This window comes from Columba livia, chromosome Z (assembly GCF_036013475.1).
Source record: "Columba livia isolate bColLiv1 breed racing homer chromosome Z, bColLiv1.pat.W.v2, whole genome shotgun sequence".
Lineage (NCBI taxonomy): Eukaryota > Metazoa > Chordata > Aves > Columbiformes > Columbidae > Columba > Columba livia.
The window spans coordinates 13,716,037-13,860,215 of record NC_088642.1 but is presented as its reverse complement, the minus strand read 5'-3'; the positions used below and the strand labels follow the sequence as shown (position 1 = coordinate 13,860,215).

Here is a 144,179-nt window from a genome sequence, read left to right as displayed (position 1 = left end):
GAAATCTAAACAAAAGACCCTGCTAGCTACAAAGGAGAAAAATTCTAACTGCGTGAAGAAAATTAACTCAGTTTCAGTCAAATCAGCACATGACTAAGTCCTGAGCATTTGGCTGGTGGAAAGGCTGTTGACAATGGGACCTGAGTTAGGATTAGCAAAGACCTCACATCTCCTGATCTCCTTGCTGAAGTAGGAGTCTCTCACAGTCTCCTTCAATTAGAATAGCAGTTTTACAGTCTGGTGAAGATGCCGCATAGATGTTTTTGGTCAGCTTTTTAGCTTTGCAATCCTCAAGAAAATGAAACTGTTATTTGAAGAAATACGGAATGTGTCTGAAAATGAAGTCCTTCATAGAGGACTACACAGACTATCTCATATCCTCAGCAACTTTTGTAAGAATAATTCTAATCTGGTCAGTATAAGTTTTCAACTAGACTTCTGCAATGTGTTCCCAATGGAGAGAAACAAAATAATATCTAATGACAGTCTTCAGGGTCTTGTTAACCTGGCACACCTGGCAAATAAATAAATAAAACAAACTTTAAAAGCCTGGAAGCTGCTATCATCTTGCAGTGACACTGGAAAAACAATTACAAAACAAAATCAATTTTTTAATCTACTAGACTGACTACACAGGACAATCCCTTGATTTGGTAGCTTCCAATGTCTCTTTACTTACCTTGTGCATGGTATGCACTAGAGATCAGTTTGACTAAGGCCTCTATTTCCAAGCAAGTAACAAGGACTTCATTTATGGTATATACCTTAATTGCATTGCATTCTTTTGCTTTTAAAATTCACCCCCAGCTAAACATTCACCCATTCCAGGAAACACTGATGATGTTGTAAAGCCAGAGATCACTCGTAGCACCTGCACTGCTCTGTCAACTACTGATGTCCATAACCAAAGCTTTCAGTTGCTGAATAAAAATAAGGTTAAAAATAAGGTTAAAATAAAAGCTTCTCTGGCCAGATCACTACAAGAAGTCTTATGGAAAAAACACCAGGGGCTGCATGAAGGAACACAGGTGCCAAAGAGTGTCTCCGTATGTTGGCTTGCACCTTAGCTATTCTCATTATTGTACAATAAAAGAAAATAATCTTCACAGAATAACATACCAACCTGTCCTCCCATTAGCACCGAATTTACAGCAATAACTCAATTTATTTGAGCTACATTCATCTAATTGTTGCTCCCAGGGCAAAGTCTGAATGCACAGTTTGTAGGAGAGGGCAGTTTGACACAGCTTTTTGTTTTATGACTTTCACAGAACTCAACCCTGAATTGCTTATCGATGAGCAGCACTGTCTTTGGTACCACATTAAAAGGCTCACTGAAAATACAACCCCAGCAACAGTGTGAAAGTGTTTACCAGCAAGAATGTTAGAGTGCAAAAAATTAGTGGTAAGAAAAAGGGGGCATATAATCATTATAAGTGGACTTCAGATGATAGATAAAGTTAGGGGAAAACATACAAGCAAAGGAAAACACAGTGGAGCACAATGGACTAAACTTATCCCAACTATTACTCTGGCCAACTGGCTGGTATCTGATTGTCAAAATATGTTTAATGGGGAAAGAAAGAAACAAAATAAAGTATAAAATCCGTCCTAGAACATAGTGCAGTGGTTTTGTTTGGATAAATCAGAATGCCTTCTATAATGCAGGTCTTCGAGATAAATTACTTATTATTGTAACTCCAATATCAAGCTACAAGCCCTACAATTTTTCTGCCCCCTTCCATTCCTCTTTTTATTTCATGGTATTCTGTAAATATCCAGTGTACTATTTTCCTGGGATCACAATAAAGAGGGGTTTTAGGATTTTTCGTGCCTTATCACTGTGAAAAAAAAGGCATTTATCCATCTATGACTGCTCATTTTCTAGATTAAAAGTCTGCATTATCTGTGCAAGCTTATGGCTAATTGTTCTGCATAAGCCATGGGTGTCTTATTTCCACTCACTACTTCAGAAATCCATTTGTTTTAATGTAGTTGCACATAGCAAGCTGTAAAGTAGGTTTTATGAAGCCAATAATGTAGATATAATACTTGAGGAATTCCTTTTTGTTTGGTTATATTTATTTTTCCAAACATTTTGTTTGAGAGAAAACGAGATTGCTATCTACTGTTTCCTTATTTTTTTGCAGGAAAGCAAAGGGTTGTTGACTTCCTCTCCCCTCCCTTCCTTCCTTCTTTCTGAAGGTACTGTACTCATCTGAAAAAAAGAGAACGAAATGATTGTTCCTGTTCTCTTTCTTAAGTCGTTTGTAACACTGTCCCTGCTAGTTTTCTAAGTTTACTGCAATCTCTGTACGAGGGGAGGGAGGAGAGGGAGAGAGGGACAGAGATTACGAACATGAGAGCAGGTAGAAAGCTTAGGGCAAGACTCCTTCCAGCCTCAACAACTGGTAAGTTAAGTAAGAATGCTTTTATGGCTAACTCTTTAGAAGTGCAATACCTATGCTTTTGTATTAAGAAAAGGCATTAATCAGATACACATTTAACTGATAAAAAGATAATAACCATATGCATTGACAAGCAGCATATTTATGCTATAGATACGTGTAGTCTGGTTTTTAGATACTGGTGATAACAGCATACATTTTAACCAATGCAGACAAGAAAAGGTTTTCCAGTGAGGCTGATAATATTCATAACATGATCTGCTATGTATTTTGCATATACAGCTTCTGCTGCCAGAATCTTGTTACAGGCTGCACTAACTTTAACCTGAATGTTTCAGCAAGATTCACTGGGCCATTGTTAAAATAAAGAGAGAAGCTATGTAATATGCGAATTGATGTATTTCATGTATCATCTGACACTACTGAAGTCTGCGTCAACCCACCAGCCTGTGATACAGTGGGAGAAGAATTACTATGTCTTTTTTTTTTTTTTTTTCTTTTTGTGTCTTTCAAACTGTATTTAAGATATGGTAAAACAGTTTCAGGTTCTCACATTTTGAGAAAAAAAAGAAAAAGAAGTTCATGTTGCTTAGTATATAACAACACCGAGGCCAATCAACAATATTAGTAATAGGATGGACTCAAATGTTTATTTGTTGTTTGCATTGTTGTAGCTATCAATAATAATTTTTGTGTTGGGCATAAATGCATCTAAATGATCAGAAGCAGTATGTAAAATGAGTGACAGAATGCAAGAGCATATTTCAAATATTGGAAGAGAAAAATCCCCTCCCATGCGTGTATAAAGGAAGATTGCAGAGGTGGGGGAAAGAATTACGACAGGTGTCCATTTCTCTGCAAAAGATCTTGGTCATCTTCTGATCCAGTATTTCTTCAGGCTGCAGCTCTGTGAAGTTCAGGGTCGTCTGCAGGATGCCCAGAACCCATACCGAGCAGCTCCAGAAGGCGGGAGGGCATCGTGCAGGGCTGGCAGGCAGCTCCGGCTCTCCCGCTCCTGCTCCGCTCCCACTGGGCACCTGGGCTGCGCTTCCTCCCGGGGACAGCCCTCTGCTCCCACCCCTCCACAAACCAACTAGTGGAAAGGATTTTCTTCCCCCTCTCTCTGGTGCATTTCTGCACCCCATAGGAAGGAGTGATTTACCCCAAGTTCAGCCCGATTTCTGGGTAAGTTGTAGATTTCCTTCACTTTAGGAGCAGCAGATGGGTTCTGCCAAAGGCGGTGGAAATTAGTTCTCTCTAGAAGTTCTGTAGCTTAATGTTGCAGGTCAATCTAGTTTCGTACCAATTATTAGGTTTATTTGGTTATGCTTAACCTACAAAGGATTCTCTGCTAATAGCAAGTAGATGCCAGATGTTGCCATGAAAACCACATGCCACATGTTTTGCTCAGGATACCTGGGTTTATGTTTTACATGACTAAATACTGATTCGAATTAAATAGATTATTTTGAATACTATTTTGACAATTACTTATCAAACATAAGGAAAAACACCTTTTATTTCAAGCTAGATGTAGAGGAGTCTTCTAAACATTGTAAATATGTAAGCTCTGCATTTGTGGTGGTATTTCGCTCAAACTGCAGAGTGTCAGTCTCGTTGCAATCATCTGTTAAGTTTTGATCTGGTTAGTTCAGAAATCCTGTTTACCATGTAGGTAAGAGCCAGTTGCAGCCTTTGGGTACAGATTTTGTTTCTGAAGATACAGAACATTAATGTATTATTGATTTGGACCACACATATGATAAATCCTTTCTCTGAGAGATTGTCTGAAGTACATAAAGAAGAATATATGCGTTCAAATTCATAGTAGGTGGACAAAAGCAGTATATGCTATTCTTTAATCTGTTTCCCAATCATGAGTATACAGACAGAACATTTTAAAACAATATTTAATAATTTCACAGTAAAAAATAGACCTTGAATTTTGAACATAATTGTTAAATATCACCTATCAGGTTATATTTCTTTCAAATAATACATCTTTGCAATCATTTGGAGTTTGTTTTCACATTGTACATTGGATTGCTAGGATAACTGTAACATGGCTTAGTATAATGGTAATTTGTAAGACAACTAATATCTTTCTGAGTACAGATCTACTACCAGCTTATGGCACAAACTAAATGTTTGTGAAATGAGTTTTAAGTTATTCACTTCAACGTTATATCAAAAAATACAATATTGAAGCAATAAATTAAGAATAATAAGAGACTGTTTATTTTGCTTAAAGTCTTATTGCTGCTATTGCTAAAAGCCATATTTATGTTTAAAGCATACATAAGTAAAAGGTCACTTAGTGTATGTCTTTTCCTAGACAATTATTTAAAGCCATTATTTTAATTTGATTTGTTCTCAGTTACAATGAAACAAAACACAGACAAATTTTGCCTTTGTTCTGAAAAATAAAACTACACTAATTATGACAAAGATGTTACAGAAATGAGTTTTAGCTCATGAAAAGCCAGGTTAACAAGTCTGATTCAAAAGGTATAGAAACTGATAGAAGTATTTCTGTAAATATAAATTCTCTTTTTGTATTTAGGACCGTCTTCCTTAAAGGTGAGAATTGTTGAGAATGTGAGTAGTAGCACTGATTTATATGTCCAGCAACATTTTTGGTACATTTAACACAGATTTTTGCCCAGGAGATAATTTGAATATTTGCATTTTAAGGTTTTTTTTTTATTGTTTACTCATTCTTTCAATCAAACACATCGATAAGAGCCTTGCCTTAGGCCTATCTGGATGCAGAGCAGATTCTGGCGGACTAAGCGGCATGATGTGCATCTCACAAATGAACATATTGGCATGTCTTTCAGGTACCGTTTCTGGTGATTCCAGATAGACATGCTGTATTTAGAATGGGAGAAGCACAGTGGGATGAATCATGGTAGCAACCCAAGACAAGACACACATACAGAGGCAGAAGAGTACTGATTATCCCAGATAGCACTTACATTGTTTCCAAAGCCTCAGTGATGCAGAAAGACATGTATCTGAAAGGACACTCCACTCGGACAGATATCTCAGCACAATGCCATCCAGAAAATCTGAAGCAGTAAATGCTGCATAAGGTAACAGGGCTCTTGTGTGGCCATGGTTTAAGGACAGAAGTTGGGCAAAGGTGTATAGGGAAAAATAGCCTTTTATTAGTTGGTGAGAAATGATCTATAGCTTCTGAGCACTAATGTATGTTTCACAGGAGTAAGTAATCCAGTGAAACAAAGGGTGCCTTCAAACAGACCTTGCAAGTGCTGTGCACACTGCTGCAGATGGCTGTAAAATTAGTCATTTGTTTGATGGATTAATTTTATAGCCCAACCAATTTTTAAAAATAGACCCCTTGTTAGAACCAAATGAGCCTTTCCTTCTTTAATGCAGTAGTTTTCCCCAGTCTAGTTCACCATTCCAGAAGGCCACTGAAAAGGAAGGAATGTCAGCTTGTGGAAGAAAGAATTGTAGAGAGACAAGTAATATGAAACCTTTAGAAAGAAATAAACAAGTTTGCAAAAAAGATTACTTAGGGCTACCCTCTTCCTGCCGAAAAGCTGATATTCTGAAGCTGCAAATGTAGCTCTCCATGGCTGTAAAAGTGCAGTGAAATTTTATGGATGATATTCAGATTTTCATCCAAAGAAGAGGCCTAAGTTAGTACTTACTGGCTATTTAAAGCACATACTGAACTGCATGCTGGATGTCTGATTTTTCTTTACATCTATCTGGCAGGGACTATTCCTTCTTGCCTAGCTCCTAAAATACTAATGATCCAATGAACAATATTATTTCATCTTTGTTTTCGTTCCTTCCAAACTTAATGCTTTGGTGATTTGCTTTTCTAAAATAAATAGTTTTATACTAGTGTTACTCTGATCTCAATAAGCAAACCACAGCATTTTCCTCTAAATCAACAATACTCAATGTATTGTAAAGACTTCTAATGACATTGGAAGTAACTAAGCTAAGTAATCATGTATTAAAAGAAAATATTTTCATGCTTTGAAGGTTATAGGAAGAAATTCGGCAAACATTTGATTTTTTTTTCTTTCACTCCTTATTTCCTGCTTTGGATGTTAGGAAGACATATCACTAATTATTTGAATGAAAGGTGCAAAAAATGTTTTTCTTGCTTTCTTTCATCTCTCTCTTCTACTATGAAAGCTGAAATACTGTCACATTTTCCTTCTGCTTTGTGGGTGTGCATAAATTAATGTGAGTTGAAATACTTAGGTAAAGAATGTGTTTTCTGAAAACCTATTTTCTCCTTGCCAATATTCATAAAAAGTAAGCTTGGAAGCATCCAACTTTCCAGATGCTTAGGCTCATTAGCAGCACTAAAATTCAGAGAATGCTGAAAAATACAAATGTTCATTTAATCTGGAGGTTCATTTAATTACAAAAAGCTGCAAGGTAAACTGAGTTTCATACATTGATAACGTACTTTTTATCTAATGGATTCAAGAAAAGTACAACTGATTTAAAATTGAAAGCAAGGCTATGAGAAGGGTCATATGTTTTCAGCTGTTATTCTTAGATGATGCTGTACTACAAGGAATACTAATGCACAACAAGCAGGGATTACCCACCCAGTCCTCTGTCTGGAGGCCTGATGAAGAGTAGAAACCATCCAATTTTTCTGCATAAAAAGAATTCTGCAGGATGGTGTTTCCAAGGTAGAGGAGCAAGTGTGGTGGCTCCAGGATGGGATCTCACAGCTCAGCCCCTCCTCAGGGAGCAGGATGTTGTTACCCCAGGCCCTCTGATAAGACACAAGTGTGTTGGCTGGGAGGGACAAGATGACTTGAAGTCTTCGTTTTCACTGGTTTGTTGCTATTCAGGACCGAGCAAAAGCTGTTTACGCTTTTGTCTTCCCTGGTTAGGGTTGCAATGTAGCTATCTGACTCTTTTTGCAGAGTCTAACCTAAGACTCCTCCTTTCATTTTGTGGTCAGATCTGTGCTTGATCTGCTACTGAAATTTTCATAAATTAGAATGAGTATGTGCTCTTACTAACATCCAATAAGCTAGATATAAACCAAACTCAAATATACCAACTCTAAAGATATTCAGGAAGTTCACATTGGTATATAGCCGGTATTTTAGGTTTAGTCCTCTCACTAAGGTGCTTTCAAAAGCAAGTAGTGGTTCAGCGTCAGGTAAATATGAAAAGGGGTTGTCTTTCATACAGTACTTCTTGGTAGCAGTGTATTTTTCTACCTGTCTGCTTTAAAGTATTTAGCATATATATACAATGAATGCAATATCAGGAGGTGAAAGAGAAAGGGATGACCTGTTTTTAGAACATCTGTCAGTATCTAAGGAACAGCAGGATGTGTTTGAACCATCTGGCTGGCATTAGCCCACTCTGGGTTAGCTCCCTGGAACAGGTTTCTGAAGCCATGAAGAGCATCCTGTATTTGTTCAAAATTGCTGCCCTGTGATAGGAATTACAGAAAACTGCAGAGGGCCTCCTGGAAGGGCCAGCTGACAATAATATGCTCGCAGGTTTACCAGAAACTGAACGCATCTACTTATAAAGGTGAAGGAAAATAATGTGGTGTGGAGGTCTTGTTGTTTTTTTTTTTTTTTTCAGTTGGTTGGTTGTTTTGGTTTGTTGATTATGGTGGGTTTTTTTGTTTGTTTTTGTTTGTTTGTTTGTTTTGTTTTGTTTTTTGTGTCCCACTCCCTGCCCCCTGCAGCACCACAGCAAAGAATTATACTAGCATGACTGTTACATCATACAGGTTTTCTGCATAATGTTGCACTCACAATATGGAGCCACCAAGGTTTTCAGAACCATTTTATATATCTGCAGGTAGCCTTTTGTCAAGATGTTATGAAGCAGCCACATGCATCAAAGAAATGGTGCTGAGTGACCCCTCCTCCGTATCTCCTCTTCCTTCTGCCTTTTGACTTCAAATACATTAATGTCTTCTTTCCTGTCACTCAAAAACTGGAACACCCTTAAGCTTCAGCTGTGGGTAAAGAAATGAAGTTGAACAGCTGTCGCTGTATTTTGTAGGCAAATGGTCAGGCCTTGGGATTGCCTCTAATGACTGCAGTGAGGGTGTTCACTAGATCATTCACTACGAGACACAGCCAAAATGCACAGACCGGCACCCAGTGGAAGGCACTAAACCTGGTCAGGACAGCAAATCAAAACAGAATTCACATGATTATTTATCCTCTGAGTACTGTCCGTTTGCCCACAGCAGAGCCTCACCTGCCACCATTCCACCATTCCTCTCAAAACACAATAATTCCTATCAAATCTTCCAGGTTTGTGTGTGGCACTCGGCAAATTTCCAGGGAAAAAGTTCTGAACAGAATGATTTTTTTTTTTTTTTTTTTTTTTTTGAGGGGGTGGGGGGCAGGAGTGGATTCAGAGGAAAAGTTACATTAATATGTAAGATATTGTTTACAAAACTTTATTTTATATTGTTGGTTAGCCATTCTTAGACATGGGGTAGGGTCACAGCGGTTTGATGCTTTTCTGGTTTTCTTTTTCTTATGATGAATATCTGAATTTAGTATCCAAAACAAGTGTTTGGCATTGCTAACAGTAAAGAATTAGTACTAGAATTGTTCAGGAACTGTCAAGAATTTCAGATTTCCAACTGTGTTGAGTTCCTTTTATCTTTTTTTTTTTTTTTTTTTTTTTTTTTTTTTTTGGCAAAAAGTAATTTCTTATTTGCTTGTAGCTCTAGCCTCTATTCCAGTATCTGCTGATGACATTTGGCTAAGTCTGAGCTGCCATTCTCACTCCGTATGTTAGTTTATTGAATTCAGTAAAACTGGCATTTTAAATCTGTTTCAGTTTAAAATAATTAACCCCAAGAATTTCTCCCTGTTAGCCAATTTACATGGAGATTTGTTTTCCAAGTGATCGAAATGACAGAAGCAATATAAAATTTGTTTTAGATTTCAGATTCCCTTTAGTGGTGTCAATAAGTTATTTCTGATTTTTAACAATTTCTAGGAGTTAAAAAACAATTCAAAGAAATATGCAGGATGCATTTTGGAGATCAGACAGAAAAATCGTTTGCATTTTGCTGTACAGTCAAGAAGAAGATTCAAATTTGGCATCTCAGGAGAAGGGTAAAACTAGAGAGGAAGTAATCTTAAATTACTTCCTCGCAAGCACTTTGTATGATCAGTCAAAAATACCATTTTATGCTGAAGAACTGAAGAACTAAGTGTATTTCTCTTTAAACAATATAGGTTGATTTTAAAAAAAGGACTCCCATTTGAATGCATTTGTGAGATGTATGGGAAGGTGACAATTTTTCTGAATAATAAGAACGTATTTCAGCTCAACATGGTTTCAATGCTATAATACAGATTTTATGCTCTGGAAGGCTAGAAAGCAGAGTTTTCTATTCACAGTGCAGACATATCAAAAGTAGTTTCCTCCAGTGCTCCAGTAATTTGCCTTAAGACCCATTTTTAACTCTGTCTCATTGCCCATGATTCTTAGTCTTCTATTTGGGTATCAACAGGATAAACACAGTGGTGTCCTAGGAACAGCACTGACATCTCTCATTCCTTTGCCATGTTTTCTATTGAACTTTGTTCAGAGGGAAATGTCTAATTCACTATTGAGCCAGCTTGATTGCAAGAAAGTAAGAGAGGTTAATAGGGATTAATTAGTCTTTTCAGCCAAGCAGGTTTTCCATCAACAATTCTGCTCAAATTTCAGCTGAAATCAAATTTATTAATCTTTTCTACATGACTAGGAAAGCATCATCTGGTAATTACTTTTAATGAACTGGACACCAAGAGAGGTGTTCAGTAGCAGATATATTTTTCCTAATTCTGTCAATTTCTGGAGGAAACTATCTTCTTTCAGTTCTTGTAGAATATGCCATGTCTTACTGGAACACGCAATACCTGCCACTCTAGTGACCTTCAGTTTCACTAGAAGTTTTGAATAGTGTGACACAAAGAACTGAACACAAAATAAATACAAAAAGTGGTGGCCTTGCTGAAAAATAATAATATACCCCGTCACTGTTTCTCTTATCTCATCCCCGTACACAAAACCAAGACAATCCCCAAGTTTTAATAAAGCTAGACTTTCACTACAAAACAATCTGTTTTGTAGACTTGGTATGAAAACTCTCTCATACAATCCTCTGCCTTTCTCCAAGTATATGCACACATTTTACCTAGTACTTTCTTTTTGACGTACCTGTTGTTTTACACATGCAATGCTCATGCAATTGCTTTCCCACACATTAACTGCTAATGGTGTGGGAGGTTGCCAGTAGGCTGCTTGAAGAACCAAAGCTGAAAGTGGCCCTCAGCTACCCCTTAAGATAATGAAGAGGTGGGAGGAGACCAGACCATCTCCCTGGTCTCCATAGAGGTGATAATGACACTGGGACTACAGTAGGAAGGAAAGCTTAATCTATTTCCTTTTTAAAGGTCATGAATGCCAGTGAAAGGTTTACTTTCAAAACAACAGCCCAAGCAGGACAGCATGAAGGTTATGGAAGGGTATGCTTTTTTGACCATACTAATTTTGGGTGTTCTGCACAGCTCCCTTATTTTTTTAACTAATGCTACTCTCTACATCTCAAAACCCCCCTGTCTGCACTCTATAGTGTTTAATCATTGTACTCTTTAGTGGAAAGATTCCATCCAAAGTGTTCTTCCAAGAACTCCACAGTCTATTCAATATTACTATTTTACTTCCAGATCGCTTCTGATATTCATATTAGTTATTTGTTCTTCAGTTCACTCTGACCCTGATAATATCTGTATGGTGAGAAAAAAACAAACAAACAAAAAGCCCCCTAAAACTGCCTTACTGTTATTTGATAATTTTCCAGGGAAAAGCTTATTTAATACATAGGGTCCCTATGGTGCCAAAAATGCACCATTTTAATTTGCAGTGGCAGATATGGAAGCAGACAGGAAACAGGAATGGAGTGATAGGACTTCTATAAACAGTGAATAAAGTGACTCCACATACTTTATAGAGACAGGGACAGATCCAAGTTCCAGACTCTGACATGTCCTCCTTACCCAATTAAGAAAATGAAGAAATTTGTCTTACTGGCATCACCTCATAACAGTCAAATACCAATTCTTGTTCTCAGCTGCACCTCTGATTTTACATAATGATTTCAGTGCAATGTGGATGATGCCAGGGAGAGAATTAGGGCAGTTACTTAGGATGAATCACTGCCATTGTTTAATTGAGTAATTATCTGAGCTGGCCAACCCATTGTTAATTCCAATAACTAGTGAGGGCAGGATCAAATTGCATTTCCACCCCGTCTGCTGGCACCAGCTAAACTTTACACATTCAAAACTCTGCTATGTATGTGCTCCTGATGTCACCATCCTAGATAATCTGGTCTTAGCAGGGCAGGGTCTGGAAACTCAGTATACCTATGCACAAATGTAGGGATCCAGTCCTGTAAAACTACTAATGTGAAACTGAATATACATCAATGACATAAAATTCAGTGCAAAATATAACCTTATGAGGTGGGAGATTTTGACTAATTTCCCTCCTCCCCCCTGAGAGATTTGCACGTGTGAGGGTAATCTGGGCCATTATGAACAAAAATTAAGTGCCAAGGTGCAGGGAGCAGAGGTAAGACAGACTAGTAGTCTGCTGCATTCCATCCTCTTGAGAGGTAGTTCTGGCCCCCCTCCAGGTGTTGCTTCTGCAGGTTTATTGAAAAGTTGCAAGTTAAAGGTACTTCACCCTCCTGAGTGATTGCATTTATGGCTCAGCTAGAGTGTCAGGTTCCTTTCAGTTAATTCTGTTTTGTAATACCTTCTCTGCAGTACCAAAGCTCCAGAAGAAGAGTCAGGATCCCTAATGGGTGAGTGCAATTTGTCAAGGTGCATCCTCAGCCTAAACTCAGACCTATACTCATTTCTTTAACAGCAGCTCTCAGCACTCAGCCTCTTGTGTTTGTTTTATTTTCAAAACGGACAAAACTAGTCTGGGGTACCTAAGATAATTTCTTCTTCACATGAACACGAGTGCCTTCAAGAGCAGAGCAGTGCCACACACTGGCTAGCCTGCTTGAGGCAATAGTCCACCCATGTGTATCCTCCACATTTCTGTTCAGAGTATGGATATATTTACCTTTCTTGTTTGGTGAATAAAAGAATAAAAGGGAGGCATTGTACAATGTACCCTAAACAATAAAAACTATGCAGTTCAATGGTTATCAGCAAAAATGATCCAGCTTTACAGGGGCAACAGATCAGTTTCTAAAGATGGGAGAAATTGAAGCAGGATGGGTTGGTGATTCAGGGAGTGGTGGGGAGATGAAAAGTGGGCCATGCTTGAAATAACTGACAGTACACAGGGTACGTTAAAGAGAAACCACAGAAGTGTTTCAGGGCGGAAGTAGATTGAGAAGAGTGTAAGTGGGCATCTCTACTGCACTGTGCAGCTTTCAATGCCCCGACTCCTCTCTGAATCTTGGGAGCTACAAGACTCTGCATCAGAGAACTCAGAGATACCTCACTTCTCCAGGACACAGCCACCGATTTCTGTACACCTCTCAGCCCACAAGGAAGACTTGACTTTGGATTTTTATATTAAGTAACTTTTATCCAAATCTAGCCTTCATAGAAGAATTAAAAATCAGAATACAACATGGGGAAATTTCTGAGCCACAGCCAGCTGGTGGTCTGATTCTGGAAAACCATCATCATACTCCTTTTGTTCCTTATATTCTTCAAAAAGCATTGTCTTGGGTTAGCTACACTACTAGCCTGAGCTGATACGGCTGGTTTTGCATCCTCCTGCAACTCCACAGCAGCTCCTTTTCAGGCTACACTTACCAGGTTTCTGCTGGTGGAAAAAAAAGAGGCAAGAGACTGGGCGAGAGCCCACCCTGATGTGAGCAGAGATGAGGCAGGGCTGCGCTGTGGATGCAGAGCCAGAGATCTGACAACCAGAGCCTGCTCCCTCTCCCCTTCCTCCCCATCCCAAAGCAGCCTTGAATTCCCTGTTTGCATCAGAGGATCAGGCAGGTGGAGGTGCTCGGCTGAGGAGATATAACCTTTGTCTCCTTACATGCTAAGACCAGATAACTTGCTTTGCCTTTCAGGCTCCCACCATGTGTAGCTGTGCTTTGGGGCGGCTTTATGTAAACACCTATCACTTCAGAGACTGTGTACTTAACATCCGCTTTGTTAGTCAGGTTATCTATGTGTTGCTGACCATTTTAGAAGAAAGAATCAAGAAGCAGTGAGGGAGTGAACCACAATGGAATAGAGAAGTGAAGAGGGAAGGGAATGTAAGAGAAGAACTAAGAAGAATCACAAAGAGGAAGAAAAAGAGAAAAAAATTAAAAGGAGAAAGAAGGATATGGAAAAGAGGACCCAAACCAGCAGCAAGCCTAAACTGTACTCACACAGCACTTTGGATGCACATTGAAATGACTAGACATGGTCTGTGTGGCTAAAATACTGCTAGGGGCATTACCAATAAGGCCCTGTTGCAGATGTTCAGTGGTTAACCCAGCCATACTGCTCTGCGACCTCCCCCAGCCGTCTTGTTAGACAATAGAAAAGTAACATAAATGATAGCAAAGGTTTTGCCAAACTAAGCACAGAGCACACATAAAAACAGTGAGAGAGATAGCAAACCATGTTGCTAAACTGAGAATGCAGCACTGATTCTGGAGGGAAGAAAAATATCTACAGCTACCTCACCACAGCAGCAGGCAATTTTTAATTAAAAAAAAAAAATCTAAACAATATCACCACTATTTCGCAAATTATGTCATAAACCATTCTATAAGCACATGTGATGCCACCATCAGTGACCTAGCTTTGGCAGGGTAGGGATTGGTCTGCTCCAGATTTTCAATGGAGGAAATGTCAGAATCTAGTTTAATATTTTCAATAATTATCAAACCAAATATGATCTGTAAGTTATGGAAAACTGAATGTGCATTCACTTTGATATTTTGAGCATTTTCACTATTACAAGAAATACCCAAGTAACTATAGTACCGCAAAAGTAGTCATAGTGTCTTGCTTCCTGAAAACTGAATAGAAAAATAAGATGCACATGCATCCAAGATGGCTGCAAAAGCCACTCTATAAGCAGTGCAGGCAAGTAGATATGTTGCCTATGCTTCTGTATTTCCCAGCCACAATAAAACAAAAATTGTGTAAGCTAAAGCATTATAATTTAGGAATAACCAAGAATACAGGGAGGGTATTTCTCTTGCACAGTTTTCTGGGGGAAGACCCATTTCTTTGTCCTGGTGTCATCTCCCAGATACAGCTACCCTGCACAGGAAGCTCTTAGAGCAGATGGAATCTCCAAAATGATCACATTTCAAATACGAAGCAAGGAAGACATGCCAAAACAGAGTCAGTGAAAAAAAAAATAAAAATGTTATTTAATATATAAGATATCTTTGAAAGTTCAGTGCTTGTTGCAACTCTATACTGTCATGTTAAGCTGTTCAAATATGTCAGATTTTTTATTCCATTAACTTTCTTAGGTGTGTAATTGTATGATTTCCAGTAAGTTTGTCTACAAAGGTTACCATCTGTTAACATATTGTCTCAGGATATGAGTTATATTTTTCCATTTGCATATAACACGTTTGTCAAAAGTATCACTTTTGGTCATGGTATAGATCAGGTCATATCTCAGTGGACAACAGAACAAATAACAAGGAAAATTGTGAAGGATTAGTTTCAGAGTTCATTGGATGTCTTTTCATAAACCTTAGTGAGCTCTAATTATGCCCTAGGGAGAGTTACCCAGGTTATCGGTTTTCATTTACCAAGCACTTGCTGAGAAAAAAAAGAAAAAAAAAAAGAAAAAAAAAAGTTGATGGAAAGAAGAAGTTTTATCCTGAAGCCTGTTGAAGGTAATTTCCCGGGGAGAAGTGAAAAGACATCAAGCTCCTCAGTCCTATCATATTAATGTAGGAAGAATAAGTGATCTGGTTCACTTCTCATTTTCAGTCATTCCAGATCATTTTAGTGAACAATTGTTTACCTGTTTCCCATTACAGTTCTGTTAATGATGGTAATCCAAAAGGAGAAGAGAAATATTTACAGTGATATATTTATCTTAATAGTGTTCTCAATTTAAGTAGGCATCTCTCTCATAAAAAGAATTATCTCAGAAGACAATTAAGCTCATGATTAAATCATGGACTTTATTTGACATGAGGTCTACGTGCATGTGAGGGAGAGAAAACAAATGTTTGTTGAAGTGGTATTGGAAAAGATTTTACTGAACTCCACAATGGCTATTATTCCCACCTCTTCTGTTTCTTTTTAAGTCTTCCCCAACATTTGTGTCTCCATAACCAGTGTCTGCACTCATTGATTTTGGATACTTTCCCTAAATTCATGTTTATTTTTGCCAGGTAGTCCAAATTTCTCACTTCTCTAGGCTCCACACAGCGACAGAAGAAGTGAACTCTTCATTTAAAATGTAAATCACCATTTAGGACAGCCTCAAATAATGTAGTATAAGGACTTCAAGGCTAATTTGGTCTCTTAACATATCCTTAGTTTATATATAACATGTGCTCAGGTTATATAATCAGCTTGAGTATATTATGCCATACTCAGTGTATGTTAATTAAGGAAATGTTTCAAATTTGTGTGCTTGAAATGTGGATATTTATGCCTGGTGAACATGGATGGAAAACACAGCTTGCATGAACTTCTCTAAAGAATTAGACGGTAGGGTTTACACTGATTTTAGAGAAGTTACAGTATGGGTTTGAATGTGATCTTCTACCTTCTGCTCTCCTCTAATGGCTATAGTCACTCAGCCCTACAGTAAATAAAATGTGTCAATTTGAAAAACAAAAAAAACCTCTAAAATCACCCATTATTGATTAACTATTTGAGCCAATACCTAGTGAACCTAGTATTGAAATAACTCTAAATCTTTTGGGCATATTTAGAACTTCTCGTAATTCCCAAGGCACCACCTGCAAACAAAAATCTGGCTGTACAGCTGACAATCAGGTGCATGTATTTCACAGGTATGGAATATTATTATGATCTTGTCCAACTTCTTACTCAAGACAGGCTATAAAACCAGCAAAACAGACAAGATGCACTTGAAAATTACAGGTTAAAAACATCCACATTATTTTTCAGCTTTCCAAAATTATTAAATTCCCGATAGAAAAGGAAATTGGAAATGACAACATTATTGTAGGACTTCACTCACACACTGGAGGCAGCTGGAAAGACTGCATTAAAAGAAGTGGAAGAGAAGACAAAAAGGGTCTTATGTAGGGCTCATGCTGCCATTGAAGGAAAGAAGCAGGGAAAATCATAAGGAGAGATCAGATGTGTACTAATTGAAAATACTTGGTTACCAGTAACAGACACATCCATGTTTCTATGTGTATTTCTGGCATTTTCAAACTTTGGCAAATAAATGAATGAACTGTAGGTTTGGTAGGGAGCACTGCTTCATCGCTGAAATGAGTCCATGGTAGTAAAGCCCCTTTGGTCAGACCCTGAGACCAATGTGAGTTTTGCATAAATAACAAATCAGTGAATACTAGGTAAAGAATTTGTTGCTTCATTCAACAGCTGTGTGCCTGAACACATTTAAAACCAAACCGATATAGAAGTGTGAACTGAATTAAGGCGATCCCATTAAACCTATTAAGACAACCATAACTAACCCTACAGTAACAGTTTGCAGAAGTCAGTGACTGAAAAAAACACCCAGCTGGCTGTTCAATAAGCCTGAAGCTCTCCAATTGCTCAACTTCAGCTCAAGAAATGTAATAAGGTGTCATTTGTCACTGATCCTCACTGCATCCAACACAGAAACATCTGTCAGATTTCATTCTTTCCTTATAGATACCAATTTTTCAGGCCTCAAAAGAAGAGCAGTAACACAGTCTTACAGGGCACAGTTTCTACAGTCATTCATGTTCAGTTTAACATGGAATTTCTCTTCTAGCTGAGAGAAGCTGTTCAGTCTATTCAGCCACTTTCAGACTTCTTACACTTTCCTCTGTTTCATCTTCTTCTGAAATAGCAAACACAAGTGGAAACCTCCTAACAAAGTAGCCCATTTCCCTTTGTCGGAGGGTATATAGCACTTTTTCTGATCTTGGTCTCATCTCTGGTTTTACCATTGTCTTGCCTGAGAGCAAAATTAGGACAGTAGTATTCAGTGTTTAAGTTTGACAAGTTTCATAACCTCACGTTTTTATTGCTAGGCCTATTATTGGCCTTTCATACAGGCAGAAGAATCTTGGTTCTACTAAATTCATAAGAAAATATGCTGTTGACTTCAGTACAGAGTATTAATTTGAGACTACAACAATGTGTATGTTTTAGAGTGAATAGCATGATTTATGTACTTTCAAAAATCCTTTGTCTGTAGAAGTATGGTGTGTGGAAATGAGAAAGTAAATGGTGATTCATGTTGTGTTAAAATCTCTTCCTCTTTCGTTAAAGTTAACAATGTTACTAGCTGCTGCATAGATATTCTATTTTGGAAATACCTCAACAACTATCTGAACTCGGTGTAGCCTTTCTTCTATGAAAGGGCAGGGAGAGAGCTTATTTGTGGTACTAGGTTTCAAAATATTGTGTCTTCAAATATACTTATTTATATAAAGAAAGAAACCGTAAGAATTCTTGTCTGTTCTAAAATTAATTAATTAAATTAACTTTTTTTTTTTTTTTTAATAGCCTCTGGAGTGCTAGGTTTAGGGTTTTTTTTTTTAATATATATTATTGCCAATACAGCACAGAAACCTCTGTCTGAGTGAGCTTTCCAGATCAAGATATCAAAACCGAGAAACCAAAACATTACTGACAAAAGCTAGAATTTTTAAAGTGTCTCCCCATTTAGCCTAACCTCGATGTTTAGAATAATGTGCTGCTGTGCTACGCAGCATTACATTTTAAATAATGAAGTGCTGAAGAAAGAAAGAAGTTTTAAAATGCTTATATAAGAAATACAAAAGGTCTGTAGGGGATATTTAAAGCAAAAATTTTTCAGTTCCCCCCCTCTTATTTATTGTTCAGTATTAAAATGAGATCAGCTACTCCAGAGTCAGATAGAACAAAATTACTGGGGATCTCTGCTATTAAAATCTTTGAAGTTATCTACTGAACTTGTTTAAAGAGAAGGGACTGCTCCTTAATGGTTTCATGAACGGTTGCCATTCTGCAGTCTCTTCTACAGTTTCCTCAAGACTTCCATTTTTGTGGACTTAAGTTCTGGTCAAGATGAAGATCATGCCTTCATTCAAACAAGAGAAGAGAGGCTACACTTAATCTTTCCTCAATGAATTTCTACATCATGGGGTTTGGCAGAATGAAGAGGTGGGGAAAAAGCAGCAAGGTGATCCATATTTAGATTGCAGATCTGTACTTTTCCTCCTCTTTAAGGTGCTCTTTTGTTGGCTTATATAGCACCTATCTGTGCTGGTCACTGACTGTTTAAACACTTTCACTTGTAGGCTTAGTCCCGTGATGTGTGTAGCCGTGAGCAGTGGAATAAACCCATACCTTCAGTGAAAGCAGCCAAAGGTACGTAAAGCAAGGAAATTGTTTCTTTCTAGTAATTTCAAGCAGTCCTATAGCCTCTGCCATAAATCCATATTACAGAAAGACTGAAATTTTGTGTAAAACAGGCTGTTGAAGAAGAGAGTAACCAGCAGCCAAGAGACAAGAGAGCAATTAGACACATTGCACTGTCAAGTCTGAGTATTTTTGGCAGCATTTCAATAATCTAACAAAAGCAGTAAATAACATAGCTGGGTTCTCAATTGCTGTGGGTTTTCCAAAGCATTTTATACGCCTATTGCTGGGAAATAAATGGATGCACAAGATGAAAGATATTTGAGGGACAGGCCTGTACTTTGAATGGAAGATTTTGGTCTACAGGCACATTTTATGTTCAAATTGTATGAGTTTAGCTTTGCTTAAAAAGAATTTTGAAAAAAACCACAACATTTTCCCTTTTGGAAAGAAGCAGAGTCTTTTTTGTTACTCAGAGGATTCTCTTCCCCTTCTCCCTTTTTAATAAGTCAAGCTTTTGTATCCAAAGAGTCTTAAAAGTCTAACTGTTCCTTATTTTGCCTAGGGAGCTAGGCTGACAAAGAAACACAGCAGAATGAATACTCCTAAATAATCCACTCAGATTGAATACACTCATATATGTTCCATATATATGCATACACACACAGAAATACAGTGTCTAAGCTTAGTGTGTATATATATGTACGCTATTGCCATCAGAGAGCTAGGGACTGAAAGTCACATCCTGGTTTCATTATTCAATATTTGTCCCCATTTCAAGAGATTTTTTTTAGGCTTTTCCACTATCACAGGTGGTTTTTGAACCATCGTATTAGAGATCCTAAAATTTTTGCTTCAATTACTACTCCTCCTTTAGGCATTGATTGATTCCTCTGTCTAAGTTTTCCATCTTAAAGTTTTTGCAAAGTTTTGTGAAGCCTTTGGCTTCACACAGTATCTCAAAGATAATCTGCCCAGTTAGAAGGAAGTTAACTGTTTGCAAGTAGGTTTTTAAGATGCTTTCTCTTGTCCACAGACTAACTAGGTCACAGAGATGTACTTTTATCTATCTTTAGAAGCAGGTTTATCCAGCACAGAACTTCCTGAGAAAAAGAAACAGGAGTGCCTTTGGTGCTCTAACCACCTTAATGGTCTCCACCCAGCATTTCCAAGAATGGTGTTATAAATAGCTTAAACGTATCGCAGGTGACAGAGGGAAAATATGGCTAGTTTTCCAACCTAACTTCTGCCTGGTTGGATATATGCATGTACACAAAAAAACAAACACACACAGTCAGATAAGTGCATCCCTAGAGAGCCAAGGCAAAAGGTAGCAGCATAATTTGAATCGAAATTCACAACAAACACTTTAGATGAACCCCAAATTCAGAAGTTCCCTGTATGATCAGCCTTGTCACATTGTACCACTAGAAAGGCTTTAGTTTTACAGTGGGGGTTTTATCCCCCTGTTTAGAATAAAAATGAAAAACAACACAGATGCAGTCTGTAAAACTGAATGTAATTTGGAGAGTTGTCAAAGGTCTTTCCTCCCCAAATCCGCCAGGTAAATATCTCTGGGATTAAAACAAAGAAAATAAATTAATCTCCGCCTTCTTATTACAATACAAAGTGAGAGAAGCCAGGAAACCCGGCACAAAACCTGATGGTACACAGTGTCCTTAGATCACTTGGCCATTGTTTTCTCTCACAGTCACACATGTTAATGATGCAAAGACATTTAACATTTTTTGGCTTTGAATTTTCATGTCACAACCATAATAAATGAGCACATTATTGTTCATATTGCCATATCCTTTAGATGCACCGCCAATTTCTAGAGCCTGTGCATGCATGGGCAAGGACAGGATTTTGCCCACAAACAGCCTGACTGAATTAAATTAAGCAGAAACGTTGCCGTACAGATTCATCCGCAAAGTAGCGTTTCATGGCACAGTGTGTTTATGTTGCAAAGGTGTTGTATGGGTCAGACTTGATTTAAACCACCAATTCTACCACAGGAAGACCAAAGCTTCTTTGTTCTCTGTGAACCAATTTAGTTCTGCTTCATAACGCCTCTCTCTTATATGGCCCTAAGATGTCCTTAGTCGCATTTAGTCAGAAAACATAACTTCCAAACCAATAATATAGGCAATAAAATGTTAAACCCAGGAGAACAGGAAGAAATAAAGAGATTTGGGGTTTTGTTTGTTTTAAGGAATTTGAGCAACAAAGAAAAAAAGAAATATGATGAAGAATGAAGAAACAAGTTTTAACGTGGACAGCACCCGAGCCTCTCCCTTCTCCCACTGCTTGCAGCCGCTGAGCCCTGTTATGAAGCCACACAGAACAAGTCAATTTGGTGAAGAATTCAGACCACACCTCTCACATTTCCGCTATGGCCCTCCTCCTTTTGGAGACATGGAAACTTTCCAGGGGTCCTTGGAAGGAGGGTCTCGGAAACGCAAGAGCATGCCAACAAAAATGCCTCCTTCTATTGCTCTTGAGGGTTCATCATCACCACCAGACAGATCTGAAGATCAGAGTGACATAGGCTCTTCCAGTCTCCCCTCGATGTTCCAACAGCCAGCACAGCCCAAGTACAGTTCCCAGATGATTGACCTCTGCAACTTTGGTTTCCAGCTCTACAGAAGTCTGGAGCACTTTGGAGCCAAGCCCATTAAGCAAGAGCCAGTGAAGCCTAACACAGCATGGCCCAGTAGCCCAGCATTCATGCAGGCTCCTTACTCTTACTACCCTAAAGTCCACCCTGGCTTAATGTTTCCTTTTATTGTGCCACCCAACTTTCATTTCAGGAACCCCATCCAAATGAAAAGACCTCCAGACCCACCCTTCAGGAGGGCTGAAGTAAGAGAAAGTGGTGAAAATAAACAGAAAGTGGAGAGAGTAGATGTCAACCTTCAGATAGACGACAGCTACTATGTTGATGTAGGTGGTGAACAGAAACGCTGGCAATGTCCCATGTGTGAGAAGTCCTATACATCCAAGTACAATTTGGTCACCCATATCTTGGGGCACAGTGGCATTAAGCCACATGCTTGCACCCGATGTGGCAAGCTTTTTAAACAGCTGAGCCACTTGCACACACATATGTTGACACACCAGGGCACCCGGCCACATAAGTGCCAGGTGTGCCACAAGGCTTTCACTCAAACCAGTCACCTTAAGAGGCACATGATGCAACACAGTGACATCAAGCCTTACAACTGCAGGATCTGCGGCAGAGGTTTTGCCTACCCCAGTGAGCTGAAGGCACATGAGTCTAAGCATGAGAGTGGCCGAGAGAACATCTGTGTGGAGTGTGGTCTGGACTTCCCAACCCTGGCCCAACTGAAGAGGCACTTAACAACCCACCGTGGCCCTATACAGTACAATTGCACTGAATGCGATAAGACCTTCCAGTATCCGAGCCAGCTGCAAAACCACATGATGAAGCACAAAGACATCCGCCCGTACATCTGCACCGAATGTGGCATGGAGTTCGTGCAGCCCCACCATCTCAAACAACACTCCCTAACTCACAAGGTAAGCCAGCACGGGTTGCGCTCTCACCTTGCATCAGAAGGTAGTGGTGGGGATTGCAGGCCATGAAAGATACACCAATGAATCTCCTTGGAAAGAAGGTAATTAGACTACAGACCCTCATGCTGGCCCTTTGCCATCCGGAGAGTTTTATGCAGAGTAAAAACCCCAGCAGCACTGGCAATAGTAGAAGCTAGGTATCTTAGTCAGGCTTAAGAAAATACATACAAAAACTGCCTTGTTGTAAACAGGAGTGCAATTAAACCACCTGTATTGCTTCCCAAAACTGTATTTACATCTCTCAATTTCTCGGTTTTATCTTCAGGGTGACCTTCTGTAGCATAACATAATTTTGTAGAGCTGTGTAACACCCCCAAAATTTTAAGAGAAATTTTCTACTGAAAACCAGATGTATGTTTTTTCTCCCTCAACTGGGAAGTAGGTGGATTTGTGATAGACTGTACATATGCAGCAAAAGAAAATATATATTACTCATCTGATTTTCAAGAATCATTACGATGTGACATTTAGGTGAAAAAACCCAGCCAACCAACCAAAAAAAAAAAAAGGTAATAAAAATTTCCCTTATCCAGAATTCCCTTATCCCTTATCCAGAATTCCAGTTAAGAAAATTAGACAAGCAGGACATTTACCCCAGCCAATTAGTACCAAGTGGCAGTCTTGCCACTGCTGACAGCAATGACCGCAGAGTCATTGTAGGCTAGAAGAGGGCTTTGGAACACATCCACAAAGACCACTTTCAAAAATAGGAAAAATGTAACTATTCCATTCAAGAATGTCTAAAACTAGTTTATCTGCCTTTACAAAATCCCACACATTTTTATAAAAATTTGCTTCCAATATTTGCCTATTTTTTCCTTTAACACTTGTGTTTTGGCTTTTATACAAAAACCATTAAAAATACAAAAAATCACAGCATTTTGGTATTTTAGACACATTTTCTTATAAAAATCAACAACCTCCACTTCCACATTTGCTTTTTCTTCTCTATTACAAGGTTATGATTTCTGCTCTTTCTGGAGATTCCCTGGGCTTTGGATTTACCATGCAAAAACTCTACTAATTTAAGACTTGGTAGGTTTTTTGTCACAGGAAGTGCAAGGCCCCTGAGCCTTCAGAGTGCTTCTGCTTCTTTGTCCACAGCTGCAGGTGGATTCAGCTGTGAACATAATTAACAGCACTTAGCTGCCCAAATGCAGCTCCACATTAGATAGGCAGACACTTTGAGTTGCTGTTGGTCTTCTCGGTTTTTGCTTTGAAATTAGCTGTTAATAGCGCTGACTGGTACAAAAGTAGATATGGTTTCAAGTCTTCTGTGTAATGGTGGTCTATAGGAGGAGTAATAGCTCTTGGCACTTCACTAGGAAATTCCCATTATCTTCAGCAAGTTATACTGAAACTCTTAAAGTGTTTAGTGATAAATTCAATTATTTTCATAGCATCCAAATGACTTTTTGAGGAGCTGGTAGGTATGTCACATGGGTGTCACCCAGGATACTGAATTATGCAGTAGTATATTGACTGAATGGCATAAAAGGTGCTAGAAATGCTCTGTAAACATGAGATAAAATGATGTTGCTCCATTAGGGTCAGTGCAAGTCCCACTAAGATACTCTTTGAATGTAGTATGTACATCCTTACTCGGTGACACGGCTTGACTGCTTCTTGGTTATTTCAGATAATTTTCTGTAGCTATGCTTTTTTTTAGAAGCCAATGATTGTTCAGTTACCACAGGCAAACATTACTTTAGTCTCTTATCTGGTTAGCTTTTGTTCTTGGTCAATAAGTGTACACATTTGACCAATACTTTACATAAGCAGCAAAGCAGGACAGAGAAGCTCTGCTATTATGTCTCATTGATTTGTAAACATACTGATGGAAACAAATCTAATTATTTCAGTAAGCTTACACCTTCTTTTCCTTCTCTGTTTCTCAGACTCTCATAAGAATTTGCTAGGAGAAAAATACTTAGGTATCTATTACTTGAGCAAATGATGTTAGAAGTGGAATAATTTATTGGCTGCTTTGCTAATGCAGAATAAATAATTCATATATTTCAGTACTGAAAATGAAATGATCTAGGAAAATTTCCATCTATAGAATTTTCTGATTTTTTAAAATCTTCTTGCAGGGTGTGAAAGAGCACAAATGTGGAATTTGTGGCCGGGAATTTACTCTGCTGGCCAACATGAAGCGACATGTCCTGATCCACACCAATATCAGAGCCTATCAGTGCCATTTGTGCTTCAAGAGTTTTGTACAAAAGCAGACTCTCAAGGCCCACATGATTGTTCACTCTGATGTCAAACCCTTTAAATGCAAGGTAAGTGCATTTGGTGGCAGAGGTGTTTACCCACTGGATATTTCTGTGAAGTCATCATCTTGCAATATGACAGAATTAGAAAAACAAGACTTCCTAACACGTACTACAGCTGCATTTATATTAGCATAAAGTAGTCTGGCTTCATTTCTTGGTCCAGGTTCTGCTTAGGCAGCACAAAATAATGGAGGTAAATATCTGTGATTTACTCCTTCCACTTCAATGTTGGTAACTTTCACCCCAAAATATTTTTTTCCATTTGCAAGCATTTGGACACCATTGCAGTTTGAGTACAATAAACATACCTGACATTTGCTTAGTGCAGCCATCCAAACAGAAGTCTAAGTGCTAACAGCTTGAAACACTGACTAAAAACATCAAGTCATGCACCCCACAGAGAACCATGGAAAAGCAGCAGCTATGATTTCACACAGTGATGCTATGTAACAGTTCAAGGAAGGACTCAAAGAAAGCCACAGGAAACTACAACTGCAGAAGATATTTGAATGGGCCAAATGTAATTACCAGACTGAAATACAGAGCAGGACATCAGTATCCTAACAAAACAGCCTCTGAGACCATCTGGCCTTTTTAGAATCCTGTGGGAATTCCAGTTTACTGCCTCCCTCCAGCACACTGGAGGATGACATTCCCTTTCCATTCTCTCTTCTCTCCACTCCCCATAAACTTTTGAGGCTTTGGCTTTCTTGACAGTGCTTGTCTCTAATATATTCTTTATGAATTATTCATGTTTATATTCTTACTCAGTATTGGACACTACATCTGTTTGTTTTGCTGCCTATCTGGTTCATTAGTGTAGTCATACCTCGTAAAGTCAAAGGTTGTAGTTTTTATTCCCACTTTGATCTACTCTAAGAGGGCTATAAATATCGAGTAAACCATATTCCCAGTTTATGCCTAAGTGACTGAAGATTGATCTGGAAGAAATTTCTAGAACTCTTTCATCCAACATCTTTATGGAATTAAGTATTTTCTTAAAAGGAGTGTTCCACTGAGAAGCAGAGCTGGATGAAAAATCTTAAATGGAATTATTTTCTCTTGAAAAATGTCACAGGCAAATATGGATTTCAGTGATAATTCTAATATGAAAATGTAAAAATGAATCTTTTGTCCTTCCTCATTTTACTTTGATAACTTTGGAGAATTTAACTTTGAAAAAATAACAGCAAAGCCTTTCAACTTTAGCAATTTGATTCTTTGAAATTTATGTCCTATTAAAATGTTGATTTGGATACTAGAACTTAAGTTATACTACACTGATAAAATAATTTTTGTCACTGAAATACTTACGTAGTTCCATGTCAAGTCTGCTGGAGACATTCATTCTTTGAGAACAACTGAAAACCTGTCTTCTTGTTCCCATTTGGTCAGCATCCTTCTCTGATCCCTCAAATTTCAGGAAAGAAACTCAGTTGTTTTATCAGCTGTTCTGGATGGAGTGTTTGGACCCACACTATTTTTGAGATATGTGTCACTTGGCTGGAAGTTTATGTTCAGGTTAGGGATTGATGATGATGAACTGTTAAAACTTGGAGAAGGCAATAATGTGAGCCAGGAACTGGTGTACCACCAATATGTTCTCCAAACAGTAACAAAAACTCTACAGCAACACCTGTTTTTCTTACTTTTTTTTTTTTTTTAAATAATAATTCTATGTCCCCACCCAATGTTCCTAGGAAGAAAGAAACAAGTAAGCACAGTGAACTGGTTTCTCTTGTGCCTGAAGGTGTATGAATCAACATCAATGCTCCTGAACAAAGCGGTGACCTGTAACAATAAGAGAAGGGAGAATCAAGAATTGCTCTTTGGTGTTAGGAACATCCCTTGCTTCTCTGGCTGAGCCCTTCAAAGACTCAAGCAAGTATTTCTGGCTGGCATTCAGAGGGTTAAGGCAATGACCAGATAGCAGCCTTTTGGCACCAAGCTCCTCCTCAGCAGAAGGAAGGATATAGCTGTATGAACAGGCTGCTTAACAATGGCTCACATGTCCCCCGGGGAACCGCCTGCAAATAGATTTCATCTTGCTTTCTCTTGTACTTTTCAAAGCTTCCTGTTTTCTCACGGTCCTTTTGGACAGTTTACAGTCTTTCTCCCTCTCCCTCTCTCTTTGAGGAAAGGAACACCCTTCTTATGAAGAAAAAAAAAAATAAAAGAAGAAGAATGCAAGCAAAAGAGAGCACAGCGGTAGCCTTTATATTTCACCACATGAAATGGTTTTCTTTACCTTTTTCTCACAGCAAAAGAAAACATGAGGCTTTCCTATGTGTCTAATCACAACTAAGCACAGACTATCTGAAGTGAGGGAGCAGCAAATAGTTGTCCCTTCTGTTTCCTTATCCAGCTGCAGCCTGGGTCTGTGTTTGATTTTTCTCTGAAGAGTGAATTTCTCTTTAACTTTTAAAGGCCTGGGCCTGTCCTGCCGTGTTTATTTCTGTTTAAAAAAACCCATGAAAATATACTGAAGAGTTCTGAAAGAGTTGCACCAGCTGGTGCAATAGTGCTAATTCTGATTCATAGAGAAATCTTCTATGAAATTTAGTTGCTTTTAGTGCTGCAGTCAGTAATGTCTCAGACCCCCAACAAAGAATGTAAAATACACTTTGCAGTACATATTTTGAACTCCATTTTTTTCCCATCTGAAATCACAGGTTCATATCAGAAGTCAAAACCAAAGAAAACATGAGATACCTCTCACTTTGGGAAGAAACAGAACACACAGACAAATCTAGAAGGGAGACAATTCATGTGGTGGCTTAGGAAGACAAAATCTAGCATTGAACTAGTTGAGCTTTTCTAGTAAACTCTACTGAAGTCCTGTTCACCAGCCAGCACAATGATGCATGTTCAGCAGACTTGTAGCTGAGGTCTTTCTCTGCAGGGCTTGAATTTTATTTTGTCTAAAGTAGACAGCCTAAGGAAAGGTCCACAAGTGAGCCATATCATTCTTGCTGTCCCAAGATCTCTTGCATGAGCTTGGCACCTCCCTGAGTGTTAGGGTGCTCTGTGGTGACTTCTGCTGGAGTTTCCTCCCAGGCAACTGGCTCAGGGTCATCTTTCACACTCTGCTTACACTCCTGCACTGTCACAGAGCAAGAAAATCTTGTACACCTTCCTAATTTGGTCTGAAGATTCAGACTGTTGTTTGAGTACTAGCTGTAAACTCCAGCTAGTTCTGAGTTCCTGTCTTCCAGCATGTGAGCCCAAAACCTACTCCCTTAGCCTTCTTCATCATGGACATTAATCTGAAAGTCAACTTGTGCCTTTTGAAAAGGATAGGTTATCCAGAGACCATGCCACAGAGCCATCATTCTGAAAAACAATTTTCATATCTGCATTTCTTTTGTTTTCCTGCCACACCTCTCCACTCTGGTACCATTTCCTCACGTCCCCAGAGATTTCAGCACAGGAACACATTACACATCCATAAGACTGTGCATTATTTTGGGAAATGGAAAACCTACCCCCTTTATTCAGAGACATAAATCTTTTATGCTATAAGGTGCTATCCTTTATGAAGTCTCCTGTCTTTTTATTATGAAGAAAGAGAAATAAATATTGCCTTGACAAAAAACCATAAATGCTCCTATTAGACATGTTGTAATATTCAATAGCTTATAAAGATATAGATTTGCATGAAGCAATCTAGTCATTCACCTGTTCAGCCTGACTTTCCTTGATCATCAGTTTAGACAGAGGAGCGAAGACGTAGCCATCAGAAAGCAAAAGCTGGTGAGAGCACAGGTCAGCCACAATACAAGCAGATAACCAGAAACCTTCTAACGAAAGGTATTAGAGAGGTATTGTTATTGGCATTCTTGTAGCCAGAGGAATATTGGCACATCATAGACTGTTCCAGCTGCTGTTCTTCCCAGCAAATTTTCTGTGCTCATCAGTGCTGCTTTTCTTTATTTCCTCCCAGCACTTTCCGAGGGTTTTTTTGGTGTAATCATTTCATGGATGTCACCCAGCATATTAGCTTTCTTTGATTGCAAAGGAGAGACTCCTCTTTCCTATGTGGATGGATGACCCTTGGAATTAAACATCTTACTTTTACAAATGAATAACTCATTTTCAGTGTCTATTTTTTTTTTCTTTCCACTTTCTCAGTGGACACTTTACTGATAAATTTATTTGCTAGAATGCTCCTTTTAGCAAAATCACAGAGAAAATCACAGACGAGAACTAATGCAGCTGAAGTAAACATGATTTTAAAAGCAAGTTAATATTTTCAGACTTTTTGCACATTGACTCAGCTCTAGTTATTATTTAAGAACAATACACCTGCAAATTTTTCTATTAATGATCTACATTTATTTTCCACTACCTACATATCATGCAGATAGTCCAGGTGATGGTTTCGTGAATATGAATCAAAAAGTACTGCAGCAGACCTTCTGTGTTATTAAAATTAAAAAAAAAAAAAAAAATCAGAAGTCAGATTAGACCAAAAATTCGGTGGATACTCAGTAATCGCTTTTTAATAATTTTCTCCTAGATGAGTACACTGCTTGATGTAAGTTTTGGTTACTCGGTAACGGTGATTCTGACTCATATACTAATAAAGACCATAAAAAAAAAATAATTCTATGGTAGAAGTATTTGTCTAAAAGCATTCCAAATGAAACATAACCAAACAAACAAACAAAAAAAGAGATGAAGCAGAAAGCAAACACAGAAGTTTGCAGAGAATGGAAAAGGTCACTTGAATGTGAACAAAATTGTAAATCCTGATAAGGAAAGACTAGTAGACAAGTAAGACTAGAAACTTGTAATAGTGATGTCAAACTCTCACGTCTTGAGAATACGTTTGATTTATAAGAGACCAGACTACAAAAGGACTCATCTAGATAAACAACAACAATGAAAAAAACCCCTTATTGTTTCATCAAAGGGAAAACAGCATGATCAATGGCTGGAGCTGGCAGGAACAGCTTCAGGGAAAGCTGAGTCATTCCTGTGGCTCCATGACTGTTTAAATTCCAGCTTACTCACCAGAGACACTGAAACACAGAAGTCGGTAAACCAAAAGATAAAAGGATCAGAGAAAAATGGGGGAGTAATAAACACAGAAAAAAAAAGGAATTGCTTTTTCTAGCTTTAAGGAAAATGTGCAGCCATTTCATTTGCACTTAAGGGGAGGTAATATTCTGCTTGTCTGTTTCACAGAAAATTTTCATTGGTTTTATTTTGTATCTCCATCTCTGCCTCTCATTGTTCTTGATTAAAGATTAGATTTATAAACTACAAATGAAAGGGTTCGCCAGGGCAGAAAGTTGTACTTTGAGCCTTCCACATTACTCACTTAAGCCTCTCCCATCCTTACGGCAACATTCCCTGATTTTTGAGAATCTTTGACTGTATGTCTGTCCTAGTCACCAAATGTAAAAAAACCACAGCAGTGCAGAAGGCCCTAGATAGACCAAACTCAACCACATATTCCTGTCTGTAGGATTTTTGCCTATGTCTTTGAAAAGCAGATTGCAGTCATAAACTGGCAGGGCTTAAGTTGAGAAAATTGAGTTCTGTTTCCCTCTAAACTGTTGTGCTTGGAAGTATCTAAACTAATAATTTTCATTTTTATTGTTTTTGACAGCTATGTGGAAAAGAATTTAACAGAATGCACAATTTAATGGGACACATGCACTTGCACTCGGACAGTAAGCCTTTCAAGTGCCTCTACTGTCCCAGCAAATTCACCTTGAAGGGGAACCTAACCAGGCACATGAAAGTCAAACATGGGGTCATGGAAAGAGGATTTCATTCTCAAGGTAAAATTTTTTCAGCAAAGTCATTCTCTGAGAAGCTTGAAGGTGCTCATCAGTCAACCCAAGTGAGCTTTATACCACAGATATACAGTCTTGTACCATAAATCCAATGCTATTGGAAGAAATTGTATCCTATAAGCCTGGGATGTTGTTATTAACTATCTGTATTACTCCAGCGCTGCAAGTCAGAGATCCCCACTTGACTCAGAGACCTTTCAGACCAGATATCTGGTGGCTCAGGGTTACAGACTGAGATGCAGTAGTAGATGGAGACAAAATGAGACAGTATTTATGAATACACAGGAAATAATTTCAGCACACCAAGTTGTTGTTGCCAGGTGTTAGGAAGAATACAGTCAGCAGTGTGAGAGCAGAGGATTTATCAAGTTATACCAGTTATTTTTGTAGGTAGCCCGTGGCTCCCTGTCCCCATCACTGTGGGGGATGGAACAATAACAAGATCCACAACACTGCAAAGCTTCTCCCAGCCTCTGGGTACCCCCGAGACACAAAGAGGAGCGAGCAGGAGGAGACTAAGCCTTGGTGAGGCTGTGGCACATGTAGTTGGCCAGAGGAATGATTGTATGACATGATCTTCCTGACTGAGGGTGTAGCTACATTATTTTTCAATAAATATTACAGTTTCAGGGGGCTTGATTCCCGGATGCTGACATACCACAACCTAGCAGCCAAGGACAAGCAAACATTTTTCCTCAGAACATCTGGTTAGGAGTTTATATTTTTTTCTCATGTTTGAGGTGCATGCCCATAGTTCATAAGATGAGGGTAGAACATAAATCCATTCAAAGCTGATAGAAGCAAAATATGTAGAAGATTTCTCAGGTCTTGCTCACTGGTTACTGGATATGTCTGGAATGGGAATGGAAAGCTGAATGCCTCTATGACCGGGAGCCTTTCTGCTCAAGATACAGTTATTCTGCACAGTATTGACAGAGGTGATTTTAGACCAAGGTCATAGGCTCAAGACCCTGTTTACAAAGAAGCAAGTGGACAGGTGAAGAGGCTCCTTCCTCATACATATTTTTGACTACTCGAGCTATCCTGCAAAGCACTTCCTATCTTCCATCTACTACATGCACTTTCTAAAGTCAGCCCCCTCTATGCACATGTGCCAATGCTATCTAAAGAAGTGGGGTAATTAGGGAGGATTGTTTTGAGAGTTTGAGTATCCAAGATATTTGGTTTGTTGAGAATTTCTGGATAGATAACACTTTCATGGGTAAGATTTCTTGGTGTTCCTCAAATTTGGACTTCAGAGCAGCCTAGCATGTGTGTAAAACACATACTGTAATGGCATTTACCATAAAATTTACAAATATTAATAAATGGCTATTTTTTTTTTCTGTGAATCTCCTACAGCACCATGCTAGTACATGATTACTTGTAATTGAAGAAAGCCTAAGAGCTTTTCCATGTAGAGAGATTCTTCAGCCTTTGAGGCTTATCAGACAAAAGACAATTTGTAAGGGCTGCCACCTGCTCATGAACCATTTTAACAAATACAGGCTGTTTCAAAGTAGCATCCATATCTAGTGAGTCTGCATAAATCCTGCAGAAACCGTGTTCAGTTACTGAGGGGAAAAAAAAAAAAAACTAAACTGAACAAAAGCAAGGAAAATACTGACTTAGATTTTTGCTACTTGGTGAAATCCATGCCCCAGTACTGTCACCTTTCTTTTAATTAAGAGAGGCTGTGCCTGCAGAGTCTGAGCCTTGTTCTGTGTATCCGGATGCTCAGAGCACATCTGAGTCCACACATGTCTCCTGGGTAACTTCTGGGTTTCCAGCAAGACAAACCAGATCCAGGACTACACTCAGACTTACACTGCACCACTCAAAATCTTCATTTCTTTATAATGATATCCTTAAGCTGAAGCACTATCTACCTTTTCAGTGGCATGAGTGGCTTGTCAGTGGATGGCAGAGGAAAAATTAAGGAGAGTGGAGTTCATAGACTGCTGAGATACAATCGTCTTTTCATTTTTATAGTAGTAACTTTGAACCAGAGTGTCCACAGAACAAACACATTAACACGTCTTCCACCATTCTGGAAAACAGACAAAAAAAAAGAAGTAAAAAAGCAAAGACTTTGATTTTGGGCTGTTATGCTTTAGAACAAATTGTCCATATAAAAAAAATAGGAAGGGAGAAGTGGGTAGGCTAGCTGGCAAAAATAGTTTACAAGAGGCCAGGTCACTTCACTTTTATTCCTAGCTCTCTCATCAAGTGTCTGGCACGAACAGCACAATGTTTTGTGTGTCCTGAACTGGCTGTGGTGTGTATACAATAATACTTGTTTTAACAGCATCTCAAAGGAGATGCTATGAAATGCAAACAGAAAAGTGCTTGGACATAGTTGGGTGGAAGATAAATGTAAGAAACTAGATAGAAGGCTGCCTCACATTTTGTTTTTTGACCATATATCATGTAGTAATATTTCCCATATGTAAATTGTTCCTTTTCTTCCCCCACCTCAAATCACTACAAGGTTTTGGAAGAGGAAGAATTGCTGCGTCCCAGACTAATGTCTTGAGAAACTTGGAACAGGAAGAGCCATTTGATCTTTCCCAGAAAAGCCAAGGGAAAGGAATCTCGTTTCATTCGGATGGCGAGAGTGCTAAGGGAAGCTCATGCCCAGAGGAAGAGGAAGACAACTATTATGAGGCAGAGCGCTACAGCCCTGGCATGTACCACCATGACAACAAGCTATACGTGGCTCAAGATCTGTCTGGCAAACCTGTGTGCATGATGAAGGACTTGAGAGAGTCCTACTGCAATGAGAAGGAAGAAGTGCTAAATGAGGGAGGACTGGAGAAAAGGATAGGAGATTCAGACAGACAGGAGAGCCAAGGAGAGAGGGAGCTTGCAAACAACAAAGAACACCTCAGCTTTAGATCCTTTGAAAAGGCCAGAGTTGGCCACTCTCTCTCTGATTACTTGTATTTCAAGCACAGGAACAAGAGTTTGAAAGAATTGCTGGAAAGAAAAATAGAAAAGCAAACAATGCTTATAGGCATTTAAAATGAACATTTTTTAAAAGCTGGAAAATGGGGATACTTTTAACATGAACTGTGATTTACCAAAGCCTGGAAGTTTGTAGCATTCTTTAGCAACAAACACGTCAAATTAATAAAAATAACTTAAGGTAGACCACGTACATGAAAAGAACGAAGCAGTCCAAGGTCACCAAGAAATGCAACAGATATTGAGCAATAACATTTTTATACTTATCCATTTGATGTATAAGCAGACAATGGGGTGGGCGTAGAAGTTTATTTTGCTTTTTTGGGGTGGCAAAGACTTATACGCAATTGTCTAGTTATCGAAAAACATAATTTAGCATTTGATTTATTATGTGGCTAAATATATATAAACACTTCTAACCATGCATCACAAAAAAAACCCTGAAAATACTAAGTATTTCACAGTATAAACAAGAGTACTGTTAAACACGGTGTGCATGAAAGTGCTGTCACTCTCAGAACTAACAGCCCCACACCACACCATATCGTTGCTTATAAGGGGATAAGGATTTAATAAGTCATTTAATTAGTCCTATGTCATTCTGACAACCCAACTCAAAAGGTTAAAACCCCTATATATGGTACATCATTTCCAAATATTACTATCTTCTTCACTTACCTTCCAAGTTCTTGATTTGAAATACCTTGCTATTATGCTCAATATATATATAGCAAGTTATCATTAAGGATAGTCGTATACTTATGGCTTGCAAAGGCTAGAATCAAGTAGTTGCAGCTCTCTGCCATTATAAGAAACCACTCACCCTACAGAATTAATGATTCTCACACCTACCAGTTAATCAACATTCACAGTGCAGCAGCCCTTATTCATCATACAAAAATGGGTTTTATCATATTTATCATATAAAACTGAGGTTGCAGAAGGTGGTTTCATTTTTCAGGGCTCAAACTTGACATAATAAAGATTCTGAATAGAGAGCAGAAAAAGCTGTTGATAAAAGAAGCTGTAATGTACGGGTGACTTTTAAATGTAATTAACTCTACAGCTGATGTATATACTTTTTTTTAAATAAAAAGGGGATATTAAATTGAAGTGGAATGTAGGTCACTTTAGGCCTAGAATTAATGATTTCTTTAAAAATAAGGTGTATTTCAGAGGTACATAGCCATGTTTTATTTTTTTGTCAGTAATTAGCTTTTATCATATACGTTCAACTTCCTTGCTTCTACTGCAATATAACTACTCTTGAAAAAGCAGGCATTTTTCTTTCAAGGAAGACATTGTGGTCAAGCAGAAGAATCAGACCATTTTCAGAGTCATATGTATGACTGCAGTCTTTCTTAAACCAGAGGGGAAATGGTCAGGTAGAAATTCAGCATGATTTATGAGATTGTCTCTTAGAAAGACTAACAAATCCTTTGGTTACTTTCTTGTCAATATGTTGTCTCTGCCAGTTAAAACCTCCTATTTGAGAACATGGACAGCCAAGACCTTGGAGCCACTGACTCTTAGAAACAACTCTCTCAAGGTGGTGTAGTTTCCAGCTATGCACTATTCAAGATCACTCCCCTCCACCTCTGCAGCCATATTAGTTCCTACGATAACAGGAATAAGCAAGGAATCAGGAACCTGGTTGCAATTTCTGTGATGGTGATCATGTAGATGAGCTGAACTTAGCAAGTCTCTTCATTTCTGTGGTGGGTAAAGCAGAAAGGCATGCAGCCCTTCCGTTGCAAAGACCTCTTGTCTTGGAGAGTGTTATGGGGTAGCATGACAATCCTTATCATGAAAGAGATAAATTATTACATATCAACAGCACTCTAGGCAGATGGAAGGGAAAGTGCCAGACATGTCCTTAGGAAAGGAAATCACTGCAAACAGGCCTGGTTCATCTGAATATTTAACCCACTTTCAACCATACCTTCACTGCAGCCAAGTTAGCCACTTCTACACCCCCACTTCTCATGGGAGTAAAGCCAACCACATACACCCAGGTGGAAAGGAGTAGAGGTGTCCAGAATCGCAATGCTATTTGGGAATAATTTGTAGTGTGAATCCCTTTTCTTTCATTCTTCCTAGAAAGCAGAGAATATTCCGTTATAATGAGGCCTTGAGACTGTGCCCAGTCACATAGTCACACTAAGCTAATTCACAAGCATCCAAGGGTAATTCGTGTTAAAGCAGTAAAGAACTCCTTTAAAACTGTAAGTCACCAATCAGAGGAATTGCAAACAAAACTATTACTGTGATAAGGAGACAGTGTCAAGTGACCCAGCCAAAGAGATCAGGAGGTGATAATCCTCCATACTGCAGAACATAGTGCAGCTGGGTCTAAGAGACTTGCTACAGAGTCCTCAAGGGACAAATTAAAAGTGAAATAACAGCCTTCATTGTGAAGCACCTTGCTTTTCAAACATAAGTTATTTTCAAGCTATTTTTATTGGCACCGTTTTGGGAACAGACAGTAACAGCCTTTGCTTTTTAATAGCTTTGAAAATGCTTTAAAGAAATTTGCTCGCATAATGAAGTTATTTCCCATTTCTAATTTTCTAGGGATTAGCTTCCTTGTTTTGCTTTGAATAGAGACCCAGAAGTCCTGTAGAGACATTGCCTGTGTCCTGGACCTTAGGGGACACTGTTTTCACCTCCTTCTTAATCTAAGACTCTCTACCTTCCTCTTGCTATATTGTGGAGAAAAATATATTTATCTATCTCTTCTCTGATATTTGGGTTTACAGCTTGTGGTAACACATGAAGTCAAAGCCCAATCTCCACCACCTCTACATTAAATCACATCCATACAATTTCCCCGCATTATAATATGAAGCCTAAATTCATCCTTTTGGAGACCATCAGAGCAAATAAACAGTTACCACAAACTCATACAAATAAAATGCTTTCCAAACTCATACAAACAAGAAGCCCTGCTGAGGAAAGGTAAATTGGCCAATTGATAGGTTGGTCTGAGCAAGTGAAGGTATGTGGATTGCTAAATCGGAGGCTTTTCTCCTTTTAAGTGCAGTACGGAGAATTCAGCAAGATACTGTACAGAACAGAGTAGGTGGATGAAAAGTCAAAAGTCAGGTTAGTAAAATTTGAGGGTAAAGAAATACAACATATTTACTGAGAAAATGACATTGTAAGTAGCATTGGAACAAGCTGGTTGGAGTCTGGCCACCAGAACTCAGCCATGTCCTTGTGAACCCGAGTTCTCTTGGCTGCCAGGCAGCCTCCAGTCTGAAGGTAAAGGCAAGGTGCTCGGTGTTCAGCAACTCAAAGGATGAAACACTGTGATAACATTATAATAGAAGTTTATACTGTGCTGAGTCCCATAAAACAAATTACTGGAAAGACCAGGTGATGCTACTGTACCTGCCTTTTTACAATTCTGTGTTGGTCTACTAACTATTCTCCAGTTTCTCTCTTCATATTGTGCTGCTGGGCTCTGCTATTATGAGTGTACAGTTAAGAAGTAATATAAGTACTATATTTATTATTCCACTAAGTTTTTAATAATTATTAACAGATTTGAAAGTAAGTCATGTCTGCTTAGCTGAACAAGATGTAACAGACCTAACATTTTGTACTCCTAACAGATTTCGTGCATAATGTGTTGTATACTTATTTCACATAGAACACTGGGTTCTTATTTAAAGCCCAGACTCAAAAAAATGGACCAACTATCTGTGAATGTTTGGTTTCTGGCTTTCTGTCTCAATAGTAAAAGCATGTATGATGTATTGTATTAATTTAAGCAAATAAACATGTACTGGAGAAGCTGTTGTACTTTGTGTTGAAATGGATCTGGAGTTCTTAGCACTCTAGCTATTTTATGTAGTAAATGGATGGGGCTGGTCTGATGCGGTCATACTTCACTCAGCACCGCTGGACAGTGGTGCTTGTACAAAGAAGCCTAAAGCAATGATGAAGGAGTAATAAGAAGACAAGGGCTTCTCTCTGAAGTCTCTCTGCAGGGGGGACTTACAGAATGCTCTGGAATGATTATGGAATTTGTTAATTTAGCCTTAGACAACCTAAAAAAGAAACATGTAATCCTTATCATAAAGGTGTTTCAAAGATCTGCATCATGTAAAAAGAGAGGAATAAACAACCACACATGTTACAAGATAGAAGTTAAGAAAGTAGGAATACCTTTATGACTTAAGGAATACGCAGAAGACTCTGAACTCAGAGGCTCAGAGTTTCTTTTTCTAATGGAAAGCATCCATTTTAAGTGATGAGAAAATCTTGGATTTTTTTTTGTTTTAATGAGCTCCTGATGGAGTTGGTATCATCAAACTTCACAGAGAACATTTTGAACTGTTTATGAGCACAGAGAGAAAGCAACTGGAATGTTTCCTATAAAAAATTCAAGTAATAGAGTAAATAGAGATATTCAGTTTCTAATTCTCAGAGGTATACACCATAAAAAGTGCAAGAAGGCTTATACAAAACCTAGAAACTTATGTAAGAGGTAAATGAAACAGAACTAAGCCTTTTTGCTTTCCTGTTTTGTTTTGTTTTTTTCCCCTTCTTTTTTTTGATTGCAGGTAACATTGACTATGAAGATTATAAGCTATTTCTACTTGAGGAGGAGGTGGACGTGTTGGGGAGTGACCCAGTTCATTCCCATGTGACTCAGTATCAGTGATTCTCAAAGTTTCCCCTTTCCCAGTCACAAATATGTAATTTAGAAAAACGTATGTTTGGTCCTTTTCACAATTTTTCTTTTCGTTTTTGTTGAAAACTGAACTGTGCTCACTTATGTCTTCAAACAAGCAGAAATTAAGTAGAAGAGAAGAAGACCCTCACAGATGTTTCCAGGGGGCTTTTCTGTGCCTGTAGTGAAATGGTGAAAGGCCTGGTATATATAAGGCATTTTTGTGGAGACAGACAAATTAATATTGATGATACATCAAAAAGCAGTGAATCATTAAAAGAAAAAACAATCCAACATAGATACAAATGATACGGGACATCTCTGAGAAAGGCAAGTCATTGTCAAGTTGCAGTATGTTAGACCTTCAGCAGATTAAAATCCTAGTTTAAGTAACAAGGCTGCATAAACAACCTTTTGCCATCCTCCCTCTAATACATTCTATGGTTGTGTAGTGTGATACAGCTAGAAGTGTTTGCCAACTCGTTCATGATGCAAAAATCTGCTGTAAAAACACATGCAGGGTGTCAGTCATTTCAGCACTTGTAAATTATGTAACACTAAATAAGGAACACTGCAGTGCTGTTCCCAGATATGGTATGATGGTGTGTTGGATCATACAGCATAAATTTCCCTACTGATCATCCTGCAATCAAAGTGGAGCTGAACAGAGAACAGCCACTTTGTGAATAAGCCTTCTGGTGTCCTATCATTCTGTTTACCCTGTCTGAAAAAATATTGTATATTCAGTCCAATCATATAAATGATTCTATCTGGATGGAGCCAGACACCATTGCCTTTCAGTGATTTACTTCCTGGATTGAAAAATCTCTTGTAGTGTGAGTATATTTTGTTCAACAGACCTCTGTCTGTTTACATCAGTGGAGAATGCTGGCTGGTGTTTTTGGAGCTGGGATTGTCTGTTTATACTACGCTTTTTGAGTGCTTAAGTACCCCTACAGTTCTGCATGGAAAATATTTAAAGAATAAATTATGATTGAGACACTGATTAGCCTACTAAAAGACAGGGCACAGTAAAATAAGAATGATGCAGTTGAATGAAAACAAGAAATGTGTTTCTACCCTATGGAGAGCTATTATAAAATCAATAAAGATGAGAACAGTAAAAAGATGACAGACAAGGTGTCACAGAAATGTCTGTAAAAGAAATACAGTTTAGCAAGATAAGTGGCAGATATAAACCCTGAAAAATATCTGTCACTACAGAGTGATATCTTGCCAGGGAATTCTGCAAGCTGGTTAATTCTTCACAAACCTCATAATTTTCTACTAGAAGTTATAGGACTTTTCTAGAACCACTAACTCTTCACATTTTTTTGTTTATTTCACAGGCCAAGATTATTTTTTAAAATCAGTGTATAAAGCATTTGCCCAGGAGAGAGAATCAATTCTCCAGCTAGCCACAGGACTGTGCCTGTTACAATTTATCTTGGAAGTCTATGGGAGCAGCACGAAGAGCAGGATGTCCCAAGATGCTATGAGTATGACAAATGCACATGCAAACCTTGCCTGGGAGCTTAGAAAGAAATATAATCTTACTTAAGGGGGGAAAAAAATAAATGAAAAGCTATCCAGTAATGAGAGATTTTATTAAACTGGGATTAACTACATTGCAAGTTCTGCAAGGATTGTATAAGGCAGACTTCACATGAGCAACCAGTTGAAACTAGACACCAGCAAAACTAATGCTACTCTGAAGAATTTCCTGCCAAAATGTCCAGGGGTGATCACGGTAACAAGTAGCTCATACGAGCTTGCTACCACCATTCTACAAGGGGCAACCAACCCACAGTAAACCAGCAGAATGCCGTGTGAGAGTGGATTCTGAAAACGTCATTCCCTTCAGTGCAGTTGGTCCATTTTAATTGCATCATCCCCAGGTTAAGCAAACTTGCCTGATTTCACTCAAGGGGATGAAGCATGTTCATGCTGCTGATTCCACCCTTTCTTCTGTAACATCCAGCTGTTGGACAAATACATTTGAAATAGCTGCACCCACATTACTAGTGAATGCCTGATGAGGACATCTACTCACATGCCTGGTTTCAGCAGTGAGGTCAGTGGTCCTTCGAACTGAATTGCATTAGCAGATTCAACCTCTGTACTGCATGAACCCACCCCGCTACTCATACTCTGTTGGATGATGAAGAGATTTTTCATTTCCATTGCTCCAACAGCCTCATTGTGGGACTTTAATAATCTTGCAGGTGGTTTCACCTGCTTCCTCAGATACTTGTGATCACATTACAGGTTTATTTTTCCATGGCTTTAGTTCAGCATTTTCAGGCTTCCATGTAGAGCCAAATTTCGTGCAGACCTTATAATGCATACTGAAGAGAGTAAGTGGAAATGATTACTTGCATGCATTTTTGAGATAGGGTGACAGACTATCATATTATTTTTTCTTATGCTTCTGCTTTTTTGTTTTGTTAAAAAAAATGTTTCCTCTTTTTCGATTTTGCTTTCTCTGATCTGGGATTCCAGTGCGTAGACCACTGATCAGCTTCCTACAGAGGACCTTAAGTGTTCAGGGTGATCTACTCTGAGACCGCTGATGCAAAGCCATTCCAATCCTTTTGAAATTCTTGAAAGGAAAAAGTATATCCTGGTGTGATTGGCAAGCAAACATAGTGACAGACCAATGCACACTTCGTATAATTTGCAAGAGCCAGTACTGTGAGTGCGACACATTGATCCTCACTTCTAAGCAAGATGCAGGTTTAAACAATTTTAGATTCATTTTTAAATAAATATTTCAGTGTTTCAGAGTTTGCACTTTTTCAGATTATGAACATTACATGTGAGTAATAGCAGGCACTAGGAACATGCAGATTCACTCATAGTGGACAAACATGGTTAGTCTTCCTTTTATCTTTATACATAACGAATCAACAGTCTATTTTTTTTACATCTATATTCCCATACAGACATAACGCAGCTGTTTCTATATAAGAGTTCTCTCAAGGACACCTATTAAAAAAATCCCTTTGGATTGACAGCAACCATAAAATCCTGCCAACCAGGATATAAAGGGTGGTCTCATTCCATTCACATCTACACAAAACAACAGCTTCGTGAAGGCAGCACAGTCAGTGAACCTGGACTTGCTTTTGTCACATAACTGTAGGTTTGTAAAGGCACAAAGATCCTTTTGCTAAAAATAATCCGGCACCTTCTCTTTTCTGCAGATCGAGCACCTCAGTTACAGTGTTGTAATTTTATTTTATTTTTTTGTTTTCAACTTCTTACCTTAAAATCACAAACTGAATAACTATGAGTCATACCCCCCCAAAAAAAAAGAAGTTAAGGAAGTAGGAAAAGACAGCATAACCATTTTGGAGATCTAGATTAATTTTTTAAAAAAGTATTGTTATCAATATTAAACACCTTCCAATTTGTCTATTAAACATCCCTAGAATTTCTTACATTTTAGAGCTTTTCTATGATGCTAACATGAAGAAAAGCATAATTGCCCAGCAAGTAGAAAGCTATCCTACACTATCCAAGCTTGAAATCTCTCCAAAAGCTTTTCATTAAATATGTAGTTTTTCAAGCCTTACTCTGCAGGCTTTTGTTTTGGTTTGTTTTGGTTTGTTTTGTTTTTGTACATTCACATTACCCGTCTGCCTGCTGCTTTCTGAATCAGTTATGCAGGAGTATGCCTGGAGGCAAGATTGTCAGAGCAGCCACATCTCCCTCTCCCTGCAGCTCTGACCTCTCCAACCAAGGCGTCTGCTCAGCTGGTACTTCCCAGCTGGTGCATTTTGCAAACTGGTTACTAAGCAAAAGCTTTCCAGCTTGGTCTTGTGGGGTGCAAGCCACTGCAACCAGTTTTAGAGAAGAGATGTGAGGCTTCTCCGCACAATGTTAGAGGGTGACAACATCTAAATGGACCCAGTGGCTCCCAGGGCTGAAGTGGCCACAACACAGCTGCCAGGATTGCCCAGTGGCCTACAGTGAAGTTGGGGCACTGGACTCAGCCTCCTACCGATGGGAGAAAGGGATGCAAAAGGTGCACAAAAAGGGTCTACACTACATATGTGCATCACTGTTACCACGAATAACCACTTATACTTTCTCCCATACCATTCAGTCTGTGTGGATGCAAGAGAAGAGGATCTCATTTTGACATGCTCTGTGAATCGGTAGGAATTGTTTTAAGAAATGTGCCTTTCAGTAGCAGCACATTTTAGGGGCAGCCTCAGACGCAGTGACCATGGAGTTCAGGATCCTGTATGGAGGAAGCAGGGCAATAAGTAGAATTACAACCATGGAATTCAGCAGCATGAACTATGGCCTCCTCAAGGTCCTGCTTGGAAGAATCCCATGGGCTAAAGCTCTAGAAGGCAGGGGGGTCCAAGAGAGCTGGTTAATATCCAAATGTCACTTCCTCCCAGCTCAAGACCAATGCATCCCTATGAGCAAGAAATCAAGCGAAGGGAGTAGGAGGCCAGCATGGATGAGTAAAAAGCTCCTGCCAAAATGGAGGCTGTTAGCGTACGCAGGGAAGTGGTGAGGAAAGCCAGGCTCCACTTGGAATTACATCTGGCCAGGGATGTCAAAGACAACAAAAAGAGCTTCTTCAAGAATATCAGCAGCAAAAGGAAGTTTTGGGAAAATGTAGGTCCACTGCTGAATGAGAAGCATGTCCTGGTGATGAAAGATACAGAGATGGCAGTTATTGAATGCCTTCTTTGCTTCCATCTTTACTGCTAAGACCAGCCCTCAGGAATCCCAGACTCTAAAGACAGGAGAGAAAGCCTGAAGAAAAGAAGACTTGACCTTGGTCAAGGAAGATCAGATGAGAGATCATTTGGGCAAACTGGACCTCCACAAATCCATGGGCCCGGATGGAATGCACCCAGGAGTGCTGACAGAGCTGGCAGATGTTACTGTAAGCCACACTCCATCATTTTTGAAAGCTCATGGAGAACAGGAGAGGTGTCTGAGGACTGGAAGAAAGCAAATGTCACTCTAGTCTTCAAAAAGGGCAAGAAGGAGGACCTGGGCAACTACAGACCCATCAGCCTCACCTCTATCCCTTGAAAAGTGATGGAACAACTCATTCTGAACGTCATCTTCAGGCACGTGAAGAAAAAGAAGGTTATCAGGAGTAGTAAACATGGATTCACTGAGGGGAAATCATGTTTGACCAACATGACAGCCTTCTATAATATTGCGGTATGACTGGCTGGGTAGATGACGGCAGAGCAGTGAATGTTGTCTAGCTTGACTTAAGCAAGGCTTTTAACACTGTCTCTCACAACATCCTTGTAGGCAAGTTCAGGAAGTGCAGGTTGGACGAATGCACAGTGAGATGGACCATGAACCGGAGGGATGGCAGAGCTCACAGGATTGTGATCAACGGTGCAGAGTCTGGTTGGAGGCCTGTAGTTAGTGAGGTTCCCCACGGATCAGTACTGGGTCCAGTCTTGTTCAATCTGTTCATCAGTGACCTGGATGAAGAGACCAAGTGCACCCTCAGCAAGTTTGCCGATGATACCAAGCTGGGAGGAAGGGTTGACACACCAGAAGGCTGTGCTGCCATTCAGCGAGACCTGGACAGGCTGGAGGATTGGACAGAGAAGAACCTGATGAAATTCAACAAGGCAAGTGTAGGGTCCTACACCTGGGGAGGAATAACCACAGGCACAAGTACAGGTTGGGGGTGAACCTGCTGGAAAGCAGCACTGCAGGGAAGGACCTGGGAGTTCTGGTAGACAACAGGTTGACCATGAGTCATCGATGTGCCTTTGTGGCCAAGAAAGCCAATGGTAGCTGGGGTTCATTAGGAAGGAATAGGTAGGAAGGGAAAAAGTTGCTGCACAAAAGCAGAGGAGAGGAATGGGAATATGTGAGAGAAACCACTCTGCAGACACCAAAGTCAATGAAGGAGATGGAGCAGCGATTCCCCTGCAGCCTGTGGTGAGGCCAGCTGTCCCCATGCAACCCTTGGAGGTCCATGGTGGAGCAGATACTCATATGCAGCCCATGGAGAACCCCACACTGGAGCAGGTGGATGTGCCAAAAGAACACTGTGACCCTGTGGGAAGCCTGTGCTGGAGCAGCCCCTGGCAGGATCTCTGGTCCTTTGGGCTGGAGCAAGCTTTCTGTCAGAACTTGTGACCCTGTGGGGGGCCCAAGGTGGAGCAGTCTGTCCCTGAATGACTGCATCCCATGAAAGGACCCACACTGGAGCAGCTTGTGAAGAACTACGGCTCATGGGAAGTATCATATTGGAGATGTTTGTGGAGAACTGTCTCCTGTGGAGACAGCGAAAGAGTGCAAGGAAGAAGGAGCAGCAGAGACAACATGTCATGAACTGGCTGCAACCCCCATTCCCTATCCACCTGTGTCACTGGCAGGGAAGAGGTAGAGAAATCAAGAGTGCGGTTGAGCCCGGGAAGAAGGAAGAGGTGGGTGGGAGGTGTTTCAAGATGTGGTTTTATTTCTTATTACCCTGCTCCAATCTGATTGGCAATACGTTAAATTAATTTCCCACTCAATTCTGTTTTGCCCATAACTGTAACTGCTGAGTGATCTCCCTGTCCTTATCTTGACCCACAACCCTTTCACTGTATTTTTCTCCCCCTGTCCAGTTGAGAAAGGGGAGTGATAGAGTGGCTTGGTGGGCATGTGGCATGCAGCCAGGGTCAACCCACCACACACAACGATGGAAGTGCTTGGATCCATTCCTTTCCTGGGCAGAAGACCCCTTCTCACAGCTTCTTTTCTTTGTTTTCTGCTAACCTTCGGGTGTTTGACTTTACAACCTGGACAAAGTACTGTTAAGGTATATATTTTGTCATTACGGAGTTCTCCTTTGTAAGTGGAGGACAAGCATCACTAACCTCAAGTACTATCAGTCTGTGCCACGTCTTTTCTAGCAGTCTTTCTTTCCCTTCCACTCTTTCTTCCTTTTGCTTGTTTTTTATTCTTTCCTCTAGGCAGAAGCAACTGGTGCATCCTCTCTTCAGCTGGGAAACAGCAGGAGGTTATGTAAGTCAGGCTGTAAAGCCAAATGAAAATACAGAGCAAAACTGCATGCTGCCCCAACTGTGAAGCTGAAGCACATGCCAAGGTTCACTGTGCAAGAAAGTAATAATAGCTTTATATTTATGATGGATGCGATTGCACTTTCCACCTTTAAATGAAAGTTTTAATTATCTTGTCTTTAAAAATCTCAGGGATGTTGTTTTTAAAAGGGCAAATTTTAAAACCATGGCACACAGGAAAGCTGAACTGACTTTCAGAACTTTCACTTTACCACAAACCAATTGTAACACACAGGAGAGTAAAGAGGACTTTATGGAGCCAGTTCAGCATGTGTGTACTGCATTCCAGGTCTGTTCCCTGTGTTTAATGGGCAGCAGATTTGGCCTGACAGCAAGAACAGTGGTTGCCTTATCCATCAGTGATGAGAATATCAGCCTGAGCTCTGTGCCCATTGGCAAGGCATACACATAGTACATGCAGGCCAAAGTAGCCCACCATACAACTGAAAGAGAAAACAGCTTTATCTGTTAGCTGAGGTTTCTGGCTGATGCTTAACACTTTCAGCTCAGCAGCTGAGGAAGGGATGTACGTAAAACAGGTGTCACTAGACCTTTCAACTTTGAATGCCTGACCAGCTGCCAGTTGGCTATTTACACTAGAAGACAAAACAAGGTTTCTGACAGCCAAATTTCCTTTGCTCTCTCTCTTCCTCCTACCATGGCTGAGCAGACTCTGATCTGAAAAAGCTCCTCTGCTGGTGTCTGACTGGACAGCATTGCGCTGGTAAAATGCAAATCTGACCCAGTTTGACTTGGCTGTTCAATTTTGAATGGCACACAGCCAACTTGCTACCAGTTAGGTTATTCATGCTGCAATAGGAAGCAATCTTCCTGACATGCAAACTTCCTTCTTCTTCTGCCTGAGCAGCAGTGCAGGCAGTCAAAGATGCTGAGCTAGATAAAGAACAATTTGACCCCGTACAGATACAGGTCTTGACCCAAGGCTGTACTTCAGCTTCATTTTGCTAGCCAGCAGCAAAAAATCCATCATTATCCATGGCAAATCCTGGATAGACAGAAAGGCAGGTCTTGCAACAGAGAATTGCTGTTACATCTCCTACCCCATACTGAGGTGCAAATGTGTGATCTGGAAATCCTTAGTAAATAAAATAGGCTACTGGAAGTGGTAATCTAAATTGGAATCCAAGGTGCCACTGCAGAGTTTGATTACATTCATTCTACTATCAAGAATGCTAGCCTATTTAGAAAGGGCTTCATCATCTGAGAGGTATCTGGTTATATCAGATCACATTCTTCCTCTCCCTTTCCATCCTCATGAAAACTCTTAATCCTATTAAAAAAATGGGCTACATCAGCCTGCAGTAGGTTTCATTATTCTGGTCACTTGAGCTGATGCAGAATATTCTTCCTGGGGGGAAGTGTGTTAGAAGAACTATCTATCCCATCTAGGAACACCACGGCACCAATACAAGCCACGTGTTTGTATAAGGCTCTCTTTAGCTCCTTATCTGAAGGGGAAGGAGAGGCTTGGAGTAGCAGGTAGAAAGAAATAGAGAGTTTTATTCTTTATTTTAGTTTCCAACTGAAACAAAGATTTTTTTCTGCCAAAGACTGATACCTTTTATACTTGTTTCTGTGCAAAAGAAGCAGAGGAATAGAGGTAACAAAGGCAATGGATTTTAGAAAAATAGTAGCAATGAACTGCATCTCAAGTACCTCAGGTATATAATTCTTCTCTCAGCCAAAACAGTTGATGTAAAACAAGTTAAATCTGGAGAATTTGGGGTGTATATTGCTCTCTATTTACAAAGAAAGTACACAGAATTCTGTCTCCTCGAATACTGTAGGTACAAACAACAGGAGGCAGTTTATTTGTTCAGAAAACCAAATCTGCTTTAAGCCAGCATTCTGTCCAAAATTAGAACTTTCTCTCCCTTTCTGGATTTTTTCCAGGGCCATGCTGCTGGTACTTCCTTGGCTGGCCCTGGCTTTTTTTTACTGCAGTTTTGTTAGGTTCACTTCATACTCACACATCTGCAGCTCTACGATCTCAACTGAAACCATTGTCTGTGTTTGCAAAACGGCCTAGAGAAAGTTTTTTGAATGGTACAGTCCAAGCTTTCCACAGCAATTTGCTGGTCTATGGCTTGAGTAGCAGTTTTGACTGTGTCTTTTGTTGCTAAGCAAAAGGGTATTTAATTATTTTTTTAGCGAGGTCATATGAGAGTCTACCAGACAGCTACACTGAGGTTTGAGTTCACTAATCTGGCAAAATTATGAGCCCTGACAGCTTCCAGCATCTTCCAGCCTAGAAGTCTTATATTTATTAAAAGAAAACAAGTTAGAATATGCAGGAATTCAGTTGGCAGGTTGACAACATGATCCGAATCGAAAAGGTAAATCTGAATTATATAAAGGTGTGATTTAAAGTGGAGCGTTCTTACAGCTTTAGATTGTCATGTGCTTAGGTAGCCTGGATTTTATTTGACTAAAATCCCTTTGAATTTGAATTAAGCTAAATAAAGAAATATTTCTTGAAAACAGTATACAAAAAGGAGCTGCATGACCTTTACTGAATCTACTTGAATAGGAGGGCAACGAAGCTGGTGAGGGGTCTGGAGCACAAGTCTGATGAGGAACAGCTGAGGGACCTGGGGCTGTTTAACCTGGAGAAAAGAAGGCTGAGAGGAGACCTTATCGCTGTCTACAACTACCTGAAAGGAGGTTGTAGCATGGAAGGGGTTGGTCTCTTCTCCCGAGTAACAAGTGATAGGAAAAGAGGAAATGGCCTCAAGTTGCACCAGGGGAGGTTCAGATTGGATATTAGGAAAAAAATCTTCACTGAAATGGTTTTCAGGCATTGGAACAGGCTGCCTAGGGAAGTGGTTGAGTCACCATCCCTGGAGGTGCTTAAAAGGCATTCAGATGAGGTTCTTATGGACATGGTTTAGTGCCAGAGTTAGTTTAGGTTATGGTTGGACTCGATGATCCTGAGGGTCTCTTCCAACTGAAATGATTCTATGATTCTGATTCTACTTTAAAATGAATTTGGTTTCATATCCTTGAGGGTCAGCTTTTATGTTTAAAATATAATAGTAATTCTCTAAGTCCTTTCAAGATACTAATGAAAAAGAAAATGTTTGTTTAGTGTAATATAATTATATATTGACATGCTTGAAGCAGTATGTAATAGGCTTTCAGTATTGTTCTGAAAAATAACTCCAGCAGATGATATACAAAACGGAAGGTATGACAATGTGATTTTTCTGCCAGATTTGCTTGTAGCAGCAGTGGTTGATAGATGTGACACACAAACACTGATTTAGTAAATGCTTTGCTGCTTGTGAGAGTGACATATCCTTAGTTTGTCCAGTTTAGAGAGCTAACTTAATTAATGAATGGGAAAGTGGCATAAGCATGTTGCTTGTTTGATCCTAAAACTAGCTGAAATTCAGCTTAGTTTGACTGGCAGCGTGATGTTTGGTCTATTATTAATTTGTAGCAAAATTAATGTCTGCAGAAAAAGAAACTGTAGGAATCTTGGTTCCAAGTTTTTTGAGTTTCTGAATTTTCTGAAATTATTACACAATTACTTGTTTTTACTTCTTTTTTCTTCATGGATGGTTCCATCATCATATTTTTATATTTTTTAATAATGCAATAGTGCAAATATTTTATTTCCACACTTTCTTCAGGCTAACATGTCTTGTTTGTGTCATTTAAAAGTAATTTGACACATTGCCTCAGAAAAAATGCTTTCCGAGCTCAAGCTTTTGTAGGATCCCGTTTTAGCAAATGGAGGGCAGCAATTGTCTCAGCCTCCAACTCCACTCTTCCTGTTCTTGTGAATCACCATCACAGAAAACAAAGACCCTAACATCTTTTTCTCTTCTGGCTATGCAAGGTGCGTGGCTTCCTAGTGAGCAGACAGCTTACCTGGATAAAGGTAAGTAGCATATGTAACAGCTTCTTCTCTCCAAAGTATTTCAGTGTAAACCAAATTTAAGTCCCATACTAGGCAAATGAGCTAGTGATGGCAAGAAACACATGCTAGCAGGTGTCAACAAACATTTATGAGCACAACTTATACAAAATCATCTAATGGTATTGAATTATACGTATGTATATATGTGTGTATATATATATATATACATTATTTTTTTTTTCAGAATAGGTTCCAGAATGCAATCTAAATCTTTTCTGAAGCAAGCTCCTTTTTGACTGAAGAATTTTTCGTTGGAAGCAATACAGCTTTTCAAGAGAGAAATAAGTCAATTTGAAAGAACTTTTTCTGACAGAAATTACTCAGAAAGTGTTTCTCAACTACAGCCACTCCTGACTCTAAAGCTTGAAAACTGTGATGGTTACATGTGCACTACTGTGTTCCTTTGACTTTTCCCCTTCCTTTAAAATGTAAACCCATGACAGATCCATCTATTTGTTTATCTTTCACAGTACAGAGCCATGCACATTTCTGGTCCTATACAAATGATTAATAATGTCATGACTTTTTAGCTACTGACTATGAAGAAACAGTTTGCTTCTTACCCTCTGCTTCATAATTTGAAGTCTCCCACCCCCTTCTATGACACACAGGCCTGTCATTCTCTTTCACTGTCATTTCCTTCTATTTTATCTAAGTGTTTCAGAGTTTTCCCCAGGAAATTCTTTTCTATTCATTTTTAGTGTTTTTAAGGGAGCAAACAAGATGAAAGCTTAAGGAAAAAAATGTTGTCTTTCGTGACATTGTAAATATAGCTGATGTTTCCCTTTTTGTAGCTACATGGGATGCAATCTGGAAACTATTAAGGTCAAGAGCAGCTAGTGAAGCCTTCATTTTATAGCAGAGCAAACACTGCTGAAACTGGGTATATTTCTAAACCTGTTAGAGAGCAACACAAAGAGCAATGGAATAAAGGATTCCAATAGATATCTGAAGCCTAATTTCTGCTCTCCACAGACACGTTAAAAGTTTAACTATTTGTTGGCTCTTATTAGTGGTTTTAAATCCAGGAATGTAACTTGATTGTTTTCTTATGGTAAACTTAATTGCCTTCTTATGGTGTAAACCAGTAATAACTCATTTGAAGTTGAGTTGTTCTCACATGAGAGGTTGCTAGTCAGACTTGGGTAAAACAGATAAGAGTACTTTCCTTTTCTCTAGCTATTCATGCATTAACCAGCATGCAGAAGATGAAATCTCTCTCCAAATTTTTTACTGACACCAACAGTCACTACGGAGACAATTTGCACAATATCCCAAAATCCCCACCTGACAAATCCCCATCTGACAAATTAACTGAATACTACAGCATGGGGGGGAAGAAAAAAAGATAATCCTGTAGTAATCAGGAATTCATTCACCTTCAGTTAGGTCTTCTTAAAATACAGTAATTAATCTAGCAAGTAGGAAAAACTGAGAAAGAGGAATTCCCCCTGTTGCCATGGAAATTACAATTTGGTTGACTGACAGAGGAAAATAGGTTTGTTGTATTAATAACGTCAGCAGCTGCAGAGGATGCAATATTTATGGAATCAGAGAATCATAGGATAACTGAGGTTGGAAGGGACCTCATTGCTCACAGAGCACACTTTGCAAAGACACCATTAAGAAAGCAAGCATTTAATTTAATCGGAAATACAGTACACCTCACCTACCAAGAAAAACTTAACTGATTTCAAGGAATTCCATGATTTGGCCAATAATAAAAGTTTATTTTTCTTCATGGAAGCCAGAAAATCATCAGGGAAAAATTTCATCAAAAATTTAGTTTTCTGCTGAAGAGCACTTAGCTAGAAGATATTTCCAACCTGTCAGCCAAAGCTACATGTGAGTCACTGGAACCTAGTTGAAAATTAAGTCCTGTCATTTAAAAGTAAAGACAGAAGTAATGACACTTATGCACACTTTGGAAAATCCCCACAGTAAGTCTGAACAGAAAATGCCAGCTTGCAAGCCATTATTAAAATGTTTTGAAATTATACAAATGAATGGTTCAAATAGATGTTTGAATACCCAACATTTATTATTATTATTATTATTATTATTATTATTATTATTATTATTATTATTATTATTATTGTTACAAAACTTGTACAATAGTGTGGTTAATCCATTTTTTTTCCTTAAAACATTCCTATAATGAAGGAAAGCCTCACAGATTTATGAAAACTAACAATAGGTGTGCAATGTTAGGGGGACGAAGTAAAATAATTGCCCCAAATCTCTGCTTCATCAGAGTGGTTTGCCTGACTTCAACATCCATGTGACCTCATAGAAACCTGACAGGCTCTAACAAATCTCCATTGCATTCTTTCTCAGGATGTTGTAGTTACTTCCTTGTACCCTGCAGTAAAAGTACTAGAATAGTAGCTCATGTATCATTATCCTTGCATGACATCAATTCTTGCAAATATCTTCTTAGCATATATTGTAGTAGTTCCCATTTGAATTTGTGTAAACATCTTGTGCTATTAAACTAGCAGTCACTTAATTTTGCACTTGTCCCTTCCTCAGTTTAAATAATACACACATATTTCTCCTTCCTGCTATTGTTCTCCCATATAGGAAAAATAAGGAGATCCAGAGCGTACAACTTGTAAAGGAAATTACATTAATGTATATTGGAAAAGCACATTAATAATAAATGAGTTAGTAAGTGCCTAAGTTTACTATAGAAAAATCCAACCCTCGTTATCAAAGGCATTTTTTCCTGTAAATTATAGGTATTCTTCTTTGCATATAGTCTACATCCAACTTCCATTTCACTCAACAGGAATGGGCTTGTTTTCTTTCTCCAGCACTGACAAAATCTTTGAAGAACAAGAGGGCAAATTACATTAGCTGTGAGGGATTATACGTCACATAAGTAGGAGCAGGTTTAAATCAATAGTGATGGAGATGTGAGGGCTTCTGAGGAGAGTATCTCTAGATGCAGATAAACATTTAGAGCATCATAATTGAAATGTGTCACTAACCAACGTAAGTAGCTGACACAATGAATTACAGAGTCTCAGCACAGAGAGATCTTGATAAATGTAAGGACTAGGCCAACACATAGCTCATGAGTTTCAACTAAGAAAAGTGGAAGAAGCCCATGCACTGGTATGGCTGGGAATGGACTGGCTAAGAGCACTCTTGCTGCACACCAGTGCTGGGCTGCTTTAGCAGGTCTATAGCCAAGGTCTATAGCCAGCAGGTCAAGGAACTATATTATCACACGCTGTTCTGTGCTGGTGAGACTGGCTCTGGAATATTGCCTCCAGTTTTATTCATCTCCCCTCAACAAGGATGTGGAGAAACTGGAAATGGTGCAGTGGAGGGTTACAATGCAGTCAGGAGCTTGCAGAATATATACTGCAAAAAAGGGCTGGAGGATTTACTTAACCTAGGGAAGCAAAGGCTAAGGGGTCATCTAACAGCTACCTATCTCTACTTGGAGGGCAGCTACAAAGATGACAGACCAGTTCTTGGTAAAGCTACATGATATAACAAAGGCAGTGATCAGAAATTATGTCTTGGAAGGTTCAGGTTGTACATTAGGGCCACTACGAAGCATGTTTTCGCTAGCAAAAACTAGCACGGCAAAGGAACAGGTTGCCCAGAGGGATATCTCTAGTCCAGGGAAGTTTTCAAGTCCTGGCGAGAAAAAGGCATGGCTGATATGTCTTGGTCTGAGAAATAGTCTCACTTCCAGTAGGAAATCGGACCGAATGACCACCAGTGGCCCTTCCAACCCACATTTCTAAGCTTCTGTGAACCAAACTGATCTGAAAATTGCCCACTCTAATGCCAAAAACCACCCCAGACCTGGAAGAAATGTAACAAAAGTAAGGTATTGACTAGCTACTAAAAGAGGTGAAATCATTTATCATGATCTTTACTAAATGTTGTAGCAGGTAAACAGATAACAGCATGCCTGGAAGCCAGAAAACAATGAGAAAAGGCAAAATTTCGGAGCATATTCAGGAACACGTAAAGGTTTTGTCATGGTATAATGACAAACTTCAAGATTTGTTGTTGTGGAGACAAGTAGAAACAGTCAGTCAATGTGTCATGGTGTCTATTTACCTCTTAATTGGAAAAGAATGACTACTTACTATGCATAGCTGCTTATTTTCAAGGAAACCACCTTCTCTCCAATCACATGCTCCAGAGTAATAATTTTAAGAGGACAAGTTTCAAAAACTTTATTTCCAAAATATTGGTAGAAAGTGGTTACAATGGTTAAGCTTTTTGTGGTGGAGTCTAAAGCATCTCTAGTCACCACTGTAAATAAAAAAGGCATATCCCACCTAGGGCACTGGACATCAGCCTAGGACAAGCTCTGTATTCCACATACCACCACTCCTCATGGTTGGGCATCTTAAACATATTGGAAAAATAATGTTTTCATACCATAATGTAAGATCTTAGAGAGAGCGTAAGGAGTGTCATTCCTTCAGTGATGGAACTTTCCTAGCTACAGTGACATACAAAGGTCTGGTTTTGGTCCTGCTGCAGAAGCAAGGTGCAAGGATGGGTAACTCCGGCTTTCTGAATTTACACTTAGGGAAGTTAAACTTTCAGGAGTTTTTCTAATTATAGGGTTGTTCTGGTAATACCAGACTTGTGGTTACTGAGACCCATGGATATCCAAGTTGGGGTACCAATGCAAAACAGTGTAACACGTATTCAGAATAGAAAAGTCCATCCTGCTTACTAAGTATGATGGGATATTTGTTTTTTATTCAGCAGTTTGGTAATGTGAGTAGCATGGGTCCAGAGTAGAAAATGTATTTAACCACAAGGTTCTTCTGATTGTTCTTTTATGTGCAGAGGTGGATGGATGAAGGTCACTGTGATCTTCTGGGCTTCTTTAAAAGCATACATATATAGTTTTAGCATTATTCTGTATTTCCATTACTCCTTGAAACCATTCTGAAGATGCAATCACTTTGATAAAATTATAGTTTGTAAAGTTCCTGACAGTTAGCATCTCAGACTGAAAATGATAGAGGGCATCTTTTCATTGTATCAGTATCACAGCAAGACAAATTTTAATTCTGTGAGCAAAACCTTTTACACAACAACGTGTTTCCTCAATGTTATCTTTTCTGATAGCTGGAACTAAGGTCACAGTGGTGGAGTTGAAGCAGAGCATCTTTTAATTACATGAAAGTTCACTGTAGCCAGTAGATGCCTGTTCTGTTTAAGAATACTAGCAAGTGCAGTACAGAATTCAGCAGGTATGCAATATGAATCAATTTCATATTTACTTGCAAAGCATCCATGAAAGAAATTTTGTCTTACAGATGTTGAACACAAAACAGAACTATGTTAGAAATACTTAAAATACGGTAAGCAGTTGGACTTAGGTAAACAGTGCTGATGGGGTCAATGACAAACTTGCAGCTGTCCTCCTAATACATCAAAAACATTAACTATTGTCATGGCTTCACCCGAGCTAGTAATAAAACCATGATAGCTGCTCGCTTACCCCCTCCCCAACCCCTAAGTAGTGGAGAGAATCAAAAGGGAAGGGAGAATCTTGGACTGAGATAAACACAGTTTAATAAAATAACAAAATAGAAATAGATAAACACAGTTTAATAAAATAACAAAATAGAAATAGAATATAAAATAAAAGATCATTAATGCAAGTCCTCATGACCCCATCCAACCCGAGCAACCTGTCCCAGGAAGCAGCACCTGGTCCCAAACAGCTGATCCTGGGGAAAGAAAAGAGGAAAAAAGGTAGAAAGGCCCAGAAGCCCCTGCAAAATGGCAGGATGGCCTAAGGCCAAACTAACGAAAGTTCCAAACAGAACTCCCCTGAACAGGTCTCCAAGAGCGAAGAGAAAGATACAAGAACCAGAGAGAGAGACCAGAAGATCCTCATTCTCGTAGAAAATGAACTGTGATGCTAATGGCATGGAGTATTCTCATTGATCAGTCTGGATGTCAGTCAAGCTCTGCCCCATCCCTGCCCCCCTTCCTCGCTGCCTCACACCCGTGGACAGAGTGCTCAGAACTGCCTTGGCTCTCAGACCATAGCAATTAAAAACATCAACTCCATGTTGGGGTGTTATCTCTTTTTCTCAAACTAAGTCCAAATAATGACCATGCTAGCTGTGAAAAAGAAACGTTTCTAACTGCATGACGAAAATTAACTCATTTTCAGTCAAACAAGCACAACTATTTATTTTATTACATCCACAGTATGTAAGGAATTTATCTTACTTACGTGTCATACACAACGGCCTCAGTAAACTTTAAGTAACTTGCTGAGGTGAAACATCTCCTAGAAATGTATTTTTTTTTTCTGCAGTATATTAATAAACTTTGTTTTGTAGAATAGCCAGCATAACAGCACTGGCTATCTATATCCTCAGTTGCAGAAGGTTTCTCATATGTTCGTATAGTTTGCTTGAACTCGTTGCTCTGTATTTGACCTACAGTATTTTGAGAAACAGCTCTTTTTGCAACGCTTGAACAGTTCCGACATTATCTTGCCTTCATTTGCCTTCTGCTATTCCTGATTCAGCAGGATGACATCTGTATTACCAGGTCTGATTCCAGCAGCAAACGCTTTGTAATACTGTGAGTCAGTCTCACGTTCTTTCATCTATCCGTGCTTCAAAGTGCAACTATCTGGTTCCATGAAACAGCAAAATACTGTTCTGTGTATTTGTCAGTTTCTGTCCATGCTGCTGAAATTTTCTATCCTATTACAATGTATAGTTGACACACAAAAAAAGTTGTTTTATGCCAGAAAAGCAGTATCATGTTTATCATTATTAGGGCACAAAGCACCAGCTGGCTTTCAATAGAGCATGCGAGCAGAACATTTTCTTTTCTTGGAATGCCCTTTGGCCTTACTAAGTTTTCAGACATTTGAATCCACCAGTAAAAATAATTTTTCTCTTACTCTGGCTTCACAAACATGATGTACGTGGGTCCAGATTAAGCAAGACATCTTTGATACTGTATTGCTGCAGAAATGGTGAATTCAGAATCCCAGTTTATTCCATAAGTATAAAGGAACAAGCAACAACACAGAATGGCTGCAGGTACAGGCAACAGCAGCAGCAGTGAGACACACAAAGAAAGATTTGTCTGTGACAAAGGTGAGGGTTTCTGACTCTTGTCTTGCCTGGCAGAGCATGAGGTGCGTGCTCGGTGGTAATACTGGCCCATTAGAGAAAGACAAAACTATGCGCTTCCTTGCAGGTCAGGGCATACTGGAATAGGCTTGCCAATGATAAGGCATAAATAATAGAAAAAATGGGGGTTTCATTCAGTTACATAAAGAAGAAAATAAATTAGACAAGGCCAAAATCAGCTTTCTGCAATAAATTGCAAATTTACTGTGCGGTTTTCTATACTTCTGGACTCAGTTTGTCTCTATTACCCAAAAAAGCACTTTCAGAAAATGTCTGATATACTCAGTTTTATACCTGCATTTTTTTTCCCTTAGAGTCCGTTAGGGAAACAGGAAGCATTCTCACTCATTATGTTTCTGCTTATTGTTTAAATAACATAAGTCTCTGAGCTGCCCTTTCAACCACATTTACGAAGTCTACAGATTGGGTGTTTGTTGTTGACACCCATTGGAAAATCCTCTAACAGCAGAAGTCATCAGAGCTGAGCTGAAATAAGGTGACACACAACAATTTATACACGTGGACGTCTGGCTTCTGTATTTTCTTAAGTACCTACAGAAGCCCAGGAGCTTCACATATCTGAGTGAAAGCTATTGGGATGCTGTAATACAAGCTATGTTTTATGAAAACATTCAAACACCTTGGGTTTTAAGAAGTTTACAGGTGGAATTTAAAACTGGAATTTAAAAAGTGTCAAGATTGCAGGATCTTTGGCTTTGCAAGATGTAGGAAAATTACAAGAACACTTCACTTCACACCTTCCTCCTGCACCTCTGTTGTGGGCACAAGAAAGAGTTTTGGAAGTAAAACATATTGGTTAAGAGCACCTACAGTGGGCATATGACTGCCAGGAATTATTAATTCATTTCACAGCTGGAAGTCACTGAGATACTGTACAGTTACCAGCCAAAACTGTGAACTCTGCTTTTATGAAAGGCATCCAGTCCAGGGTGCCTCATTTCTGGGACACTGTACCATGTAGCTGATTTTCTGAGCTGCCAGACAGCACAGAAAATCCGTGTGAAACAGCATCTGAAAATCAGTCCCTAAATTTCCAGAGACAATCATTCCAAAACTGAGTAAAATATAAAAAATTTGGCTATAACTATATATTTGTCTCTAAAATAGATGAAATAATCCCATCACATAAATGTTACTTCTTGGGCCCTCAGTCTTCCTGGCAAGCAATTCAGGAATCAGGTTGGCTAAGTTATCTCATGTGGTCCCCAGGAACAGATTTTAGTTCTCAGATGATTTATCAGTTATAGTCACTGCAGCATACAGAGGATATATCTCTATTTGTGCTCAGAATCAGAGAGACAGCAGTGCCTCATGCCATTCACAGGAAATTTTCTAAGTTATTGCATTGCCTAGTGGAACTAATTTAATTATTTAGCATTATCACACAATCTCAGAATGTCTGGGATTGGAAGTGACCTCAAATGATCATCTAGTCCAATGACCCTGCTGGAGCAGGAACACCCAGATGAGGTTACACAGGAATGTGTCCAGGCAGGTTTTGAATGTCTCCAGAGAAGGAGACTCCACAACCCCCCTGGGCAGCCTGTTCCAGTGTCTGTCACCCTCACTGAGAAGAAGTTTCTTCTCATATTTAAGTGGAACCTCTTGTGTTCCAGTTTGAACCCTTTATGCCTTGTCCTACCTCTGGTTGCCACTGAGAAGAGCCTGGCTCCATCCTTGTGACACTCGCCCTTTATATATTTGCAAACATTAATAAGGTCACCCTTCAGTCTCCTCTTCTCCAAGCTAAAGAGACCCAGCTCCCTCAGCCTTTCCTCATAAGGGAGGTGCTCCACTCCCTTCATCATCTTTGTTGCCCTGTGTTGGACTCCCTCCAGCAGTTCCCTGTCCTTCTGGAACTGAGGGGCCCAGAACTGGACACAATATTCCAGGTGTGGTCTCACCAGGGCAGAGTAGAGGGGAAGGAGAACCTCTCTGACCTACTAACCACCCCCCTTGTAATACACCTCAGGTATCATTGGCCTTCCTGGCCACAAGGTCACAGTGCTTGCTCATGGTCCTCCTGCTGTCCACCAAGACCCCCAGGTCCCTTTCCCCTATGCTGCTCTCTAATAGGTCATTCCCCAACTTATACTGGAACCTGGGGTTGTTCCTGCCCAGATGCAAGACTTTACACTTGCCCTTGTTATATTTCATTGAATTTTTCCCTGCCCAACTCTCCAGCCTGTCCAGGTCTCTGGATGGCAGCACAGCCTTCTGGCGTGTCAGTCACTCCTCCCAGCTTGGTGTCATCAGCAAACTTGCTGATAGTGCACTTTGTTACCTCATCCAAGTCATTGATGAATATATTGAATAATGCAGGCCCCAGTACCGACCCTTGAGGCACTCCACAAGGTACAGGCCTCCAACTGGACTCTGTCCCACTGACCACGACTCTCTGGCTTCTTTTCTTCAGCCAGTTCGCAGTCTACCTCACTACCCAATGGTCCAGACTGCGCTTCCTCAGTTTAGCTGTGAGGATGCTGTGGGAGACTGTGTCAAATGCGTTACTCAAGTCAAGGTAGACCACACCCACCGCTCTGCCATAATCCATCCATCTTGTTACTTCCTCATAAAAGGCTATGAGGTTGGTCAAGTATGACCTCCCTTTGGTGAATCCATGCTGACTGCCCCTAATGACCCTCTTATCCTTGATATGCCTTGAGATGGCACCAAGGATAAGTTGTAATTCTCTGTATGTTTCTATGTGTTTTTTAAGAATCTATTAATCAGGAGCATACTGGGCTATTTAGTAGGATATAATGGGTGTTCAAACAGCTGGGAAACACTCTCAGTATACCTATGAAACAGCTGATTTGTTGCTACCCTTACTCATTTCTCTGATTTGCCCTAATTCACATCAGGAATTGTGACTGCATCCAGGATAGGTAAACAGCTCTAATGAAGTAAACAACCAGTGATACAGTTTTCTTCTGACATGGAGAAACAGTTCTCACTTCCTCTTCCCATCACTCTGTTTTCATACATTTCCTTTCTGAACGTGCAAGTTTAAGGAGAGAAATATTAAGAAACCAAATGGAAGACCAGCACAGTATGACTCTAACTTGCAGCTTCCAGACGTAAATGTCCAGACTAATTAAATGAGCAGTCTTGCTCAAAACACACACTAATGGCCTGAGTCACTATTTATAAGACTGACCTTGAATATTTATAAGACAAAAACCACATGTGTAAATTATTCCCTGCAGCTAACAAAAGAAGACCAAGCATTTATGCAAGCAAAATGTTAAAACATGCATGGTATTCTCACTGGCAAATTGAGTACTGTGTTACACCTCCTGCTAAACGATAGGGAAGGAACAGGACCAAGCAGAACACAATGGGGGATGGGAGGGGGAAAGTCACACCTGGCTTTATATGTGAACACAAGGGAAAAGAAACATACACTGACCTGCCATCCTGGGGCTACAGAAAACATCCGACTGCTGAAGTTCACTTTGGGAAGAACACAGCTTACTCTTTGAACATCCAGTCTGAGGGAGAAGAGACAGCACAGCAAGTCCTATATCACTTATAAGTCTTGTATACAACACACTTCTCACACAGGAATAATCAAAGCCATACTGGGATATTGCTGCTTATTGCTGCTATTTTTGCAGTATGCAAACTCCTCCTGTGACCAGGACATTTCTAGGTATGTCATCAGGATTTGGCAAGCGTTCTTTGGACAAACATTGTTGGGAAAAACATCACTACTATCTACATCCCTGTGACTTATAGGAGACAGAAATGACTAATTATATAGGTAGTTCATTAAATAACTGACATGGGAAGTCCTGACTTGGTTCAGGAAGTTGTACATCCACTCTGACCGTAAGAGACAGAAATGTAAAAGAACAGCATAAATACAAAGAGAATGTTAGTGAAATAAACGGGACTTTGAATTGAATACTAATTGCTAGGAAAGATTCTCCTGCAGTAGAGGGTGACTGATTATATTTAGCCAATAGGTAAAAAATAGACTGTGGGTAGATTAAATAGTGCTACAGCAGTGAGATATTTAAAACAATCTGTCAATGGAAGAATACTTCTTTGCTCCACTCTCTGGAGGTCAGAGAACATTTTTAGGCACCCCTGCTTAGGAAGAAAACAATAAAAGCTAGTTACTAGTACAGGGCCTGATTCAGAGAGGTTCTTAGCAGGTACTTAAAACATTCTACAGAGACTGGAGCACAGTCATTTTAGGAGTAGGCAGGAACAAGTGCTAACTATAATCAGGTATGAAGCAAGACAATTAAGTGAAAACATATGGCTCTTAAAATGAATGAAAAGTTAAAGAGCAAGCTTGGTTTCATAGGAAGAAAAGCTAGCTTCATCCATATGGCTACAATTGCACAAGCAAGGATTTGAATTTCTTTTCTCCAACTTAACGTTTCAGTGCTATTTTCTGCTGATATGTAATGGGAAGTGGAACAAGATGATCACCAGAAACCTTTTCCAGTGTAAGTTATACTGCAGTGCTGTGACTGGTCTGCAAGGAAAAAAAAAAAAAACAACCCAAGACATAAGTGTCACTAACATGGTTACGAATAAATGTAAAATAAACAAAAAATCCAAAACAGGTTTTGGTAATGCAAGTATGACAAGGCACCACACTTTTTCCATTACATTCTTTAAGGTAGCAAACTGCTTTGTCTGGATACTCAAAGCAAACAAAGGTACTTGGCAACTCGAGGGAGAAATGCCTTGCAGCCTGACCAGCTCTGCTCATGCAAAGGTGCATAATGTGTAAACTTTCAGGCCTAAAATTTGTCATGCCGATGTTTCCATCTGCATGGCTGACCATAGAGAGCTGCATTAGGGCTAGAGGCACCACAGTTTCTTTTCTAAAATCAAGCATAAACTTTTTTTAGTATATTGTGAGGCATTTTTCAATGCTTTCATTTGCTATGGCTTACAAATTTAAAATCCTTCCAAAGGGTAGTAAAAGTGCAGCAGAGCAGATTCTGTGGTCTGAATTTCCCCTGAAAGTACTTAACCACTAGAGCAATTTTGTATAAAGATGTATCATCCTTTCTCCATCACAGTTCTCTTTTTCTGTCATTCTGATGTGAGAACTGATAAAGCTTCAAACATAAAGAAGAAGTTCTCAACAGTGTCTCTGCCTTCTATTTCTCTTTTTTTTTCCTCCGTTCCCTTTACACCTCGCCAAGTGATGATATTATAGAGAAGGAGAATGAGAAGTTTCTCAAACTATTTTGCTAAGGTTTAACCACACACCATTTTTTTAATTACCTGAAGTTGTGAGCCAATTCTCTTTCCTGTTCTAACAAGTTATGCTGGACTCTCTAGCTCCAGTTCTGCAGCACATGGTGCCTGAAAGGAGTGCAGGACTACTCTTTCTAAAGGTTAAACCAGCAACAAGAAGAGTTATAATTAAAATCCTGCCATATAGAGCAAGATCCATTTGCTGCCATAAAGCTGAAAGAAGTGCTACAGCATTTGTAAGTAGTTACAGATGGAGTAACTACCAGGGAGCTGCTACCTGGGAATTCACACTGCACTCTCTCAGTTGTTCCAAATGTTACTGTTAATTTACCTTTTCCATTATTCTTTTCTAAAATTTCCCATCAACACTGGTGCTTCCAAGACTCCTGCTACAAGATATGTTCCTTAAAGTAGACGCGGTAGTTTCTTGCATGGTAGTTAGGTGGAATTACCTAGCACAGGCAAGACTGGAGGTGGGTGATTTTCTGTTTTATTTTGATGTTTTAATTTCTGCTGGATATGGCAGAGGTCCTAGTCTCTCTACAAGCATCTTGCAAAAATCAATGGGACTGAGACCTCACAAACTTCCCTTAACTGTGCAGAAAGTGACAACAAGGACTAGCTCAGGACTTAGAAAACTGGACATGAAAAGCACATGTCACAAACTACCTTGACTACAAAGCCTGGACTAAGAAGACAGTTTCTTTTTTGGAGTAGGTGCCAGAGGGGATGCAGGGGCAGGTTGCTGCAAGCACACATCTCTTTGGGCCTCCAGGAACAACAAGCCCCAGCTATTTCAGACAAACAGTCACGTTGCCTGTCCAAAGATACCATCAACCCAACCATCAACCCAAGCAGATAAGTCAGAGCTTTGCATTTTACAGAAGTGAGCATACTTTTTTTCTTCTGCCTCGTTCCCGCAGCAGGCAGTGGGCATGACTTGCACATAGAGCTCTGACTATTTGCTAAGAAAGTTAGGACTGCTGGTAGCATGGTGTCAGTCCACACCATCATCCGCTTTGATACTGTATATGAAAAGAAGATGTCCTCTTAAATTACTCCAAAGACAGTAAGAAACATTAAGACCATTGCGCCAATAGCCTGTTCTTACTGATATGGTAAAGCAAAGCTCATTTGAGATCTGTATTTTGTTTTATTCTGGCAAATTATCAAGTTTCAGAAGACAAATGCTGGCAGTATGTGAAATTAAAAGACTATACATATGAGCTCCCTGTGAAAATTTCGTACCAGCATCTCAAGTCAAAATACCAGGAGGTATGTGATGTCCAAAGAAACCAGAGAAGTAGCAATAATTCTGGGTCTAAATGGAGAATCTAGCAATTCAATATTTGTATCAGAGGCTGAGGACACCAGTCCCGTCTAGAACAACCTAGGTAGCAACACAATGTTGATCTTATCCTTTTCAATCTTCAATTTTACAACATGAATCAGACAAGCTGGGGAAAATGAATGAAATGTGCTACAGTTCTACCATACAGTATCTGACAGCTTTCTTGAACTAACTTCAACTCCGCACACCCCAAAAGGATTTTGGACGTTTGATGTTAGCAATGTTTACAACCAAAAGAGAATAATGTTTGACCACGTAACACTGGTCCTGCAAAGAACTGGTAAAAAATGATTCATACTTGTTCAGGAAGTCTGCCAGTCATTGCTGATGGGGTTCCCGAGGCCACCTTGCTCTTATTATACCATGCCTAGCTAAATTGTGTCATTTCCAGAACAAAGGGTGGAATTAGCCAGACTAGCTATCACCTTGCCTATTTGTACAGCACATGATTGTCATAAGATTTGGAAATGCATACTGCTATGCTCTGGATAGCAAAGGGGCAGCAGAGAGGACAGGTGAGTCCAGAACTTTTGTTGTAACTCATAAACCTGACACTCCAAGTGTGGGGACCAGGCAACCCCCCAGCTGGGTGATCACTGTCTTCAGTATAGAAGAAATTAAAAAAAAGCCTTGTCCATACTAAAGTGTAGAAGCTGACTACTAAGACAGCTACATGGTGGCATGCTCAGAGTTTGAGATCTTCATGTCAATTTGTTTCATGTCATTTGTCAAAATGTCCAAGAATAGAGATTTTACATCCTCTCTGGGCAATCTGTTCCAGGCTTTTAGCACCCTCACAGTAACTTTTTTTTTATCCTAATACCTGATCAAAATGCCCTGTATTTCAACTTGTGTCCATTACCCCCTGTACTATCATCATACATCTCTGAGAATAGTCTAGCTCCATCTTTTCTATGTTCTCTGATCAGTTTGCTGTAGACAGGAATAAGGATTTCCCTGAGCCTTCTCTTCTTAAGTCTGAGCAAACCCATTTCCCTCAGCCTCTCTTCTCCTGACCAGCTTGGTGGCAAAAAGGCAAAGTATCCCAGTCTTTTCCCTGTCACTCGTCACTAATTCCCCTGCCTCGTTGATCAGTAGGCCCACATTCTCCTTAACCTTTCTTTTGCTGCCAATGTACATCCTTCAGCTCCCTTGCAAGTTTCAACTTCAGCTAAGATTTGTCTTTCCTGACTCCATTTCCACAAGCGTGGGCAACATCTTTGCACTCCCCCCCGGTAGCCTACCCCTGTTTCCACCTTCTGTGTGCATGATTTTTTGTTTGAGCTCAGCCAGGAGTTCATCCATGCTAGCCTTTTGCTAGCTTGCTTGACTTTCTGCACACAGAGATAGATCACTCCTGTGCTCTGAGGATGTTGTCCTCAAAAATCAACCAGGCCTTCAAGGTCCCTTTCCTTACAGGAAAGTTTCCTACAGGATTCTGCAATCAGGTCCCTGAACAAGCCAACACCTGCTCTTCTGGATGTATCTTACTTCTCTCAGGATCTTAAACTCCACAAGTCTCACTGTTGCTGTTGCAAAGGTTGCCCTCGCCCTTCACGCTATCCACCAGTTGTTGTTTGCTTGCAAGTTGCAGGTCCAGCAGAACACCTTCCTTCACCAGCTCATCAGTCACAAGCATCAAAATATTATCTTATAAATACCATGATATTAAAAAATATGCTCTGGAAATCCCCTGGATCAGTTGTGCCCAGCCACACTGCCCTTCCAGTAGGGTGATTAAAGTCACTGGTGAGTACTAGGATCTGTGACTAAGACTTTCTCCAGCTGCCTAAAGAATGCTTCACCTGCTCCTCTTTATCAGATGGGATGTGGCAGATACCCAGTGTAGCATCTCCTGTGGTGGTCTGTCCTCTCATCCTTACCCACAAGCTTGGTACTGGCTCATCATCTATCCCAAGGCAAAGCTCCATGCACATGACACCTTTAAACAGAGCTCCATCTCTGCCATCCCTACACTCCCCATCTTTCCTGCATCCCTCCATTGCAGCACTCCAGTCACAAGAGCCATGATGCTAATGAGGTCTTAGCTCTGCAGCTGTACATAGAGGCTGCTCCTGCTTGTTTCTCATGCTACATGGATTTGCGCAGAGGAATTTGGGATGGGTCTAAAGTTGTACTTCTTTTACAGGGGAAGTGTGAGAGCCTTCTCCATAATGCTGTCTCCCAGACACATCTGCTCTGCCTTCTCAGTTTCCTTCAGCTTATCATAACCCTCACTAGCATACCTCATGTAAAAAGCCTCTAGTCTAGGTTAGGAAGCCTGTTTACAAAGATACCCGTGTCACACTTAGTCAAGCATACCCCATCCCAGCCCCATGCCAGCTCAGTAGCCCTCACCATGACTGTGGTCACAGAAGCCAAAACCCTGCACGTGACACCAGCCATACAGCCAAGCCACGACACCCTGGCTGAGCCCACCTCTGCTCAGGCCTTTCCCTCTCTCACTGACAGGATTGAGGAGACACCACCTGGCACCTCTTGCCCTTCACTGTCATCCCCAGTGCCCAGTGCACTCCAGGTTACTTTGAGCAGCACTGCTGCTGCCCACATGGAAGATCAGCAAGGGGTAAGAGTCCAAAAGATCAACAAGCCTAGGCAGCAACTCCACAACTTCTAGACTGATTGTCAGATTGGTACCTTCACCCTCCAGACGAAGCATTCTCCTGTAACTATCACACTGCTTTACTCTTCATGCAGACACCAGGTTCAGGCTGAGATGGCTCTGTACCCATGTCTGACTTGTGCAGATGGTCCTTAACTCAACCTCCCTCTGGTACCAGTGCTCCTTCATGTATTTTGAATTGCTGCATGGCACAGGGACTTGGGAGCTCGCCTTACCTGACAGTATACATATGGGTTTGTAGTTACTTAGAGCATCAGTACTTGCAAAAAAACAGCATCTGTGCTTGGGGAGGTAAAGTCAGAATACCTCCGTTTTCACTGCAGGTGCTGCTGAGTTATTAGGAGGTCCAGACAACTGCACAGAGCAAAGACACACCAAGAGCTCCTGAAGGTCTCCAGCCAACTATCTTCAATAGCACAAGTAAAGGTACATATGGAAATAGCACTATATTTCCCATTATAAAACATGGGACCAGTAGCAGTACTAGTTTTAAGTCTTTCTAGTGCCTCTCACACCTGAATTTATCAATCAGAGGAAAATAAGGTGACCTTAAAAGTAGCCAGGAAGTGTGGTAGAAAATCAGACATTTGCTGAGTTCTAAACTCTGTTCATAAGCACCAGGAAAAAAAGAAGTAGAGGAGGAAGGGAGTGTATGAGCAACATCTACTTCTGATACACTTGCTAAGTAGCATGTGGCACCACCACAGTGTGTAAGCAATCACAACAGATATAGCTTTAAAACAAACAAACAAGTCTCTGCTTATTTTGTAATAATTTTTTCTTAGAAGGATGCAACCTGAAACAACCCTGAGGAAAAAACAAAACAAAACAACACAACATATTGATCTCCCTACTTTCTATCGTGCTGCAAAGCTCTAACAAGTCTTCATTTCAAAAGTTATTTAAACTTGGGTAAAAGGTTCACTAAATACGCCAAAACTTGTCTTGAGGCCTGGAAGCACCCCTGAGCTCCCCTGCAATGACTAAGCCTTTCACCCTCATTTTTATATTTTTGAAGCAGAAAATTAACACGGGAGAAGCACAGAGGAAATGAGACTTCCTTACCAAGACTCAAGATGCTTCATGGAAAGGAGTATGAAGAAGAAGAGGTATTAACCCATGGAGAAAAGCAGAAGCATCTATAGCAGAAGAATATCAGCCATCTGAAGACTACACTATCCAGATCCCATGTGAATATAAAGATGGTTTTACAAATAAAGTTGGAAAAGGTACCCAATTATCTCTTAAATATAGAGCAGGTACAGCAAAGTAAGCCTTTATAATTGTAGTTGTTCTACTAGAAGTAACATGATGTACTAGAAGTAATATCACCAGCCTGCCTCCCAGGTCATTGATTAATATTTCTACAGAATACTGCAAAAACTGTCTTGTGATCATTGGCAAGGATGACTTGTTTCAGCAAATGCAGTAAGTTTTGTATGAAATGCTGTAAATCTCTAGGTTGCAGTCTATGCTAACCACCAACGATTTGAGGCTGCTGACTAATGCCTGGATTTTCCATTTTAAGATGGTGTGCATTGAACATAGCGCAAACCACTAACTCTGCCATGCCTTTACTTAACTGATACTACAGGTACAACTTATCCCTGGAAATCACATTGGTAGGAAAGCACGATCAAGAAACGCCACCTACTGTCTCCTGGATCACTGTTCCAAAAAGCTGCTGGAGCACAAGGACATCTACAAAACTCACGTTTAATTTTATTGCAGGAAGAATATTTGAATATGAATATGATAAACAGCCTTCCATATAACAGTACCCAAGTCTCTTTCAGTGAAACCTAGAAAAAAATCCAGCAGTTCTCTCTGAAATGCAAATGCCTTGTTGTTTCCAGATTGTTCAAACAAAATCAAAAATCTATTAATTGAATTTCAGACTGTTGGCTTCTCCTTAATTTCAAGGTTCATCCTTGGCTAAAACTCCATATGAGTGAAGTAGAATTACTCACTCCACCAGCTGCAATAACCTAATGCACAATGTGCTCTCTGAGGCTGTTTCCAGGAGGTGCTATCTAGTAACTCAGCCCTTGACATTCCAGCCACTCTGACCCAGCAAAACCTGTAAGTATTTGCTTGACTTTAGACAGGTGTGGTTTCCTGATCTTGGGTGCTGGGAAACCAGGAGCAAATGACACCTAAATACACCAAACTAAGCATATGGCTAAAGATCCTGCTGCACAAAAGAAGAGTGCTCAGGACCTCGATGCACCAAAAGGTAAATTTGTAAACGTGCATTCAAATCCAAGCTTTCCTGATTAAAAAGCCTCTGTGCAACCTGTATGAAACAAATTAGACTTTGTTTTAAATCAAATGTGTAAATATTAGAAGTTGCTCTTTTCTCCTACGTTTTTTCCTACAGGAAAATGTTTGACCAGTCTTCCACGACACTTCCAGAACAATCTTCAATATGTTAATGTTTAATTGACCGAATTTTTTCTGTGATTCTTTGAACCTACCCTTTAATCCTTCTTGAGTCTCTGCTTTCTTTTTCTGTTGAGGTGTTGCTAGTTATTTAAGTGCATCCCCCTTCTCTCTCTAGACAAATAAATGATGTTTCTTTAAAACAAATTATCAACTTAACAGTTCACTTAGGTAAATCAGCCTCAAGACAAGTAGCCACAAGAACGAAGCATGGAAAACATCAGGTCTATTGGCAGTGAATTGTAATACAAGTTATCATTACTTCACTTGCAGGTAGGATATGGCCTCAGTCAGGAACCTAAACAAGTCAGATTAAATCAAACAAACATGTGCATCTCAGTCCTACGATGAACCAACTTCTTGCAATTAAAGTTTGAGAGTGCCAAATAAGGAAATTAAACAGAACTGACTTCATATATTTGCTATGTAACAGGTGAATTGGGTCAAACTATATTCTATTGTCTGTAAAACCCTAGTTTGACATCAAAGAGTTGTCCTGATAGTAACAATTGAAGAGCAGTTTACTCCCTTAAAGTTTATGAAACTAATCCTTGCCACACTGCAAGCAGCCTTTACAAATCCTTTACCAAATTTATTTGTGGATAAAAGATCGGGAGTTACTCGAGGGTCCATTTTGTATAGTAAGTATTAAAATGAATTTACAACTGAGGGAAAATAGTTAAAAATGTGTACTCCAGAATTGTGTGTGGAATAACATTCCACATCATATTACAGAACAAGTAATTACCTGTGGTTTTAGACTAATGTATGTAGCAATTTAGCCTATCCAACCACTCATAAAAAGTGTGCACACTTTCCACAAAAATGTGATACAAAATTATTTTTCACTTACACTTGTATGAAATTCCATCCAGTGCATAACAGTTTTGTGCATTTTGATATTAATAAGACACACTGGTGGCAGAAATGAGTTACAGTGTTAAAGCCTCAGAAGAAAACCCCTGACCTGCTCTAGCCATGCTTGCTTTGATGGCTGAAGATGTGTTTCTGCTTGGATGGGCTCTTGTTTCTTCACAGCATACAATGGCTTCAACAAAGTTTCATATAGCATGCATAGATCCATCCGCAGAAAGAATCCTTTGAGTTCTGAGATTTGCTTGAGACGGGGAGAGACAAAGTAAAAACACAAAAGAAGTGAAAGGAGAGATAAGGTAATGCAAGTCAGAGAGTACCAACCTGGGCTCCATCTTTTCTTGTGCTCACAGGACTGCTAAGTTCTGTATCAACAGGCCCATCACTCATATGCCATCACCATCACCCATCACCCAAATAAACCAAAAGTACCTGAGTGCCAGCTAACATACAACTGTTTCCAATTCCTTCCTTTCCAGATGGTGAATGAGATTTTTGGATATGCAGGACTCATAGTTACAAACACCTTTTTACTACTCAAACCAAGGACATTTGGCCTGGAGTCATTAAAGCTGGGTCAACGTGAAGCTTCTTTGTACTGGTATAAGTGAATTATGCAGATGATATGTAACTGTAGTCTAAAAAAGTGATTGTACTTGCTCTATGAAACCCTTTAAGGACTTTGTTTCAAATTTGTATCAATGTCTGCTTATCCTGGGAGGGTTAATATCAGAAAACTTGAAGGAAGCAATATGTGGGGCCACTCACTCTGAGACTCTGACTTTTGTTCAGGAATCTCCTTCAAGCAAGAAAACAACCAGTTGGTTACCATGCAACTTCCATGATGTCATTTTATATGAAAAAACATATCAATATATTGATTCTGAAGAGAAAGATAATAAAGGCAACCAAAGATGCCTGCCTTCCTCTGATTCTCTTGAGATGTAGAGAATTTGAATAAACAGTTAAAGCAAGTCCACACTCTTTTATCTATTCTTTGGACTGCATCTGTTCTTTCAGTCAGAACATAATCTGATGAAGAGTGAATTTTCTTCTCATGAACCACGGAAGTCAAGTCAGATACACATTCTACTTTGTTCTACTTCCATCAGCACATCTAGCACAGGAAAATTTAAGTGCCTGAGGAAAATCTTTGAACCGTTCTGTTACTCCATTACTGAACAACACAAAAATACCCACTGTCATGGCTTGTTTTTAGCATCAAAATTGAAACATGGAAGCTGCATGATCTGTATATAAAATGCAATTTCACACAAACACCTTCGACAATTGCTCATTGTGGAGGAGGGGAGAAGACCTTTTATTAAAACCTGGCTTCTAAGAGATGTTAACAGCAGTTCAGTTTGCCATCAAATATTGAACTATTCCACCAATAGATTTGACTGAAGTGGTTTAGCAGTGTGATATCCAAATTGCTTGTGATTTAGAAGCTTTGCAGAGGCCTTCTTTGAACTAGGAATCTGGAAAAGCATGTCTTCCAGCGTGCACATGGTTATCCGTCCTGAAGCTTGTAGTTTCATACAAATATCTCCTAATCTGGCAGAAAGGTCGGGGTTTTCTTCCATCTTCTCCCTGACTGTAGCCAGCTAAGGAGAGAAAAATGACAGACTGTTACAGTTCAGCAAATGAAGGTCTCATAAAATCACCATATAGAAGACAAGCAGTCACTCAAAGGAAAAAGAAGTACACAACTTAAGATATGTGGCTAATGCAATAAGTCATAAGAACAGTATTTTAAGCAGCACACATACATCACCAGACAACAGCAGAAATGCACTGGATACCTATTACAGAGAGTTTATTAGATTTAAAACTTCCTCGAAGTTGTACAGGCCTATTTTAAGCTGTAGTACAGACTAACACGATTATTTTCTATTTAAACCCAGGAAACATAACTGCTTCCTGGAATCTACTTTCCAGATCAGCACAATTCTAATCATTATTATGTATCACACTAAAGGTACAGTACAGTACAAATCATAAAAGTCAGACTATCAAACACTGAAAAGTTCTGTATGCTATACAGAATATGAGCTCAAGTATAAGTAAATCTCTTCAAAATTGTTGTTGATCAATAACATTTTGTGAAAGGAATGTGTTAGGACTAATGCTTAGTCTTATTAGTGACTGTTACCCATTTGCCAAACAAAACCAAAATGCAGCATTGACACATGCAACTTTTATTCCAATGAATTTACAAAATCACAGTATCACAGTATGTTTGGGATTGGAAGGGACCTCAAAAGATCATCTAGTCCAATCCCCCTGCTGGAGCAGGAACGCCTAGGTGAGGTCGCACAGGAACATGTCCAGGTGGGTTTTGAATGTCTCTAGAGAAGGAGACTCCACAACCTCCCTGGGCAGCCTGTTCCAGTGTCTGTCACCCTCACTGAGAAGAGAAGAAGTTTTTTCTCAAATTTAAGCGGAACTTCTTGTGTTCCAGCTTGATCCCACTACCCCTTGTCCTATCATTGTTTGCCACCGAGAACAGCCTGGCTCCATCCTCATGGCACTCACCCTTTATATATTTACAAACATTAATAAGTTCACCCCTCAGTCTCCTCCAAACTAGAGACCCAGCTCTCTCAGCCTTTCTTCATAAGGGAGGTGCTCCACTCCCTTCATCATCTTCGTTGCCCTACGCTGGACCCTCTCCAGCAGTTCCCTGTCCTTCTTGAACTGAGGGGCCCAGAACTGGACACAATATTCCAGATGTGGTCTCACCAGGGCAGAGTAGAGGGGAAGGAGGACCTCTCTCGATCTACTAACCACCCCCCTTCTAATACACCCCAGGATGCCACTGGCCTTCCTGGCCACAAGGGCACAGTGCTGGCTCATGGTCATCCTGTTGTCCACCAGGACCCCCAGGTCCCTTTCCCCTACACTGCTCTCTAATATGTAATTTCCCAATCTATACTGGAACCTGGGGTTGTTCCTGCCCAGATGCAGGACTCTACACTTTCCCTTGTTAAATTTCATTAGGTTATTCCCCGCCCAACTCTCCAGCCTGTCCAGGTCTTTGGATGGCAGCACAGCCTTCTGGTGTGTCAGCCACTCCTCCCAGCTTAGTGTCATCAGCAAACTTGCTGATAGTACACCCTATTCCCTCGTCTAAATCGTTAATGAATATATTGAATAATATTGGCCCCAGTACTCTGAGGCACTCCACTAGACACTGGCCTCCAACTAGACTCCGCACCATTGACTACCACTCTCTGGCTTCTCTCCTTAAGCCAGTTTGCAACCCACCTCACTACTCTATTGTCTAGACCACACCTCCTCAACTTAGCTGTGAGGATGCTGTGGGAGACTGTGTCAAAGGCTTTACTGAAGTCAAGGTAGACCACATCCACCGCTCTGCCATCATCCATCCACCTTGTTACATTCTCATAAAAGGCTATGAGGTTGGTAAAGCATGACCTACCCTTGGTAAAGCCATGCTGACTGCCCCTAATAACCCTCTTATCCTTGATATGTCTTGAGATGGCACCAAGGATAAGCTGTTCCATTACTTTCCCAGGGACAGAGGTGAGGCTGACCGGTCTATAATTACCCGGGTCCTCCTTCTTGCCCTTTTTGAAGACTGGAGTGACATTTGCTTTCCTCCAATCCTCGGGCACCTCCCCCGTTTCCCAAGACTTGGCAAAGATGATGAAGAGCGGTCCAGCAATGACTTCAGCCAGCTCCCTCAGCACCCGCGGATGCATCCCATCTGGACCCATGGATTTATGCATGTCCAGACTATTTAATTGCTGCTTAAAAAAAAATAATCTTTTTTCAACATAGCAGTTATGTTTTGAAAGGTATGTCCCCCTTGTACCTAGTATTTATTTTACATATCAGTTATTCACTTTGTTTAATAGGCAGCAGTGAAAGCCTAAGTATCTAAAATATCTTATTCTACAGAGATGTTAAAAATAAATACAATAAAACATTTCAGGGAAAGCAGCAGCAATGCTGCCAACCTCATAGGGGCATATATGCACTTTGAAGGAAGCCTTCTTAGTGATAAATACTATAAAAGCTATTTTTATAGTAAAATAGCAAAAGTTACTGTTTCCCATATCACACCTCCCTGCATAGCATTACAAGTCTTTGCAAATATGACCAAGCTAACAATATCGCTGTGGCCCAAAGTTTATTCTCACTTTTTCACCAAGTTAACATAACATAGAAGGAAAGGGATTAAATTATTTAATGCCACTAGGGAATGCTTCATCGACATTCAGATGAAATCTGACTAAGAGCAAGATCCACAATAAAAAAGGGAAGTGGACATCTAAGTGCCCTGACAACAGCACAGAAAGCCAGTCAGCTGCTTTGGCATCTGAATGTATCAGAACCCAAACAACTTCAGCAGGGTGAAATTCTGTAGCTGAACCACCATCACCATCACTCAGACAAACACTGTGGACCTCCTCTCATTCCTGTATACTTACCACCTGCTCAGAAAATTCAATCTTTTTCACAAAGGGAGGAGTATCTACTTCCACTGCTGCCTCTAATGTCTTTATTACTTCTTCTAGTGAACCAGATCTGAGCTGGACAAGAACCTTAAAAATAAAATAAAACCACATCACACAAATAGTACTTATAATGAGAATTCAAATTTTTTAAAAAAGTATTTGAGGAAGACATGAAGTAAAGCAAGACAAAATTCTACATGCTGTGTTGACAAAAATCAATTATTCATGAAGAAAGCAGAGGGAATGATCACTCTTCACAGAGTTGTGGGGGTTTTGTTTGTTTTTCTTTTTTTTCCCACAGCTGGCACCTGGAAAGGAAGGTGAGCCTGGAGGCAGAGCTCCTCTGATGCAGCTGCATTAGCTGCTCTTGAACAAAGCGGTTTTTCCATAGCTTAGAAAGGTCACTTACAGGGCACACGCAGAAGACTTTCTCTCAGGTTGTAGACCAAGCAACTACAGGAAAAAATTGTTGTATGTACATATGTGCCTAAGGTTAACAGGGCTGAAGGAGGCCTGAAGTGTGTAGAGCATAGTTAAGGCAGGCATTTACTTGGAGCCCTGTTGTTTCAAATCTCATGTAGCAAAAAAGCAAAAAGTCACTATGTCTTAATTAGGAATGGTTCACAGGTCTGTACCCACAGATGTAGAACTGGTCTACTTCCAAATCTTATCTACGGTAAGAAGCAATTTTTTAAAATGGGTGGAGGGTGTTAAACAATTCAGAATGTAAGTCATCCCACTGACAGAAATTGTCTATTGGCTCAAAAACAAGCTCAGCAACAGTACTGATACATGCCTGTGGATACATGCCTGTGGATACATGCCTGTGGTACTAAGTTGGCCTTCTGTTACTTTGCATATGGGAGTTGTTTGTCCAGTCTGCAAGACTTCAACATAAAGCAAGCATACTTACTTTAAGATTATTGTATAGTTTGTTCTCTGTTTTCATTATCTGGGAACAACAAAATTTGGCTTGTGCTAAATCATTCTAGGAAGGAATTAGAAATAATTAAAAAAATATGGCTAAACACAATAAAAGTTCAAGAAAAAAACAGTCTTTGACAACTTTTCAGTGAATTACAAACCAGCATCTAGAAACCCTTCACCAAGAACCACGGACTCCAAACAGCTTCCAGCCTGTGAAAGGAACACCTCACACTGTGGGGAGTTCCCATGTCTTCAAACTCTTAAGCATATCAGACAGTCCTCCCTGCCTCAGATCAGCAGGGAAAGGAAGCACATAACCAACACTGAGCATGAGAGCACCTGAAAGATAAAAGACCTACACACATCCTCAGTTTGGCACTCGTCAGAATATTTAAATGAAGTGCAGCATATGTTAAGGTAGGTATTTATAATGCCCAGCTCTTTTCAGCCTTTTGTACATTCACATTTACAGTACTGTATCTATGCCATCAACTGATCTGTATAGACAGTAAATGTTACACTGACATTTACTAAACCAACCACTGTTACATGTGATCAGGAAACATCTTACTCACAACAAGATGTACTGTCAAAGATCATACAGCTTAAGGAATAGTTAAATGTAATGTGGAACATTATTCTGTTTGTAAAAGAAGAATTTTAACTTATTTTTACATAAATCAACAGCATCATGGATGTTTCATGGTATTTCAGAGACAGAAATTTTATTAACCACAATGCCAGTGAGAAGCCCTGTCATGCCATCATGCACACGAATGAACTAACTTGAATGATACTATTGTTCAGTGTCCCTGTTCACAGAGACAGTGCAAAAAGAACACAGAGTGCATAAGAACATTTTAACAATTCTACTTGATGTATTAAAATCCATTAATAATATCAAATTGCTAGCTCTTACAGTGCCTCTGACCTCTGTTTAGACATGAAATACAAAAGATTCAGAATTTCCTCAAGCTGTATACACAAATTAACAACAGAGGAAATACTGGACTTTAGAATTTCCTAATTGTTATTCTCCTGCTCAGTCTTTCACCCTGTACTTCCTCACAGCCTCTTCATATCACTGCTTAGGCTCATGAGGTATTGAAAAACCTCCCCTTGAAACTTGTTGTGAAGAAAGATAGGCCATATCCAAGCCAGCAGGGCAATATACATCATAGCCTTTGAGTGTGCCTCCCTAGATAAACTATTTTAAAGAGCTGATTTGGCTTATATGTTAAATTATTATTTTAATTTTATTTAAGGGAAACAATTGTGAAATAGCAGTATCTGCAGGACTGAGTCCATGGGTACGTCTAACCCGCTGGCCCAACTCTCTTTCTAAGAATATTCTGTATGTGATTGTCACTAGCACAAAATCCCTGTGCATTAGAATCAAGACATAAGTTTAGATTTCAGAACTTCCACATTCATTTTGTGTGGGAATTGTCTATAATCCTACTCTTTTAGGGGCCTAAAATTTCTAGTACTTAAAGTTATTACATAGATCAGTTATGCTTCCTCTATGTTAGCTTCCTTCCACTATCTTACTACAGTAAAACTATCAAGATTCAGGCACAAATCAAAACAAAAGGTACTGTACCTGCTTCAGAGCAGATGCTATGGCAAAGCATAATGCTCGCAGTGGTAATGTGTCACCTTTTAGCTGTGCTTCTTCAAGCAGTTTTGCAGAGATTTTGAAAGAGTCCAGGCTGTCCTGCACAGAAATTTCAAATCTAAGTCACACTTGTAATTCTTGTGATCTGAAAGGACTGTAGGCAATTGCAATTACTTTTAGAAGGCATTCAGAAGTCATCATACTGTAAGATCCCCAAGGCAATCCATACCTGAAACCAACCAAGCAGATTCTGTGCAACACTTCTTGAGAAACACAACATCAAAATACAATAATCAAAGCTACAGACTTAAGCAGATAAAAATAACTTCCGTTATTTTAACAACTACACTTTGTCCTAACTGTTTCGGCTTCTACGAGAGCTGAAAGCCTGGCAGCATGGTAAAACTAACAGATGCTTTCCTTTCCACTTTCCAATCATTCCCGAATCATCAAGAAAGCTGACTTTTTGTTCTACTTTATTCTGAAAGCTACATCAGGTAGTTAAGGAAAACCAGTATTTTCAAAGCATTGAACTATTTAGTACCATTACACTAAAGAAACCCGCGTATGTGTGAATTTGAACATTCTGCAATTTTTAGACTCTGTTATGTATTAAATAGTGCAAGATGTTTCCAAAGCAGCTTACATATTTGCCTGTTTTCCAACACAGAATCTGCATTATCACTGAGACCATTTTCAATAGGAGTCTATACCAAAAGGCAATGAGTTTACCTGTGTTTTATTTCACAAACGAACAACCCTCAAAAACAATGCTCTTCACACTGGAAATTATGAGTAGAGTTGACTGGAACCCAAACAAAAGAGAACCTTAGAAACACAGAATCATTGTAGTTGGAAAAGACCTACAAGGTCATCAAGTCCCACCATAAACGTAACACTACCAAGTCCATCACTAAAAAGCCTCCCTAAGTGACACATCTACATGTCTCTGAAACACCTCCAGGAATGGTGACTAAACCACTTCCCTGGGCAGCCTGTTCGAATGCCTGACAACCCTTTCTCTGAAAAAATTGTTCCTAACATCCAATCCCCTGGTGCAACTTGAGGCTATTTCCTCTCGTCCTACTACTTACTACTGGGGAGAAGAGACCAACACCCTCTATCCTACAACCTCCTTTCGGATAGTTGTAGATACTGATAAGTTCTCCCCTCAGACTCCTCCAGAAACATTCTGACCACTACAAGGTTGATTACATATATGTTTTGTTGTCATCAAAAGGCATACAGCCATTTCCTGCACTAAAAGAAGGACCATCTGTTACCTTAGAGAAAACAGTGCCTTGCAATGATTTAAAACATCCCAGATGTGTTTTAGAGTTGACCTCTAAGACACTTCACTACAAAGATTAAACATTTAATTCCTTTGTTTATCCACTAGCAATAATCAGAGCTTTAAGCCTTGTACATTTTTTCATATTGATCTCTGGCATGGTTATTCAAAGGAAACCAAGAATTAATGTGGCAAAAATCCAGCATTGGTCTTAATGATACCAACATCATTATTTCCAGTATTCAAGTAGTGCATCCTGAAGATATTTTCCTTCAAGGTTTTTCTGAAGTTTTTTATGTTGCATAATAAGCAAAACCACTTTTGAGCTTCATGTTTTTTCCTCCTACCACCAAAATCTGAATCAACAGATTAAGCTTTCGGAAGAGTTCCATCTAATGCTCTTTTGTGCATAAAGGGTTACTACAGCTTGCTGCTTTATTGATAGTATTTTATCTTAATGAAGAAACCCCCACAAATTCATTGTGGCTGTTAAAACAACTGGGTGGCAGTTTAGAATAATTTCCCCTTTCTTTTTATCAATTCACTAAAAAAGTAATGACAGGTCAGATTCTTTATCGAAAATATAGGTAGGGGCAGAAGCAGTAGAAAACAAAAGCCTCAGGAACCTCCTCCTGTTGCATATGCCATGGATCCAAGCCCTTGGACAGTAGGCCACGGAAAGAACCATGCAGAGATTTTAGGGAAGAAGCTACACCAAAGGGAGTGCTCAGAGAAACACAGTGGGTTTCTGTGAATACAGGCAGTAATGGACCAAAGAGCAACCCTGAAGTGGTAAATATTGCCTCAGTGGATTTTAGTAGCAAACACCAGCTTACAAACTTGGGTTGTAGCACAGTGTCAGAGTCTTCGTACATTCATAACTGTCTAAAAAAGGTGCCTTCTACATAGAACTGGGAACATCCCTGAATTGACTGTAACCATCCAACTCCAGCTGTTTTCAACAGCAGACAACTTCCACAGCTCTTTCTCAGCCCTGTCTACTGCCCCTCTGTCCAAACACCAAAACCACAGGGCTTTCTACTCCCCCTGACCAGAAGGCAGCCCTGATTGATTAGAATTGAGAACTTCAGAAGCGCCACATAAATTACAGCAGAGCTACAGTTTTAGGCCTCATTTTCATCACAAAGGTACTCAGTTTCATTGTATATTTAACTGAGAAATCTGAGGAAGTTTAGTCTAGTGGTATAATTTTTCTTCAGCTAGTGTCTTTCTTCCTAAAAACATAGGGAAATTGAAGAATGGACTCCTAGTGAGTTTAGGATGAGCTCATGTTAATATTCCAAATTGCACAACTGCTTCAAACCTGGAGTGGAAGATCAAAATAAAAAAGTTTGGAGATCTTGTTTTCCTACAAAATGGGAACACTTCTAAGGAAACACTTGTAGAACCTATGTAACCTAGTTTCTTACTCCGTTAATGCTCTTTTTCTCTGAGCTAACAATACAGTTAAGCTCACAGGGCAGCCTGTCTCTCACTGAAGGCATTCATTCAGGTTTCTTCTCCACACTCAGCTACCCATTTTCATCAGGAATGTAGGAACAAATTACCTTTGAGAACTCTAATCCTTGCCAAATTTGGGTGCAACTACAGAAATCATTCAAAGTTACTTGGAGAGGGAGGAGAGAAATGTATGGGAGATATCTGACAAACAGAACATATCATATATGCTCTGTCTTAGGGAAGCCAAACAATAAAACCCATACTGAGGCTCAAATACAGAGTGTAGTCCCAAGAGATGCATGGATCACAGAGAAATAACACTACCAGCTAATCAAAGGCTCTTTCCAGTTTGTTCCTTAGTGCTTATATTCACGTAATATTTTGAGATTTGCTTTGTGACATTAGTTTGTATGGGAAGCTATGTATGTGCACCCTGTCATGCACAATGAAGCAATACAGGACTTAAATATGTCTAAAATATTTGCACTCAATAAGAAATCATGACTGGGAACACACAGAAATTTTAAAATTAAAAAAAAAAAGGAAGACATAGAGAAGGTATTTCATGTTTTTATCTTGTGAATTGGAAGTACTTGCCAGTTTGTAGCATATTGCAAATGCAAGTAGATAGGTTTCTTTGTTGAAAGGTATATCTTGTTTTTTCATTTCTATCAGAACTTCCAAAGCACCTGTGAAAAATACAGTAGTGTTACTCACTTCACAACTTCAAGGCTGTATATTTAGTAATTGAAAAAAAGATTTCAACATAGTATGAGCTCAGTAAATAAAAATGTAAAACTGAAATAAGTTGTTGTTGTTTGTTTTTAATTAATACATTTTAAAAAGTTTAATTTGGGGTCAGCTGGATGTAAATAAACTCTGGACACTTGACAAAGCCACTCTCATTCTCTTACAACTGCCCAGAAAGCAAGACTTCGTACACATTATCAAACCTTCCATCATTTGAGGCAAACTATCAAACAGCTCCTCAATAACATACATGTTCCACTACAACACAACAGTGCATTCAAACTCTGATCAGGTTACTTTTACAGTGGCTCAGTCTTAACTCCTAGGACAATTGCTGGACTTAGATATGCCATACATCAAGAGACCAAGCACTGTCTGTTCAACAAATTTCAGACAAAGGGATCTGCTTACTCCATACTTCATTTAAGATTTTATCATGGAAAGCCTTTTCAGTCAGGTCAGATGATTCCCCCTTATCCTTACAGAGGGAAAAATGATCTGAAGCATTTGATGTAACTATTGCAGTAGCCACTCTGTGTAGGCACACTAGTAAGACACACCAAAGTCTATGGTCTGCTTCTGTTATCAAAGGAAAAAGTGTACTAATCTCTGCTCTGACACCAACACAGAACTGCCAAAAAGTTGTTGAAGAACTTATTGTTCCAAAAAACATGTAAGACAAACTTCAAATAGAGAAAACAAAAAGCTATGGGAAATTACAAACCAAAGAGAAGTTAAGCCTTCAGGAAAAGAGCCCCCCTGTATAATCACAATTCTGTGCAACTGAGGATGGTAAGAATTCCATAGGAACTATGAAACAGATAGAGCCTTCAACTTTTATGGTACAGCTCATTCACATCTACATCAATTTACATGATGTTTGGCTCTCTAAAACCATAAATCAATCAGCAATATTCATTAGAAATATGTAGAGTTATACACCCACACACACAGTGAGAAGCACCCTTCTCAAAATACATTTGCCTTAGAAAACACAGTACTTACTTTCATAATGGCCCTTTTTAAACAACATAGTCATCAGAATATGGAACGATGTACTTTCTGAGAAAAAACCACGCAAATTCTGGAAAAGAAACATACAAACAGAGTGAGCGTTAAGAAAGTCAGGGCAGTGAGCATTCTTACTGTGAGTAGCATCCAGGTCTTCCTACTGGAACACATCCCATCTTCACAAGTACAACATTTCACTCTCTGGGTTCCCCAACTGTCCCTCTGTCAAGTAACCTCTAAAATACTGGTGACTCAATATGGTCAAAAGCTCACTAAAAATGAACAGGAATTTTCCAGAGATTCCCACTATCGTATTTTTTAGTAACAGATTGCAACCTCTAAGTTCATGCAAGCAGAAGTCATTGACTAAGGGCAACTCCAAAATCTCAGCAGAAATACAGCTTGCAGCTGATTAACAGTATTTCTGGGATAAAGTACCACCACCACAGAACTGAAAGCAAAGCAACACCAGATGCAGGAAAAATGCATCAGCTGCGTTCATTTGAGGAATTAGCTTTTAATCAATACTTTTTATTCAAATGATGCATTTACACAGAAATACAATAACGAATCTATCAGTCAAACTGGCAACTATTTTTCTTTTAATTACAGTTTTGCTATTTTAAAACAAAAAGCATTAATCTGCATTCTTACATTAACGTCACAGACATCCTTGCTACTGCAACACATATACCGCATGTCTATGAGCTCACACAAGGCTCATGCATACCAGTTATGCCTATTGGACTAATAAAAATAACAATTTTCAAAATGTATAGAGGAATCACCTTATCTTTGATAAGTTCTACGGCAGGTCTTTCAAGGTCCAGGTCATAACATAGCCTCATAAAGAGGGGTCCAAATTTAAAATTTTGTAAGGCTGTAATTCCATTCTGTTCATGGTACCTATTGAAAAGATCAAAAAAAGTTAATCACACAAAGCACAGAATTTGTCAAGGAAAAACAGCTTTAAATAGGCAGCAAGATGTGTATGTGCAATGGCAGAGACACACTTCCTATCTGCCCCAGTCAAAGACATTTAGATAACAGGAGATTAATTTTATGGAAAAAGTACTGTTTTGATTGAACTAATAAATTAACTAGCAATATTTAATCTTTTCTATTTCCAGTAAAGTAAACTGCATAGGATTAGTCTCTGTCATGAAAATTCCCAGCTACTTTACCTTCTATTCACAGAACAATAGCACAAGTTTAGCAGCGATAGCTGCTAAGATACCTCAATTTTTCCTTTTCTATGCTGAAAAATAAATAGAAACAAAATACCAAAATGTTTCATTTGCCTCTTTATATCTTCCACACTCTAACTGCTGTGAAGGTTTTCATTCATGAAACCTCCTGACCTGCCACTGCTGGTCCAGACTGGCTTATAACCAGGCAGGTCTTACCTGGAAGAACTCCCTGAATACACCACTACCCCTCAGCTGAGAGATTATGTGTCTATGTGGCTCACCATTCATTCTGCATACAGTACAACAACACTTTGCTCCCATAGCTTGATCTGAGAGTCTCTAAAGGGTTGGAAGAACCAAAGTAAATTAAAATACAGCCTTAGTTTAAGGGATTAACTATGCATACAGCCACTGAATTAGAGCAAGCCCTCAACTACAGACATAACCTGGCATGATCTAATAGAAGAAAAAAAAAAAAAAACCAACAGAAAATAGTGTTACCTGGATTGTTAAAAATACCTGTAAATAACTCTTCTGGCTAGTTCCACATCAGATGAAGTCTGACATAAATGCAGTAAATTTTTTAATTCATTTCTGAGAATAATTCCATTTTTCTTTAATTTTTCCGTAATACTTTTAAAATACGGATCTGAAAACAAAACACATTACAGCAGCAGTCTGTAAACAATTCCATTACCTGTGTTGCATACTTGGTGCCTAGAAACAGGGAGATTCAATAAAGCAGAAAAATTGTTTTTTTCACCAAGAATGGATGCGTATCTGTTGCTACATGCAAATACAAGTCCTTACAAAGGACTGAGATGCAAGGCTGAATCCTGTGAAGTCAGAAGAATGTTCATATGTACATATAAGCATACATACATACAATGTTTGTGATGTGCTCAAAGCTGCACAGAAATTTAAAACCCATTTTATTCGTAAAGAACACATAATAAGTTATTATAACTACTGTAGGCAATTGTTTAACTGCTGTAGTTAATAGTATAACTATTATAGTTAATAGTTGCACTGTAACTACAATAAATAATAGCTATTATATAGTCTGTATAACAATAGTTATTACTGCTTTTTCCATGTCTAAAACAAGTTTATTACTAGCCTTAATTAATTCATCTTTCAAGTATTAGGCTAAACATTGAGTACAGAAATGATGCACACATACACAGAAATAGGTGCTTAGCACATTGTTTTGATCAGTTCTCAGAGGCTACTATTTTCTACAAAACAAGGTCAGCTGTGACATGTAAAGCCAAATGTCTGGCTTCTACACACCTGTTTTAGCAAAAGTGACTGACCCCTGGCAAAAAATTCAATGTATCTCACATACAGGATTAATGATCCCAAATATGAGTACATCATAATTACAGCAAAATATAACAACATTATGACTTGCCTGATTTAAATTTTACTTTTACTTAATATAGAAAAACTGTCACATTGACTTTACCTCCCTCTCTGTCCCAGAAAACTGGTTTATACAAAACTAAATTGGGTTACTTGTCTCTTCCTTGCCAAACAAAAAAAATTTAAATTAACTACATCCTTTGGAACAACTGTGAATTCCTATCAGTGCATATGATTCCTACCTGCATATGATGAAAAACATGCAGGAAACTGAGTTTTACCTAATACTTATGTTACTTAAAGAAAGGAATGTGCATACATTTTAAACAGCATGACAAAATCCCCATTGGAAAAAAAACCCACCGATCTTGCTCCTTCATTAGTTTGGAAAAGCTGAACTCATGTTTCATATTCTAAGTATACATACATCATCTGGAACTGCACGCATAACTCTGAACTTACACTAGGTAAAAGGAGAAAAAGCTAAAATAATAAGATAACTCAATTTGCAGAGAAGGTTAAAAGATAATTACTGGCATAGTCCTTCTCTGGACAGTTAAACAGCTATCATACTTTGTATTAACTCTCTCTGTTGCTGCTGTATTTGAAGGAAGATCTGTAGACCAAAACAGTATTTCATATTAGACTATCTGACAAAGCTGGAAAAGGAAGGACACAAACATCCCAGGTCTTACATAAACACCTTGCATACCTGAAAGCTTCTCCACATTTTCTAACACAGCATAATTAATATTGTTTCATTCTACAAAGCCTCAGATCTTCCAATAATTTTAGTTGCAAAACATTTGTAAGAGGAAGACTTAAGTTGTTCCTCTAAATGGGGTCAATTTCGCGTCATATTATGAGTTGACCATCTTGTTTCCTAGGACTCATGCTAAAATTGAGAATGGTGATTATGAAATAAATACTAATACCTTTATTGCCGTGGACTTCTTTTATAATTGCGACTTTCATCTGCTGAAATTCTTGCAACTTTATATCATCTTCTGTTAGCAGATAGCGCTTCCCTACCATAAAAAGAAAGAGGAAGGTTGAGTCTTATGCCACACTGTGTTTTAATACTACTGAACTTCACATTTATGAATTACTGCTGTTAATTACTGTGTGATGCCAGACAACCAGCATCATGACACTAAAAAAAGACTGCAAAAATTGCAGTTGCTCATATCACTAACAACAGAACTCAAGTACTCTTGTCACAGCCTTACAGTGTTAATGTGTACAAGGATGAAAAAGTATATATTTATTTGATGTCCAAATAAAAAACTAGAGGTACCATTCCTCTTCACATAGCCAAGGTACAAGAGGATTCTGCACAAGAATAAAATCTTTCCCCCCTTTCATGCTTTTATAAGGATTTGTCTTGTCATCTCTTTGTGCACCACAATTCACTATGGCACAGCTTCCTTTCTTCACATGTGCTGTCCCCACTACAGAATGCATTGTTCTGGAAGCTCTAAATGCAGTAGGAAGACAAAAGGAAAAAACATAAAGTTTATTATTTGCCTTATAGTAACACTCAGGAGACCTGGCAAAATTCTGGAACAGAGCAGACATCAAAGTTATGACAGTCATTGAGTTTACAATCTCAAAATTAACTTTGGGTGCTGATGTCAACTGTACTGTGTTGTAACCTCCTTTAACAAAACCGTCATGCAGGTGCTGTTTGTGAAGTTTTTGCTGTCACAAAACCAGGTCTCCAGTAGTTTTTTATTTGCAACCCATGATTTTGTAATTGAGAGTCGCAGTATTAGTTTACATTAGTTTGCATTTCCATAGCAAAATGTAACCAGCCACTTGTTTTCTATGCAAGTGAAGCATGGTAATCACACACTTCACAAAATCTGAAGAAAAAAATCCATTAAATGGCACTTTTGCTTATTAAATGGAAACAGTTCCAACGGGTAAACAAATGTTCATCATCCAGCATGACATTTGCCTGGATTTCCCAGCCATTTACTTCCCACAAACCTTCTCAGCTGGTCTAACAATGAAAGACCAACGCAGTCCTGGGTCTCTCCAAAGCTGATGTGGGAATCATGCTGGTTCCCTGGGTGTGACAGGCTCCCCACACTGCAGGGACACCCCATGCTCACAGGCAGTGTCAGCAGAGAGCTTGGGGAAGCAGAACTTTAGCCTCCTTGAACTCAATTAGCTCAATTCTACCACCTCCTTAAAGTCTAACTGTAAGGAATGCTTAACGAAGAACTGCTGCTTTTACATAACTGAGGACCTGGCACCTGGCCCCAGCAGGGGGGAAGGACCGAGAGACATGGGACTATGAATCCTTAATGTAAAACACAGTCTCTTCCTGGAATATATACTGATATCTGTATACATACTGATACCTGTATTTACAAGTTAATTTGGGGGGAAAGGTATTGTATGTAAATCGGTAGTCTGTAAACCCTGAAGTACCCAACCAATGGTGAACAGGGGAGCTAAACTGTGGCAGGGATTTGGGGGGATATAAGCAGGGGCTTTTTGCCCTATGATGTGTGCCTACCTTTAGGGAGAACACCCGGTGTTGCAATATCATTATTAAAAAAAATTGCTTTGCTGAGAGATCCTGCCTGAGTCTGTTATATTTGCAAAATAATTGTTTCCTACATAACCTTACAGCGCTATAGAAACAAACCAGTACAAAACCAAATACGAGGGCCTTTGAGGACTAAGGAGGGAGACTGACACGATTACTAGCGCACGCAGGCAGTGCAGGCCATCCCGGAGCACTTAAACAACCCGCCTGCTTCACCTCAGACACACCGCAGCCCCCTCGGACAGGCCAAAGAGCAGCGGGCAGAGCACCATGCAGGGGGGCTCTTCACATCTCTGACGGAGCCCTAAACGGAGCAAAACCCCCAGGGCCTGGATGACGTTGTCACCCTCCCAGAATAAATATGTGTTTATGAAGCATGTTTGTTTGTTTTTTAGTGGCTCATATCCAGCCGCCGGCAAGCACAGGATAAACGGCGTAACGCTGCTGCCAGCCCTTCCCCACGACAGCTCTCCCGCGCCAGCCCGGCCTGCCCGCCGCAGCACACGCGGGCCCGGTCCCAAGCCCCCTCGGCGCACTCCGAACCACAACTCCCGTCAGGCTTAAGACCGGCAGCGGCCGCCGGGAATTGTAGCTCTGCGGAGGGCTCCCCAGCCGGCGGGCAGCCCAGAGCCCCGGCCCAGCATCCCCCCCCTCGCCTCAGAGGCCGCGGTACCTGCAGGCGCGCAGCCCCAGCAGCCCGGGGCGGGCGGGCGAACAGCCGAGCGCCGCACCGCCTCCCGCACCACCCGCTGGGAGCCGCCAACGAGCACCACCGCCATCTTGCGCCCGGGCCTGCCGGGGGCGGGGCGCTCGCAGGCCCGGCCTTCCCCCCCCCCGCGCCGGCGCTCGCCTCCTGCCTCGGTGCCATGGCCGCCCCCGTGCTCCGGCGAGGCGTGCTCTGGAGCGGGAGGGCCCTCAGCGCTGCGGCAGGTCGGTGGTCCCTTGGCAGGCGACAGCGGGGCTCGCTGCGGCGGGGGGCGGGGGCCGGGCTGTGGCGGCGGCGCGAGGAGCGTGCGCATGGCCGGGGTGCGGCGCGGGGCTTTCCCTTCGCTTTGGTAGATACTTATGAAATGCGAGACGGCTCTGAGAACGGCTTATCCATACCGTGCGGTGCGGGAGAATAGTCTTCATTTTAACTTTTTAAAATAGGTATTCCAGCTTACTAATTTCATAGCTTGCTAGCTGCGTTTCGGGGTCCCGGGAGGTCACATGGAGTTGCATGGCGGCCGCCCGACCCACGGCAGCGCTGGCAAAGCCGGGCAGCGCCGGTGGCAGCGGCACAGCCAAGGCTGATGTTTTTGAAAAGCCCCTTTTCCAAAAATCCTGACCTTCGAGAAGAGCAGAACTCACTAATGTTTACTGAAAGCGTGGTGATGATGGGCCACTTCCCCGAGCAGAAATGTCTCCGTCTGCTTCCAGGTGCCCATGTCTCTTTCCTCACGGCACTGGAGCTGCTCGCAGGGAACCGCAGTGAAGAGCTCAAACCTGACTTGCAGCTTACCTGACCAAAGCACCTTTGTGCAGACAGCTGCTGCTGCTTTAGAAAATAGTTCTTTAGAGCCTCACGCTTCCTAGTGGCAGCTTTAGCTGCAAAAGAGCATACGGAAGTTTATCCTATAAAAAGCCCCAGATCTTTTGTGCGCACCTTTTATCAACGTGATGAAAGATGGCTTTGGAACAATCCCACCAACAAAACAAAAATACCTCTCTTTCTGACTTTGCTGTTTGGTAAAGTGTTGTATGTATTCTCACATTCTGACTGTGGAATTTGGTGTATCAGGTCTTTTTGGCAAAAATTTGCAAAGATGTTCAGAGCTGGATATATTTGTATACTTGTATGTCAGGAGGATGATAAGCAGAGAAATTATTTCACATCCAAGAATAACAAAGTTTTAGTGGTAGCAGACAGATTTTCAGATAAGAGCTTTAAGGTAGTTGCTAAGATTCTGTGTAGCATGGTAAAGTTTATTTTAAAAAATATTTGATGTTTCTTAACATTAACTTCTGCAACCTTCTGCATGTGTTTTCTGTCAATAAATTTTATCCAGATGTTCCTCATGCATCCTCAAGGCCTCATCATCTGTCAGTGATGCACAGACATGGTTTGTTCTTCCAAACAAAACATTTTCCATTTTGTTTCAAAAGCTAGAATAGTGTCTTGAGTGGATTTCAAAGCTGGTACAAAGAGTATATGAAAAAACTTTCAAAAACATTTGAGTGAAGTCTGCAGTTCACTGGAGAGGCAACAAAAAAGAGATGATCAAACATGGAGTATTTACTGATGGCCATCTACCTTTCATTTCCAGTAAGACAGATCTTTATGGGTTGGAAAAACAACCATCCAACAAGAACAAAAAGGCCTTTTTTTGTGTGTATTCATCTTCTATCCTGATTCTTTTATGCCTACATTTAAATAATTGCTAGCATTGGATGAAAAAAGGTCTCTGTGCACAAAGAAGCTGTCCTTTATTGCTGTTTCAGTTTTTTTCAACCATTACAAATTTATGCTTTTCCTAAACACAGAGTTTGGTTTGGGAAAGGTTTGTTTCATCCTGAAAAAAAACTTCTAGGGGAAAACTTTTCTGTTTTAAAAATGACAAGGTTACAGTTCATCCGTCTACAAGGAATCTGAACTGTTACAGTAGCTGCTGCTGGTAGCTGTTGTTGTAAGGGCAGTTCAGTGCATCCCACTCAGTAAATGTGATAGAAAAAGGTGATGTCTTGTGGAGTATTAGTATACTTCTTTAGAAATGTTTAAACAACCTGGCTTATGTAGTGATTTCTTTCTTCCTTAGGTAGAAGATCTCTTCTTTCTGCAGCCTATGTGGACAGCTCAAAATGGGAGAAGAGACAAAAAGATGAGCATAACCTGGGTGAGAAAAGTTTCTTTTACTCCACTTTGGCTAATTAATTGCAGTCCTAACTCATTGTAGACTAACTCATCATCTATAAATACTTCAAAATAAGAAAATGTGTGTAAAATGTGAGTAAATGTGAGTAAAATACTTCTGGGGTTCTGTGTCAAAATCTGGCCAAGATTTTAAAAATCTGTCATAAATACACAAAGCTATAATGCAGAAACAAGTCAGAATTCGCTTATTTGATTAATGTTTGTTTCTACAAGATGTTTTTTTTTCCACAAAATCCAAAGCTTTTATGAATGTCGTAGTTCTGTGTCTGACAGTTAAGACTGTCTTCAGGTGTCCTGTTGACGTTGCTTTAATTGTAATGCAGTACAAAAGAAGACCAATTATAGAAGTGTTAGAGGGCACTCCTGTTGTAAATGTTTGTGTTTTTTTTGAAAGAACATTTTCCTCTGTGTTTTGCAAGAGGGTAAGTTACATTTCTTGAAAGAAATTTAAATTTCTTGTGGAAATTTTATATTTGTCTTTTGGGAAAAAATGAAACTAAACATTTTATTTTGGAGAAGTTGTACATAAACCTGTATCTGCATATGGGACTGAGATCTCTCATACAAATTTCATAGCTAAATTCTTTGGCTAGATTACATTTGAAATGACATGCCATTATATTTTTGGCAACTATGTTGAAAGAAAAGCATAATGCAAAACATTTTTTACATGCTAAAGACACATATACATTATTTTGGACCATGAGTGAAACTGTTTTGCAGGCCACTTCATGCATAATCTTTATCTTCGTCTTTTTACTCCTGGGCCCCTGAACTGTATTTGTTAATTGTAGCACAGATTATGAGGCTGAAAGAAGAGTTAGCATGTGAAATTCAAGGGCTTTTGTCAGACAGGAAGACAGACAAAATGATCATAGTTATGTTTTTTTATGCACTAATTTATTTCTGTTACTTATTTATAAACAGCTAGGTGGTACTGCCAGCTTGTTTTACTGTACACAGTCCGGAAACAGACGGTGGCTGCTCATGGCTGTGGCTTGGATCCTGCAGAGACTGTTAATACATTGTGACCCTTCACTGTGAATAGGGCTGCTCATGCAGTGTTTTTTGGGCAGGAGCCACAAACTTGTGCTCTGGGGTGCATTTAAACCAGTCACCTCCAGACAAAAAGGGGTTCTTATTTTGACAGACAACATAGGCAGTAGAAATCCAGTGCAGAAGAAAACGTTGTGCAAGTGCTGCTGCAGTCCATGCTTGTCTTTCCCCAAGCCTGGTAAGACCTCTTGTCACACTTTGGCAGAGACAGCTTTTGCTGCCGCTCTGCTGAAGATCTCGATCCAAAGCAGATGTCTGTTTTATGCTTTTCAAGGGACTACTTTGCATTTTCTTTTTGTGTTCACAGAAAAGAGAAAACAAGCTAATACTGTCAGCTGTTTTAGCATTTTCAAAGAAGAGACAGCCCTGCAGACTCCTGGTCTGTAGCTGTCAGTTGTATGGTTGCATATACAATGTTATGTGTCGTAACTGTAGCTAGAGTTAAATCCTTGTGTTGAAGAGATGCTTTTTTTTGGTGTATTTAAAACACTGTTTCAGAACTCTTACTCTGCAAACTGATGTTGCGAGAAAAAAAGAACTAAAGTCAGTTCTGTTTCTCTGCTGCAATGCTCTGGTGCCATCCCATCTTGTTTATGGTGTCTGTGTACAACATGCTTTATTCTCTTCTGCATAGTCTCAGATTAGCATGCCAAACATGAGTGAATTTAGCAAACTTCAGTGATGTCAAAGGTGTGGGCAAGAACAACACTGTGTTTTGTGTACAGAGCACATTTGTCCAAAAAGGTAAGAAATGAAAATTCATTAATTTGGAATTTACAAACTGCCTGCTGGTAGGAGGATAACCTGTCTAGAAATAACTTGGGTTCTACTTATTAAAAATGAGATATCAAGGAAACGCGAGGCATGTCTGGATTTAGATTTTCCAATGTTGACATTGGTTTGTCACTAACAAGGTTAAAATTAAGTGACAGTAAACATCTTGATGAGAAGAATAACAATTACCAGAATCCCAGGGGATGGCCAAATCCAAATGAGATAGGAAACGGGTTTGTTTTTAGAAAAACTCACGGTACCCAAAATGGCTCATCTGCAACACCAGGTGGCAGTGCTGCATTTACACATTTGAATAATTTCTATTCAAAGCCTTCTTAGGTACAAAGCTGTCGTTCTTTCCAGAAGCTGCTAGGGATGTCAGTATACTGAGAAATGTGAAACATATACATTTCTAAGGCAAAGTACTTGCCTCAGCTTTCCTTTATATTTTAATCGGGTCTTTAAAGTAAATCAAGACTTTCTTTATGTAGAAAATGAAATATTAGCCTGTGAGTTAAAGTGTTAGCTTTGCCCATCACTTCTAGGACATATAAACTTTGTGTCACAGTTGTATCCACTTTCCTGTTGCTGCCCCATCACTGGATTTCAACCCTGTCCTGGATGGACCACTTCTAAGAATAAGAGGGTAGTGACTTTACCTAGTGGTGAAATGTACCACTTGTTGGTGTGGCTACATGCTGTGGAAACTCTGTTAATTTCCTAGGCCACCAAACTGGCATTAGACATCACAATCACTAACTTGGAAGGTGAGGGCCAGTATTTTCCCAGTCATTATCCTGAATCACCCTGTTGCAGGCAGGAAGACATAGAGTTTCTGTGGACAAATGAAAGTAAAAGTGAAGATGGAATCTCAGATATAAGTATTCTAGAGACAAGTGTGAAGTCATGCCTTTCAGTTAAGTGACCTCAGCTCAGACTCAACTCAGAACTGGTGTTCTCTTTGGTAATGGCTGTCAGATAAGTAATGTAAAAGCACTTACAGGATCTATCTGTTATAACATACATAGAATTCTGCTTTGGCCATTAAGACATTTATTTTGTTTATACAGCAATGTTAGCACTCAAGTTTTACTTCCAACTGTGCTAGGAGACTCTGACATTCACATTCTTGCATTCTAGTACTCCTGTCCAGATGTTTATATCTAAGAAGAAGCTTTAGTCGTGATTGTTGAATAGCAACTTATGGAGCAAACTCAGTTTAGAAAAGGTAGCTGAATTATTTCAAATCCTGAATATGGAAAAAAAAAGTCTGAGTTTAGCTGCTCGTAAGAGAAAACAAACCGGGAAAGAATTACTCATTGAAAATTATTCGCGTCTGGGAACTACAGCAGAAATGGCAATGTATCGGGAAACAAAGCTTAATTTCCCGTGAACTTGATTTGTCTCCTAGTATTTAAGGTTTAATCAATTTTCATTTTATTGTGAGTCTTACACTGGGGCTGATAGATAAGTGCTTTATGTTGCTTTCCATGCTGAAGTTCTGATGCAGAGTTTCCATCTTTGTAGACAGCATAAAAGGTCAATCAGTAAAATTCAGTGTGTGAACTCTTGCAGTGGAGGCCTGTGTATAAATGGCTGACAGTCTTGGGATCTTGTACTCATGGCATTGTGTTAATTTGGTTTATATTCTACTTGAGTACTAAGTGTTGCCTTTAATGAGCAGCTAAACAAAAGAAACACCAAGCTCAGGGGTTGAGTGTTGCCCAAAATGGTCTTAGGCATCACCTTTTCAGAGGGTGATACATAACGAAAATAGCTCCGTAATGGATAATTGAACTCTAAACCGGTGCAGTTGTCTCTCCCAGGTCCACGTTGCTACGTCATCAAACAGAGTGGATGTGAATAATTTTTTTACAGCTATCTTGAAATGTAGATGATTTATGTTGGATGAGACTTGGCTTAGTTTGTTTAGGCAAGTCAATTCTTAGTTCCTGACAAGGTGACTTTGCCGTAGCATCCGTTCTCTCTAACTTGTAGCAGTACTAGTAATACCCTCAGTCTCTTTACCTATGTGCTCCATCATGGTCTTTGTGATTACTAGAGAGATGGGTAATATAAAGTCAAATACAGCTACTTCTTGCAAGGATATTCCTACAGGAATTTCTTTACCATTAAAAAAGCTGGTCTGCTGTTTTAGTGGTTATCTGGTATAGCATGGCCTTGGTGGCCCACATCAGCTCAGCATCCTGTGTTGTAATTTGTAGGAGCTGGTGCTTGCCTCAGTGACATTCCCCCAGATTTTCCTTTGCTTTCATGGTCACAAAATGCTTGTCTTCCCTCAGCCAGAGATAAATGTGTGTCAGAGATGCTCTTTTGGTGTTTTGAAGAATGCCCTAAAGTGGCTCAGGAAGGAAAGCATTGTGTAAACACAAAACACTGCTGTGTGGCAGACTGCAGTGTTGTCAAGACTGAGAGTCAACCATTTTATTCCAAATCAAGGGTCTGTCATTTTACTCCAGCAAAAATCTTTGCACATGTGTTGTAATTGGAAAGAGTGCCTTTAAGGTCAGAGTAGCATTGAATGCTATTCTTATTGTTAGAACTGTACACCCTGCAGTATTCACTGGCAGTACACGTGTGTTTTTAAAATGATGAGTGATGTCACTTAATTTTTGGACAGAACATAAATGGACTGCATCCCTCAGAGACACAGTATGTTTCTGGTGCAGAGCTGCTCCCTGCCCCTGACATCTTTGACAGAGTAGCAAGCTTAGCCAGTTCTGATGTGGTGCTGCAAGTTGTTCTCACCTCACATTTTATTGCCAGGTGTGGAGGTTGGGTGAGCCTTTTGGAAAGTGAATTGTAAAATGAGCCAACCCATCAGCTCTTGGAAGGATGAGAGGTGTCAAAGGATAGACTTGTTTAGTAACAGCTGGAGTCTTGGGGTGCAAAGGATGAAGCAAGTTGCTAATAATGCAAATGTTGGATTCCTGGTCTTGGAATATGTGAGAAAGTAGAAAGAAGGAAAGGGTATGATTGAAGTATCTAAATATCACCGGTTCATGTCTCAGCTAAGAATCAAAACAGCCTACACTAAGCGTACAGTAAACAGCTTACTCTTCCTGAGTCGTCATTATTTTCCAGGAACACCAAATTAAATTAATTTAACTTCCAATTAAATTCATTAGATGCAATGGTTGGCTGCCTGTTCAACAGTCAGAAGTTTGAAGTTCCTTTACAGTCAAGTTAGCGTTGTTATACAACTGCTGGAGCAAAATGCTATAAAGTTAATAAGGTATTGGCATAGTGCCCAGTTTGTTTAACATGATTTCTTTGGATTGCTGTTTGTGACTGCATGTTTCCGTGTCTCATTGTTTTACCCTAAAATAAAGGACAAACCCATGTGAAAAGCACTGTCCAGCATATGCTAAGCTTGAAAGCAAGTATGAATTTTATTTGTTTACACTAATTTCATCCAGCATGTGATAGGGTAGTTTGCTTCTTCCACCTTTTCTTCTGATAAGTTAAAGTCATAATGTTGAGAACCTTTCTGTGTATTGTTTTCTGTTAAAGTATTTAACAATAATTAAAAGTATTGTTTTCATACAACTTCAAAATGAGATGTTAACAAGGAACTAGAGTTTGATTTCATGGACAGAGGTTCTGTTCTAGGTTATATGATGGCTCTGCAGATTTTCTTGTAATGCCAGTTGATTAAACATATTCTTTTTCTGTTTCCTCAGCTGACCTAGCCCACTTAATGGACAGAACCTATGAAAGAAAGCTGCCCGTCAGCTCTTTGACAATAGCCCGGGTAAGGAAATAAACCCCTGTCGTGAAGTGTTGGAAATTACAGTGGAATGTTTATGAAATTAAGTGAGCTGAGAGGAGAAAAATGATACCACCTCTGCTGGGACTTCTGGGATCGTAAATGTCTTGTTATACTGTTAAATTGCTGTGTACAGCTGTTTTATTGTTACTTTGTACTTACTAGTTAACACTTGAACAGTAGTGTCTTCAAAACAGAAGTAATTTTTTCTTTTCCTCAGTAAAATTGGGCCGTACTCCATTACCAAGGTGTGTATTTCTCTAATATAAGTGCCCTGCCTTCATGTGGTTTCTGTCTTAGTGCGATTTTTAGCCTCCCCTCAGGCAGTTTATCAGAACCCTGAGGGAAGGCAGTGGATCAGCACCCTGCCTGCCGGCCTGCACCTCCCTCCGCTTCCAGCATCCCTTCAGGGTGAGGCGGCGGTGGATAAATTTTGCCGCTATTGTTTTATTCCTTTGCCTCAGCAGACTGAGGCAGGACAAATGCTGGCATGGGGTAAGTGAAACAATTATTTTTACTGGAATTAGTAACCAGTTTTATCCTCTGAATGGGCTAATGTGAGGAGGGGGAGTGAAGGCAGACATGCGAGATGTGCTTTTAAGTTCCCTGTGTAAAGGGAGTGTTTGTCCTGAATAAGGAGAATAAATATGTCACTTGTTTAAAAGAAACAACAACAAAAACACGACTAATTTCAATCTTCAAAATTATCTAGAAGCTGAGTCACCACCCTGGTACGTCAGTAACACCACCAGTTAGGAATGACAGAATATTTTGTACAGTTACAAGATCAAGCATTTATACAGATTGAGCATACTTGATCATTGCTTCTGAGGGAGTGTCCATGGGGGAAATGAGTGTTCCTGCCTCTTATATTATTTAATCAGCTTTGTTTCTTCCCTTCATGTTCCTGCTTTGAGCTCACCTCTTCCCAGGAGAAGTGGCATTTTCAGTTTGTCAGACAGCCTCACTTTCCAATACCTGGAGCTCACATCAGATTCTTATTTTCTAGAATGTAAATAAAGCACACAGATGTGCTATTGCCACATGCAAAAGATGAGACCTACATGTATACAGCATGCAAGGAGAGTTAATAAACTGGAGAGCAAGTATTAGCCAGCTGAAACTATTATTTTTAGCCTATGCTTGGGATAAAGAGAAGTTCTAACCTAGGGAATGTGGTTGTTTATATATTCTAAGCTAAAGGTATTATATTGGCAAGACTCTGGAGTGTTCCAGCATCTATGCTTGTGTTAGGAAAACCTACAGGAAAACAGGATTCACTGTTACCGTAAGAAAAGATCTGGTTGAAAACTTGTCTTTTGTTTGAATAGTTGATAGTAGTGGGAGTTTTGGAAGATTGCCTGGAATACACAAGGTTTTACATTAGAGGAAAATTGTGGTTTACAGCATGAGGGGTGATTTTTTTCTTACCGATATTTATGTGTGTAGTGAAATATGAAATGATGTTGCCACTGTCCTTCAGAAGTTATAGTATGAATAGGCAAAACAAGAAAATGTTAGGAAAAAGGATACCTTTTAGAAAGAGAAGTAAGGTGTGTGAGAACTCAGTCAAAACTGGGGGAAAAAAAAAGTAAGGAATGGAATGTATTCTCAGATTAAAAGATGCAATTAAAGAGCAAAAAATTTAGAGAGGAGCAGCAAAAATACAGCATGCTCAGCTCTATGGACATAATTCTGAGATAGTCTCCATTTTTTTCAAGGTGCGTAATGTGTCTTAGAGGCTAAAGGGGAGTTGTCTCATTTTAAAAAGATTTTACTTTTAGCAGTCTAGAAGAAACCTGAGCAAGAGCAGGCGAAGACTTTAAGACCTCCAGTACACTCAGATACCTAAATATGCCAAACAAATGCATTTTGTTTATTGAAGTGGCATTTTCTTCTAATATGTGTTGTGAGTGCTTCCTTTGAAGCTTTTATTTCTTATTTTTCAATCAGTTTGTTGACAACATTTCTTCACGAGAGGAAGTGGATCAAGCCGAATATTACCTTTACAAGTAAGCATCTTTTCCTCCCAGCATGAACTTTGAGACATATAAGTAAATACTATGAAATCTTGCCCTTTTAAGACTCTGATGTTTTCCAGCTTACTGGCTTTGATTTCTCTTCTGCAAAATGAGTTCATCTACTTGTCTTACAACTCACAGCTAAGGGCCCTCTTGGTAACTTCTCCTTTGTGATGGCCAACCTCTTTCTGGACCTCTGGCATGGACCCCTGTCAAGCGTGTTAGTCTGAGCCACTGAACAGCTAATAGAACCTCGAGCTATGATTTACAGTACAGATGCTGAAGTAATAAGGAATTATGTTTGTTTACACTTTTTCCTTCTGATTTTTTTTGTTCTCTAAGTCATAATTTAACTAAATTAGCTGTATGCATATTTGCATGCGTAAGTGTGAGAGTCAAGGAATCATGTTTCCTTAAAATGAACAGGAATAAGAATAGGAATGCTATGGTAATGATCAAGTCAGCAAGGCTAAACAAAGTATAGTTTTGGTTTTTATTCCCTTAGTACTTCATGCTCTCCAGATAAGCTGAGTAGTTCATCTTATACATGGCTTGTTAGGGTTTTCTGCAACTATTTTTGTGTTGAGTGAAGTGTATTTGGTGTATCTTCTGCTAGCGTCATGTTGAATGCTTGCTTGCTCCAGGTCAATACATCTCAATATCAGCACTAAGAGAGCAGTAATTCCTGCTGATCGCTAAAATAAATTAGTGCTTTTACAGGTGATTACACATGCATTTTGAGAGCTAGGTTTCCTGATGGAGAAGGTAACTCACCCTATCGAAGTGCATGAGAGGCTGTCTTTACAAATGATGTCAGGTTGTTATTTGTAAATAACAATGATTGTTAGTTTGATGAAGAAGTTTACTGGGTGGCTGCTTTAAGTATATGCATAGTTCTAAGTGTATGACTGCATTAGACTTCAGATCTTTGATTGTCTGATACAACTGGGGCAGTGTCTGAACCTCCAAGCTTAAAGATGGAAACGAGAAACCTAGCTGGCTAATACTAGCAATATCCTGTAATGAAAAAACAAAAGGAGCAAGAAGGCTCTGTCACAGAGAGGAGGTTAGTGGTGGTTAGTGGTTCCATCTTGCATCAGGTGCGTTGAAAAGAGGAGAAAGTAAAGTGAGGGTAAGACAAGCCTGCGTTTTTGTTTTACAGATGTGCTATTAGTACCATTTGCTAGCAGTCTTGAAGATTGTAACGTGCATTGTGCCATGGACTTGAGTTCTGTCTGATGGAGTCAGGCCCCTTAGGGTGAGGGGTGCCAAGAGGCCTTTAAATGCCCTGACACCAAGAGGAAAGTGTGGTAGTTAAATTACTAAGTCTCAAAATTGTACAGATAAAATCCAGATACTCAGAGTGAGATATTCATATGTAATGAATACAGGTTCTTTCTTCTTGAAAACAGGATGTTCAGAGAGAGTGACAAAAAATTAGCAGCACAGAAAATGTTCCGTAGCAAGAGGGAGAGAATAGAATGGGAATATCTAACATATCACTATCCTCACCACTCTTCAGCTATGCCTGGTTAGTATATTGGTTTAAAATACAAGATTTTTATCCTTAAAAACAAATTCTAAAGGAGAGATTTGCAGTTCAAAAGTAGTAACAGTTATTTCCTGTATCTCTAAGAAATAATTCTTCTGTGGCTGGTGAGAGTGTAGTTATACACATATCATTTGGAACTGATACAGCCTTTAGTACTCTGTGTGGAGAGAACAGAGGGGTACTGATGTGTCACATTGCTAGTTGGGCATGCTTTGGTTGGAATTTTTCTTGTGTGTGTTTCCCTGTAATGCTGTTTTGTTTTGGTGTTGCAAAATGCTTGGTCTTTTGGTGATGTTAGCATGAGTTTTCGAGAATTATCCATGAAACTACTCTCAAAATGCATTAGTATGCAGTTAGTGAAACAGTGTTGAGAGGTCTGTAATTCATGTGAAAATGTAAAAATACCAATTATAACATCAGCTTCACTTTCAAATGAAAATAAGTCTGCTAATTTCAGGAAATAGGAGATGAGGTTGGTATCCACAAAGCCCCTTTTATTGTTCATTATGTTTTGCACTTAGGCTGGAGTTCAAATGAAGGACATTTTATAAAGATATCTCTTTGCAGCTGGGAGGATGTTCAACATAGAAAAAGTCCTGCAAAAATGGCCACACCATGAGAGATAAAGGAGGCGGTAGAGAGGGAGAGTTAAGAAATGAGAAGCTTTGACAAGAAATCTCTTTTTCTGACTTAATGAGAAACAGTTCAAAGCACAATTTTTGCACTTGATGTAAGGAGACTAAGCTTCTAAGAAAGAAAAGGCAGTATCAGTGAAAAGCTTTTTTTCTTCTAAGGTATGCAAATCCATTGTGAGCAACTGGCATGTACATGGCCTGGTAAGCTGGCTATATGTGCATTTACCTTAACATAAATAAACAGAATGTTCCCAGAGCCCTGTGTGTTTCCCCTTAACTGCTTGTAGAGTATAAGGAGGAGATTTTGATATCTCTCCCCATTGTTGAGTGCTTCTGGCAATCTGTGGTGAAGGGTAGTCAGTTCCAAGGCCCTTAAAAGGTTGGAAGGTTCCTGGTACAAAAGGGCAAACTGTGCCTGTGGGAAGAATCAGAGGGAAGTGAATGGCATTCTCATGCTCTCTGTGTGGGGTTTTCCTTAAGATTAGAGTACCAGAACTTGTAATTGTAAACTTTGTAGACTGGAGGCTTTTCTTGTAGCATGTCAAGCAGAACATAGTCTCATAAGGTAGTATTCTGGAACATTACCATAATGTGCTTAGGGTCCCAAAATACAATATACGTATTATATTTAGGTTTGTTTCAGCTTTCTATCCCTTTAAAGCAGTGGATCTCCAGCCATACTGTCTCCACAGAGGATCTTGAGCTCTCAAGAATAGCTGTGTGGAAACTGCTATGCTACATTGTGGAACGTGTCAGTAAGATGGTAAAGGCCATTTTGAGGCATGACGTCATCTGCTTTCGGTGCTCCTCTTTGTGTTTCCTTCTGAATACCTCCCCCACTCTGTTAACTGTCAGACTTTAAAAAAATCCTTTCATCTCCTAGGATGCCAGCAGAATTTCTCATCAGAATGCAGAGCACTTTCAGCCAGATCAAAGGCCTGCAGTTCGCCTTACTTTATCCTGTCTCACTGAGATGTCACTATTTCTCACATCAGGGTGGTTTTCATGTAATAGAAACATTAGCATAATAGAGAGATGTTTTGTGGTGAGGTAATTCTGCTGATTCTGTATGTAGGTTTTATGCCAACAAAACTGTGTTCGAAAGCTATTGTGGAAGTTTTATGTTGAGATTCCTGAGGAGGATTTTTAATTACGTTAAACCCATGACCCATTGTGTAGAAAAAAGTGTACACACTGTCTGTAAAAAATAAATGTTTGGTGTGCATGTGCTCTCTGAATTCTTGCACCATCTTCCTAGATATTTTCATTGCTTTTCCTTGATTGATAATTGCTTTTTAGAAATGGAGTTATTTCTGCAGATTTCAGAAGTTGTTATCTGGAGTCAATACTTGATTATAATTGCAAAATGGGACAAGAGCAAACTATAAAAAGTTATTTTTAGATATGCTGTCATATCTTTCGTGGTAACAAGTTACAGTTTTGAGGTCTGATTTCAGCCATTAAATCATTTTGAGACTGTAGCAGCCCTATGTATATGAAATTGTGCTTATTCCTTGTAATTCCAGTGTATCAGTAGTTAGTCCGACATCACATGCAAAATGAGTTTCACCCGTGATATCTATATCTGCATGTCTATATCTGCGTGTCTGTTCTGTGGGTGCAGAAGTTGCAGTTTTTGTTACTTCCATGTCAATCAAGCAGTTTAGCCTTTGAAAACATCAGTTTGTCTAAAATATTGCTTGTAATAAATTATCACAATGGACCAAAAAAATTTTTTTTACTCCTGAAATATACCTTGCATGGCATTCATTCTCACTAATATGATATTCTGTTTCTGTATATAAATCTCCTGGCTGTAATGAATACCATTAACCTGTTCCAGGACAAATAGAAAAAGGAGAACAGACGTAGACACAATCCTTCAGCATATTTAATTCTTGCTTAGAGATGTTTCCATTGTCCTAAGGCTGTAGCTGACATAGACTTAGACAAATCATCAGGTCTTGTCTTTCGCTCCCTCTAGAGAGATATGTGGGTTAAAAAAAAAAAGTGAAAGGAGGTACAAAAATAAATGAGTCAGAAATGTCTGCCTGTTACTCAAGTTATGCAGCAGTTATGTTTTGAAATGATACTGAGAAGCTATGGAAGCATGTGAGAGAAAAATAAACTTTATAGCCACAGTGGTGTGTTTTACCAGTTTGGACACCTGCCTCAGCTGAGCAATCCAAAATAACTTCATTTGCAAAAGATCTGGGCTGCTCTTTAGCAGGCTGGGAGGCGTAAGGAAGGGAAACACCAGAGAGTTTTACCTCATTAGAATGTTCCAGCAATTTGCAGGTGAATGACAGAAATACCTGTGTTTAATGCTGTTGTTTTATGGTGGCCAGTGTGTGGTGCTGTTGGTCACCGTCCAAGCTGGTGCTGTCAGATAAAAGCATTCTGGTCTTGGAGACCACACCAGTCTTCTGGCTCCAGCATTCACTCGTTTCTGCAGAGAGGAGCATGTGCGCTTACTCTCCCGGTCATCTTTCACAGCTTCTTTGGTGTCATTGTCCATGGTTGGTCAGACTCTGAGCTGTAGGAATCTTTGGAGAAAATAACTAGCAACTACATTTCAGAACTCAGAGGCAAATTGCAGCAAGCCCCTAATCCTGTAACTGCCTCTCATTCAAGTAGGCATGCTCAGTCAGTGTAACTGTGCTGTAAAACTGGCGAGAACCATCAATAAAGATCTAACGTTGAAAAGCATTCAGAAACATCTTTTCCTGTACCACAGGTCTTTTCAGTTACCTGCTTTTCATAGTCCGTCTGTCCGTTTGTATACGCTTTCCTTTAAGCTTGGCAGAAACTGGATGAGAATTTTCTAAGCACTGCTTAGAAAAGCAGAAAAGGTTGGAAGACTTTCCTTTAACAATAATCTTTCCTCGTTTCATGTTGACAACACTAAAAAGTTAAATGTTTAGAATTAAAAAATCTTTCTATTTAAAACAAGGGAAAAAGAAAAATTCTTCTACAAACAGAATGCTATATCAACTTTAGGGGGCACCCCCACAGTGTTTCTGGAGCAGATGGAAAGATAAAGCAGGTCACATTCAGAAATGGAAAGAACTGAGTCAGTCCACACCCCATGTAGATACACTTTTCATTTAGTGTTGGGAGAAAGGCTTTCATTACTATACCTGCAAGAAAAGAGTGTTAGCGGAATTTTCATATCTTTCAAACAGCATCCTCCTTGCCAACAGCTGGAAGGATTCTAAAATATCTAGTAGATAGTGTTGGAAATGGACTCAAGTACAATGTGAACAGTAAGTATTTAGAACCAGGTCTTGAATGTTGTACTTTGTATACATTGAGGGAGAAATTGCAGTTTTGTCTCAGAATTTGACTCATACTCACGTTAAAGGTTGATTTTGTTATATCCAGTGGCATTCGAAAGGTTGTTTCATAAATTCCTGCACCAGCCAAAGGTCTGTCTGGAGGCAGATCTTGCATTTTGTTTTAGAATACTGAAAGTCTAGACAGAGGTTAAATTGCAGCCAAAAGTGTAAAGAGTGAACCATTCATACAAATACAAGTACAAATGACTAGGACACAGTAAAGCCTTTTATAAGCTTCGGAATTTAAAATACAAACACATGCAGGATTTATTTGTTTGCTAGCTTTGATGACTAATAATTGTAAAGACATGCTTGAGAATTAGAGCCATCCAGCTTCCTCTGGAAAGAATTTCAGGTGCCATTACAGCCGTGAGCACTAATGGTAGCCAGAGTGACACAATGGCTCCAAACCCATGTAAACAGAAGAAAAAAGCATATGAAATTGTTTCTGTTGGATTCCTTCTATTGCAGTTTTCCTTACCACTGTTAAGCAGTACAGTGATCTTTTCCCTTTAAGTACTGTTGAAGATGGCAACTTCTAGGATAAAAACTTGAATTTTTATTAGGCTTACAACCATAACCAGAGCTGCCATGATCCATTCTTTGGGAACTGCTAACTTTGTGGTTACCATATCCATCAACCTAAACCATTTTTTAATGATGCAAGTATTTATTCCTTCTTGAATAAAAACAAATACAGCAGAAAAATTAGTGATGAATGATTCTATGATACATTGTTAAGGAGTAATCTTGACATATGGTAGATCAGAACTGTCTTATTACAGATAGATTTGTTAGAATTATTTGAATTGTTTAATTTGATCACAGCTTAAATCAGCAAACAAGAAACCTTATTTCAAATAAAATACTTTAATCATGTTTTGTGTTTATGATTTTATTTATCTTTCTGAAGAAAGCCTTACTGTTTTCTGATAAGCCTTTCAACTATTTTAATTTTCTTTGGAATGTTTGTTCTTAATTTGAAACCATTTTTTTTAGTGAGCAAGGAGACAATCTTGTGTAGGTACTTAGAAGGTTAGCAGGTATTTCTTTATAGGCTTAACTTCTATATTTGATTAGATTTAAAAAAAGAGATAACTGGTTACCAGAGTGCTATTTTTCATTGATGTGGACAACTCTCTTGAGAAAGAACACTGAATGAAAGTATTGCTCTTCTGCAAATAAACACATTTTAATGAATATGTAAACATTAATTATACTACACACAATATGGAAAGTATTTATAAGAACATGCTTTGCATTTAAGACTTAACTGCAGGAATCACAGAATCACGGTTAATTTGGTGAAATTAACAGATTCTCAAGATGTCCAGATTTTAGTGTCTGTAGGTGCCAGTTTTTGTTCCTTTTTTTTATGTAGAAGAGGTAAGCATGCATTCCTGCTGTTTTCAGTCACAATTACTCATTATTGAGCTGAACTAGACATAACATAGGAGAATAAACAATGTGTTATGATTGCAGTTGTAGAAGGGGCAACAGTCATTAAAAATTCTGGTTTCAGTTGCTTAGCTAGTAACTTTCTCCAGTATGTGATATCCTGCTGGTAAAATTAGCTATAAAATACATGGGGTTTGAAGGAAAAAAGATATTTAATGCAAATTATTGAATTCATGTTTGGGTGGGTGTGGTGGTTTTTTGGTTTGGTTTGGTTTTTTTGTTTGTTGATTTGTTTTGGGGTTTTCGTGTGTTTTTTGTTTGTGGGGTTTTTTTTGCAAGCACTTTATTTTTAAAATACGCTTGATTTTTTGTTGACTTTAACTTAGTAAGTCAACTGCTGAGTAGCACTGGATTGGTGGTGTGAGCAAAAGTGGGGATAACCATTCAAATGGAAATGTTAGGCCATTTTAACTTGTCTCCACACATCATGTCTAAAATAACAAAATAGGCTAAAAATGGCAGAGCGTTTGTCCTATACTTTGGGAAATGTAGGGGTTTGTGCTACTGCGTGTACTCAGAATGCTGAACAGTTTAAAGATCAGAAGGCAGAGGAGTAAGTACAAAATCAAAAGGCTCCGAGATCAAGAAGAAAATTACTTAGGAATGTCAGTGTTTTTGATTATTTTACTGGAATCAGTAGTAATGGAGAGTAAAGGCGATTCATGAGGTCAGTTATGGTTTTGATTTGTTGTTGTTAGTGATCATTGTCTACTAGATTCATGTCTTACAGGGACTGTGCAGCTGTGGGTGAGTTTCTGATAAGGTGGGGACAAGTAGTTTATTGAAGATGGATTTTTAATAAAAGGATGAGTATTTAGAGCTTGGATGTGGTTTTGACTTTGTCAGTTCTATTCTGGAAGTTAGGAGCTGGAGAGGAAAGACATGCAGAAAGTAGTGTTGGATATTTAGTGTTGTGATATGGAGCATAGTCTGCCCCAGCTGTTATGTTGAAAATATGTCTTGGGTTGAAGGTGTATGTTGTAAAGCTGCTCCAGTCACCTGGATTTACTCATGTTTTTCTGTTTAAATTGTCTTCTTTTATTTATAACTAAAAGTAATGCTTAAAAGAGCTGGAACCAAAGCATGTCTATGACATTCCCCTGCATGAGGATTCCTGTTCTGCATCACCTTTGTTAAGAAGATGGTCAGTATGCTTGAATGATGGCAAGTCATGTACTGGTTTTATAATGTAGAATGAAGAGAAGGAGAAGGGCACTAGAATATTTTTTCCAGTGATACTTCAACCAGCACATGAAATACAAGGCTTAAGTGCATTTTCTGTGAGAATTTCCATTCATTTTATAGTGTACAATGAAAAATTGGACTAGACGATCTTTTGAGGTCCCTTCCAATCTCTAAAATTCTGTGATTCTGTGTGATTCTGTAAAATCCACATGATGTTAGTTTTAAACAAATCATTGTATAAAAGCTTTCTGTGTTCCACGGGGCATGTAAGAAGAACACAGTCTGATCAAGCATGTAAAAAGGGCCTACACCGTATCATTGCTCTGGGCTTTGTTGATAACACTGGAGACGTTCAGCTTAGTAATATGAGTCAGTAAAGTATCTGTTGTGTTGTGCCCTGAGAATATCTGTGGTTTTGATGCAAGTTGCTGCACAGTATGTAGTAACAGGTAGCAGATGTGATGCAGGTTCCAGAATATGAAAGCCTGTGGAAAAGGAAAAAAAAAACATTAAGGTGCCCATTATAAGGAATGAAATAATGCACCACAGGTATAGATCCAATCTTCTTTCCTTCTGTTATACCCTGTTACAGACAAAATGGTTGTAACAGGGAGGAGAGAGCCTTACTTTAGCGTACATCTTTCTTTAGCTTGTAAATGATTAGGAATGTTAATTTTCAAATAGCTGGCTGCGTTTATTTACAGAAATTGATGCTTATGCTTTTGAAGGACTGAAAAGGTTTGGTCAACAATCAGTTATTGAGATATTTAGAAAATTATCTGATTATATCCATCAGGCTATAGATTTCTTTTTAGCCCCATTTATAAAGAAATTTGAAAAGCCAGTTTACATTGCTTGATTCTGGTGGTTCATTTTTTCTAAACACTTCCATCTTCAGAAATGTCCAAAAACATTAGAGTAAGGAAAAAAAAATAAAATAAGCAGGTACGCTTACTCAACTGGTATGGCTGCTTATTTCTGCATATATATTCGTGCCTGTGAAAAGTGTTCTACTCCCTAAAGGGAGAAGCAGCTTGTATTGCAAACCAACCCAGAAAACAATGCTTTGCTATAACTGAATAGAAGTCCTAATGAGCAAAAGTCATAGGTTAACATTCTCACAAGATGAATTCTAAGGTTATTACTCTCTCCCTACTTTTTTTAAGTGGGGTCTTCTTGGTTGTTTTAAATGCTATTTTTAATAGTGAGCTATTTTTAAAACTGCATGCTCCAGATAGCAAATCTATACTGTCTTCTGGAATGAGGCCAGTTGCGTTTTCAGCACTTCTCTGTACCAAGCACTCCATTCACTCCGCTCAGCTACCTGTGACTGTTCCTTCTGTCAGAGTCCCCGTTACCTCTTTTTCTGTTTCTGTCCTTTACTTGGTAAATCTTTGGTTTTTAGACAGAATAATTTCTTCATTGTTTCTTGTTTGTTTTTGGTTTTGGAAGGTGGTGACATGGGGCATAGGACAGGATGGGGCAGGGGAAGCTTAGATAGAAGCCCAATCCCAGCCTATCAGCTGATGATATTCGCTTACCTATTTCCTAAAATCCTAGTGCATCCCGTGTCCCTGAAGGAGAATGTCCTCAGGCTTTTTGTCTGCTTCCCTGTTTCATTTGCTACATCAGTTTGAAAGCCAGAGGGGCTCTGTTAAGTGTGGAGTTCATCATTTCAGGAATAACGCCATGGCAACTCTCAGCAGTTGGTTTCCATCTTCACCACCCTGACAGATTTCATGAGATACTGGGCTGCACATCCTTGAAAGGTGCTGGAGTTGTCCTTGCCTCACTAATGAATGATCCATGAGCATGTGTGGTGTGCCGGGTTCTCAGCAGATTGAGCCAAGTCCCCTGTAGCTGGGGAAACCATGTGTTGTCTCTTTGGACCAGGTGAGGATTTGATCCAGGGTCTAGTTCAGGGAGCGTTGAAACAGCCAACAAAGAATGCTTTCTTGGGTTTGTTGTTAAGATTGGAAAGGGATATACAAGAGAGCAGCTGGTAGAAACTCCTGTTTTCTCAGCTGTAAATGTAGACACAGTAAACATTCCTTCTTTCTCTTGCTGAAAAATAAACAGGGATTTTGATTTATTTATTTTTTTCCCTCCACGTGGAGCTTGGGAAGCTGAAAGCACATGGATTTTGAGAACTGGCTTTGCAAGCAGATTTGCACCTTTATGAATAATATCTATTAAGAATTGTTGTGAATGCAAAGCTGCCTTTAATCTCTAAAGTCAACTTATGATCATCCTCTTTAAATTGTCGTTTATTTAATTCTGATCTCTCCTCTTTCTCTACTGCTTTCATTTAACAAAGCAGAAAAATACTCCAGTCTAATCAGCCACTTTCCACCTATTTCCATGAGGAAGTGAGCAAGGCAGGGCTGAATCCAGCCACAAGCAAAATTGAGGGTGCGGGGCAGGAGGCAGCGGGGAGTGAACGGGCAACGTCCCCCCCTCGCTTGCTTACACTGCCTGTACCAAAGCTCTGGCAAACCAGACCGGCTGCTGGTGCTTGCAGCTGGGAAGGGACAAGGTGTAGTAGCCACTGTAAGAGTGTGGCAGAGGAGCATTTGCAGCAGGAGCGGTACACCCCGCTTTCTCTGCAAAGGGGTTTCTGTTTCTGTTTTTCACTGGAGTCCTGCAGTGATCGCCCCTTTGCGCAGAGTTTCCCTTCGCCAGGTTAAATCATCAAGCAGTGATTTCCTCTTATGTAAGACACTGTTGTATTGTTTTGAAAGTCGTGATTCTTTGGAGGAATAAAATAAAATTTAAGAAGTCACGCAGAAACACATCAGGTACATAATTGCACATAGTTGTAGTGTTTCCCCCCGCTGTCTTCTGTCTTCTCCTCTGTGTATAAGCCTCCTATACTGTGACTGCCTTAGAGAGCTGGATGCTTGTAGGTGTCAGTGTGAAGCCCAAAAAGAAGATCTGAGTAGGCCACTGCAACAAGGCGAACACGGCAGGGCACCTTGGGAGTGCAACATGCACTGATGCTCATCAACAGAACCAGAGCCAGTAGTGGGTTATATTTATAACTAGCAGTCTTGGCTGTGTTCCTATCGCAAAAGGGAAGGATCTACAAAATATCCCTTTGCATTTTTAAGTACTCTGCCTGTTTTGAGTAGCACAACCTCATTTTATTGTGCAGTTTATACCTACCTCCACAAAGGAACATTTGTCCTACAGTACATGCAGTACTTAAAGTGAGGTGCCTGCTGTCTCTTTAAATAACAGATCTGGTGGTACAGTATTTTTCTAAAAATAATAAAAATAAAACAAAAGCTGGTATGAGCCCACAAATTTCAAAATGCCTGACAAAATGTTTGAGTCAGTTTTGCAATGTTTATATTTAATTTGCTTACTGGTCCTTGTGCTTGACATCATATGCAGTGGAATAAAGGACACTTCTTTCAAGCCCAGTGGGACAGAAGTTGGATACACTAAGAGATACACTGACTAGGAGTTTGCCTCTGAAGTATTTTGATTGAGTAGCTTACTGTGGTTAGGGAACAGTTTTTATACAAGTGTATCATGGAGGGCTTGAGGATTATTGGTTTTCATTGCTAAAATATTTTTCTCAGGAAAATACCTGGTTGAAAGAACAACAACAACAAAAAATCAATAAGCTCCTTGAGACATGACATGAAATGTAGATGGATTCATGGTAGACTGCCTGGTAGCAAGACCTGGCGATGCACCTGTGGTTTACTTTTGTGACAGTGGCTGTGGCTGAAACTACAGGTGAGCATCAGGTGTTTTGTCCCTTCTATATCCTTGACAGCTTGTCATGTAGCTGTGCCTCTCCTTTGCTTATGCGATACAGAAGGACAACAGTACACAAGGAAATTGGACAATGGAACTCTAGCCATTAAGAATGAAAAAAGCACAGATGGTAGGTCAAAATTAGGTTAACTTGAACTGTGAGACTGTGGCAGCAAATCTGAAAAGGTGAAACCTGAACTGCACATATCCAGTTTTTGAAGTGTTTGGCAGCAAATGTAAGGTTTGGCTCTTCCCTTGCTTAAGTTGGCTACTAAGATCCATTTAGTATTTGTATGCCTGCAGCAGTCTCTTGCCAGCACCTTCTTTTTGCTTAGGTTGCATGTGGTGTGAAACTGAATAACTTTGCAGAGTAAACAGTTTGGCTTATATGTGTCTGTATTGCAGCCTTTGATATTCAAGCCAGAGGACTACATCACTTGTAATCTCTGCAAGTTCAACTGTGATAAAACTGAAAAGTGTCAAGGGTTGTGTCAATGTGTGCAATATTACAGTAGTTTGAATCTAGTGTGTGATGTATTTCTGGGACATGTTTTGTGAAGCGTAAGAAATTTGAGCAGAATAAATGGAAAATGCAACATCATTACAGTGTGGACTCCAGCTGTCAGTGAAGTAGGTCTCTGACAAAATTACGTTGATTTTGTCTCATCTTAAATTTAGGCTGTATATTAGGCGCCATTAAAAAGTTGCTGTTTGCAAATACTGTAATAGCAATGTCTAGTTACAGGCTGTTTTTTCCTGTTCTGAAAATAATAAGTCATTGTTGGCTTTTGTTGACAGCAGTTTTTATGTATACCCATAGTGTTCCTTGTTAATATAATATGAAAGGGGTGTACTGTCATAGTTTAAGCTTAGCAGTAGAAGGCAGAAACTCATGAATGTTGGTCTTAACTCTGATTCATTTCCCTCTGGCACTGAATGAACTATTATAAACCTTGAAGTCGCTGTCTTGTCAGCTTGGAAAGCCCTTGGTGCTATGTCTGGCTCTGTCCAGCTTGGTTAATGGTGACTGGAACCCAGGCTTCACTGCGGCATCACTATGCAAAAATTGAAGTAAAGACAGAATAACAGAAGTTTAATTTTGAATTTGGCATTTTTGATGACTAAGATGTGGAGTTTTTTAAAGCATCTAAAGTAATTTATTTATTTTTTTTTTAAATGGGACACCTAACTAGCTTTGAAGCAATTTATTCCCTAAAATCCCAAAATATTACAGATAACCCTGGTTTAAGAAAGCCCATGACATAAGTACTGCTTGGTACCCAGAAGATTTTAGACTTACTTCTAATATGCAGCTATCGGGAACCAGCTTTCTGGTAGAAACTGACTTTCTGGCAGTCTTAAACAGAAAATCTCTCTCTCACTCTGCAAAGTGAACCGGGTACAAATGTGATTTCAGTAATCGTGAATTACCAATGAGTTTTCACAGACATTTCATTTTGCAAAATAATTCTAGTTGATAGTTTGTGTACCAGCTTTCAATCAGGTGGAGAATTAGTTGAAATAATGACAGGCATAGCCTGGCTAGTAAAATGGTGATAATTCAACCAGTACTTTACTTACATATGCTGTTTTTTTACAGCATTTGTGTTAATCGGCTTTAGGAGATGTGAGTAAAGATTCCAGCAGAACTGATCCTTCATTGAGCTTTAATAGAGCAAATTCTAGCCTGACACACTTGGAAATTGCTGAGATTCAAAAATCTCTCTGAAGCAAGAAATGTAGTGTGTTGTACGGTTCTTAATTTCTCTCTGTATGTTTTTGTATGCCAGGATACCAGGACAATATATAATTAATGTGAGAGATGTTTTAAAATTAGACTTCGTTGTGGTTACATGGGGACGAGGAAAGGCACTAGGGAGTATCTTATCACAATCACTATAGTAACAGCTCACCCCATCATTCTCCATGTTTTCCTCAGCCTATGGAACTCTCTATTCAGTCACTAGATTATTAATGGCATTTCTATTCAAAACCAGGCATTTCGACTGTAAAAGCCCAGAATTATTTTTAAGTGAGGGAAATTCTAGGAGCTGTGTCCTTTATAGTCAATATTTTAGGGAAAAGTTGGGGTTTTTGTTATTGTTGTTGTTATGACAAGGCTTTTCCTTTTTCTTGTTATCTTGTTCTTTGAGCGAATTCCATTTTTTGTGGTGAGAATAGTATGGATTCTTCATGAGTATGACAAGAAAACCTGATTTTCCTGCCTGTCTTTTCCAAAAGGAGTGGGAAAGGTGGAGGCTGATGGGTAACAATACACTATTGCCTGGGAGCAGAAGAAAGAGGAGTACTATATTAAAGTGTCTGTTTATTTGTTTTCTTTCATTGGAGAGTTATTTCTAAGCAACAAGAACTGAAATGAATCTTCCATGCTGATCATTCTGTCTTGACCATAAAGAAGTAAAGCTGAAAAAGGGGGTTGCTTGTTTCATAGTTTGCATTTGAAATAAAGCTTCTGGATGTTGGTAAAATGACCCAGTTTTATTTTCTCCATGAAACTAAACCTGGTATGACCACCTTTTCTCAGTAGCAATATTTGTAGAATGACAGTGTTCTTTACCAGTCACACTGGGGATGCCCTGATGGCCAGTCTTAGCTTTAGTGAGCTAGCTGACAACCTTCACTTTAAACTGGCTTTTTAAAATATTAAGCTTAGAACAAGGAACTATGTTGATACTGGTATTTTAAATGTTAAGACCTTCAGTTTCTACCTAGACAAAACCTGTGACTGACGTCCTGTTATGTCAGGTTAAGGCATACAGGCACCTTCAATTAAGCTGATGCAGAAGAAAACGTGACTCATGTTCTTTTGAAAAGTGAACTTCAGTGGTGTCCTGCCAGGGAGTACATAGTTCTGGTGTATTTTGAAACTATGTGGCTAGAGGAGCTTTTTGCAAAGATGTTTAATAGCTGGAAGATTTTTCCTAGAGGCAAAGGAAGTCTTGAGAAGTAGTATCTTGTTTGAGCCTGAGCTTTTCTCTTTCAGTCTGGTTATGAATTAATTAGTCTAAAGGTTCAAGGAATTCAAGGGAAACCTGTGGGATACTGAAGCTGATCGAGTTGTCTGAAGGATTCCTCCTTTCTGATTCCAGAGCGGTTCAGGACTAGCTGGTTCTCCTGGTTTTGTTTAGGATAGTTATTTTTCTTCCTAGTAGCTGGTATGGTGCTGTGGTTTGGTTTTCCTATGAGAAGAACTTTGACAATAAACTGATCTTTGCTTGTTGCTGAGCAATGTTTATGCCAAGTCAGAGTCTTTTCAGCCAGAAGGCTGCAGGTGCACAAGAAGCTGGGCGGGGGCACAGCCAGGAGAGCTGACCCAGACTGGCCAAAGGGTTATTCCTTACCATGTAATGCCATCCTCAGTCTATAAACCTGGGGGAAGAAGAAGGAAAGGACTTTATGATGGTTTTCTTCGCAAGTCACCATGACGCATGATAGAGCTTTGCTGTCCTGGAGATGGCTGAACATTCACTGCCCGTGGGAAGCAGTGAATGAATTCCTTGCTTTGCTTTGCTTGCATGTGCGGCTTTTGCTTTACCCGTTAAACTGTCTTAATCTCAACCCATGAGTTTCTCACTTCTACTCTTCTGATTCTCTCCCACATCCCACCGCGGGGGAGCGAGCCAGCCGCTGCATGGGGCTGAGTTGCCGGCTGGGGTTAAACGACACTGGTGTAACCTGATCGTTCAGGTCTGTTTCTGAGGCTGCCATTCACCCGTGGTGTTAGGGTGCTGTGCAACCCCTGAACAAAAGACACTGTGCAAGAAATACACATTCATGTTGAGGTGCAGCGAGCCTCATTTAGAAGAATTCATTTTATGGCCAAAGCAATCAAGAGCTGAATTAGTTTAAAAACAAAGATCAGGCAAAGTCCATGAAAATTAAAACAGAAGAAAGTCTGAATGTGGACTTTTTTCAGGGAGTCTGCAAACTGCTTATCTTCTTGTATAAGAGCACAGTTGTGACTCTGCATTAGAATATCCTCTGTTGTAGTTGACTCGTCTAATTTTTTAAACCTGGACTGTTACTGCTTTTGATAACTGATTTCTTATACTGTGTATCCTAGTTGAGTTTTTTATTTCAACAAAAAAGGAAAGTGTTCCCTCTGTTTTTGCTTGGTTATAGGTAGTTAATGCATGAGGTATTTCCTATGGGACTGGTAGGTTTATAAATGAAATTTTTAAAAGGATGCCTACAAAGAAAGGTGTAAGCTAAGATGCAGGCAAAGAAGAGATGCAAAAATAAAGTCTTATTCATGTTTAAAAGGAAATTTCAAACAAGAGATTTTTTTTTTTTCAGGGCTGTTGCCTTTCATGCTGACACATGAGCAATGCCTCTGGGTCCATTTAAAATGCAGAGGATTTTTCCCAAGTCCTGTGGCTTGAAATGACAAACAAAGGGAGAGTTGGGTGACGTTTCCTTAGCTTTCCAGTTTCTAAGCTAAGCCTGCCTGGAATCCATTTGATCATTATGCACTGCAGCTTAAATATGTGCCAGGAAAGAAAAAAACCATGGCATTGCCAAGGAGCTTCACAGCCATGTATGACTTGTGTAAAATGTGCAGTGGCTTTGGGTTCGTTCCTTTGTGAGAGCTTCTTCCTGGCTCGCAGAGACATTTCTCATGATATTTACTCATTTTAAGTCTCCTTACATCTTGCTTCAGGAATTTTTAGAATTTTAAGTGGATGAGAAGAAATCTGGCACTCTCCCTCCTGATTAAAGCAAATGAACATGGAAACCTCTATTAGTTTATAGTTCTAAAATAAGTAAAAGAGATCTGAAGTATAAGTGTCAGGAATTTATTACAGTGACTACCACCAGGTAGGTTCCTTCCTTTCCTGGACTACGTCCTACAAGAGGACTAGCAGCATATGAAACCTTTTTGGTTTTAGCTCTGAGGAAAGCAGAATGACACATCTAAATGATCTATATTGGAAATAATGAAAGAATGGAGATTACTCAGTGTCTTTGTGTTGTTAATTTCTCCACTTTATTGCAATATGGCAGAAGACAGTGTAGGAATCTCTAAAACATGAGAACAGCAAATAACATTATAGTAGAAGAGGTTTTATTTACGAACAATTTTTTATGTATTGTAATGCAACGTTAGCAAAGCAAATTGCAGGTGAAATTTAGGAAGTCTTGAAGAAATCTGGAGCCCCAGAGATCATAAGGTTCTGTGCACTGGATGTGTAGATCTTTACAAAATACTTTCTCATTAGTTCAGACAACGTTGGAGAAAGGAAGAGGACTCTTCTTTGTGTTTCACAGATGGGGAAAAACGAATAATACTGTACTGCAGAAGGATAGCCTCTGGCAGTGGCACGTGTTGTATCTGCCCTTAAGAAAGCCACAGAGTGCAAAATGGGAGCTTCTGATTATCTAAGCAAAGAATTAGAACAGATCTGCTGAGCTGGCTTTCCCTCCGTACAGCAGAGCTCTTCATTATAGTGTATTGCTGCTGCAGTGCTTGCTCTTCTGTAATCCAGCACATTTTCCTTCACCACCTTCTTCATTTGTGACTGTCCCCAAAGCAGTGAACACCCCTGTGCCAAACACAGCATCCTGGTGCTTCTGTTTGCTCTCAGGGTTGCTGTATTTCTTCCCTTGAGAATACAAGGTATGTGAAAGCAGCACTAGAATGTATCACCACTTGATGGCACCAAACAAATTTTGAAGACCATTTAAAATAATGAAGAAGGGAAGTAACTCAGCTTTTCTGCAGTATGATAAGGCACCAACAGAAGTCATGTTTGCTGTGTAAGTAGAGCACTCCGTAAAGCAGTCTCAGTATCTGATAAACTTTTCCATTGTTTCGTTTCTTTAATACAGCATGAGTCCTTCAGCACTGCTGTAGATAACGAGCAATAAGACCTTGTGCAGGAAGTTAGAAAACTAAAAATGTATGCTTAGACCAACGTGCTGACCAGTTTGTGAGCAAGAGTGAGTTTGCACTTGCTTGGTAAAAAATGTTCTGGTTGCCTTGTACGGAAGCTGTACACTCACTGTATCTCTTCCAAGTTATAATAATAATAATTTTGCAAGTACAAAGCAATAGTTCGAGGAAAACCAAGTTTCTGGACTGCATCATTTGAACAATTTTCCAAAATAAGGGGAATTCTAGTACCATTGCACCGTATGCTGTTAGAGTCCCAGTGATCTTGACATTTCAGGAACTCCTTGTCTTACAGATATTCCTCTTTTTGTTCCCTGTGGGGACAGATGTTCTCAGCACAGTGACTAGGAGGATGGCCATATTGATTCTTTAGCCATTAGCATTAAAATGTACCAACAGGGGGCTACCCTAATACTATCATGGATGATGCTTCTTGTCTTCTCTGAACACATTATAAGAATCTCGTGCTTCTCAGGTTTTTATTAGTTCTCAGAAAAATGAGTTTCAGCAGCAGACGTCTGCAAGATAACCTCCTGGTCTTTCCATTAAACACACAGCAATTGCTAGAGGCTTCCTTTATTTAATTCACTCTGAATCTTCTGCTTTCTGTAGTTTCAGCTTCCTTCTGTCTGTTCATCTGTCCACAAACATATTGCCTTGCTTAATTATATCCTGGTTTGTTTTTCATGGAGAAAGAGAAGGAAGAAGAAATTAATGCTTGTCAAAATGACCAGCGATCTCCTTTCTCTGATTCCCTTTCAAATAAAAATGTCTGCCCCAATGGTTAGTTTGTCTAGGTTAGCTGTAAAAACAGATTCTCTGTTGGCTTCTCTTGTCAGCTAGTACAACAGAGTTCACTCCAGCTCTGTGTAGATCAGAAACAACTAAAGATTGCAGTGTACCTGTTTCCCTTTCACTTTAAAATCTCCTTCTGCCACATTGTGGATTAATGGAAGTGTGTAGTGTTGGGGTATCATGTACATGCATATGTATCACATTCTTGTTGACTTGGAGACAACTATTTTGGCACCAGTCCCCTTTCTTCATTCCCAAGCAACTCTTTTGTAATTAGTTGTTAGAATTAACTACAAGAATCTTTGGCTGAGAATCTGTTTGCTTTTTGTTTGCGTAGTACCTAGCACAGTAGATACCTGGTCCGAGTGTAAGGCTGTTAACAGAAACATACAGTAATTGTATCTGGCAGATGCTGTGGTTTTCTGTACGTGAACACACACACACACAGTCGAATCAGTCCCAGCCCTACAAAGGTTATGTGAACATTTTTTTTTAAAGAGTTTTATAACATGCCTCTGAATTTTGTGCATATTGATTCGAGAAACTTGTGCTAATTGAGGATGCGTTTCATCCTGTTTCTAAACCACATTGCACCACATTGCATCCCTGTTAGGCCTTTTACTGTCTGAGTACAATTTAAATTTGAAACCTAGAAGCATTTCACCATTACAGTAGACTGTAGCATCCCCAAGGTACAGGAGATATTGGAGTGCTCTCTCTGACTTGGCTGTACTCAAAAGAATGATTATGGTGCTATAAAAGGGTGAATATTCAAACCCATTAAAACCTTTGGGGTTTAGTTGTTTATTTGTGTGTTTGTTTGTCTGTTTTAAATGTTTGCTTCCCTCCTGTGTAACTAATTTGTAGAAATGATCCCAAGGAGTGTTTAAAAAAAACCAAACTATGTCTTTGAGAGTGTGATGTTTTTGTAAGACAAGTCTGTTGTTTTCCACTTGTGAAACAATATTAACCCTTTAATGAAGCGACTTTAGAAGATGCTGGCAGCTTTATTGCTGTGTGCTGGTGTTGCACTCTGACCCACCTTAAATGGCTGCTGAAACAGTCTTTAGCAATTAGATAATTGTTTCATCAAAATACGATTAAATCCAAATGCCTGTAATTGATGCTTCCTGTAAGCATTATTGAAACAGGACTTTGATGAAAGCAAATATATGTTCTTGTTGTTCCAAATATTTGAACTCCAGAGGGAAGAAAATGGAAAGCAATTAGAGCAACAAAATGGATGTTTGCAATTTAATATTCGAAGCATGCTTTTCTTTTTTCCTGTTAAATTTAATGGGGATATTTCATATGCCACTTACAAAACCAGTATATTTAGACTTTGTGTAGTTGTTTAGTTCTGCTTTTGGCACGGATGTCTTCTGCATTCTGAAGTCTCTCTAGGCTGCAGTTACTTTTCCAGGCTTGGTCATCTGTGTAGCCCTCAGCTGTGGGATGCAATACGCAGAGATTCACTGAGGGGGAAAGAGAGTTGGTGGCCACGTTAATCTGATAAATGTTCTGGAAAGCATGCCCACTCAGATGGAAGAGCCAGCCCTGCCTCTAAATGGTGCTGCAGCTTGGCTTGAGGCTGCAAGCATCTGCACACGAGCCTGCTGCAGTCATCGTCGTTCTCTGCAGGAGGTGGCAGTCACTTCTGTGCTGGGGACTGAGCCCATTTTTCGTGCTTACAGTTTGAACTGGGAAAGGTTGTGAGCATCTCTTCACACTGGGGTGTGAAATTCAGCCCAGAACCAAGGCAACAGCTCCTAATTGGTTTTTGAGTCTTTGCCAAGGGTAAAGCCCCATATGCTTTTTGTAGCTTTTTTCCAGCTATGGAGCAAAGTGCATATGACTGAATAAGGATGAAACAGAAGAGGCTAAACTTAAAAGTATTTGATTTTATAAATCAGTTGAGCATTGGAGTGGGTTGGCCAGGCTCTCTGCTGAAGACATGGCCTGAGCTACCTCAGAGCAGGTTAAAGAAACGTCTGTGGGGAACCATGCAGCTCGGGGAGCAGAGTTTGCCCCTGCTGGTGAAACATTTCTCAGTGCATGAGAAGCACGCAGCAGCCCAGCGATGGCCTGTCGTGAGGCACAATGAATTCTCCAGGGCCTGAGGTGAGGCATGACTCTCTAAGTCAAGGGTAGGAAACACTAGATACACATTTTGGTGTAATTCTGATACTTGCTGTGTTGTCAGTCACTGAGCAGTGTTCCTTTTTGACCAAACTAGCAACAATACAACGTGACACAATTAAAAGGGCAGGTTAAGAAGTACTACAGTGTCTATGGCAGTCACGTCCTTCATAAATATGCCAAGCTATTATTTTATGGTATTCTTCTTGGGGAAAAGCAGTAGGCTTTCTCTGAAGTGGTAAGTTTAAAATATAATGCATTTGTGAAGAGTTAAGGTTCCTCCTTCCTACGTACTGTTAAAGTATATCAAAGCTTTGAAGGCAATAATTCACTGCAAAGACAAATACAGACGGATTTATATTTGAGATTGTAAAATACAAGGGTTCTGAAATGCCTAGTTGTTGTTTATAGAATTTGTTTCTGTGATAGTGGAGAGTCATGTTGTCACCTGGACAATTTATCATCCTTTAGGTTTCGGCATAGTCCAAATTGCTGGTACTTGAGAGACTGGACCATCCACAGCTGGATCAGACAGTGCTTAAAATACGGTGCACAAGACAAAGCCTTATACACATTAAAAAACAAGGTAAGTTTTTACAAGGAAAAGCCAAGAATATTTGATCAGCTTTTTGAGACAAGCATGGCTGCCTGGAGTTCCTGTTGCAGCCAGGTCTGTAGACTCTGGTTTTAAGTTCAGACATTTATTTGTCAAGACAAAAATTAATGTTGGACTTGAATTCAGCTAAAGCCCTTTACAGCTTTTATTTACTCGTCTTTCCCAGGAAGTTTTCTGTTTTTAAACAGTGCTGGTGTCCAAAACATGCTAGATGCAGGAGAGACATAAAAACCTGATAGGCAGTGCCCCTCCTGGTCCCAAAGTGCCAGAACAAATCCAGTACATCAAAAGTTAGAACGCCTAAACTGCAGGAGCTGTGCTAATCTTGTTGTGTTGTTTGACTGTCACATTGCGCCCATGTGCAATGCCGTTGTTCTGATCTTTCTGATACCTGCAGCGCTATGCTTGGGAAGATTTAAACAGCAGATTTTCACAGTGATATTTTTTCCTTCTTCTCCTCAGGTTCAGTATGGAATTTTTCCAGATAATTTTACATTTAATATTTTGTTGGATTGCTTTATAAAGCAGAAGAAATATGAAGGTAAGAAAATATGTACCAATTCTGCATCCTCAGTTGTACGCTCTTAAATGTTCAGAGCCTTTATGTGAATTAAAACCCTTTAGCCATATTTCCTTTGAAGTCACAGTAAAAACACACCTTCTCCTTCCTTCTTTAAACTACTTTTCTGCATGTTTATATCTCATTTTTGTTGGGTTCTTATTCATTATATGGTTTTTAAACTTGTGCAGTTCACAGAGTTTCTACTGTGATTAATCCCATTCAAGTGTAAACTTCTTCATTTTTACAAGTCCAGCTTATGTACTAGCAAGATCATAGGAATTACTAGCGACAATCAGAGTGTTACAAGAATCAAAATGCATGTTGCATTTTCCTACATTTACCTATTCACAAAGCTATACGTCTAAACTGAACTTTTTATCTAAGTTTTCTGTCACTCCAGAGAGCCAGCTGTGCTGAACTGCTGTGTTGAGGTGCCTTTCTTGCCCTGTTGACTGTTTAAATGTTAAGATGAATAATCCTCTCAGCTTTGATGACAAATGTTTAAGATTTTCATTTCACTGCAGGTTTTCTGTTACTGTAGATTTGCAGTGAGCTTTTCTTTGCCTAAGCCTCTTGTAAAACAAGTAACTGAAAGGGATAATAGAATTGCAGAAGGACTTGTCTGTAGCTTTTATTTTGAAGGTTTTGCTATTTCTGTGAAGGTTTTGGTAGGTGGCAACTTAATACATAGTTCATTCTGAGAACTCCCCTATCTGAGAATTCCCTTTATTCCATCCATATTTATTTTCTCTGACAAGCTCTAGGCCTTTTGTTTAACTAGATGTCCTTCCTGGCTGGGACTGTCACTGGAACTCCCTGTGGAGCTCCTCCAGAGCACTGCTGGCTGAATACAGGGAGTGCTGTGGGTGATCTGTGACAGTATTTCTGCTTCGCTGTACTCTCCTGTCACCTTAAGGGCAGTGAATTTAAGCTGGTCTTCTCTTGTTTGTAATCTCAACACAAGAACAAAGAAGTCATTATTAGAGGGTTGTTTTTTTTTTTAATGTTAATGATTGAAGGGCGGAGCAAAGAAGAACAAGTGAAGAGTGTAGAGCTGAGGTGAGTTTAGAAAGCTCTTTTGCTGTGGGCTCATGCTACTCAACCCATTCTTCCTTGTCACAGTGTGTTTGAATAACCCAAATCTATACTGCTAGTAAAAATAAATCTTTAACTTTCTTCCTGGCTGCTTGAAAACATACTACAACGGTGAAGTATCAGTGAACAGCAGTGGATGCAAAAGAGAGAGGTGTCAGTTTGCACTTGCTGATTATGTGTTGTTTTCCTCCATAGATGCTATGTCAGTCGTAACAGAAATCATGCTGCAAGAAAGTTTTGATGAAGTCTCAACACAGCTTCTTTCTCTCTATGTTTTGTACCAGTACCTGGCAACTAAGTCTGAACGTACGGTAAGCTGACCACAGTCAAAATGATACACAGAGCCTCTCTTTCTAAGTGTCATGGTGCAGTTGGTTTGGCATTCAGTTATGTTTTATTTCTCCTAAGTTTACCTGGAAAAAATAAATGCAGAAGAGAGGAAAAAAAATAAATAGATGAACAAGAAAATATTAAAGACAGCAAATAACTTGTCACTCGTTTTGCTCCTTTCTCTGAAAGGGAGGGTGTGTTGGGATTTTCAGATGTAATTATGCCCATTGGATGATTATGAAATGACAGTTCAGATCAAAGAGGGCTGTACCAGTAAACACAAAAAACTTTCTCACCTGTTGTACAGGACAGTGTTGAGGTGAACAGTGCTCACCATTGGAGCTTGTTAAAGGTGATGTTGCATTTTCACCAGGATTTTTACTATCCCATTTGGCTTTAAGAGTATTGTTTCCACATGTATTTGTTTTAAAACTGAATTTATTACATCTCTGCTGTCTTCAAAGATTGGGGATTTCTTATTCACATCTCTCTCTTGCTTAAGGCCAATTTGACAGTTCAGGCTCTTGGAAGTGGCTTTATTCTTCCTTTACAGAAGAGGCTCAGTTAGGTGCCAGGAAAGGGCTCTGCCATGTCCATCACTTTAGACAGCTGCTTGTAACGTGGTTTGGCACAAGCCTTCAATAGCACGTTGTTGTCCACAATTAAAGTCTTTGAAGTCTCTATTTGTGTTACATGAAGCATCTTCCAAAATGCATTTTACAGATGCATAAAGGTTTTAATGAATTGGGTTGTAATTTCAGAGTTCACTATAGAAAACAGATGTGCTTTTGCCCTGTCCTGTATTCTTCTTCATTCCCCAGAATTCAAATATGTGTGATCACTTGTATATGAAAAGCAGGGGAACCAAGATCTCATATTCCAACTGTGTTTGTCTTGTTTGTATATCCTCACTGCAAAGACAAGCACTTGTCAATATGTGTAGCGCTTCATGAAAGCTGAACATGCAAGCAAGGGTGATGTGGACATAAGACACATTTAACACAAGCATATTTAAATAGCTGTGACCTGTTTAATATGCATTTTTAAATAACCCCATCCAAAGCCAGCAATAACCCATATTTTTATGTGTATAGACCATACAGCGTACCGTTCAGCACCTCATAATGCTCAGTACCAATGTTCTGTGTTTGATTTAAGAAGTGTGGGGGTAGATGGAGTTATGAGATCTGCTCAGCTACTTCTGAAGATGCCCATTCCCTTTTCCCAATATGTGGGACAGGTCGGACAGTATACTGTTGCAGAGAGGCCTTTGGCTGTTGCTGGGGGTCCTACAGCCTGGTGAAATGTTTTTTAACTTTGCTAGCGGAATCTTGGCCAATGTGACCATGGTAGTCCTTAGTGCGTATAGCAGTGGTGATACAGATCTTTCTTTTTTCTGCTATTATAAACAACACTGAAAGCCGGGGCATTCTTGCCTCTCACTGGAAAGTTTCCTCCTTGACAGCTAGAAACAATCAGTGTGATTGTTGCCTTCCACTGCAAACATGTTAACATGAAGTCCTTGCAGTTCCTTTAGCTCTTGAAGCCAAATGGGCTAATGCCCAAAAGAACCTAGACTGGTAAGAGCTCTGTTTTTCTGGTTGCATCTGATTTTCCTATAACTTTCAGCTGGAGTGCTGAATTTAGAAGGAAACAGCCCCATCCCTTTGTATCCCTTTTCTGGGTCAGGCAAATACCTTGCCTGGCTGTCAGGTGATGTTATTTTGTATCAGATGATAGCATGCAAATTAATGTAGGACCCAAATGGAAACAGGAAAAAATGCCGCACCTTGAAAAGATATCTCTGAATAATGTCTTAAACCAGAAGGTCAAACCCAGGGAATTTTTCAGAAGGCTTCTTCCTTTCACCAGGGATGTTTGTTTCAGGTCATAAGGTAATAAGATACTGAAGTACCGTGCAACAACATCCATGTTTTAGAGAGTCAGGCTTCCTCCAATCTGTGCCCTTTTATATCTTCCTTTTCCTCGTTTTCTTTGCAATGGGAGTTCTTCAGCTCCTTTCACTTGCAGTGAAGAGATATTTATCCTTGGTGACTGTGCTCCTCTGGTCTTCAAAAATGTGCTGTACTATCCCATAGCAAAATAAAATTCACACAACTCACGATTTTAATGTATGTACTGATAGGATGCTACTGGTGGTCTGGCTCAGACAGCTGGTACTTATCTCTAGCTGTAGAGACAGCTGCACATTTAATCCTGGGGCATACAGTGATCTTGGTGAGTTGCATATGTTCTTTTCACAGTGGAGGTTTTGGTCTGTGCTGCCTTTAGCAGCATATTGTTCTCTCCTTATTTTCCTGTTGTAGTGAGGGATAGTGGAGCACGGATCTTACCATATGCTTGAAAGAAAGGGCTGCTCTGGTACAGAAGCCATCTAATTTTTTTCTTCAGCAGTGTTAGCCTGAAGCAAGTGTTAGAGCATACAGGACAGAGGCAGAGTATGTCTAGCGTCAATCAGTGTAACCCTCTGTCCTGAAGGAAATGCACTGATTGACTTCCATGCAAAAGCTCTTCCACCCAGATTTTACTGTCTTCTGGAAAGAGAGATGTTCTTCAGTATAAGAAGTGTACTGTTCATTAGGATATATATACTTTAACTGAACACTGGACATGTTTAGTGATTCTTTAGTTTATTGCTGAGACATCTGATGAGAGCCGCGTGTGCTGTCTTTGACTGCTGACATTTTATGTTTGTGTTTGTCAAGTAACACTTACTTAGTTTACATTATTTGCAGTGGGAAGAGGAGAGAAATCTTGGAGCATCGCTATTGCTCACGGGTTTAAAGCAAACAAGCACTCTGGGTTTTAGCTCCCAGCTCTATGGCTATGCATTCCTTGGTAAGTTTTACCTCCCTAACAGTCATCTTTTCCGTCTCATCTTCAGTGGCTGAGTTAAATTGGCATCTTTATTTCAATAAAATGTAATTAGGGAGAAGACTAAGGTTAAAAAAAGGCAGAAATAGTGGAATAATTTCAGAGTTAAGACTGAATCTGTTTTGTAATGCTGGAGGATAATACTGATTTGAATTGTATGCACTTTATCAGATAGATTCAGAACCTGCTTCAGGGCTCCTTGCAGGATTAGGTTGGCAGCTGAAACAAATAAGACATTCTTGCGGAACACTAGGGTTGGTTTGTTTGTGGACGAACAAATTTTCAAAAATAAAAAGTACAGAGTTCCATAAAACAAATTCAAGTTTATGGGCAATAGACTCTGTTTCTTAGAGTTTGTGAGCTTCTTAAGTTTGCAGATCACAGTCTGCAAAAAACTATGTTTAGAACATTTGCTGCAGATAGCATTGTTTTTATCCTACATCTGTTAAGGTGTCTTTGCTTCTAATAATATGCTGTATTATTAAACTACAGTTAGATCAGAGTACCTCTGGAATTGAATGGAAGAGGAATGAGGAAGAAGAATAACTAATTCTTGAATTTCCTCTTACCTTTATAGGACTAAAGTGCAAATACTTTTTGTCCTTCTCTGCAAAATGATTATTTACCTGAAAGCAATAAATTAATTTAGAATTTATGATTATGCAATTGTTCCATTGCGGCATTATATTTTATTCTATAATTTATTGAGGGTAAGAAACAGTGGACTTGTTCTTAAAATGCGGCCTCAAAATACAACATGTGCTGGCAGAGTTAGGATACTGATTCTGATTTGTCATGACCGTTAGACAAAAAAACTAGTTTTCAGTCAAAAAGAGGGATAAATGTGAAAATTTGAAAGCAGAGTTTTCCATAGAGCTGTAGTTTGCTGTCCAGTGGAGATACTGATACAAACAGGGACTTTGCTGTCCAGTTGGCATTCAGTTTGGGGATGGGTTTTGTGCCATATAATTTGGTTGAGTAGTGGCTATATTTCAGAAATGCACTTCACTGTTGTCTGTGAGCAGTAATGCTTGTTCCATGACATCGACATTCAGTAGATCAAAAGCTATTTACTGTTATGTCACGTATTCCACAGTCTTGCCAACACTAATGGAACCGACCTCTGAGAGAGTGAAAGATGACGGTGGGCACAGAGTGGCCTCAAGCACCTGAGCTATTTTAATTCAGCTACAGTCCATGAGCTTTGTCTGAGTACTTATTACCTTGCTTTTCCTAAACTTTTCCATATGAAGAAGGGCAAGGTGCATTTAGTAGTTTTGTGTTGTTATAGCCAGAGTGCAAATTAGATTGGGCACTTGGATATGACCCTCATCAACTACCCTGAAGTGGTGTTACTTTTTTACATTGTCAGTGACAAAACAGAGATGTTAGAGCAATGATCACTGTAAATTAGTACTCACCAACTGCAATGTGGTGTACATTTCCTCTATTATGTAGGAGTTTCGTTTTCTCTAGTAATTACTGTCAGAAGAAAAGCCACATTGGCAGTGATGCTGCACATCACAGGTCCTGCTAAAGTCAGCGAAGACCTTCTTGCACAGAGTGTTCTAAATTGGGAACTCAAATTTCATTTTGGCAGATCTTCTCTATTTCCTCTTGGGAAACTCCAGGACAAATAGGACTAATAAGCTGTATAGTTAACCAGAGTAGATGCTGTAAATACCATACAGTCTGACCATGAGACGTATGTGAGTAGAGCCTGAAAGCCACAGAGGTGAGTCCAGAGCCTCAAATTTAGTGCACACATGCTGCATAGTTGGTCCCTGAAGGCTAAGGAACCATTTGTCTGAGGTCTTCTGACATCCTGCTCAGAGCTGCTGTTAGAACTGCCAGACAACCAGAAAACCTGACCGCATCTCCTCTTTCCCATCTGGACAAAATTTATAGTGAGGTGGGGGAAGAGGAAGAGTGGGAATGAACCAGGAACAAACATGTAATAGCCATGAAGTTGGGCAAAAAGAAGGAACCTTAACAAAATAGGGTAATCGCAGTTCTGTCAGAGCAGCTTTGTATAAGAGCGTGTTGTTTTTACCACAGAAGCCCAGACACTTGCTCTCGCTTCTGAAAAACAGAGCTAACCCATATGGATTCCATTAGGACTCAGTGTTGAAGTATTAAATCTAAATTATTTTTATCACAGGGAAAGTGGAGGTGAATGAAGGGCTAAGAGCTGTGTACAATCTAATGCCACTGATGTGGACACCTGGTTACTTGAATAGAGCCTTGCAAGTGATGGAGAATGTGGCTTCGTTGTCAGGGGACAGCAAAATCTGCAAAGAAGCTGTAAGTATGAAAGCTATAACGTGCTGAACACAGTGAATTTTGTACAAACCAATCTTTAGTAAAACCTGTGAATTCTGAGCCTTGTTAATGAGAAGATACCAGACCTTTACAGGCCCAGCAATGCTTCAGAGGTCTGGAAGACAGCAGAGAAAGAAATATTTACAACAGAACCACTGCTTCAGTTGATGAGCCAGTGAGGATGTCTACTGGCTTGTCCTTGGGAATAAGTGTCTGCTATTGCCACAAACCATCTAAGTATGTTTCCTGAGCCTTTCCCTCCCTGTAGAGACACCTGGGTCTGTATCACAGCAAGCATATAGCTATAGGGATGGGAAGATACCATTGTTTCCCAAGCTTTTGAATTCCCTTAGAAACATAATTCATAGCAGTGAGAATGAAATGTTACATCTTGTTCCTCTCCTGGCTAATTCCATGTATTTTGTGCCTTCTGGGATGATACTGCTCTGAGTGATACAAGTCCAAAAAAGGTACAGAATGATTTCTAGAAGGGTTGTAGTCCTTCAGTTGGGACAGATGGATAGATTCAGTCCATTTACCAGGTCAACACTAAGGGACTTAGGCCTTAGGAGTGCTTCAGGCTGATCCTGGAATCAGCCAGCTTAGGAGGAGTAATTTAGGAAAGCACCACCACATGGTCTGGAGCACTGAGGTCTCATCTTCCCTTCTTGGTACTCTTTCCTGACAGTACCTCTGGTGATGGGAATCTCCCTTTTGTTAGCTTCACTATTAGGCTTGCAATGCCTGCGTTTCCCTGGACAAACAAAGGCCTGGGCACTACTCAGCAGGTTTTCCTATTGCTCCAAACTCAGAAGCAGCTCTGTGTAATACTGGACAGTGCAAGGAATGAGCACATCTGAACTTCCACCAAAATGTTACCTCTATGGGTGTATGGTATTGGGAATTTCATCCTTACTCCAAATCTGAGGAACAGCCTAATACGCTTGCGAAATTTCCCTGCTTAGAAACCCTAGAAAAATTAAGGAACTGCTCAGCTTGTTCTGGATTGTGGTTGAACACCTTATTGTTAGAACAAAGCTGCATCTATGTCTATGGAAGGTCCAATCCTTCTGTGTACTGATACTGTAATAGTAAACAGTGGTAATACCTAGTGATATTTCTTTGCAGAAACACTTTTTACTTTGTTCAGTGAACAAATAAAGCTGTAGGGATTAATCACATCTGTCCTTTAAGAACTTACAAGAGAACTTACAAAATAAGGTTGTTGCTGGTCACGTGCTGTTACTGCAAGTGCCTCTGTACAAATCCAGTAGTAGAGTCCAAAAAGCAATGACAGTGAGAGCTGCACAGAAACTTCCCTGAAATGATACTGGGCCTCATTTGGATTTTAGGTAGCAGTATATTAACAATAGCGCAAGTTACCTATGTTTCACCAACCTGAGCAGACCAAGAGCAGACCTGGATATTTTGCTATTATCAAAATAATTTTTCTGTGACCCCAATGCAGAAAGGAAGACAAAAACACATGTTGGTCCATATCCTTATCTGGTATAAAGTAATTACAGTGTATTGATTGGCATCATCTGACCTTCCCTATCTAAATGCTCATTAAGATTTTACTATTAAAATCCATAAAGGGTGTTTTTAATTACTGTCTCCAGATAAAATGCAATATTTCTAAGGGTGAAGGACTAAAAGTATTGACCATGTCAGTATTGAGATCAGTCAGCTTCCACTAAATTCGCCAGCAGATAGGGTGGAAGGAACCTCAGGTACCATAAACCCTTTTTTCCTGTAGTACCGTGGGTCCCTCTCAGGCAAGACTAGATTGATCACTGTGCAGTTGTTGGAAATCCATATCATAGCACTGAGAGGTATGGGCCATGTTATAAATCATTATTCTTGTATGCCTGCACAATTGCAGAGTTACTGAGAAAGACACTGCCCTGGTTTTGCAAATTAGGTTGTTTTGCAAAATGTAATAGTATCTTCTGGCTGAGTAAATTTCATTATCTAAAAGGGAAGTTTTCAAATTAATTTTTTAAACTGTGCAGTTGTGGTGTAAACATTTTCAAGTGATTTGGCCAATTATCTGTCGCTTTTCTTTCAGACTTCAAGCTTCTATCCACTTCTGACTAGCAGGGTGTTCTTTTCTCTCTGCCATTACTATCATAATAAAATAATAGAAATGCTGTTTTAGCATTGTGCTATTTTGTTTAACTCTGAATAAGCAAGACAAATTTGGGTTTTTTTTGATTGAGAACTCAAAATGAGTGTATGCATTTCCAAGCATATAGTTATGAATTCATTGCTTACTTCATCCTGTTTCAATATAGCTAGTTTAAAGATTACATTTCAGTGTCAAGAATGCTATTTCAAATAAGCCTAGTTTTTATTATTTAGCATTATATACTTATGCTAAGAAAATGAAACCATAAGTATCAAGATCCCTGTTGCTTGGAGAAAGTGTCACAGATTCAAAGTTTTCACAGAGTTATTTCATCCTACTGATTAACATTCAGAATTAGGATTCTTGGAAGGATAGGATAACAGCTCTTTGGATTTGTAAAAGCTGAGCTTCAAAATGCAGGCAACCTCCATCCAGTAATTCTAGTTACAGAGATCCTGTTATTCCCAAAGTAGTAGCAGCATCCGTATAGCAATTCCATCTTTTCTGTCAGCAATGCACACAGAAATAATTTGCCAAGTGTCTTAGTGAAGCTAATGCATTCTTTTGATACAACTGCAATTAGACTAGAAGAAGGTGGTTCTCTCCCACTTTGAAAGACAAAAGCATGAAGACAATGGGGGTGTCCCAGACATTAAAAATATACCTATACCAGTATATTAAATGCCTGCATTTCCATTTTTACTGTTAAATTATCAAACTAATGATAGGAATGAATGCTCCCTGGTGAGACCGCATCTGGAATATTGTGTCCAGTTCTGGGCCCCTCAGTTGAAGAACTGCTGGAGAGAGTCCAACACAGGGCAACAAAGATGATGGAGTGGAGCATCTCCCTTATGAGCAAAGGCTGAGGGAGCTGGGTCTCTTTAGCTTGGAGAAGAGGACACTGAGGGGTGACCTCATTAATGTTTACAGATATATAAAGGGTGAGTGTCACGAGGATGGAGCCAGGCTCTCCTTGGTGACAGTCAATGATAGGACAAGGCGTAATGGGTACAAACTGGAACACAGGATGTTCCACTTAAATTTGAGAAGAAACTTCTTCTCAGTGAGGGTGACAGACACTGGAACAGGCTGCCCAGGGAGGTTGTGGAGTCTCCTTCTCTGGAGACGTTCAAAACCCGCCTGGACACATTCCTGTGTAACCTCATCTAGGTGTTCCTGCTCCAGCAGGGGGGTTGGACTGGATGAGCTTTTGAGGTCCCTTCCAACCCCTAACATTTTGTGATTCTGTGAATAGGTTGATTTCCCTGCTTATTTTCACCAAAGAGTTATTGTTTGTCTGTTAGAGATTATATAATTCAAACATTCCATAGTAGTATCTTACTTAGATGTATATGTGATTGTATATCATGCTAGTGCTGGTATCACTGTGGCTACCATTTAGTGTTAGCAATTATGGCCAGATATCAGGCCAAGAGGAGACATTAATCTAATGCCTTACATGTCTGCACATATCAGTCAGCATCTGAGTCATGGCGAGTTTTACTGCTGACAGGAGCTGGAAGAGTTGTTTTGGTGCTGGGATTTAATGTCCAATGTCAAAGGTCGCAAGGTAGAACAAAATTTTTCCAAGAGTAAGTGCCATTTCTTTTTAGAATTTGTTTTTCTTTTTATCAGAAACAGAAGTCATCTCAAAATACATGGTAACTCATGAAGTTGTTTGTAAATGTGGCAATAGTGTTACTTAGATTGTATTTCCAAAGTAGTTACGCTAACAGTGACAAATGTAATTGTCCAGATTGATGCTCTGGAGACCGTTTTGCAGTCTGTCCTTGAAGCAAAACCTGATCCAGAATTGACTGAAGAAGTCAAGGCATCAGAGCAGAAGTCGCAGTGTGCAGAATCAGAAATAACAGAGCAGTCTAAAGCACCCGAGTACTACAGCCGATTCAAGGTAAGAGATATGCATTTATCTAAATATTCTAAGCAGTAGTGTATCTTCATAATATATACTAGAAAATATATAAGCTGTCTCATAATGGCTAGTAGGCTGACATCGCCTCAGTGCACAGGGAGTCCTACCTGGCATTTTTGAAACTGATGTCGCCTTACATTTTAACTTCTTCAAACAGGATGCGGTAGCCTACAAAGACATAAATGCTAAAGGCCACTTGTCTTTTGTCTGTCTGCTGTGATTTTATCTTCACTTTTCATACATCAAAATGATAAATCCAAATCGTGTTCACGAAAGTGGTATGTCGTTAGAGATCCATTATCTGACCTTGTGTGGGCTCTTGCTTGTTAAAATAAATTGTACTGGGCATGACACCATCCTGAATTTATTGTCCATTTGTGTATTTTATGATTAAGTAGGAATGTTGCATCCTGTAATTTCAGTCTGGGGAATAAAGGCTATATCACCTCCCTTTTATCTTTAGGTCGTCACACTGATAATGTGAAACACAAATATTTTGTTCATTAGAGCATAGCTACTGTATATAATGGGTGCATTTTATTTTATCATCTTGTAGCTATGTAACAATCTCATTTTATTTTATCATCTCTGTTTTGTGCTGTGGTAAAGATCAAATACCTCAAGTTGAAACTTACGGGCTTATAGTTCCAGGAGCAGTACTCTTTCCATAGCCCATCGGTTTCCATTTTTGCTGTCATGACCTTGGGCAGTTGTCATGGATACAGGCAGTTGTTCTTCTTAAGAAATTTCAAAAGTTAAAAGGCGAGTAGCCTGTGGTTTCACCTCACAAACACACACTTTTCCCTTCTCTTATTTTTGGTTATATAAATTATTTGCCACTAATCTTTAGATATTAAACTTGTTTTGTCAGCACTTAGAACTTTTTAATTAAAGTGTTTGGGAAGCAGTGGGTGCACAGCATGTGCTAATTAATGCCTGGATGAATTACAGTGAGTTAGGTAAACACAAGTGCCCTTTGAAGGAGGGAGTGAGACATTTTTGAGTCACACATTGTCTATCTGTTGTCTAGCATTGAAGAAAATAATGCAGAGTGCTCAAAACAAGGCCTAAATGTCAAAACTGAGGACAGACTGGTGCCAAGGGAGTACTTTTCTCCTCACCTCAACCTTTGCACAAGTTCCATAATTAGCCCCAGTTTAGGCATTGCCTGGTGTGGTAGTGAGTACCCTGATACCGAGCTGACAAACTACAGTCCCAGTGCTTAGCTCTGCATGAGGAAAGACATAGCCCTCATGTGAAATCTAGGCACCCAACAGTAATTTATATATAGGTAAGCCACAAATTCTTGTTGTCTGGATTAAAAAAAGAGCCCTCAAGTCAGAATGGCATTTCAGCTAAGCCTAAAAGAGCTCTCCAACTCTTCTCAAATCCATTAGGCCAGCAGCAGCCCCTCTTCCCAGTTGAACCCCTGGACCTCTGTGGGCCTAGTTCACAGGGTGGAGTAGTTCCATACAAGTCTGAGGAAAGCTGGCAGCTCTGAAGCGACCCGGTGATGTTGGCATTCACAGCTGCCGTCTCAGCACAGGTCATCTGCCACTCATGTGATGTAACCCCAACACCAAATTTGCACTTCCATTGCTGAAACGACTTCTGTCGTACTTTATCCACCCCTGCATGTCCTAGTCTTTCTTCTTGAGCTCAAAACCAATTTCTTCTGTCCTTTCACAATTCATACACCTGGGTATGGAAGAAAAAGTGTATTTGCCCCAGACATGCAGTTCTGTCCAGAACTGTAGATTGTTTAGATTGTTCTGCATGGCTTCTTTGCATGTACTTGGATTCCATGTCTCATACCAACCTACAGAACAGCCGTTTGTGGAAGTACCTGAAAAAGCCATGGCAGCCTAACAGATATGATGTGTGAGAGACAGTGTGTCCTTCACTTCCACTAAAACAAACACGACTTCAGGGCGTTTGGCTCTTTCTAGATAAACCCTTTAGAGCTGTAATTTAGACTCTCCGTCTGACACTGTCATTCATGTTGTAATTACCTCTTTTCAGATCCTACATATTGAGGCTCACTACTCATTAGTGTTCCTCAGGCAATTCCTTCCATCTGTGTCAATGATCAATGGGCAAGCATTTCATCACATAAATTCTGGGCATACCCTCTCTAAAAGCAGTGTTCTTTCTCCAAGTGTCTGCATGCAGAGCCCTAGAGACTGCTTGTAAAAATCAATGATTTAGCTACTTGAAAATGGGCCCTTTTGGTACCTGCAGGACATAAAGCCTGCTGCTTTTCAGAATTAGTTTCACTAATGTATCACAGCAGAGCAGGGAAGATTTCAGTTTGGTGGTACCAGTAATGGGTTAGGAGAGCGATCCTACTAGTAGCTAGTTTGTTGCCTTTCTGTAGTTCAGTTTCATACTGCTTAGGTTCAGTGCACAAACCCTGCTTTCAGCAGGGTTTGGTAGTGATTAGTAGGGAGAATCTGAATGATCTAAACCAGTTATGTTTAAACTGAATCTGTAAACATGAGTATAGTTGCTGGGTTGTTTCCCCAGACCCAAGCTTTTCTGTTTCTCACTGATGGGCTGTATGCTTACTGACATTTGAAACAAAATAGAGATGAATACACCTAAATATTACTGAGTTCAGTTTCAGTCCATTAGCTTCAAAGCTACTGTTTTTGTTTTCATTCTTTATCATAGAATCAAAGAGCAGACAGACCCAAATACCCAAGCCCCTCTGGCCAGCATGCCTAGCATTTTAAAGAGTCTTTAATCTGCTGTCTGTCCAGTTCAAACCTTCCAGGGTCTGGCACAACACAGCAAAGCCTGCAGTTTTGTTGGCTAAGGGAGAATGGAGAGGCCTCAGAGGGAATGTGGTAGTGTCCTGCATGAGAGCAGGACAGAGCCTCGGGACAGGACCTGAGGGGCAGTGTCTTTGCAGGTTATTGCCAGCGTGGGCTGGGTAAGAGGAACACTGTGGGCCAGCAGCACGGCCTGTAAGCTTCCAGTGATAACTGGGAGTGGAAGGCTGGATATCTGCCTGGCCCCAGCATTGCCATTTTGTTTGAAGGTGAATGATCCTCGCATCTTCTTTCCGTCATTGTGCAATGCAAAACAATGGACTTTATTCAAAGGGCCCTGGAAAGGAGCACACATGTACTTTTTTTTAGGACACGTACTTTATTTAAATATGTCTTGCAAGTGCTGGGCTCTGTAAAATATTTTATATAAAAAAGCAGTCAGGAAAATGTGTTGCCATTTAATGAGTGAGCAAAGGGTAAAGAATCTGCAAGTGCCATGTCATCTTTCTCCCCCAGGAACATCCTTCCTGGTTGTGTATCTGCACTTTTAAGGTAGTTAATCAGATTGTTAGTGAGTCATCAAGCTAGATTCCAGAAAGCCAGAAATAGTATCACTGGATGATTCATCATCTTAAGTGAATTAATATTTTTATGCTACATGAAATCTAGGTAAGTAAAGATCAAGACATAAATACTGCACAGTTTCTTACTGAAGCTTTAACTTTCAGTGTGGAATATTACTGAAAAAATACAGCTTGCTTTAGCACTGCTGTACAGTCTGTGTAGGCGTCGTCAGCCCTCAGATCATGGTAACTGTCTGGAAGAAAAATCATGGGAGTTACTTAGTATGCCATTAGCAAGAGAGCATTTAAAGTGATGTGCATCTGTTGAGAGGGCTGCTAATGTAGCAGTGTGTGGCAAATCGTTCAGTCATTTTTGAGGTAAGAAACAGAACCAAGGTGGTTAGATTACATTGACTCATCAGCTGATCTTTGTTAATACCAGATTAACTGAACTTGGAAAAATAAAGATAATTTAAATGGCCAGTGAAAATGAAACTTCATTATTTTAGTTTTATTGCTCAAAAAAAATTTCTAGAGGTTAGCATTTTGAGAAATGATACCAGCTACCACAGTCAAAACATTTAGCTAGGATAAAATAGTTACCTGGCCTGTAGAGCCCAGTTAATAGTTAAATTCAAACATCTATGTATTGATTGTTATAGGGAGGTATTTTGTGGCTGATTTTTTTGTGACTGACTGGCTCTCCTTCTCACCCCCCACCAAATCCCTTTTTATGACAGGAGCTGTACTCTAAGCTGCATTCTCTTGGCAAGGTTGAATCTGAAAGCCTGTTAACCCTGACCACCCAGCTTGTCAAGGAAAAGCTGCCAGCATGTGAAGTGGAAGACATCGCAAAACATGAACAGAAGCTAAAGGAGTGGGAGCAAGAACAAGCACTTCTCATTGAGAGAGAGAGAGAGATGAGAGAAAAGGCTAAGCAGGAGATGGAAGCTAGGAAACTAGCTACAGCATCTGCCTAGTACTGGAACTCAAAGACTGCCACAGTGGTCTGTATTTGTCCATCAGGGAGCTGAAGTCCTCACTATTATTAACATTTTACTTCAATCCTGCCGCAAGTGCGAATGTATGTGACTGCTGTATGCAAATTAAACTGTTCCTATTTTGCCTGTTTCTTGAAGTAAAGCATGTGGTTTCGAAATCATCATCCTATGTATGCTATGTTTCCCTCCTACCATCAGCTGGGTGGGGGGTGGGATGGAGAAAACACAAAGAAACTAAGGCAGAAGAAGTAGTTTGCCTGTGATGGAAGGTGAAGAGGGTGGAAGAAACAAAAGCAGAGTGAAGAATTTCAAATACAAGTTGTTTCAGTACGGGTTTCTCACAGGAAAGAAACGCTTGGCTGCTCTGAACCTCAGACACTAAGAGGATTAGCATATATTGATTGCTTTTATGCCTAGTCCATTTGGAAAATTCAGGCTACTATAGATGGAGTTTGAAACCTAAATTTAGACTGCTTTTAAAACTACTTTCAGAGTTTCAACCTAGTGAGTTAGCAATTGCACTCACATGTGCCTTCCCTGTAAGGAACTTAGATATTCCTGACTCCACTGGTGCTGCTATGCTGCAAGTTTAAGGTCAGTAAAGAAACGTGCACAATCACTTCAGCAAACACCAAGGAGCCTCATAGTGCAGCACGATTTCCTTTTGTATTCAGGGCGCCATTTCATGGAGGTTTTGACCTAATTCCCTCCTTGCCGCAGCTGTCTACATGGTTCCACATGCCCCATTCTTCAGACCTGTAAAACAATGTAGCTATTCATACAGAGCACAAGGAAATGGCAAGGGAAGAAGGGATCGTAGTGTGTTGACTGTGGGACGCATCACCGCCAGTCTCTGCTTACATTCCCTGTCACCACAGAAGCTCATCAGCTGCAACCAGCAAACTGACTGGGAAAATAGGGAGTCCCTACTAACACCCTTGCTGTATTGCAGCTTGTTACGGTGACAACAGTGTTGTCTCACTGTGCTTTGCCACGGGGTCTGAGAAGCGTTTCCAGTTTTATCATACACAGCCATAAAACTCACATCACAAACTCACTGTAAATCCAGTGAGAACATTCTGGACATCTGTGAAATTGTTTTAAGTGTAGGAAAGCATCTAACCTGTATCTACCAAATACCTCTCCTGCTCTCAGCAAATGCATAGCCTGATTGCTCTTTCATGTTCAAGAACTTGGCAATATTGCCCTTCACCCCATCTTGTCAGCAAGCCCTGTAGTTTCTCCCACACTGTGGTTAGAGAGTGCTGTCGCCAGGTAAGTAGGATGACCTAAGTAAACAAGTCATTTTGTGGCTTGTCCTAACTAAACCAGCAGTGGACTTTCTGGGGCAACTTTTCTTTCTGAAGTCTGCTGAAGTTTTTTCCACCTTTCTTGGTCTAAATACTTTCTAATTACTAGGAGTAGAAATCAGGGAGCCTTAAGGAAGAGTAGGAGCCCAACACACTCTTAAGAACAATTTCCTTAGAACTGGTTTTAAGGAGGGCATCACTTCCAAGTCCAGCCACAGGGGATGGAAGTGATCCCACTGCCTGCAGGTTTCAGTTTTTCACTGTCAGAACACGGGTTGTGCCTCCAAAGGTTCACAATTACTCCTGCGTCATTATTCCTTTCTCAGTGAGGCCGCAATGTGCACTACCACAGTTCTGTTTATTTATTGATAGCATCTGTTTCTTGGCAGCACAAGGACCCTGTTTCTGGCCCCACCTCCACCCTCCCTCTCCCTGCTCAGCAGATACGCCAGGCTGCTAATGCTAATTGGGCTCCAGCAAGCTGCCAGCTGCTGTGCCCCCCGCTCTGCCACAGCATGCTTCGCTTCCCCCCCAACTGACCCCCCTTTCCATTTATTTAGATTTAACTAGGCAGCAATAGCAGGAAAAAAAATCCTCTAAGCTCTGAGTAACCTAAGAAAGAGTATTGCAGGTTGCCTCCTTGTTCTACTCCAGGCACTGTGGATTTGAAGGCTCTAATCACAGTCCAAAGCCTAAACTTGGTGTGGATAGAACCTTTCTCTGCCTTTGCCCAAATCTCTTCCTGTATCCCCCTCTGCCTTTCAAAAGAAGGGAGTTGTCCTGCCAGATGCTTTGCGGGCAGCAAAGCGGATTCCTGGGGCCAGGTGAAGAATACCAAACCCAAGACGTGCAGCAGTGTCTAGACCATCTAAGGAACCAAAAGCTTTCACGACACTCTCTTTTGTCTGTTCCCTCAGTATCACCCTGAGAGAGAAACTGCTTCTGACACATCCACCACCTGGGCCAGCTGCACACCAAGAGGTCAAGGGACCTGCATGAGAGATTCAGTTTTTAGGAATTAAATGACAAGATGGGTGTCGCCAGATCCCGATAGAGGTGATGAACAAAATAACAGCTATGTCCCCACCAACTAGCAAAAATGAAACACAAGCCTTCTTAGGTGTTGTGGGTTTCTGGAAAATGCATGTTCCAGATTACAGCCAGAATGTGCACCCTCTTTATCAAGTGACTTGAAAGAAATATGATTTTCAATGGGGCCCTGAGCAACGACCAGCCTTTGAACAAATTAAACAAGAGATTGTACACTCAGTAGCCCTTGGACCAGTCCGAACAGGACAAGATATTAAGTATGTGCTCTATACTGCAGCTGGGGATAATGGTCCTACCTGGAGCCTCTGGGAAAAGGCACCAGGTGAGACCTGAGATTGACCTCTATGGTTTTGGAGCAGAGGATATAAAGGCTCAGAGGCCAAATATAATCCAACTGAAAAAGAGATACCGGCAGCATATGAAGGAGTTGGAGCTGCTTCTGAAGTGGTCGGTACTGAAGCACAGCTCCTCCTGGCGCCCTAATCACTGGGCTGGATGTTCAAGGATAAGGTTTCTTCCACTCATCATGCAACCGATGCTACATGGAGTAAGCGGATTGCATTAATCACACAGTGGGCTCGAATCAGGAAACCTAATTGCCCAGTAATCTTAGAAATGATCACAGACTGGCCGGAAGGCAAAGATTTTGGAGTGTCACCTGAAGAAGAGGAGGTGATGCGTGCTGACAAAGCCCCACCGTATAATGAATTACCAGAGAATGAAAAACGATATGCCCTGTTCACTGTTGGATCCTGTCATCTTGTAGGAAAACATCAAAAGTGGAAATCTGCTGTATGGAGTCCTACACAACAAGTCACAGAGACTGGTGAGGGACGAGGTGAATCAAGCCAGTTTGCAGAAGTAAAAGCCATACAGCTGACATGGGACATTGCTGAGAGAGAAAAGTGGCCAGTACTTTATACTGACTCATGGATGGTGGCAAATGCGGGTAGTTAAAGTAATGGAAGCAAAATAACTGGCAGCACAGAGGCAAGCCTATTTGTGCTGCCCCATTGTGGCAGGACATTGCTGCTCAACTAAAGAACCTGACTGTAGAAGTACAGAATGTGGATGCCCACGTGTCTAAAAGTCGAGGCACTGAGGAACATCAAAACAATCAGCAAGCAGATCAGGCTACCAAGATTAAAGTAGCTGGGTTGGATTTGGACTGGCAACATGAAGGTGAACATTTCCTAGCTCGGTGGTCCCATGATGCTTCAGGGCATCAAGGACAGGATGCAACATATAGATGGGCTTGTGATCAAGGGGTGGGCTTAACCATGGACATTATTGCATAGGTTATCCATGATTGTGAAACATGTGCTGCAATAAAGCAGGCCAAAAGGTTAAAGCCTGTGTGGTATGGGGGGCGGTGGTTGAAATATAAATATGGGGAGGCCAGACAGACTGACTACATTATACTACCTTGAACCGCCAAGGCAAGCACTATGTGCTTAGAATGGTGGAAGCAACCATGGGATGGCTGGAAACATATCATGTGTCTCATGTCAATGCCAGGAACAGTATTCTGGGCCTCGAAAAGCAAGTCCTGTGGCGATATGGCACTCCAGAAAGAACTGAGTCAGACAATGGGACTCATTTTAAAAATAGTCTCATAAACAACTGGGCCAAAGAACATGGCATTGAATAAATATATCATATTCCCTATCATGCCCCAGACTCTGTGAAGACTGAGCTATAAAATGGCTTGTTAAAAACTACCCTTAAGGCAATGGAAGGTTGAACCTTTAAAAACTGGGATAAGCATCTGGCACAAGCCGCCTGGTTAGTTAACACCAGGGGATCAATCAACCAAGCTGGCCCTGCTCAGTCAGGCTTTTTACATACCGTAGAAGGGGATAAAGTCCCTGTGGTACATGGAAGGAGCATGTTAAGAAAAGCTGTCTGGGTTATTCCTGCTTTGGGAAAAGGCAAACCCATTCGTGGGATTGTTTTCGCTCAAGGGCCTGGATGAACTTGGTGAGTGATGCTGCAGGATGGTGAAGTCCGATGTGTACCTCAAGGAGATTTTATTCTGGCTGAAAATACTCAATTTCAAACTGTACAATGTTAATTGCTGCATGATACTAACAGTGTTCCATAACTGTCTTTCATGTTGATGCAGTGGTGGTGATAAACCCTGAGCCAGTTTCATCAAGTGGCATCCAGTAACTTCCCTGAGACTGACATTTCTCACCTGCAATTCCTGGGTACAAACTGCACCAGATTACACATCATCTCTCCTGCCTAGAGAGACACTGCTGTGGTAGACAGAGACCTGCAGTAATGAACTAGTGATATACATATTTATGTGTGTTTATATATACTTGAAGACAGGCAGAAAGCAGTAGTGATTTGCGTATGGCGTGAATGGTATGGAATAAGGGGTGGAATGTCCTGATTTTGTTTTAAATTAGACCAATTGTCTTTTAGTGAATTTTTCTTTCAGCTAAGTTCTTCTAAATAACTGTACTTTTCTGAATCTGGCTGCATGTTTTTCAGACACTGTTAGCTCCAGAGTTGATGTTAGCAATGGTGTGTAGAAGAGACCCAGGCTTAGACTTATTGCTGTGGCAGCCAAGGCTACTGATAAATTTTGCATGTCCCGTAAGTGAGAGGGGTGTATTTGCAAGGAGGGGTGAACAGAACAGGTGACTAAAATTGACCAACTGAGTATTCCATCCCGTCCACATCATACACCCTATAAAAGTGGGAAATCACGAGGGTCTCGCCCTCTTTGACCATGGCTAGTATCTGAAGAGGACCCTGCCTGTCGTCCCTGCGATCCGAGGCCTGGTTCCAGACCTTGCATCCCTGAATCCACTTCCAGTTTGCTGCGGAGTCCAGCCCAGCACTGCTGGGTGCCTGCCCTGCAGCCGCTGGGCTGACGCCAGCTCCCACAGGCAACCCTGTGCTGCCCCAGGAAATTCAGTATTGGGTTTTGTATATTTTGTGTTATTTTCTCTATTAATAGCATTAGTAAAGCATTTTTAACTTTTTCCAGCTTGCAAGTCTCTCTCCCTTTTCCTCCTATTACCTCTCCTTAGTGGGGAGGGTGGGGGGTTAACAGGGAGCATCTGCCACAGTTTATTGTCACCCTGCAGTAAATGGTGACACTTTATGAAAGTTTTTGAAAAATTTCCCTACTCATTATCCTGGACTCTGTATAGCTAAAGACAGAGGAAAATCTCCCAGTGCTAGAAGCAATACATTTGCTTGCAATCACTGAGCTGTGCATGCAAACAAGGTGACCAGCTGCCTAAATAATACTTGCCTACACTGGCGCTTATGGTACAGCATTGCCAGACTTGCATATGCTAAGCAGTGTTAACAGCTTCCCTGTTTCTCCCCAGGTGTGGGAGAGACCCTTCTCACAACAATACTAGTCAAAAGACACAGAAACCAGTACAAATGCAAAGTCTGTTTGGTATGTTAGCTCTAATTGGGCTGCTGTTAGGAATAAAAAAACTGGCACTTTAAAAGTTAAACCTCTTCCTTTTAATTCAAAAAGCAGCTTCCCAATTCAAATCCATGTCAGTCACCAGATACGCTGCTGATTAGGTAAGCAAATATGTAACTCTTCCTCCCACAAGTGTCACTGGCAGAACACTTGCAGTGAAGCACTGAAGGTCATTATGCATTATTCACAAGAGGAAAATTACAAATTTATTCCCTTGCAGCTCAAATAAGTGTTGCCTGAAGCCTTACACAGATGGACCCTATTTATGATAACACCCAGCTTTATCAAGATAAGGTTACAGTCCTACACACAGCACTGGTATTGAGCCCCTTCCCACAGCTTGAAGCATCTTCTCCCTCCCACACGGACCTGTCCCAGTGGCCTGCCTGCCAGTCCCCAGTGCTCTCTGAACACCCTAAAACTGTGGGGCAAGCATGATGACCTGCCCTAGATGCAGATGAAGTTTGGCTGGTACAAGGGGGTTTCGGAGCTGAGCAGCCATCATTGTGCCACTGAGACAGGCAGAAGACAGCCTGGGGCACAGGTTAGCCAGTGTCATCTTTTCTCCCATCTCCTCAGGAAGCTGGGAGTCATAGTTACAACAGGGAGTTTGCACCCTTGGCTTTGAGTGAGGCAAGATGTGGGTCACTGAACAGCATTGGATTCTGCAAATACTGCTGCTGGTTTTGCTGGGGTTGTTTCTGTAGAAATGACAACTGAAAGTAGAAAAATGTGTTTCTACTGAGTATTTAAGCACTTCTGTGGAAAGTAAACTTAAATTTAACTTCCCATAAATTTAATGGTAGCAACAATTGTGATAAGGACAAGGCTCTTTGATTGTAGAAAAGAGACTACTGCTGACATAAGTGACAAACAACCTGAACTTGGGACAGTGACTCTTTCAAAATAAAACTGTGAAGAATGAAGTATACATCAGGCATTAGCGACAAAAAATTAATTTAAGAGTACCTTAAGATACTAAACATGTGATGGAAGAATGTGCCATGTACTCTGGGTCAGTCTGTCCCCATGAAAAAAAATATCTTTCAGTATTCACAAACTTGTCGCTGAACTCAGCTAGTAATTGCATAGTATTAACTCTGTTGCTGCTTTCTGATAAACTTAAGCCCACTCAACCCATTCTAAGCTGCAGATGCCCCAGGCACAGAAATAGCATTAGAGCCCCATTGACAAGCACATTAGATTATCTGGACACATTAGATTATCAGGACAAAATTTAGCTTTCAATATATCTTGTTTATTGCATATTCTGACAAATCCTACCTTAAATAAACTGGGAAAGAACTTAAAAGCCTGTTCTGGTCTTACACATGCTCATATAATTACATCTTTGGAAACTGTAAACTCTTATTGGAAATACTGACTTGTGCTCTAGGGGTTCATATTAAGTATTTAAGTGGCTCAGTGGTTCAGTTTACCTTCAACTCTTTAAGCTATGAAAGCAACACACCTGGGCTGAGATAAGATGAGGTTTATAAAAGCTCAGTCAAAATTAATTTCCAGACCTCAATAGCTATACAGGGTGTAACCTCAGTGTATATAGACATTGTTATGAATATTTAGTTTTCTTTGTGTTAGAATGTAAGTCTCATATGTTTCACCTATCTTTTCTGTGTAACTCAGGCCAAGTTGCAGTGTGATGCATAAATCATGGCATATGCTATTGTTTTGGCAGTGAAGCTGGCAGCAGATGCACAGTCACCCTCCACCCCCACCTTGCTGGCTATTCACACTGAGCCCAGTAACGCTGGAGGTGTTGAACTGCATAGAAGCAGCTACATCAAGTGGGAAGGATCCATGAGAACCAGTGAAAAGAGCTCATGCAGACTACAGCACCTGCTGATGTAGTTCTTTATTTCTCCTTAGTATTTCATTTCTGGTGGAAATGATGCTGAGCATGCAGTGAAAATCCAGCAAATCACCTGGCAAACTGAGGGCATTCAGCATCACTCAGCCTCCGGTGGTTTTGGACTGAATCTGAAGAACACTCATGCAGCACAATGGAGGACAATGCCCTGAGGCCTTTATGCTGCTGTTTGCTGGTCATGTCTGTGGGGGCTGAAAGCAGTGACCACAGCAGTAAGGAGCGCTAAAAAACTGTTCACTGAATGAAGGACCTGGACAATACTCGTGTAGCAGAAGTGCCGCATGCTCGGAGATGCCTTCTAGAAAGCCAAGGAGCTTTGCTGCAATGTTAGGAATGAGCTGTATCTATGAGGTGTCACCATGGCTATTGCTCAAGAGACCCCTGGATGTTCCTTTTCACCCTGTCCTAGGAATCATTAAAAGCTCCCAACTACAGGGCACTAGAAATCATTATTAAAGAGTGTCCAGGGCTAGGATTCCACAAGATAGATTCCTCATTTTAGACAGACCAAAAAGGTCTGAGGGACTATCGTTTTCCCATGCCATCTGAAATATTTTGTAAGCAGATTGAATTTGTTCATTTGCAACACTAGCGGAAATAAAATTTCTCCTCCTCAGCAGCTGTGCTGAAGAAAGCTTTCTTCTGGCATCTGGAAGCAGCAAGCCAAACACTATGGACTAGGCTGGGCTGCCTCTATCCACGGAAACCATGGGTGTTCCCACCTGTGCAAATCCAGAACTTCACCCTGAAACTGCAGGTGAATAACGGGTTGAAACCTGACCTGGTCTGATTTGCGCAATCATTTTATTCTATTTTAAGTTGCATCTAGCTACTCTACCACCACAGCTCGAAAAACCTGGGTGGAAACATATGTAGGATTACACTTGAGATATAAGATTTGCAGCAGTTGACTCCTGTCATTTGGTCTTCATTTTTCTCTACTTTGCCATGCTTAGCTCAATTCAAGCCAAGCACAGTATTTCTTACTAATGTCATTAGAAGTTACAAATGAACTGTTTACAACTACCTGAAAGGAGCTTGTAGCATGGAGGGTGCTGGGCTCTTCTCCCAAGTAGTAAGTGGTAGGACAAAAAGAAATTGCCTCAAGTTGCACAAGGGGAGGTTTAGATTGGATATTAGTTTGTCAGGCATTGGAACAGGCTGCCCAGAGAAGTAGTAGAGTCACCATCCATGGAGGTATTTGTGAGATGTGTAGACGAGGTTATTAGGGACATGGTTTAGTGCCAGTGTTAGGTTAATGATGGGACTTGATGATTTTTGGGTCCTTTCCAACCAAAATTATTCTATGATTCTATGAAACCTTAGATGCTGGAGATGGATAAGAGCCCACAAAAAAAAGACTGCTGTCTGAAGGTGAAGGAAATCCTGCAGGGCCACTGCTTCTCTTGGAAACAAACACACCTTGCTCCCTGCTGCCCCCGCCTTTACCTGCTTTAATGTCATTACCACCTCCCCAAGCTAAAGAGTGTAAGCATTGCCTGCTGCCCTTCATCACAGCAGGCATCGCAGTGTCTTTAGCAAAATCTTTAGCAAAACTGAAAGGCAGAAAGTCTGATCTTACAGTGTCCCTTTAACACCAGCAGAGTAAGAGTCTGATATTCATAAAGTCAAAAACTAAACTGAGAGCTCATCTTCCCTAAATGCTCTGTCCACTCTCACTGGGATTAATGGGCAGCACTGGTGGTCAGGAAAGGTCCATGTCCACTGGAGACAAGATGTGCAGCCATTAAACAGCAACAACTTCAGAGAAGACCTCTTTTCCAAACTAGGATGGGCACAGTTTGATTTAACTTTATTGGGTATCATCTCTGAAACAGCCCCTTGAATGCATGTTTTCTCATGCTGCTGAGGCATACAAAAATGAGAACAGTGAAAAGCCACATCATGGTAGATTGTGGTAATGTTTTATGCCACAAGAAGTAAAAGTAATCCTCCACATTTGTTTTCCAGTTTCTAAATAGAGATTGGTTCTTATCTAGCATTTAAATAGCAATTGATCTTTTGAGAAAAAACTCATATAGTAGGCAATCATGATTGAAGGGAAGGGAAAACTTAAAATTACATACATACACAAAGACAAGAAACATGTCAACACCACTTTGCCACTTTTGTATTTTATTGTGGAACCAATCCTTTACATCAAATATCCTCAATGGAAGAGGGGATATTGCACACAAATATCATAAAAGCACTACATATTACTTTCACTGGAAACTAATTTTCTACGTTAGATATGACTGGATAGAATAGAAGTGATGCAGGATTATAAGACATAATACCATACACAGCTGCAGACTGACACAAACACCATTCAGAACAAGAGAGAGGAGGTGTGTGAGGTGCTTCTCAGCCAGCAACAAGACTGTTTCTTTCCATAGTTTGGAAGATAATGGCTGCATGCAAATGCGTGAAAGCATATTTCAGATTTCTTCTTTTACGGTTGTGATTACAGCCCAGTCTTGAAGAGGTAGCTCCTGCTGTCTGGAGCTCCTCACTAGTCTAGTGCAGAGAAGCTGCTTTTTTCTTTTTTTTTATTTTTTTTTTATTTTTTTTCTCTTTTTTTTGCCTTTTATTTTTCTTTTTTTTTTTTCTTTTTTTCCCCTTTCTGTATTTTTATGACATTGTTTTACTTAGTTACTTATTTTTTTTAGATTTTTTTTGTAAAGTCACAACAAACAGACTTTTCTCTTTTTTATTTTAAATAGCAAACATTTTTAAACCAGGTGAATAATATAATTGCGTCCTAAGAAATGCTTACCTCTAGTTGCTTTTAGTGTTTGTTCAATTATTAAGTGAAAAGATGAAAGCTTACAGTTTCTTTCAAGTGTAAACATTATACTTTTTTCTTTTCTAATAAATCCAGACCAAGAAAATTACTATTTCTCTCAAAACATCATTACTGAGCAAGAACCTCTGGCGACAGATGAACAAAGAGAAGCATATGACAGAAATGTCCCCAATGCACAGTAAGAGCTCTTTAGAGCTGACTTGCTTGTGGTGGGAGGGATTGAAAATTGGATTAACAAATAGATTAAATCTTAGTAAATGAGCATCACAACTCTCCTAAAATGCATTAGCTATCATAGACAATTAAAAAAACCCCATTCATCTACACAGTTATCTCCATTCACCACAGTATGTAAAATAAGTAAAAAGAAAATAAATGAAAAGTGATATCTGTGAAAGATGGGGTGAAAATAGAAG

At 39.8% G+C, this 144,179-nt stretch overlaps 3 protein-coding genes and 1 long non-coding RNA gene across 10 annotated transcripts; 2 read left to right on the top strand and 2 right to left on the bottom strand.

Annotated features, from left to right (window-relative positions):
- The first annotated feature begins 2,271 nt into the window (after positions 1 to 2,271).
- Positions 2,272 to 37,403, top strand: ZNF366 (zinc finger protein 366). Of its 4 annotated transcripts, none has more exons than XM_065047282.1 (7): positions 2,313 to 2,411; positions 12,230 to 12,267; positions 18,892 to 18,961; positions 21,168 to 22,495; positions 24,646 to 24,837; positions 30,449 to 30,623; positions 33,130 to 37,403. In XM_065047282.1, exons 4-7 carry the CDS (start codon positions 21,197 to 21,199, stop codon positions 33,660 to 33,662), a joined length of 2,199 nt encoding a protein of 732 aa, XP_064903354.1. In that variant the 5' UTR covers positions 2,313 to 2,411; positions 12,230 to 12,267; positions 18,892 to 18,961; positions 21,168 to 21,196; the 3' UTR covers positions 33,663 to 37,403. The 4 variants fall into 4 exon arrangements, with proteins under 4 accessions (XP_005511915.2, XP_064903354.1, XP_021156007.2 ...); XM_065047283.1 differs by lacking the exon at positions 2,313 to 2,411 and adding an exon at positions 3,509 to 3,593; XM_005511858.3 differs by lacking the exon at positions 12,230 to 12,267 and having other exon boundaries at positions 2,272 to 2,411.
- Positions 37,404 to 54,895: 17,492 nt separating this feature from the next.
- Positions 54,896 to 69,257, bottom strand: LOC135577435 (uncharacterized). Its single transcript, XR_010469230.1, has 3 exons — positions 69,120 to 69,257; positions 59,899 to 59,980; positions 54,896 to 55,031 (listed from the first exon to the last, which is right to left on the bottom strand). It is a non-coding gene; the product is annotated as an uncharacterized LOC135577435 (long non-coding RNA).
- Positions 69,258 to 70,319: 1,062 nt separating this feature from the next.
- Positions 70,320 to 86,424, bottom strand: PTCD2 (pentatricopeptide repeat domain 2). 2 transcript variants are annotated; one of them, XM_065047280.1, is made up of 10 exons: positions 86,359 to 86,424; positions 84,061 to 84,153; positions 82,458 to 82,596; positions 81,359 to 81,476; positions 80,565 to 80,643; positions 79,407 to 79,498; positions 76,043 to 76,156; positions 74,426 to 74,500; positions 73,486 to 73,599; positions 70,320 to 70,632 (listed from the first exon to the last, which is right to left on the bottom strand). In XM_065047280.1, the coding sequence occupies exons 3-10, from the start codon at positions 82,466 to 82,468 to the stop codon at positions 70,408 to 70,410; spliced, it is 828 nt and encodes a 275-aa protein (XP_064903352.1). In that variant the 5' UTR covers positions 82,469 to 82,596; positions 84,061 to 84,153; positions 86,359 to 86,424; the 3' UTR covers positions 70,320 to 70,407. The 2 variants fall into 2 exon arrangements, with proteins under 2 accessions (XP_064903352.1, XP_064903353.1); XM_065047281.1 differs by lacking the exon at positions 82,458 to 82,596 and adding an exon at positions 82,262 to 82,409 and having other exon boundaries at positions 86,359 to 86,419.
- Positions 86,425 to 86,458: 34 nt separating this feature from the next.
- MRPS27 (mitochondrial ribosomal protein S27) lies at positions 86,459 to 133,410 on the top strand. Of its 3 annotated transcripts, none has more exons than XM_065047278.1 (11): positions 86,459 to 86,615; positions 88,481 to 88,558; positions 94,131 to 94,201; positions 96,170 to 96,228; positions 117,493 to 117,607; positions 118,100 to 118,178; positions 119,490 to 119,605; positions 122,381 to 122,483; positions 124,681 to 124,823; positions 128,732 to 128,887; positions 132,986 to 133,410. In XM_065047278.1, the coding sequence occupies exons 1-11, from the start codon at positions 86,552 to 86,554 to the stop codon at positions 133,223 to 133,225; spliced, it is 1,224 nt and encodes a 407-aa protein (XP_064903350.1). In that variant the 5' UTR covers positions 86,459 to 86,551; the 3' UTR covers positions 133,226 to 133,410. The 3 variants fall into 3 exon arrangements, with proteins under 3 accessions (XP_064903350.1, XP_064903348.1, XP_064903351.1); XM_065047276.1 differs by having other exon boundaries at positions 86,490 to 86,619; positions 88,485 to 88,558; XM_065047279.1 differs by lacking the exon at positions 86,459 to 86,615 and adding an exon at positions 86,661 to 86,834.
- Positions 133,411 to 144,179: the final 10,769 nt, after the last annotated feature.

Bases quoted from the DNA above. Each gene is read 5' to 3' on its own strand.
- ZNF366 (XM_005511858.3), top strand. From the start codon at position 21,197: ATGATGAAGAATGAAGAAACAAGTTTTAACGTGGACAGCACCCGAGCC. The intron at 22,496-24,645 runs GTAAGCCAGCAC...ATCTTCTTGCAG, and splicing joins AACACTCCCTAACTCACAAG to GGTGTGAAAGAGCACAAATG. The intron at 30,624-33,129 runs GTAAAATTTTTT...AATCACTACAAG, and splicing joins AAGAGGATTTCATTCTCAAG to GTTTTGGAAGAGGAAGAATT.
- PTCD2 (XM_065047280.1), bottom strand. The intron at 79,499-80,564 runs GTAAGTACTGTG...TATTTTTCACAG, and splicing joins TAAAAAGGGCCATTATGAAA to GTGCTTTGGAAGTTCTGATA. The intron at 76,157-79,406 runs GCAAGTACTTCC...ATTTCTGTGCAG, and splicing joins TTGCAATATGCTACAAACTG to GACAGCCTGGACTCTTTCAA.
- MRPS27 (XM_065047278.1), top strand. From the start codon at position 86,552: ATGGCCGCCCCCGTGCTCCGGCGAGGCGTGCTCTGGAGCGGGAGGGCC. The intron at 96,229-117,492 runs GTAAGCATCTTT...ATCATCCTTTAG, and splicing joins GCCGAATATTACCTTTACAA to GTTTCGGCATAGTCCAAATT. The intron at 119,606-122,380 runs GTAAGCTGACCA...CATTATTTGCAG, and splicing joins CAACTAAGTCTGAACGTACG to TGGGAAGAGGAGAGAAATCT.